Consider the following 121,896-nt stretch of genomic DNA (forward strand, 5'->3'; position numbering starts at 1 on the left):
ATGGACGATAAATAGTTTAGACAAGAAGAGAATAGAAGCCTTCGGAATGTGGTGTTACAGAAGAATGCTGAAGATTAGATGGGTAGATCACGTAACTAATGAGGAGGTATTGAACAGGATTGGGGAGAAGAGAAATTTGTGGCACAACTTGACTAGAAGAAGGGATCGGTTGGTAGGGCATATTCTGAGGCATCAAGTGATCACCAATTTAGTATTGGAGGGCAGCATGGAGGGTAAAAATCCCAGAGGGAGACCAAGAGATGAATACACTAAACAGATTCAGAAGGATGTAGGTTGCAGTAGGTACTGGGAGATAAAGAAGCTTGCACAGGGTAGAGTAGCATGGAGAGCTGCATCAAACCAGTCTCTGGACTGAAGACCACAACAACAACAACAACAGCAACAGCTGAATGCACTTAGAACATGATTCATAAATCACAAATGTGAGACAAGTACAGCTCACTTCAACTCGTAAAATAATTTTTAAAAGTATAAAGTGAGATTCAAACTACCTCCCTTATCTCATTGTAAAAAAGTGTATAACTGCTGTTTAGTCTGCAATACTCAGAGTCTGATTATCACACCATGGGTACAAAAAAAATGGTTCAAATGGCTCTGAGCACTATGGGACTCAATATCTGAGGTCATCAGTCCCCTAGAACTTAGAACTACTTAAACCTGACTAGCCTAAGAACATCACACACATCCATACCCGAGGCAGGATTCGAACCTGCGACCGTAGTGGTCACGCGGTTCCAAACTGAAGCGCCTAGAACTGCACGGCCACACCGACCGGCCCCCGGGGGAACACCAAGTAGGCTGCAAAAGATGGGGACATTCAGTTTTGAGTCACTGATGTGTGTGCTAGCATTCAGGGTTTAAGCACACAAAACAAAAATTTAGCCACTCCTAGCAGACATCACACTAATACCGTATAATGCTGCCTCCAAACTTGATAATGTCCTCAACTCGACAAGAAAGAGAATTGACAAGTTTCCTCAGATATGCTATATTCAACTGGAGTCGCTCATTGAGGAATAGATGCCACAGAGCTACCAAATTTCAGGTTGTTGACTGGCACATTTTTCCTGTTGTTCCCCATATCCCAGCCATTTTCTATGGAGTTAAGGTGTGGTAATTTATCGGGTCATTTGAGGTGCAGTAGGGTGCCTGAATGTTCATCTAATAAGGAAACTATGTTTCTAGCCCTGTAAATGTGGCTATTGCTATATTTGAAGATGGTAGTCTCCACAGAATATGCACTTTGAAGCTGTAGAAGAAAGGGTAACACTTGGTCACTGATAAAGTTGAAGTAGTCACTATAAATACAACCTCCACACCCTGCTGGTCCAGTGGCTATTTGCACAGAAAGAGGCTTTCTAGTGGTCTGTTGTCACAAGCCTTTAAAAATGGGTAGAAATGGTTGAAAGAGGGATGAGAATTCATAATATCTATTATGTAGTCACATAATTGACAGGTATTGCAGATTGTTATGGAATGACATTACAATACCAAGCAGAAAAGATTAAAGATATAGTTAACAATAAAGTGCAGATTACAATGACTGATAGACTGTATTCATTGTTGTGTACATCAAGAAGCACTTTGTGCTAAATTATAGACTGGATTCATTGTTGTGTACATCAAGAAGCACTTTGTGCTAAATTTTCAGGTGCAGAGCACATGAAGAAATGGGTGGTATGAATAGTACAATTTCTGAAGTTGCATGAATTATTCCACTGTCATTGAACAGAGTATGGAAACTTTATATATTACTGCCAAGGACATTTGTTAAGTCAAGGGGCCTGCCTGGAATGATTGTTTTGATTTAAAACCTGCTGTTGTTGAATTCATGAATGAAAAAGAAGTACAGGAACAAAAAATTAGAATATACAGAATGGATTAGGGACCTCGCATTTTAAGTGGACTTCACTGCATACTGCACACTGCCCTCAGTGAGACATTGCAAGGTGAGAAACAACTTATTCCTGATTTGATGGGGATACATTTAAAAAGAGAATCACATTGTAGAAAGGACAAGTTCTGACAAATACAGACCAGTTCCCTAAGCTCACTGGCGTCGAAGGAAACTGAAGATTTAAAGAATTCGTTGTGGCCTTGAAAGATGTACAAGGATAGTTTTCCAAGTGTTTTGAGGACACTGCCAATTTTACATACGATTCTGAACTATTTTAAGGATTGGTGGCCATTTCACTTGAAAGTGACCTTGTGCATATCCGGATGTAACTGTTTGATCTGCAGTGTGATTCCCATTTTAAAGACAAATCCTTTTACATTAAAACTGTTCAGGATCTAAATTGTTTTTCTCATGTAGAGTTTCTGTCTCCATAATAAGGTTGCAAAAGTGCTACAATATTTTGATTATCTTATCTGTGCATGGAAGACCTTTTCTCGATTATGGAACTAAATAAGTAATAACTACATGGCGGACCGATGACCAAGCAGTTTGGCCCTTCCACCTTCCCTGCCCTTTAAACCAACAATGGCAACCTGATTGTGAAAATTGTCTGCATATGTCTGTACGCCGACAGCCTGTACCATATAAAAATTATATCATGTCTTCAGCACACCAAAAATTATTAAATGATATTGAAATTTTGTTTTGTTTCTGGTCTATGTTGTTAAGAAATATGAATCCAGGCCATATGCGGTACAACAGCATTGCCATGTAAATGCGGCACATTTGCAGTTGCCCCATCTCCCCCTCCTCCAACTTGGACAATGTTGCATTGCGATGGGGGAAGTGTGTAGGCAGGTGGAGTGCTATGGCTCATGAGCCGGGTCACAACTCACAAGTTATGGCGTGGCTCACGAGCCGAATTTTTGGCCATTCCTGCTCTAAAGAGTTACTGTCAAGTTTCTGAATTGTGTAGCCCACTGAGGATATGCAGTTTCATGTGCTGCTCTGACGAGTGGCCATTCTCAGGGTCACTCCAAATGTCCATTGCGTGCAGTTTCCTTTGCAGTGTTTGCTCAGGATCTGGTTGAGATGGGCCTGCATTCGCTAACGGCATTCCTGTCAGGTTTGAAATCAGTTGTCATTAACAAGACATGACTCTCATCTGTTCCTATCACAGGGTGTATACGACCCGGGACAACCAGGAGATCCAGGAAAAACCCGGGAATTACTTCATCCGGGAGAAAACCGTGAAAAACCCGTGAATTTTTTGGAATTCCAGGAATTTTTTATTGTTGTAGTATCAGTTAAATTTTTGTAAGAACAAATACTGTGACAAAGGATATTACTGTATCTTGCTACTGCAGAATAATACTGCAGCAATAAAACATGAACGAGAGAACAAAAATAAAAATAAGACTTAATTTGTAAATGAAATGCGTCATATACAACAAAACACAGTGCTTACACAAGCGCCTGCCAACAGCAAAATGTGTTAAAGGCTTTAGGAAGACTATGTGATGCATCATAACAACAAATTGCCTCCAATGAGCATGACGTCACAACTGTTTACATTAGATTCGTTTGAGCATTTGCGAGCAAGCTCATGCGCATGCGCATGCTGCGGAAGCGTGGCAGTTAGCTGTATAAGCAATAGTAGCAAGCAGCCAGATGCTACCTGGAAAAATTTTTCTGGTGTGCCTAAGCTGCCAGATTCACATATGCACAACAGGCCCGGATCTAGGGGGCAAGGGGCAAACCGAGCTATCTGCCCCAGTCATCAGTTTGCAGAGGGGGGGCCAAATTCATATTCTTGAGGAAAAAGACCTTGCTTCACAAAGCGCCTAGCGTCCAGAGCACATTGGTATATCAGTTATTCATATGATTTTGAAATGCATACCTGTTGGTTTTTGCACAGATTCAGAATTGACTTCTGAATGAATAAGTTGATTCTGAATGTGTGCATAGTGTACGTGATGTGTCTGCCAGGGGAATCCCCGTCACATTTAGAAATAAACTTTTCCTGCAGACGAAAGGGGATGAGCCTATGTGAGCTGAGTGGAATAAAGCCGAACGGGTGAATGCCAGTCACAGTTAATGTGGTTGACTGGGTTTGTGAATGATCTGCGTTGTTATAATTGCTAGCAAAATCCATTTTCAGACTACCAGAGTGGAAATAAATGACTAGCAGGTATAAGAGGTAAGGAAGATTACGTATTATCTTCTCGATGTATCCAAGAAAATGAAATGTTGAAAGAAAATTTTTGGCCAGCTGCTACACTAGTAAGGACCAGTGATACAGTCCCCGGCTTGCAGCCGCTCAAGTTCTATTCTGGGAGCAGTGCAGAAAACGCGTTGTACGAACATGTAATAACACCTAACCAGAGAATAAACACTGAATAACTAAACTGGTGATTATCACAGGGTTAGTGAAGTTAAATGGAGAATAAGTTTTGACACTGGCAGGAATATTTACAGAATTAGTGATGACAGGATTGTTTGTTAGAACAAGGAAGGAGAAGAAATGGGGACATAACACAAATTATGGAAGAGTATGGTGATTCCAAATTTGTATAAAAATTTTGTACTGCTACTTTTCAATTTCATGCTTCCGAAGCTAGAGCTTATGAATGAAATGTGAAAGGCATTTGATATTGGTACTTCGTGAATTATGTCCTGTCGTGTTATAAAAATGAACATTTGTGCCAAAATAGTCTTGTCCGTTTGGTGTGTTTTACAATTGCTGCAATATTAGGCAGACCTATTTCTTTTGTCTAGCAGACAGTGACAAAACACATGTAATCTGATCGAGAAACCACATCAGTCTTGGTTACTATTTGTATTAACAGTTTTTTCAGTATTAGATAACGACATTTTGAGTTTTCATGTAGCATAACGTTTGACAAATTTTGATGAGATAATAGATTCTTTCCCAGAATGGAAAGCACGCCATGTAAAACTGTAGTAAGATTAGAGAGAAAAAAATGCTAGGTCTTAAGAATTGAAGAAATGTGTACAGTCTTCCTTGTCTCTTGTCTTTACTGGTTTTATGTATTGTATATTTAATTTTATGTCGCACAAAACAGCAAGTTATTAGCTAATAGTCGATAAAGAGTGCAAATTTTCTGAAGAGTTCTTGTTCTCCTGGTTACAAATAATCCCATCCAGTATTAATTGCGAGTTTATTTTTTTAAGAGGGGCAGGATGTCAAACCTGCCGACTGGGAGCAGGAGAGGCACCACAGGACATTTTAATCTCCACTGTCCTGAATATAGTGTGATGACATCCGTTACAAAACATTACACATTTGAATTCCACAGAGTGAAATACACAGACGTGCGATACAAGAGTGCAGTGTGAAGAGGCATGGCACTGCACTTCGGCACACTTATGACCAAATAACATGTCTTACATTTTCTCGAACACATGTTTTATGTATCAGACTCTTCAGAAAGAAGTGTGCTACAAAATGAACGTATTTTTGAAAAGTCGCTTTTTTAAATTTTTGGTGTCCTACCTCAAACACTTGGGGGGGAGGGGGCTATCTAGTGTTGCCCAGTTCGGAAATATCATAGATCAGGGGCTGATACACAGAGCAGTTTGAGTTGTAGTGGGGAAGTGGGTAGTCTCCACGTGACCCCTGTTTACATTTAGTAATTTTGCTGTTTTCTCTTCGTTTATTGCTCTCACATCAAATGAAAACAAAATGGATTTCTGTGACCAGGAGCTATCGAGTGAATTAAAATACATTCACATAATTACATATGTTATTAGTTTCAGATTGTGAAAAGCAAATGGCATGCACTGGCAAACATATGAAATTTGATTTCCTAATCTGCAAAGTGCACACGACACAAACATGTATAATCTGAAAGGGCATGAGTTGTTCTACAGAACTGATGTATCAGATGTAAAAAAGGTGAACAATACAACAAAATATGTGCTGTTTCTCAACAACACTAGCTGCAACAGGGGACATAAGACGTACAAGTCTTGGGTGTCTTTGCTAGGAACTGGTCACTTTGAAACTGTATATCTTGGGAATTATTTGTCCAGTGTTAATGAAATTTTAGTAGGTTATAAGCACATATATTGGTAGTGCAAATCTCAGGTTACAGAATTAACCAGTCACAAATAAAAAGTTCTTATCATTTTTTTAAAATACTTTTTTATCAGCTCAGAATAAATTTATAACGGAAAGCTTGGATTAGTTTTGAAACTCTCTTTTGTGGATATGATCAGCTGCAACCATTGTGACAGTACAGTGTGATTCTGATTTTGAAAAAAGTTTTATTGAAAAGTGGCTCTATGTGTGCTGGGATGTGTGATCAGCTGAGCCAGGCATATGCCTTCCAGGCACAAAATACATTTTCCCCTATTAGCGGGCCAGGCAGGCAGGATGCTTGGCCTAGCAACCACAAAAGGGTTAAGCTCAAATATTGAAAAGCAATCCCACTGGTTTAAGCTATGAAATAAGTGATGATCATTAGCATGGTTAATGTTCATATAAGTTTAAAACACATTTTGTATCTGTGAAGTGCTATTATCTGGAAATTTATGATTTTTTAATTGATATGCTATCGGTACTTGATACTTACTCTCCTTGCTTGTTGGCAGATATCGTGGCAGAATATAGACACAGTGGGTGACCAGAGTGGCTATGTTTCTGCCATCACTTCTCATTTGAGGCAGACAGTTCCAGTAATCAGAGACAATCTTGTCTCATCTCGAAAATACTTCACTCAGTTCTGTATCAAATTTGCCAAGTGAGTATTACCATAATTTTATTGATATGACTGGACTAATGCTCATAGTTATTTGTGTAGTTAACTAACTAGTTGTAATAGAGGGAAACATTCCACGTGGGAAAAATATATAACTAACTAGTTGCATAAATGATTTCCATATCACACTAATTATTTGGGCAAATCAGTCATTCTGTATTTCTGTGTGTATATCATTTGGAACACGTATATTTAAAAGGGACAGAATAGTCAACTTGAAGCAAATAGAGGTAGGTGAAAGATTACCTAAGTTTCCAAGTTACTCACTAGTCCTTCCATAAATTTACACTTTTCATTCTCTCCATATTTCTCTTTTCCTCACAGGAGGGAAAAAAAGATCTATCTCTCATTCGTAGCAGGGAAGCTGCCTCTATATTACATCTACATCTACATCTACATGACTACTCTGCAATTCACATTTAAGTGCTTGGCAGAGGGTTCGTCGAACCACAATCGTACTATATCTCTACCATTCCACTCCCGAACAGCGCGCGGGAAAAACGAACACCTGAACCTTTCTGTTCGAGCTCTGATTTCTCTTATTTTATTTTGATGATCATTCCTACCTATGTAGGTTGGGCTCAACAAAATATTTTCGCATTCGGAAGAGAAAGTTGGTGACTGAAATTTCGTAAATAGATCTCGCCGCGACGAAAAACGTCTTTGCTGTAATGACTTCCATCTCAATTCGTGTATCATATCTGCCACACTCTCTCCCCTACTACGTGATAATACAAAACGAGCTGCCCTTTTTTGCACCCTTTCGATGTCCTCTGTCAATCCCACCTGGTAAGGATCCCACACCGCGCAGCAATATTCTAACAGAGGACGAACGAGTGTAGTGTAAGCTGTCTCTTTAGTGGACTTGTTGCATCTTCTAAGTGTCCTGCCAATGAAACGCAACCTTTGGCTCGCCTTCCCCACAATATTATCTATGTGGTCTTTCCAACTGAAGTTGTTCATAATTTTAACACCCAGGTACTTAGTTGAATTGAAAGCCTTGAGAATTGTACTATTTATCGAGTAATCGAATTCTAACAGATTTCTTTTGGAACTCATGTGGATCACCTCACACTTTTCATTATTTAGCGTCAACTGCCACCTGCCACACCATACAGCAATCTTTTCTAAATCGCTTTGCAACTGATACTGGTCTTCGGATGACCTTACTAGACGGTAAATTACAGCATCATCTGTGAACAACCTAAGAGAACTGCTCAGATTGTCACCCAGGTCATTTATATAGATCAGGAACAGCAGAGGTCCCAGGACGCTTCCCTGGGGAACACCTGATATCACTTCAGTTTTACTCGATGATTTGCCGTCTATTACTACGAACTGCGACCTTCCTTACGGGAAATCACGAATCCAGTCACACAACTGAGACGATACCACATAGGCCTGCAGCTTGATAAGAAGTCGCTTGTGAGGAACGGTGTCAAAAGCTTTCCGGAAATCTAGAAATACGGAATCAACTTGAGATCCCCTGTCAATAGCGGCCATTACTTCGTGTGAATAAAGAGCTAACTGCGTTGCACAAGAACGATGTTTTCTGAAACCATGCTGATTACGTATCAATAGATCGTTCCCTTTGAGATGATTCATAATGTTTGAATAAAGTATATGCTCCAAAACCCTACTGCAAACTGACGTCAATGATATAGGTCTGTAGTTAGATGGATTACTCCTACTACCCTTCTTAAACACTGGTGCGACCTGCGCAATTTTCCAATCTGTAGGTACAGATCTATCGGTGAGCGAGCGGTTGTATATGAGTGCTAAGTAGGGAGCTATTGTATCAGCGTAATCTGAAAGGAACCTAATCGGTATACAATCTGGACCTGAAGACTTGCCCGTATCAAGCGATTTGAATTGCTTCGCAACCCCTAAGGTATCTACTTCTAAGAAACTCATGCTAGCAGCTGTTCGTGTTTCAAATTCTGGAATATTCCATTCCTCTTCCCTGGTGAAGGAATTTCGGGAAACTGCGTTCAATAACTCCGCTTTAGCGGCACAGTCGTCGGTAACAGTACCATCGGCACTGCGCAGCGAAGGTATTGACTGCGTCTTGCCGCTTGTGTACTTTACATACGACAAGAATTTTTTCGGATTTTCTACCAAATTTCGAGACAATGTTTTGTTGTGGAACCTATTAAAAGCATCTCGCATTGAAGTCCGTGCCAAATTTCGCGCGTCAGTAAATTTTAGCCAATCTTCGGGATTTCGCGTTCTTCTGAACTTCGCATGCTTTTTCCGTTGCCTCTGCAACAGAGTTCGGACCTGTTTTGTGTACCACGGGGGATCAGTTCCATCTCTTACCAATTTATGAGGTATGAATCTCTCAATTGCTGTTGCTACTATATCTTTGAATTTGAGCCACATCTCGTCTACATTTGCATAGTCAGTTCGGAAGGAATGGAGATTGTCTCTTAGGAAGGCTTCTAGTGACACTTTATCCGCTTTTTTAAATAAAATTATTTTGCGTTGAGAAGTTGATCTTTATTGTTAGATTATTTAGTTAGGAAGACACTTAATGTAACTCAAAGAATCAAAATGGAAACTGAAGATTAGTACAGGATGCAAAGAAAAGGTGGCAACAAAAGATGAAGGTACATAATGTGTACACACTTATGTCTGTTAATGTTAACAAGTTTGGAAAATTTGTAGGCTTTTTCCATCAAAAGAAATTCTTCTTACTCCAGATTTTGTAATAAAAATATTGGTTCAGTACATCCAAATTATTAAATAATTTATTACTGATACAAATTCGGGATAGAATAAACAAAATAAAAATTGATGAAAGGCAGTGTAGTCCAAAATATACAAGTAAAATAGCACATGTTCTTGTGTTTATAGTTAGAGTAGAATATAGTGAAGATTAGTCATTCAAAGTGAAACCAATAACATATGTTCTTCTGTGCCTAGTCACACACACACATGAACAGACAGAGAGAGAGAGAGAGAGAGAGAGAGAGAGAGAGAAAGACTGCAAAAGTGGTAGCATTTCATTCATCTTATCCTGTTGTGATTGTCTCTGTTAAAGTTCCTCAATAACATGAGCGTATGAATTGTTGATAAGCCACAGTCATAAGGGATGGTGAAAAACTGTATCAACTCATCAGCTGCAAAAATAGTGACAAAATGAAACATATGACAAAAGTATATAAATTTTGTTGCTGTTTCCCATTTGCAGAGTTATTATGTGCTATTCTTAGATAATAGGATCCACTGTCTCCTGTGGTTAAGACATGATGTTACACATTAGGCTTCATAATGGAAAACTGCAATTTCCAATTGTAGGTCCTCAGGTAGACTAGTTACATTGTCTACGACAGTTTGGTGGGATCATTCTAATGAAAAAATAAGAAGTAGCTTATGGACAGTTCATTTAATATTAAATAGAGCTGTACTGTTCTCAAATGTTTGTTTGATTACTGTTTTGTATTTCTAGGCATGATCCTGTTGGTGGTAATATGCTTTTGCCTACCCACGGCCTTTCAACCTGTGTAAGGTGGCGTACAGTTTAATGTAGTCTCCGACCATGGAGCAGCTTGTCACTTTCCACACGAACAAGTCAATGCCAGATTTGAAAGAAGCAGTAACCGACACCCCTACTCCACCCTAAGTGTGGATAGTACCCCAAACCTTTAGATCTGTAATCTGGCACTTACCAACTGAGCCCCATCAGATGTTACGGACCTCAGTAATAATAGGATTACAGGAGATGCAGGATGAGATAATATACATTGTATACTTCAAATAAAATATTCAGAAAAAGTTTGTTGTCCAGTGCAAACTATAGAGGAATTGAAAGGGCTTGGGGAAGGGGGTGTTGTTACTGATTATGAAGGATATCGGGTGAAAATCTGAGATATGGAGAACACATTTTGTTTCCAGAAATTAGTGAGGTTCATTTGCTGGATGATGCAGATAAAATGAGGGATGACCCTTCTGTATTTGTATAGGTATTTGCCAATTTAGGGCACTGTTTCATTGTTGCATAGTAAAAGATGTCACAAGCCAATGACTGTGTAATGTGTATACATGAAAATCTATTGTCAGATATATGTAGAGGGCAGATGCTAATACTAGAAGCTGATTGATTAATCAAATTTTTAAAGCGTACAGTTCATCATTCTCAGTATTTGAATGTAATTAAAAACCTTTTTTCAGTGTCTCGAGGGCTGGAGTCATGTGACCCTCTATATCACACTAGTCAAGTTGTCCTCTTATCTTTCGATATAATGTGCGATAATGAAGTTATTTCTAATAATCATAGTTAATGAGAATAAAATCATGCTAACAGACCCTGGAATCTGAAATATTGGAAACAGGGTCTTGTGAAGTTTTGAAACAAAGTCAGTGAATGAAAAACATCTATTTAATGAACACATATTATAATGTTTTTAGTTGCAAATACTGATATATACTTAATTTAAGAAAGGGGAAAAGTTATCCTATGTATATTTGATTGTATGTAAATTTGAATTCTGTGTCGAGTCCACATTTCTGTTAGCGTTCTTTAATTCATTTTTGTGTCTACCAGTAACTTTAAGGTTCAGTTTCACCATGGACTGCAATGTCTGGTTAAAATAGAATGTACTTATACTAGAAAGAACGATTCCATAATTCAGAAGCTAGTGTAATTTTTAAATCCACCTTGCATGACCCACCAGTCATCTATAGACAAGTGATTGCTTGTCCTGTATTTTGTATTTCGTAGATATGCATAAAACTATATTTTTTATGTGACTGAAATATTCCCAGCATCACTTACAGGTCTCTTTTTTTAATTTCAGTTCCTTCATTCCAAAACTAATACATCATATATTTAAATGCAAACCAATAAGCACTGTTGGTGCTGAGCAATTGCTACTAGATACTCACATGCTGAAGACAGTGTTGCTGGATTTGCCCTCCATAGGTTCCCAAGTAAATCGAAAGGCCCCAGCTAGGTGAGTAGAGATCAGTCAGCAGCTATCTGTTGTGACCAAATGTGAAGTCAGGTTCTTGAGCATTTTGTTTACAGAAAGTCACTAAAATCAGTTTCAATATTTTTCAGTTATGCCAAGATAGTTATTAAGGGAATGACAAAAGCAGAAATGATACTCAAGGTTGTGATGGCACCTAGTGAACCAGCAGCAGCTTTTGTAGATCAGTGCATCAAGCTTCTTCAGGGTGCAGATATTTCAGAGCTACAAAAGATCCTCGATATGAAGGTATTCAAAATATATATCTTCATTGAGGTTTATTTAAAATGTATGTATTCATTCAATGTTAATGTGATTTCAAGAATATAAACCTGAACAGTTTGACAGTTATTATTCTCCCTAAGTAAATCGAACTAAAACAACACACAGGTGAAAAGCAAGATTCAAAATCAGATTCTCCCAAACTGACTGAATGTTGTCATGATCCCTGTTACTCACTTAAGACAATTGCTGGAATTATTCCTTTAATGAACAGGCATTTATCCTTCTTACCAGATGAGAAAAATTATTAGCAATTTTTATTCCTCAGTGCACCCTTGATTTATTTGCAATTTGTTTCTCTCTTTTAATGAAAAAAATAGAAAGTATATAATGTATAGAATAATCAAGGGGGATTTAAAAATACTCTTTACTGTTTCTGAATTTTCATCGGTTTAAAGCCATTGCCTTCAGGTGTCAATGACACAACCAGAACACTGTCAGTTCTCCTTGGCAGATGGAAACCTACACAAATGATGCTCTTAATAATTGATGTAAATTATAAGAAGTTACTTTTGTTCTCTGTACGGTACTTTGTCTTCCACAAGAAATGTTTACTACAGTGAATTGCATTGAAAATTGTATATTATATTATCGTACTAATTTGTTCCACATTCTGCACGATACATTTTCATTAGGCATTTACAAATGGGAGTCATGTGTTTCCATTGGGTTGATGGAGTTGGTATCTAACATTACATGGTAGTGTTATCAGTGAACTATTGTTTTCATTATGTTGCTCCATGTCAGTTTGTTGCCAACAGAAACTCATCCAGATTTGTTTAACGTAGTTTGGGACATTGTTTTCTTTTAAGAAAGTAATCTTTTATAGATTTCCTTTGCCTTTTCAAGCAAAAAAATGTTGTAGACAGTGAAATTTGTGTGTTTTTGAAAAGAAAAACATTTTATTTTGAGTGTTCATTCTGGGAACAAGCAAATCAATTGGGGGGAGGGGGGGGGGGGGGGGACAAAAAAGAACATTCCATTTAAATTATATGTACAGACCACAAAGGCCTGATGTTTATTACTAGTTCTTGCTCCCTAATATGCAACAGATTGCACTAAACAGATGACATAAGCAAATGCGGCAGACCTTATAACTGAATCTAATTGGGTTACCATGTACATAGTGTTTTGCTCCATGTATTCCATAATATAATTCCATTGACTCAGGCACTGACAAATTTATGTCCGCATAGCCAAAATTCTTCCATATGTCATTCAGTAATTGCTACAGAAGCTAGAATTTGGGGAATTTATTACATAGATCTATGTTATTTTTTGAAATATGTAAGTTTATCAAAATTAGCATAAACCTATTCTATACTATAACATTATAAATAGACTCATTCTGACAGTAGTAACTCTTTGTTATGGGAAATGGACAATAATCAGATATGAATAAAATTGTGAAAAATACTTTCAGTTCATTAGCAATAACATCTACCATTGCATTCTTAATTTTTGAAGTGTACTGGTTTACACAAGAAACAGTCATGGACAGAAGGTCCTCATCAAAGACAAATTAAAATAATTCAACACTAACCTAGATTTTTCAGAGATTAAAGATCAGTCCCTTCCTTAGTTAACCATCATGCCAATGATATATTACTTCTAGTGCAAACAATTCTTTTGTCTTATTTTGTTTTACGTACCAGATCAGAGGGTTCAGCGGAAGCACTGACAGTTTCTTTCAAATTATTATTTTTTACTGATAGCTCTTTATCAGCTGCTTAATCTTAAATTTCATTGAGGAAATTTCATATAATGATTATTTTTGCTGTGCATCCCACTATAGTTATTTTACCTTTTACTATGATTATTTCTGACAGAGATGGTCTTCTTCATTATTACTGTCTCCCCCCAAGAGTTCTGCAGTTTTGGAGGATCTATAAAGACAACTGCTTTGAGCAAGTGAGGACTGTCCTCTGCAGTTACATGTAGTTCATCAAAATCTATCCGAAATCAGTGAAAAAAATGCTCCCACCGTAGATCTGTTCCAAAACTGTAAATCTGTGACCATTAACTATAAGTTCATAAAATTAATACGCTTTAACTGGGAAGATTTGCTCATATTGTCCAATAAATTTCACATACATAGAAAATGATTCATAAAAGGGCAACTGTTTACTTATGATGCACTGAAATAATGTTCAACAACATTATATTCTCGCGTTCATGTGGAATGATGAAACAACCGCATCACTGCTAAAGAAGGAATTGTTAATTTGGTAATTGAAGGTAGTGTGGGGCCAAGATAGATAGATAGGTAGAGAGAGAGAGAGAGGAGAGAGAGAGAGAGAGAGAGAGAGAGAGAGAGAGAGAGAGAGAGAGAGATCAAGGTTTAATATCCAGAGATGAAAAGGCTTGCATTAAGATACATCTGCATGTAGAGTTACATCAAACCAGTCTTTGGACTGAAGACCACAACAGCAACATTGTGAGTAAATAGGAGGAAACACACATTACTGTTGTATTACACTATGGCTAGCAAGTCACTGGAATCAGCATGACTGTAAATAAGCATAAAGCTTGGAACTACTTGTGTGACTACAGAACAGTAACACAAGATTTCCCTCCATGGTATTACTTTTATCTGGGATGTTTTATGATTTGAAATTATTATGACAGTGGTACTGTGAAGCAATTTTAGTTATTATTATGTGAAACATTAAAACATCTTTACAGGTATGTTTGATGAATCATAAAATACTAGTCTAATTTATCATGTTGGTATCAGTAAATGAACATGGTGACTTGTGCTTCACATTGTCCTTCATGAAGCTTTCAGTGCAGTGTCCAATGTCCTTTTTCTCTGTTTCATGCACTGCTCCTCAGAAAAATGGAAAGAAAAAGGGTACTACTAAGTGCCTCTCGTTAGTAATGGCATATTTGTGTAGTTTATTTGGCCACATTGCTCACATCTGTACGTGACACATTATTAAAGGAAACGTGTATGGTACATATGTACATTCACTTACGTTCAGTCAGAGCACAGCACATTTTACATCACACATTCACCTTTTTGCAGTACATGGACTGCAACAGCTCACTGTCCGCACCTCAACAGACTATATATGAAAGTGTTAACTACATAGGTAGCAAGGTGAGTTCCGAATAACTTACCACAAAGTCAAAAATACTCATAGTATGCTCTGAAATTCTTTCAGTGAACTAACTATTTGACAGTGGTTAATCACTTATGTGTTGCCAGAACTAATTCTTCATTATTGATTATTGTATGAGTAAGTTTTGAATATTTTGTAACTTAGTACTGCAAGAAAGTTTAAAAGTACTGGCATCATATTATCAATCAACACATTTACACGCAAGAAGCACATTTTGTTTTAGTAATGTTACTTAGTTACTCAGTGATACAGTTGTGAGTATCTTCATGATAATTCATTTTTGCAAGTACATAAAAATGGTGGGCAATAACACTTATCGTTTGTTAATGAAAACAGTACACTTTTATGAAAATATAGTACTTTTGACCAGTTCTTCATAAACCACATTGCAAAAAAACATTAATAGAAGCATTACCACCTTCTGCATAAAGCGATATACATTGTGGTCTGGCACTGTCTAACACTTAACATGGGTTCCAACACACACTGACTGCTCGTGTCAGTGCTGGCAACAATGACGAGCTCCAACAACAACAACAGCAACAACACATTAAATCAGATTACAAGTGTCAGTGTGCTAGAGGTGGCCAAAAATAACTTTACTGATAGAGATAGGCCGTTATTCAGAAGTAGCAACCACTGTAATAACCACTCATACGTTACTAGCAATTATTTTAATAACTGTTTACTAAAGTGCATTCTGTGCTTTCATATTATCTGAGATCTGACCAGCAATAAATGAACAGAGCAGAAGGACGAACCACCCAGTAGATACTCTGCTAATAACTGTGAGACTGCGTGCCATCTTTTTATCAGAGTGTGTACTACACTTCCATGCTATCTAACTACATAGAGTGACCATTAGGAAGTCACGGGCTACCACTGCAAGTAACCCGGAAGCTGGTAACTGTGTCCTGGACCCCAGCAGGTCGTAGCAGACAATGATATGCAGGGTGGATAGATATTAGAGTTGAATGAACATTTGATTACTTCTGCAGAAACGACCATTGGTTACCAGGGAGCTCCACTGAGTATACAAATAACTGGATTGTTATTGCCCTTAAAGTGTTCCAGATGTCAGCTTGCACAACTTCTCTTCTGTAGTGGTCAATCCAAGGATTGGTTTGCAACAGCTACAATGGCAGCTTGTCTCCATTCTGTGCGTCTTTCAACTTTTCTCTTCATTTCTTTATAGGTGTTACATCCCACATCTTTCACGATTTGATCCATGTACCTCAGTCGTGGTCTTCCTCTTGGTCTTTTTCCCTCGACATATCCCTCTATGATTGTGTTCAGGAGTCCTTTATGTCTTAATAGATGGCCTGTAAATTGCACTCTTCTTTTAACAATGAAACTCCAGAAGCTTCTCTTCTCACCTGCTCTTTCCAGAACCACTTCGTTTGTGACCTTGTCGATCCATTTTATTTTGAGCATGCGTCTATAGCACCACATTTCAAAAGAATTTAGCTTCTGCTGTTCCTCTGTCCCGAGAGTCCATGTTTCACACCCATAGCATGCCACACTCCACACATATGATTTCAAAAATCTCTTCCTGGTTTCAAGGCTGATGCTCTTAGATGTTAATATGTTTTTCTTCTTGTTAAAAGCAGCCTTTGCTTGAGCTATTCTACTTCTCACTTCTGCCTTGCTCCTTCCATCCCTTGTAATATTACTGCCCAGATAAGTAAATTTATCAACTTGTTCAAGCAGTTCATTGCCTACATGAATATGGACTTTCACTTGATCTTCTTTGTCGCATGCCATTACTTTTGTTTTTGCTTTATTAATTCTTATATTATATTCTTCACCCATAACTTTATCCATTCTATTCAGTAGGACTACAAGATCTTCTTCACTTTCAGTCAGGACAGCTATATCATCGGCATATCTTATCATATCTATTCGTTGGCCATGAATTACTACACCTGTCTGTGAATTTTCCCTTACTTTTTTCAGCGCCTCTTCAATGTATACGTTAAAGATAACAGGGGATAGTGCGCAACCTTGTCGGACACCTTTCCGTATCTGCACCTCTTCTTGTTTTGTCCGTCCACGGATAACTGCTGTCTCGTTTTTGTACAGGTTCCATATCATTTTTCTATCTTTATGGTCTATTCCTACTTTTTTGAGTACTACCAAACCAAATAAAAAAGTTAAATAATTTAATGTATGCTTTACAGATTCAACTGTAGGAGCACAAAAAATAAAAAAATAGAAAATCAAAACAAGTTTCAAAATGAACTGTTGCATGAGACACTTTCAGTCGACTACTTTAAGATATTGTTCTTCAAAAAAGCCTAGAGATTAAGTGACAAAAGTGAAATTCCTATCCCAAAAGATATATATTGGAGAAAAAAGTCTGAGTTTGTATGTACGTGAGCTGAGGGAAATCTAGCAGCTCACATTTCGTGGACACTCAAAAGTTAACAGTACTCCTGTCTGGGAAATTTGGTAGTAAAAATAACTGACAGTTATAAAGATTTATTAAAAGTAACTGGTATAAAAAATATAACTGTAACCGTGATAACTGATACTCTGAAATAACTATTTGGTCCAACTCCACAGTGTGCTACTTAAATGTTTAGATACCATATAAAGGTGGGACGATGGTGTGCTCAGGGTATGGATCATCATCATCATCAGTTATCTGCTATATTAGCAGGTCCTTTGCCTCTCCATTTTCTGCGATCCATTGCTTCCTTCTTAAGGCTGCTGTACGTTGTACCGTCCATCATGTCATCCAGTATCTGAAATTGTTTTTATCAGTCTGTCATTCTTTCGTAATATATGCCCAATCCAATTTCTTTTTCTTCTCTTTATTACATCTAGTAACTGTCTTTTCTCTCCGACTCTTCTCAGTACCTCTTCATTTTTTACTCTGTCCATCCAACTTATTCTTTCCATCTTCCGCCATGTCCAGATCTCAAAAGCCTCCAGCCTTTCTCTGTCTTTTTCCCTCATAGTCCATGTTTCAGCGCCATATAGAAGAACACTCCATACAAGACATTTTATGAGTCTATTTCTGAGTTCTCTGTCCAGACCGCTGCAGAAGATTCTCCTTTTCTTATAAAATGCCTCTTTTTGCCATTACTATCCTTGTTTTAATTTCTGTGGTGCACTTCCAGTTGGTGTCTATCCTGCTTCCAAGATACTTAAAATTTTGCACCTGTTCTAGTGTTTCTCCATTCAGCACAATTTTTATTTCCTTATTTCCTCCTATTGCCAATACTTTTGTTTTATTTGTGTTAATTTTCATTCCATATTTTTTTCCGCTAGTTGCAATGGTGTCCACCAAATCCTGTAATTCTTTTTCCCCTGTGGCTAGAAGGACCATGTCATCAGCAAATCTCAAGCACCCTACTCTTCTTCCTCCAATTTCTACTCCCTTGTCATCTAATGAGCATTGGTCAATCATATTTTCCAAGTACAGGTTGAAAAGAGTAGGTGATAAACAGCATCCTTGTCTTACTCCTTTCCCTAGTCTGATCCAGTTTGTACTTTCTCCTCTCACTTTAACTGAAACTTTTTGATTAAGGTATAATGAGTTTATAAGTCTTCTGGTTTTCCAGTCCACTCCCTTTTCCCTCATAATAGTCGCCAGCTTGTCCCAAACCACATTGTCAAATGCCTTTTCTAAATCGATGAAGCACATATATAGGTCTCTTCCTTTTTCAATAAACCTTTCTCCCAAGATTCGTAGGAGCCCCAAACTGCTCCTCGCCGAGATTCTCCTCTATTACTTTTTCAAGTCTTTTATTAATTATTCTTAACATCACTTTGGCAGCATGTGAAATGAGGCTGATTGTCCTGTGCTCACTGCATTTCTTGGTTCCTTGTTTTTTCAGTAATGGAATCATTACTGTTGTCAAGAAGTCCTCAGGCCATTCACCACTGTCATATATTTTATTACATAACCTCAATATTTCTCTTATTCCATTGTGGTTCAAGCATTTTAGTATTTCTCCTGGTATTGTATCTGTACCTACTGCTTTGCCATTTTTCATTGCAGCAATGGCAGACTTTACTACTTCCATTATGATGGTTGGTCCTTTCTCTTCATCACTTACACTGTTGTGTGATTCAAGTTCCAGAGTTTCTGGTTTGCTATTTGTGTCATATAGCTCTTTTATATATTCTTCCCATCTCTGGAGGACATCGTCACGATCTTTGTACACTACCTCTTCGTCTTTACTCAAAATTTGGATTGTACACACAAATTAAATGTGACCAAAACGAGTGTAACTATGAAAAGTGAGTAAATCATTGAGAAGATAGTAACTTTATGAAAGTGGTGTTTGGAAAGTGATGTTGCCCTTTTTGTAAATTTGGTATCCTAATAGTAACCCCAATAGTTAAGATAGTTTTATTACAATTTTAAGCAAAGTCTATCCTGACAGCTACAGAAGTCATCTGGATAAGCATGTCACAGTCATTTTGAATGACTTAAAGCGGTGAAGTATGTGTGTGAACTCCCACTTCTTTAACGATACGACTTACTTGAAATGGTCAGCCGACTTTCCTAGCTGGTTAGCTTGCTGCTGCAAACTCCCTTTCTCTTCTTCTTCGCAGTATATTGCTGGGAACAGGAATTTCTCAAGACTCTGTCTACTTATAAAAATAAGTAACATACACACTTTCTTTTGCTTCACTTAATGACATATATTTAAACATCAACCTTTTACAAATCTCACTCTCCACATGAATAAATACTGTTAAGTAAGTCTCCTCGCATATCCAAATCTTAGAAACACCGTTACATTTACAACAAAGTTGGCTTGCTAACCACAACTCTATTATACAAAAATCATACACCTGTCTTGCCTCTGGCATGTTCAGGTTAAAAGTTACTAAAAATCTTTTTCCACTCAATTATTCTTTCATCACTAACAATAGTCATAGATAAACAATAGCACAGATTACCACAGAAGTTCCTTGGTTCTGCCGTGCCCTTTCGTTACGACTTCCATGGCGCGACCGACAAGTACTTGTCGGTGCTTCAACCGCTGTGTCTACCATCTTCTACAACAAACTTCAAACCTGCACACGCAGACACGTGACACGCAGTAGATAGGGTTCCTTTCTCCCAGTCACATCTAAAATATCGTGTGTTCGAGATGGTGAAAGGCTGAGTGATTCTAGAATTTGCGCAGAAATTCTCGAAACATTAAATAGCCCCCCCCCCCCTCAGATCGTACACGATATATTTTATACATAATCATTATGTACATAGCATCACTCACAACAACACTCTTTCCTTATTTCTAATCATAAACTGCAGGTGTACATGACACTTGCGTATTCTATTTTCTGTTTCTATCCTCTGTACTACTTTTTCTTTAGTATGTACTAGCTTCATTATCTGTTGCAGTTTGGAGGAACTCTGGGAAACATGAAAGTGTTCCTTTCGACACTCGTAAACTTACATAAAAAATATAAATGCTTGTGGTACATGGAATGCAAACTTTCCAGAATAATCCATACAAAATTTTGTGACTTCTGTCGCGATACTCTCCCTTTCCCCTAAGATCAGTACCTATACCTTGCCTGTGGGTTGACCGTATGAGAGCACTTCCTCTTTCCATTTTGGTAGGTGTGCCCCTTTATAGAACGTTCCTGTTTCTTGGGCCACAGGTCGTCCTATCTCCATGTAGGTACAACTGCCCTATATACGTAACAAATGCCACGTACACCCCCTCCTCATCCTTTCTGAGTAGGCCTCATGGTTCATTATTCCTTTATACGTTCCTATGCATATTGTAATTAAGTATTTTCTGGGAAAGTTACAAATCTTCTCTACACTTCGCATGTTGTTGTTGTTGTTGTTGTTGTGGTCTTCAGTCCTGAGACTGGTTTGATGCAGCTCTCCATGCAAAGCTGCATGCCCTCGGGAAAAAATATGGCTGTAGTTTCCCCTTGCTTTCAGCCGTTCACAGTACCACAACAGCAACACTTCGCATATACTTCTTAATACTTCACCTAAACTGTACAGTCCTCCTCTACTTATCAACTTCTACACTTCCCGTGGATACCATGTCTGTATACACTATTCAGTATATAATATGCTTACATTGACTGTTCAAGTCCCACTATCCTACAGCTCGTCACTTTATCAGAGTATTTATTATACTGACTTTTCTTAAATGACTATCACAATCAGTTCCACTCTTGTTTGTGTTCTTTTTCTTTGCTCAACCTCCTTCTCATGTATACTCGATGTAGAATCGTCCTAGTTTTTAGATACTTATGTATATACGTAGAACTGTCATAGTTTTCACACACACAGATATTTGTAATTTGTAAGGAACTTCATGAGGTTAATTTCCTAATACATACTTACCTGTTTACACCTGGCAACCTTTCATGTTATCTGGGAAAATGTATGCAACTATACTTTGATATTTTATTTGCAATGTTTACTCTTGAGTGATGCTAAATTTTTTAAGAAACTGTATAACATTCACTATTAATTTAATTAAATAATTTTTAATTAATAGTAGCTGCGCAGAAATATGGGATGGCAATCGTAGCACATTTATTTACACACTGTACTGTATAAAATACACATTTTATTAACAGACTCAATGAGGGAAGATCAATTTAAGTTGAGATCTTAGACTATAAGAGAGAACCAACGCAACAACTTGATGGTAATTGTACAGATGACAATGAAAAACAAACAAGAGGCACTTGAAGACATCTAACTTGGGAAGATTGAAATGCTGGTAGAGTTCTGGACATAGCATTTTCCAGCAGTGTATGTCCAATGGATGATGATGACGATGATGATGATAATTCACAAAATGTCCCTGATGGTAGAAACAGATAATTGTGAGCACGTACAGAAGCTTATTGTTAAATGATTATGAAGTCCTCTACATATGCAGCATATGCAGTAGTGCTAATATCTCTGGCAGACACATGTCCACAAAGCTCTCACTAAGTTAAGCGATTAATATTAAAATGAGTGCTAATTTAGTTAATATTACATTTTAGACTAGTGCATTTACTTCTTCGCTACACAGTCTATTGAAGGTTTCACTTTTCTGAGCCTATTTAGATCGAAAAGAAAGTATTTCGTAAAGGTCGATAGTCGTTAGTTTTGTTTACATTTTTAGGCATAAATTTTGGGCAAGTGTACATCTTTATTTTTTTGACCAGACTAGTGGTACAAAGTTAAATTAATTCGTATCTGTCATACAGACTTTAGGTAGTTAATTAGAAATTTTGAAAGTAAGTTTAAAAGTTTGTTTAGATTAGTACAGACTACGAAACTTCAGTGATCCTGTGCCAAGTTATTCTCTGCTTTTGTGTAAATTTTTCTATCAAACCATGTGTGACAAATGTGGTGGTTGCCATAGAAATTTGATGGTGGGCATGTTCTGTGAAGACTGTAGGTTATAGTTTCATTGGGGAGAATGTAGCGGCAAAGAAACGGGGGTAGATAATGAGGCTCTCCTATGGCAATGTAGGTTATCTAGTAAGGACAAAAAAATTGCTGAACAGGAGGCAAAGATTTGTGCCCTTAAAGTTGAATAAGAAGACGTGAATTTGGACTTATGTAGGCCAAGGGAGGAAAAAGAGATGAGGTGCTGGTGAAAGGTAGCAAGCAAAGGGTAAAAAAGGGAAATTGTTGAAAAAACTTTAAAAATTCTGTTAATAAATCAGTTTGGCTTGCTATCCAAAGTAGTGGAGTAAGGGCCTCATCCAGATGTAGCTGAATCTAGGTTGAAGCAGAATAGTAGCTTTTAAAAAAAGACAGGTCGGGATCAAACCATAATAGGAAAAAAAGAATTCTGCTTCTAGGTAGCAGTCATGGAAGGGGTGTAGGCCAGCAGCTTCAAGAGAAATTAGTTGAAGGACAAATTTTGTGAAACCAATTGCTAGCCTTAGCCAGGTGACAGCTGCACCGGGGCTTTGAGAAGGAAGATCAGGTAATTATAGTTGGGGGAGCAGGAAACAGCCTGGCCATGAATCCAAGATACAGTATTAGGAGTGACCTGGACAAAATAGGAGCAGAAATTGATCACACAAATGTTGGTTTTGTGGAGGTATTTCAGTGCCATGATCAGCCCTGGGTAAACACTGCTGTAAGGCATGTTAACACTGAGCTGAACAGGATGCCCCAGACACCAGCAAAATCTCACATGAGTGTTGTTCCAGTTGATGCTATTGGCAGGTGGGGATACACTACACATGACCTGCACCTAAATAATAAGGGGAAAGATAAGTTAGCTTCTCTATTAGCAGGGGGGCCACAGTCTCACAAGGGATGATACCTGTAGTTAACAGGACCAGGCAGACAGATTTTTTAGGTTAAAGCCAAAGTCCAGAAAGACAATAATCAAGAAAAATATAATAAAAGAAGCTTCATGTACAAGAACTAGGGATAAAGCTAAGGGTAGTATCAATTTACTTTATCAAAGTATCAGGGGAATGAAAAATAAAGTAGATGAGCTGTGTTTAAATGATCTCAAAAATGAGATTGATATACTTTGTCTGTCTGATCACCATTTAACTGTGGGGATGGAAAGTGTCAGTATAAATGGGTACAATTTAGCATCTTACACTTGCAGATCTAGCATGCATAAAGGAGGAGTTGCCATTTACACAAAACAAGGGTATAAGAACAAAACAGTGGAAATAAGCAAATTTTGTGTTGATCAGCACTCTTGAAGTTTGTACATGAGAACTACAACTAGATAATGTAGTGTTGATATTAGAAACAGTGTACAGGTTCCCATTAGGAGATTGGGAGCTATTGACTCCCTATTATGCTGTCTGTCAGACAAAAAGAAGTTATTAATCGGTGATGATTTCATTGTAAACTTTCTAAGCAATTCTGATAGGAAAAGTGAAGTGTTATTAATGACATATAACTTAGAATCAGTGATTAATTTCGCTATACGTATAGCTCAAGAAAGTAGCACTCTAATAGATAATGTATTTGTGCAACAAGAGGATGTAAAACTAACACATGATTTCCCTGTGATAAATGGATTATCAGACCATGATGCACAACTGATTAACTTACAAAGCTTAGCAGGGTGTACAGTACAGAAACCATTAAGTGAAAGTGTAATGCTGGTCAACTCGGTGTCTGTAGAGCATTTCAGAGAAAGTTTAAGAATGTTAATTGAGGAGCTGTATATAATGAGCCAAATGCCAATAATAAATGCAACATATTTCTTGATAAATTTATATCCCTTTTTGAACACTGTTGCCCCAAAAAATGACTGAATGTAACACCAAACAGTTTTCAAAAAAAAACCTTGGATCACTACAGTTATTAAAGTGTCTTCAGAAAGGAAAAGAAAATTGCGTGAGGCAGCAAGAATTAGTAAAGACGAGATGAAGTTAACAACTCGGGTGATAAAATAAAATCAGTATGGAATGTTGTTAGAAGGGAGATAGGAAAAGTAACCACTGGGGTAGGTAATATTATTATTAAGTAGAACGAGACCATCCTAACCAACAGTATCAAGTAGCTAATGTATTTAACAACAATTTCTTAAGTGTAGGAGAAAAAATTGGTGAGAACAGTTCAAGAGAAAAAGCCAGGCAGTACATGGAAGAGTCTGTTTTGAAAAAATTTTGTCAGATTAAGTTTCACGTAACAACCTCTTGTGAAATAAGTAAAATTATTAAATCTTTGAAAAATAAATGTTCTGTTGGAGTAGATGACATCTCCAATAAGATATTAAAACAATGTGGAGCAATTACAGCTGATGTTCTGAGTCACATATGTAATGCATCACAAACTCAAAGTATATTCCCAGACAGGTTAAAATATGCCATTGTCAGGCCTCTCTACAAAAAGGGGGACACCACAGATGTCAATAATTATCGGCCAGTATCCTTGCTTACAACATTTTCAAAAATCTTCGAGAAAATAATGTACTAGAGTGGTTAACCATCTCAACAGTAATGGGATACTTATTAAATCACAGTTTGGATTTCAAAAATGCTGTTTCACTGAGACAACAATATACAGTTTCACTGTCCACATAACAGAGTCTTTAAATAGTAAAATGTCACCAATAGGAATTTTCTGTGACTTGTCCAAACATTTGGTTGTGTGAACCATGACATTATGTTACAGAAATTACAATTCTATGGCATAAATGGAGCATCATATGAGTGGTTTAAGTCACGTCTACAGAACAGCTAGTAAAAAGTGTCTTTAAATGACATTTCGTCTACGGGGGAGGGAATTACATTAGATGTTCCACAAGGTTCAATCATGGGTCCCCTTCTGTGCTTGATATATGTGAATGACCTCCCTTCTTATCTGAAACAAGAAGCTAAACTGACACTGTTTGCTGATGATACAAGCATCATTATTAATCCAGTAAAGGAAACTCCAATAGGAAATGATACAAATATCTTTGGAAAAGTTATTGATTGGTTTTCTGTGAACGGGCTTGCTCTGAACTTTGAAAAAACACAGTACAGCCAATTTTCTTCTGCAAGGAGTACAGTTCCTTCAATAAATTTAACACATCAACAGAAGTCAGTAGCCAGGATAGAACATACTAAGTTTTTGGGTGTACATATAGATGAGAATCTTAATTGGAAAATTCATATTTTGGATCTCCTAAAGCGACTAGGTTCAGAAACTTTTGCAATCAGAATAATTGCTAACTTTGAGGATATAGAAATTAGCATGCTAACATACTTTCACTCTCTGGTGTCATACGGAATGATATTTTAGGGTAACTCAACACTTAGACAAAAAGTATTCACTCCTCAGAAGAAAGTGGTCAGAATAATGTGTGGGGCTCATAGTCGTGCATCTTGTAGGCATCTCTTTAAGGGGGGTAGGACATCAAATGGGCCGACTTGGAGGAGGAGAGGCATCACAGGATATTTTAATTTCCAGTGTCTATACTTTTACAAATAAATTCATAAAACTTTGTCAGCATCACTAGGAAGGATTCAGGTTTCACACTCATTGCAGTGGAAGTTCGAAAACAAAATGAAGTAATTTTTTTTACGTGTGAAATTTCATCATTTTTTCACTTACTAATGGCTGCATTTGTTGCTATAGGTACACTTTTCTTCATAAGTTAGAGAGATTCTTCGATGAATATTGCACAGCATACATACCATACTTACAGGTGTATGAAACTCTAGAATTTATTTAATTTATGAAAAAATGAATGAGCTGTTATATTTTTAACTTCATGTTTAGAAAAAACACAAATTTTGTAGTTAATTACCTCAGTTTTTACCACAGTTTTTAATATATTTGGAAAATTCTAGAGTTTCATACACCTTCAAGTATGGTTTGTAGGCTGTGCAAAATTCATCAAAGCGTCTCTCTTACTTATGAAGAAAAGTGTACCTACAGCAACAAATGCAGCCATTAGTAAGTGAAAAAAAATGATGAAATTTCACATGTAAAAAAAATTACTTTGTTATGTTTTCGAACTTCCACTGCTATGAGTGTGAATTCTGAATCCTTCCTGGTCATGCTGAAAAAGTTTTATGAATTTATTTGTAAAAGTATATACGGTGGAAATTAAAATGTCCTGTGGTGCCTCTCCTGCTGCAAGTCGGCCCATTCGACGTCCAACCCCCTTAAAAGGTTAGAAATTCTTACAACGGCCTCACAGTACATTTACTCAGTAATGAAATTTGTTCTCAACAACATGAACCAGTCTTTGGTACAGAAAGGGGTAAAACATGATGCTGTAAAACTTTTTGATAAATTACCAGATGAAATAAAATGTCTGACAGACAGCAGTAACAGTTTTAAAATTAAATTGAAATCATATCTCCTTGACAACTCCTCCTGTACCATAGATGAATTCCTGAATCAGAATAAATAAATCTATAGGTATAAAGATGTATTTTGTGCCATTTAAGGGCTTGGGGTAGGTAACAAAAATTTTAAACTTAAAAAAAAAAAAAGCTTCATTCAGTTGTGTATTTCTTATGCATTTGACTCATTCCACGTCGTAACGGTTACTGTGAGTTTGATCAATGGAACATGTAACTAACTCACACACATCTTAACATAACTTGTTGAGTCTGGATGTAGATGTAAAGTTGCAGAAAAATCAGTGTTTTGCACAGTGACTGGAAAATGACACTACAGAAAATTAAATGCAGTGTTGCTATTACAAAATTTTAAATGCATAAATGTGTAAAAAAAATCCTATATGCCAGTACATCATTGCAAGATTATTGAGACCAAAACTTTCCTAACAAAAATGAGATGCAGAACTTGCCATAGAGTCTCATAAAAAATTATTTCCATTATAATCAGTTAATTAAGCTAATTTTATTTCTGTAATAAATCAAAATTTCTATTTTAAGAGTAGCAGTTTGTTTAAGTAACTGCATTGTCGATTAACTCATCCTTGCAATTCAGACTTTCCGTATGCATTTACTGCCTCTTACCAAGGATATCATTGTGTATTTCTTCCACCTTTCTCCAGCTGAGATGTTCTCCATATTGCTCTTAGTGAAATGAACTATGCCAGCCATTTGACATTCACCCAGCTTCAAATTGGCTACTTGAATTTCTCCTTTTTAGGGTCTGCGACGGGCAGAGCAGAGTCAGCTGGTAGAACTGTTCCGCCAAAAACTGCCACCACCTCCTCCACTGGGAGGTAGTCCCATGCTTGGACCACCGGGTTCTCCACTGCCACCTCTGGGTCTTGGCAGCCCAGACCACGAGTCGAGTCGCATCAAGAAGCTTGAAAAACTTATCAAGAAAAGACTGTGAACTCAGCCAAAGTGCCAGACTCAGCTATGGCATGTGCTAATAGTCTTAAACAGTAACATATGGATAGCAGTATCAGGAGCATTTGGTGCAAAAAGAGGAGCTGTAGTTGTTTTGAAATAAAATCATAGTCAGTACTTTTCCCTCTGTTAAGTAAGTAGAATAAACTACAAATTGTGCAGTACCAAAGTACAGTTGGTGCTAGAGTCGAATAGTAATCACTAAAATGTGAATGGGCCATAGAGTGTGTGCTTCCTATTATCCATTATACCATTTGTGCCAGGGCATCTCCCCCTAGTTGTGTGTGTGTGTGTGTGTGTGTGTGTGTGTGTGTGTGTGTGTGTGTGTGTATTTATTTATCTTCTTTTCTCTTAACATGATAGTGGTTATTTATTCAGCTACAATGCATAAAGCAGTGAGCTCTTTTGATGAGGGAGGGAGGAGGGGGGGGGGGGGGGGAGATCCCTGTATCCGTCCCCTTCATTTTTACATGTGCTTTAAAAAATGTTTGAATCAGTTTCATTGATTGAAAGCTAACATACAAATACACTGTATGCTTTCAAATGTTTTATTGCTAGATAGTGATTTTTTTACTGTTATGTAGTTTATACATTTACTACATCAGATCTGAGAGCTGTGTTGCCTTCTGGCACCCTTTAATTTAGTTTTAAATTGTAAATAAAATACAGGTAGATGGGTAATTTTGGAAGTAAAGCATATTGTGACATACAAAATTATTTACTACTGGTATTACAATAACATGTTTTCTCCAGAATCACGTACAGTCTCGTCTGTGTTGCCATTTATTTCTCCAAAAAATTGAAGCATTTATCATAGATTAGTATTAGTTTAAGTAGGATCTCAAAAAATGAATGAATGTACAATGATTCAAGTAGTCCACACCTGAACTATAAAAGACACGTCTGGACACTGATTGCATTGTATTAATTCTTAAATCCTCATTATGCAGTTGGTAACAGTGTTGTATGCCTGTGGCTGTGTGAAACAGGGTCCATCCTTTATGTGTAGTTCTCTGCAGCGGCCACTCTGATCCCTGGTCTCTCCATCTCGCAGATGCCTTCTTACCTGTTTCACTATTTTCCCATCTACTTATTTTAATGATTTAAAATGCTACACAAACAGTATGTTGAATGAATATTGTTAGTGTAATGAAAATCAGTAATATGTCTCTGTGCAGTAATTTTTAAAGCCATGGTCTGTTCACAAAGATATATTTTCAGCACCATGTGAAACTAAATGTATATTGCAAAAAGTATCTTTGTGTTGATTTTATGGTATGGCCTGAGGGAATCGACACATACATCCATATGTAATCGAGGGATTGGGGGGGGGGGGGGGGGGGGGGGGTGTTTCTTACCACCAATGACATTATTTCCTCACAATTTAAATGAACTTTGGAGCATATCTCCCTTTCAACAGTGCCTGTTTAAGCATTGTAATTTGCTATAACTTAAAGAATTTATTTTTTGATGATACTTTTTCACACTCAAATTTTGTTTCCATCAACTGTGAGAGCGTCCAGACACCCTTCTCATCATACCACAACACAACACAATTATGAGACTTTTACCAATGTAAGGGTGCAGTAGGTTGAGAGTACTGTTGCCAGATTTACTCAGTCCTGTATACTCCGTAGTGAATTTGGCTCTAGCTTGAGAAATTCAAAGAAGACTATTTCCTCAAAAGATGTTTACATTATGTCCAAAATTACTATAAGATCGACACTTCAGCAGGAGCATATGTAGGTGCAGAAGATAGTTGTCAAACACCGTATGGAACAGGTGTTATGTTTCAGAATCATGCTCAAACTTGCAAATTATCGAATGTACTAAGATGGCACTGGCATCAGTATATTTTGGAAAAGTTGCACTGTCTTCATTTTACTTTTAGCAACAACAAAAATGCATTTTCTGTTGACATTGCGAAGTTATTCACATTAAATTTAGATGAAAATATTACGCCAACAAAATTTTTGGAAGAAATCGTGTCTGTATCAGCTCCAAACTGGAACGCAGACATCTGACCTCAGTCACAAAGCCCATGAGGCTGGTTGAATGCTCGCTATGCCTCCAGCAGGAATCTCACCCCATTACTTCCTTTGTAGATACCAATCCTAAAGTCATTATGAACAGGGTATTATTTATATTTATATTTACGAATAATAGGAAACTAAAACTAACAAACTATATTGTAAATCCCCATCTAGAAAGGTGTGAAACAATAAAACTTACAGAGAAGTGGGAAAACTGAGAATAGCTTGATATTTTAATACAGAACTTTCTTTGTAGCATTAGGTTTCATAAGTTTCGTGTTCATGCTTTTAATGTGAGCAATGCATTTAATTAAAAGTCTTATTTTTTATTTGGAAAGTTGCTACTCACCATACAGCGGAGTTGAGTTGCGATAGGCACAACAAAAAGATTCACACAATTGTAGCTTTCGGCCATTAAGGCCTTTGTCAGCAGTAGACACACGCGCACACACACGCACTCACACAAACGCAACTTGCACACACGTCTGCAGTCTCAGAGAAATGAAACCATACTGCAAGCAGCAGCACCAGTGCATGATGGGAGTGGCGACTGGGTGGGGGTAAGGAGGAGGCTGGGGCGGGGAGGGGGAGGGATAGTATATGGGAGTGACGGACAGTGAAGTGTTGCAGTTTAGACAGAGAGCAGGAGAGGGGGGAGAGGGTAAGTAGCGGAAAGGAGATAAATAAAAAGAAAGTAAAAGAATGGGTGTGGCGGTGAAATGGCAGCTGTGTAGTGCTGGAATGGGAACAGGGAGGAGGCTGGATGGGTGAGGACAGTGACTAACGAAGGTTGAGGCCAGGAGGGTTACAGGAACATAGGATGCATTGCTCGGAAAGTTCCCACCCGCGCAATTCTGAAGAGCTGGTGTTGGTGGGAAGGATCCGTATGGCACAGGCTGTGAAGCAGTCATTGAGATGAGGGATATCATGTTTGGCAGCGTGTTCAGCAACAGGGTGGTCCACTTGTTTTTTGGCCACAGTTTGTTGGTGGCCATTCATGCAGACAGACAGCTTGTTGGTTGTCATGCCTACATAGAATGCAGCACAGTGGTTGCACCTTAGCTTGTAATGCACATGACTGGTTTACAGATAGCCCTGCCTTTGATGGGATAGGTGATGTTAGTGACCAGACTGGAGTAGGTGGTGGTAGTAGGATGTATGAAACAGGTCTTGCATCGGTCTGTTAAAGTGGTATGAGCCATGAGGTAATGGATTGGGAGCAGGGGTTGTGTAAGGATGGATGAGTATATTGTGTAGGTTCAGTGGACGGCAGAATACCACGGTAGGAGGGGTGGGAAGGATAGGGGGCTGGAGATTTCTCATTTCAGGGCATGACAAGAGGTAATCAAAACCCTGGCGGAGAATGTAATTCAGTTGCTTCAGTCCCAGATGGTACTGAGTTACGAGGGGAATGCTCCTCTTTGGCCGGACTGTGGGACTTTGGGAGGTGGTGGGAGACTGTAAAGATAAGGCATGGGAGATTTGGTTTTGTACAAGGATGGGAGGATAATTACGGTCAGTGAAGGCTTCAGTGAGGCCCTCAATATATTTTGAGAGGGACTGCTCGTCACTGCAGATGTGATGACCATGGGTGGCTAGGCTGTACGGAAGGGACTTCTTGATATGGAATGGGTGGCTGTCGAAGTGGAGGTATTGCTGGTGATTAGTAGGTTTGATATGGACGGAGGTACTGATATAGCCATCTCTGAGGTGGAGGTCAACATCTAGGAAGGTGGCTCGTTGGGTTGAGTAGGACCAGGTGAAGCAAATGGGGGAGAAGTTGTTGAGGTTCTGGAGGACCTAAACAGACCCGCAACACAGTTATGAACCTTTCTTCCAGAAGCCTTAGTCCCACAGAAATATCAGTCCTTCCCTGTTGTTAACAGTACAAACAAGAGGGATCAGTAAGAAATATTGTGTATTGTTACATTATTTTGCCTGCCTCCCCTCCCCCCCCCCCCCCCCCAAATAACAGATTAACACTGTTGTTGTACACATTGATGCATACACAATTACAACTCTAATTGACTATGTTTCTTCAGTATTTAAACTGCTTTCAGTATTACTTTTAATGCCTTTAGTTCCTGTTCCCATTTCATTCACGATATGTCTAAGATGTTTCACTGTAAATTCTTTGTCATCTGAAGTACCATACAGTATTGATAAGAATTAATTTGCTGAATTTCTATACTAATATGGCTTATCTAATTTGATGACCAACAGGACTTTATGAAGAGAGATCCATGTCACTAATCAGAAAGCTTTAAATGTTTTGAGATGCTGGTATAATAATCTACCAATTAAATAATAAAAAATCTTTCACACAGACATTCATTTTAATGTTTCACTTTTGTATCTGCTACCATCTTCATTTACCTTATTAAAGGTTTATTATTTATATTTTAAAGCAAAATACATTCAACTATAAATCTGGAAAAGGCAGACTAATTTAAATAATTTAAATAGCACTTTTTATTCAGTACTGTGTTTCAAATGTAATATTAACATTTTAAGCTTCATACTTATGTTATCAAGCACTGGATTTATAACCATAAAATGGAATCTGTATTTCATTATTTTTTATCTCTGATGTTACCTATGTTTACATAGGGTAGACAACAGTTAGAAAGAAAAATATACTATTGAACTGATGCCAGTACTAAACTCAACTAACATAATTGTCATTTGTAGTTTCATGTATAGGCATGGGATTTTGTTAACATCGGGAACACCTTAAATCTAATGCACACGCTTCAGTTATGTCAACCAAAATAAAAGAACTGTTCTGGAAGAGAGTATTTTAGAGATATGAAAGGATGCTAAAAATTTCAAAAGTGAATCGATAGATTGATTTGAAAGTTAAAGTGTTGAAGTGTGCTCATAATCTTTAGCACATGAATAACTATACAGTGAAGGAGGTGGTGATGGTGCTTTTGTGTGTGTGGGGAGGAGGGGGGGGGGGGGGGGGGGGTTACAATGGAGTGAGGGGGAAAGAAGAGGGCATTGTTTGAAGGATGGTAAGATGTAGGAAAGAGCTAATCACAGATTTTGAAAGAAAGGAGGAAATTAAGTGTTCAATGTCCTATCAACAAGTTCATTAGAGATGGTGTGCAAGCACAGATTAAGGAAGGATGAGGAAGGAAATTGACCATGCCCTTTCAAAGAAACCACCCTGGCATTTGCCTTATGCGATTTAGGGGAACCTCTGAAAACTTAAATCAGAATCGCCAGATGCAAATTTGAGCCTCGTCCTCTTGAATATGAACAGATTTTTGAGGCCACACTTTATGTATTGAGATGGAAGGAAAACAAAGGGGAGATGGTAACATGAAACTACTTACACATGTGATCAAAAATATGGAGACACCAGAACACAACTCAGTACAGTAACTAATACAATGTAGGAAAACCATTGGCATTCAAAACAACAACTTCCAGTTGTCTTGGAATAGATAAATACTTGCCCTGTATAGTTTTCAAGGGTACCTGTACCATTTTTCCTGCGAAATAAGTGGAAAGTTCAGCAAAAATTGGAAGAAGACAACACTATATACCCTTCTCTCTCCAATGTATACCACAACACCTAAATAGTTGAGGCTTGATGATTGTGGTGGTGAGGGAAGATGCGACAATTCATGCTCATCCTTATGCTCAAAAAATCGGTCCTGGACGTTGCAAGCTGTGCAAACAGGGGCCTGTCATCTTTAAACACAGTGTCACCATTTAGTGTGAAACACTGTACCATGGGATGGACTTGGTAAGTCAGAATGGTCACATAATCCGTGGCAGTAATGCAACTTTGCACAGTAACCATGGGCCCCATAGAATACTATGCTACGGCTGCCCAGATCATCACTGAACCTCCATGTTTCACTCTTGGGACGTAAAATTGGCCAAAAGCTGGGAAACAGTGCTAAACAAGACTCATCCAACCAAACAAAATTTGTCCATTACTTGATAGTCCAGGTTTTATGGGCTTGGTACCACATTTTGCAGTTGTGGGCTTTCACAGCACTGATGAATCGTTTTGAAACTCCAGCATTCCCTGCTTATGGAGCTCCCTTCATGTTTTTTTGGTGCTGATTGGGTTCTTGAGTGCGACATTCAGTTCTACAGTGTCTTTTGCAGATGTCATTCTCTTATTTTTCATCACTATCCTCTTCAAGACCCTCTGTCACACTCAACATACACTTTTGTCCAAGTAATGACATAGTGGATAATGATTTTCTGCTTTCCCTGTATCTGGTATAAATCTTAAATCAGTTGCTCTTGAAACACCAATCACTTCAGCTACTTCTTATGGAGGAGCCACCATGCCAGCAACAATAATTTGCTCACATGTGAATGCTCTGAGCTCCAACACTAATCATAACTGCACACAGCACTGTTCTTACCCTGAATGGCACTTGCAACATATTGAGGACATTTCACAGATGCTTTTTGTGGACAAATACAGCAGTGCAATCTCCAGGCTTGGCTAGTATCTGCATTTATGTTCAAGCATGCACTTGTCATAGAATTTCCATATTTTTGTCCATGTCCAGTATATAGTATCATGACTTTTTTGTAGAAGAGACATTGGGAACGGTGAGGGTTAGAAATCAGGATTTTTTGGGAGGGGTAGGAGGGAATAGATTGTTATTCAAGGAGCCATATACTTTAAAGACTGGTTACAGAAACAATACGAAATTTAATTTCAGTCACAACGGCCAGATAGTTCTACCCAGATAAAAACCCTGCATCATATTCATTGTGCAGACTGACAATCATATAAACACACATAGGACATTAATTCATTGGTACTTGCATATAGTGATTCAATCAGTATATTGGAAAAGAATATGCGACTAAATGACAGTTTCATAGAACTCTGTGTCTTGGCAGTGGTAACTCTTTTCCTATACCATGCCTCATGACAGTCTTCTAAATCACTCCTCTCCACTCAGCAAATTACATTCAATTGTGAAAGACGTCCTTGTTAAATTGTAGGTGCTACTTTACAGACTATAAGCTGATTTTTGAAATTCATTCCAACATACTGTTAGAAATTGGGGTGAATTTGTGGGTTAAGTAAATATCTTTAATAATATTTTGTAGTCATAAAAACCACTTTCAGGTTTATTGTATATTTCAGGGAAATAAGTGTAACTCTGTGTGTGTGTGTGTGTGTGTGTGTCTTTTATTATGTTCTGTTACTGTCTGTGAATGTAGCATTCCTATTACTAATGAATTATGAGAAGTACATTACTGCCAGCAAGATCTCAGAATAGTGTAACACTAGTATCTCTGTATATATGGTGCACAATTGCATTTGTAGTATACTATTTGTTTAATACTGTGTGTACTATCTGTGTAAAAAGCAACAATACAAAAATGCAGATATGTTAGATGTTTTTCTAATTTTTCCATAATGTGTGTGAACAATATCCTCTAACAGAAGCCAGATTTTTAACATACTTAAGGATACAGAGCTGAACTCCATTTTCAGTGCCCTCTGTTCCCAAAGGAGTTACTGTGAGTCCACTCTTAAATCAACAACTTACACTTTTTGCCTTCTGAAGGTAAGGAGGCCAGCAATTCCATCCCATATTAATACAACAGAACCTCACACAGCAAGCATAATTCGTTCCAGAATCTTACTCGTAGTGCGAAACACTCATTAAGCAAAACAATTTATCCTATATAAGTTAATGTACAATATGATAATTATTTCATGTAGGAAAAGTACTAAAAGTGTTATCTTATTCATGCCTTTTATCCGAAGAAAATTATACATACAGTATTATTCAAGATGCATAACTAATTCGTTTTTACTAGGAAACTGTGTATAGTCATTTGTTTCTGCCGACACTTCAACACTTCATGGAAATGTAACACAGCATTATTGTCAACTAAATTTGTAGCATGTGTAGCCACTGGTGATGCTTTTCAATGCACAGTGCAACCGATTTCCAAGCTTTCAGCATTTCTCTTATTGCACCAGAAGATTGCTGCTTTGCTGTTACCATCCCGTCCTCTGAAGAACTCCTCTCCACAGTTTCCTGCTGTGAAACACACTGCAACTCCATAAGCTCTTTGGTGGGTCATTTATTGGCTGTGATGTTCCACAGCCTCATTGATATCCACTTCTAGTCCCATGCTCTTGGCCAAAGATACAATCTCGTTGACTACAGGCTCCACAGGTACTGACTCAAATGCCTCAGTCACATTCGACAATGCACTCCCGCCAAAGCTTCTTCCAAGCAGAACTGAGTTCTCTTGGTAGTCTCTTCCCACATCTTTTCAATCATCTTAACGCAGGTAATAGTGTTGAAGTGATATTTCAAAAATTCTTAGAATGATCTTGGTATTTTCAGTCTACACTAAAGCGCTCTTCGAGTATTGCTTTGAGTTGAGTTTGTCAAAGTCATAAATAATCTGCTGGTCCATAGACTGGAGTAACGGAGTGGTGTTGAGAGGCAAAAATTGGATCTCGTTTAATTGAAATTCCTCAAGGTGGTGGTCTTGTAGGCCTGGAGAATGGGCAGGAGTTTTGTCCACAAAAAGCAAGACATGGACTCATTTCGAGCAAATATTTTTTCACCAAAGGAGACCAAACACTTTATTGATCCCATCATGAAAAAGATCACATGTCACCCAAGCCTTGTGGTTGGACCTCCATATCACATTTAACCTGCTGTTCTGGACTTTACACTTCTTGAAGGCTTGTGGAGTTTCTGAATGGTAAACAAGCAGTGGTTTAATTTTCAAATCGCTGCTTGCAGTGGCACAGAATAACAGTGTGAGATGGTTTTTCATTTGCTTGTAACCGGGCAGTGCATTCCCCTCTGCTGTTATATAGTTACACTTAGGCATCTTTTTCCAGAGTAGACTCATCTCGTCACTATTATAAACCTGTTGTGCCAGATACCGCTCAGAATCTACGAGAATTTTGAAGCCACTGATGAAGTTCTCTGCTGCCTTTGTCTTGGAGTTGGCTGCTTTGCCTCGCATGCCGATTCTTCTCTTAAACTTCTCAAACCACCCATGGCTTCCCTTAAAACACTTGTTCAGCTGTTGATGATCCTGGCATCATCTTAACAAGGTCGTTAAAAATCATTCTCAGCTTCTCACAAATGATGTTCTTGTTAACAGTGTCACCTTGCAATTGCTTTTCATTTATCCATGTAAGGAGCAGCCTTTCGACATCATCCAGAATACAAAACTGTTCTTTAGATACTCTTGTCACTCCCTTTGAAGCATATATCTCCTTAATCTTGTCCTTGCTCTTGAGGGTAGTCTGAATAGCTTAGGTAGATTGATTGTATGTGCGTGCTAAATCAGCAATGTTCACACAACGTTCATGTTTTTCATTTATTTTACATTTCCTTTGTAAGGTCATTTTCTTTCTCTTACAGTTGTCTTCTTGAGGCTTTATCTTCAGGGATATTTCTATGAAAGTTATTAAAATTTGCACAAAAAAAGGAAAAAAAGCACTGTGAACACAAGTTCACAAAAATCTGTGATCACAAGCTGCACTAAGATGGTAGCAGAAAGAGTACTAAACCCAGACTGCAGTATGTACTAAAGACATTGTTCATATTGTTGAATGTTTCTCCTGCCATGCACAAATGGCTGGTGACATCACACTGAATCATTGTCACACGTTATGCAAAATATCACTCATTAAGTGAGTCTTTTTATTGCAATTTGTTCTGCACATTGTGTGAATTGTGAGTTATGGGAGGTGCTCAAGAAGTGAGATTCCACTGTATTAGTTTTCTTGAGTGAATTTGCCTTTAGTACAGTTTATATAAAACTTGCTGTCACATACAATTAGAATTGGTTAAAAAAAATCTGAGATTTTCAGGTGCATGTCGTGTCCACCTGCATAAATTCTTTAGGAGTAAAGGAGGCCACTCAACAAAAGCAGCATTGAGTCATCAACAGGCACACAAAAGAGAAAGAAGACTTTCTGGCCTTTGGAATAAATCCTTTGTCACACACACACACACACACACACACACACACACACACACACACACACACAGAGAGAGAGAGAGAGAGAGAGAGAGAGAGAGAGAGTTGAATTTTGGGGCAGGGGGACCAAGATGGGATGTGGGTTTTGTTGGGTGGGGTAGATGGAGGGGGAAAGAGGGGTTGGGGGTAGGTAGCTAGTGGCTTGGAGGGAGACAGCAGTTTGCCAGCTAGGAATGCAGGATGCAGGCACTCGGGCTGGGCATGTGATACATGGATACAAAACCAAAGAAGTGCATCGCATGATAGAAGTAAAGTGCAGATGTGGAATGGAAGGAGATGATTGGTCAAAGGAGGAGGAAACTGTCGGGTAGAGGGTATTGCAACACTGTGTAAACTGAGGCCAGTAGGATGTGGGAACAATCAACTTTGTTCTTGCCCTCAGTTTCGTAACAGCTGGTCAGTAGTCATACAAACATAAAATGCTCTGCAGTGATTGCAACAGAGTTGACTTTCTGGCTTAACAGGAGTTCGGAGGGGGAGTGGCATATGAATGGACCAGGATGATGTATAGGTTGAGTGGGCGATACGAAACAACACTTTGGAGAGGTGGGAAGGATCTTTGGAAGGACACATCTCATTTCCGAGCGTGACAATAGATAGTCAAAGCCCGGTTCAGTTGTTCCAGCCCATTGTGATATTGGGCAATATGGCTCCTTTGTAACCGATTCTTTGGGACAGGAGGAGGATTAGGGCTGTGTAAGGATATGGTGTGGGAAATCAGTTTGCGGTCTGGGTATTGGGATGGGGCTAGTGTGTCCATAAAGCCTCTTGTCAGACTATCCATACTGTGCTAGGGAGTTCTAGTCATTGTATAAATGCTGTCCACAGGTGGCTAGGCTGTATGTGAGCAGTTTTTGTGAAAAGGGTGGCAGCTGTCTAAATGCAGGCAGTGTTGATGGTTAATTTTTCCATGATGTGGACAGAGATGTAGATGGAGCCATCTGAGATGGAGAGAAATGTCCAGGAAGGTAGCATGTTCACTTGAGGAGGACGAGATGAAGCATATGGGAGAGCAGCTGTTGAGGTTGTGGAGGAATGAGGACAATGTGCCTTGGCCCCAAGTCCAGTTCTTGAAGATATAATCAGCGAAACTGAACCGGCCAATGGATTTAGGGCTTTGGGAGGCTATGAAGATGTCCTCCAGATGGTCCATAAAAAGGTTACCATAAGAGTGTGCTATGCAGGTGTCCATAGTTGAGCTGCATATTTGTTAATATACTTTCCTCTTGAAGGAGAAGTATTTGTATGTGAGATGAAGTTAGTAAGGTGTATGAGGGATGTGGTGGTAGGTTTGGAGTCTGAAGGGCTGTGGGAGATATAGTGTTTCATAGTGGCAAGGCCATGCACCTAAGGATATTGGTGTGTGGGGGTATGGCATCAGCAGTGACTAGGATGGATCCAGGAGGCAAAGTTATGGAGGTGGTAGTGTGTCAGTAAAGGAAGTGGTTAACATTTTTGATGTGAGAGGCTAGATTTTGAGCCACTGGTTGGAGGTGTTAAGTCAGCCAGAAGAGAAATTTCAGTAGGGGCACAATAACCAGCTACAATGAGGTGTCCAGGATTGTTGGGTTTATGGATTTGGGGAGTATGTAGAAAGTAGGTTTGTGGTGTGTTGTTAGGGTGAGGAGGGAGATCGACTCAGGGGAGAGGTGGTGGAGTGGGCCAGAGGATTTCACTAGTGATTGGAGGTTATGTTGGACTTCTGGGATGGATCAATATGATAGAGCTTTCAGGTGGAGGAGCTTGGCAGTTAGTGGTGGTGCCTTTGTTTGCAGGGGGATGATTAAGTCGAGTTCTGTTTTGAGTTCGTGGATAGTTGTCCTATCTGCTGAACACAATTCTAGTAATGAACCACCATATTTCATTCCCAAATCCACCTACCTCTCCTTTCATATTGTTCCTGTCTGAATTTTACTTCTTTTGTTTTTCTATCCTGCACTTGACAATAACTGATGTGCAATGAAATATTCTCCGATGACATAATTATCCTCCCAAACTCAAGCTTTATTATCCAGTTCTCTTTACAACCACCTAATGCTTTCCATTGGCCATTTATTGCGCCACCATTTCACGTTTTCCTAGCACCATCCCAATCCCTGCTCCATCTATTTGCATCAGTTTGGAAAAGCATCCCATTCCCGGTCCCATGTTGTGTTCCTTAATTAGTGCCTAAGCCAGGAATCAGCCCCAATGGCCTAACCATAAAAATTCCCTTTTCTGAATCCTGACCCTCCTTTCAGAATGACCATCAAAATTCCACCAATCCCTATTCCTCACAAACCTGTCGCTCCATGGCCCAGATATCCCAGTACCACCTCTGCTCTCTTCATAAGATTAATTTATTGTGCAGTCCTAGCTACATACACTATCTCTCCAACACCTCCTTCAGACACCATCTCCATAAACTAAACTACCCAATGTGTTGACAGCCTATTCCCACCTTGGAGCACCACTACCCATCAGATCTCATCCTGCCCACAGTGAACCCCTCTTTAATCCTTCATAACACCAAGACCTAGCCTAGCTCACCTTCTCAATTTCACACAGCCTTCAAAACTCCCCCCCCCCCCCCCCCCCCAAACATTTCAAGAAATCCAGACCAAAATAAATCCAAAACACTTTTGTTACCCTTTCCAGAAAAGCTCTCAATCTCATAAAGGCCTCACATTTAGCCCTACACCCAGGTTGAACCATTTTGGACCTAATGAAGATGTACTTTCCTTCTCCTGATCTGTGCAATGGGAACACTTCTTTATTAACAACTCCTGCAACCAATGCAAATCTAATCCCAACATTGAACACTACGTCACCCAGTTCATACCACCGTCCAACAGTGATCCTCCCCCTCTCCCAACTAATCACCCACTGCTCACATTCTGAGGATTTCTTACATCCAATATGGCCTCACTATCCTTCCACATATCCGTTCCTACAAACACTAACTTCTCAGAGCAAAAGAAAGGGCTGCCATCCATAACTTCAAAAGCAGATCTTGAACTAATCATTCTTCCTGCAGACAAAGGTGCCATGTCTTGGTGAATCGCAGTGGCTACCTGACAGCAGGCTTCTACTAATTGTCCCACTCTGCCATTGTGATCCCAATACAAATGTCCTCACACGTGTCCAATGTGACATCCAAACTCTACCAAAATCTTTACACCCATTCCTGAACGTCTCCCCGGGGGTCCATCTTCTTCCCCACACCAACAACATCCCATACACACACCTTCTACATGCTCCCCAAAATCAACAAACCTAACAATCCTGGATACCCAATTGTCACTAATTTTTGTGCTCCTACCAAAAGAATTTTTGCTCTGGTTAACCAACACCTTCAACCAATTGCCCAAAACCTAGCCTCTAACATAACACATACTAACCACTTCCTTCACTGACTCTACACTGTCCCCATCCCCTAGCCTCTTGGATCACTACTTATTGCTCTTGATGCCACCTGCCTGCACGCCGCCGACACTCCCATGCCCATGGCCTAGGTGCTATCTCACATTACCTCTCACAATGTTGTTCAGACTCCAAAACCACTTCCTCATTTCTAATGCACCTTATCAACTATGTCCTAACACACAATTACTTCTCATTTGAAGGGGAGATACAGGGTGTTTCAAAAATGACCGGTATATTTGAAACGGCAATAAAAACTAAACGAGCAGCGATAGAAATACACCGTTTGTTGCAATATGCTTGGGACAACAGTACATTTTCAGGCAGACAAACTTTCGAAATTACAGTAGTTACAATTTTCAACAACAGATGGCGCTGTGGTCTGGGAAACTCTATAGTACGATATTTTCCACATATCCACCATGCGTAGCAATAATATGGCGTAGTCTTGGAATGAAATTACCCGAAACCTTTGACAACGTGTCTGGCAGAATGGCTTCACATGCAGATGAGATGTACTGCTTCAGCTGTTCAATTGTTTCTGGATTCTGGCGGTACACCTGGTCTTCCAAGTGTCCCCACAGAAAGAAGTCACAGGGGTTCATGTCTGGTGGATAGGGAGGCCAATCCACGCCGCTTCCTGTATGTTTCGGATAGCCCAAAGCAATCACACGATCATCGAAATATTCATTCAGGAAATTAAAGACGTCAGCCATGCGATGTGGCCGGGCACCATCTTGCATAAACCACGAGGTGTTCGCAGTGTCGTCTAAGGCAGTTTGTACCGCCACAAATTCACGAAGAATGTCCAGATAGCGTGATGCAGTAATCGTTTCGGATCTGAAAAATGGGCCAATGATTCCTTTGGAAGAAATGGCCGCCCAGACCAGTACTTTTTGAGGATGCAGGGACGATGGGACTGCAACATGGGGCTTTTCGGTTCCCCATATGCGCCAGTTCTGTTTATTGACGAAGCCGTCCAGGTAAAAATAAGTTTCGTCAGTAAACCAAATGCTGCCCACATGCATATCGCCGTCATCAATCCTGTGCACTATATCATTAGCGAATGTCTCTCGTGCAGCAATGGTAGCGGCGCTGAGGGGTTGCCGCGTTTGAATTTTGTATGGATAGAGGTGTAAACTCTGGTGCATGAGACGATACGTGGACGTTGGCGTCATTTGGACCGCAGCTGCAACACGGCGAATGGAAACCCGAGGCCGCTGTTGGATCACTAGCTGCGCGTTGCCCGCTGTGGTTGCCGTACGCGGTCGCCCTACCTTTCCAGCACGTTCATCCGTCACGTTCCCAGTCCGTTGAAATTTTTCAAACAGATCCTTTATTGTATCGCTTTTCGGTCCTTTGGTTACATTAAACCTCCGTTGAAAACTTCGTCTTGTTGCAACAACACTGTGTTCTAGGTGGTGGAATTCCAACACCAGAAAAATCCTCTGTTCTAAGGAATAAACCATGTTGTCTACAGCACACTTCCACGTTGTGAACAGCACATGCTTACAGCAGAAAGACGACGTACAGAATGGCACACCAACAGACTGCGTTGTCTTCTATATCGTTCACATCACTTGCAGCGCCATCTGTTGTTGAAAATTGTAACTACTGTAATTCCGAAAGTTTGTCCGCCTGAAAATGTACTGTTGTCCCAAGCATATTGCAACAAACGGTGTATTTCTATCGCTGCTCGTTTAGTTTTTATTGCCGTTTCAAATATACCGGTCATTTTTGAAACACCCTGTATATTAACAAATAGGCAGCACATCTGTGCGTACCCACATGGCACTCTCCTATGCTATACTTTTATGGACCACGTGATAGCTTCCTAGCCTCCAAAGTCCTAAAACCAGTGTCTGGTTCAGGTTGTGGTGTTCCAAAAGTCTAATCAGGAAACATCGCATTTCTTTACCGCTTGAGTGTTGCCAGGTAAGAAATGTTAACATTATATATAAAAAGTGAAGACTTGTTATTTAAAAAGATTTTGTTTCTTTTCTTCCCATGTCGAGCGTGGCAGCAAGATGATCCAGTGGGGACTCCAGTTGCGGCAGGCGACAAGAGCTAACCACCATTGCATCGTAGTCAACGGCCGGAAGAACCGTTGAAACATCATGCTGACCATTATTTACATAAAAGGAAAAGGAGTTCAATGTTGAATGTGGAAGGATAAAGTTTGTAATTGGATGTCAATTGGTTATCAATTGTTAAATAAACTTCGAGTTGGAACAGTCAGTTGACTGTTGTTACGAAATGCATCGTAAATATTACTTATGTGTGAGATTTGCAAGCTTTGTTAAAATTCAGACTTCTTGAAGAGGTTCTGGCAGGGTTTTGTCGAGAGTGTGGACGATCTTCAATGTTTGAAGTTTTATTGGTGAGAGCTCGACACGTATTGATATTTTGATAATAATCAATACTGAAGTGTGTTAGGATTCTATTTTGAAACTTTATCGGCGATTGTGGTCGGGAGGATCAGTTTTAAAGTGGAATATTTCGTTAAATGAGAATAGGATTGAGTCTTTAGTGACATTAATTAATTATTTATGGAAAAGTCAGGAGAAATTCAGTTTATTCTGGCAAAGATATCAAGGAGTGTCAGACCGCACAACGAATATACAAATATATAGAAACTGTGACTTTGTTGAACTGTCAAAAAAAATTTTTTTTACAATGAAACTTGTCTACAACAGGGACTGGTGAATTTTGCTGCATCTTCCCATATCTGCTACAGCTTAATGTTTTTCTTTATGGATTTTTCGAGTAACTGGGAAAAGAACTTATAATTCGATCTGCGGTGGACCGTCGATATTGGGTACACGGTTAGGCTGTTGTGAAGCCTGTTGGTTTGCAGATTGCCTTTCTTTCCCCTGCTGCAGACATCGTTGCTGAGTTGCTGCGACAGGATCAGCGGTTCAGCCCAAGGTTCATTGATAATATCTTCATCTGGACTCAGGACCAAGACACCCTATTCCCATTCCTCCACAACCTCAACACATACTCTCCCATCTGCTTCATCTTGCCCTCCTCAGCCCTGCATGCCATTGCTGAGATGTTTCCCTCCACCTCTCTCATGCCAACAACAACACTCGTGGCCATGTTATATTATCTAGTCACCAACACTAGCTGCATTTCAACAGCTGTTGCTCCTTCCACACACAAAAACTCTTGCCCAGTATGGATGAAGTCTCATGAGGTTCTTCACAGACAGTCACTACCTGTCCTCCCTTCCCCCCCAAAACCTAGACCAAAAACTGATTTTCCATGCCATATCCTCTCACAGCACTAACCCCCCTACAACCCCCAAGAATCATCTAAAAAGGAAAAAGGAGCCTCGTCACCCATTATCACCTTCAACTGGAACAACTGAACCAAAGCTTCCCACCTCTCCCAAAATTTTATTCTGTCACCTACACAGCATCTTGGTGCATACTTACCCACTCCCACTCCCACTCCCTACTCTTTGGCACAGGGATCATATCCCTATGGAAGACCCAGGTACAAAACCTGTGCAATCTACCCACCCAGTACAAAGCAGCCGTGTCACATTAATGCTGCTGATTCATGCACAGCTTTTTATGTCAGTATGACATCCAACCAACTGTCTCCGGAATTAATTGCCACCATTAAACTGTGTTCAAGAACAGAGTTGAACACCCAGAGGCAGAACATGCAGCTGAGCACAATATCCCCCAGCTTAATGGCTGCTTCACAACCAGGCCAACTGAATTCTTGCCTCCACCATCAGCTTTTCTGTACCATGCAGACAGAGTTATCCTTGTAATGTATCCTTCACTCCCATAACCTTCCTGGCCTTAATCATCAGCCCACTCCCCCACACCCTCCACCCAACCCATCTCTATGTTACCTTCATCATGTGCCACATCCCAGCAGTTCTCGTACCTGTGTTTCACATTCCTGGCCACAGGGTGTATATGCCCTGAGACAACTGGGATATCCGGTAAACACCCTGTAATTTTTTCACTGTGTTAGTTTTCAGTGAAATTTTTGTAAATTTGACTGGTAAGAACGAATATTCTAACAAAGAATTTTACTTTAGCCTGTTACTGCAGCAATAAAACATATACAAGAGAATAACACGAAAATAAAACTTAAGTTGCAATTTACAGTGACAAAACATAGTGCACACACAAGCTTCTGCAGACAGCAAAATGTGTCAAAGGCTTTAGGATGAACAATGTGCAATACTTCATAACAAAAAACTGCCTTCAATGTGCCTTTCTTGAGGGTGTAGTTTCAATGAGCATGACATCACAACTGTTGACGTTTCTAACAGATCATGGAAAATATTGCGAGTGGTGGTTTTGCATTACTTTCAAAGTAAATTTCCTTTTACATAAGATGAATTATGTTGTGTGTGATGAATCTCTCATTCAAAACTTAACACTGACGACCAGACGCTTAGAAAAATTTCAGGCCCAAAAGACCACTCATTTATGCCATTACTTAAAATTTTTCTGGCACGTTTGTGTTTAATATGTCTTAAAGGATAACACACACTAATAAAGACCAAGGTTAGTTTGTCATATTTATTTTAGTTGTTTCATAGATTACAATGTACACAATAACAATGGCAAAAAGTATAATTATCTTCCAAAAGAAAGTGCAAAGTGAGTTTTTGAGAAATTTCACAAGTAACTGGCTTTCCTGTGGAAAATTAAGTGCTTGACGGAACAAGTATTCAGCCAGGTAACTTACAAAACGTTCGGTGCACAGCAATGAAATTCATAATCGTGGTCATCAGAAATTCATAATCATGGTCATCAGAACTATTCAGCTGCTGCAATTTAAGTTATGCTCTTAGGATCCTGCCTAACCGCACTTTTTGGCAGAAAACAACAAAAACATTTTGATGATCAGCTTTATATGTGAAAGCTTAACTTTCCTCGTAGCTATATGCACGCATATTAATTTAAACCATTAACTTTTCTTATTTGTGTTTTCACGCTACTTAACAATGATGCTATAGGCTGACTACATTACATGTCCTATGCTCTGAGTATCTGCTGTCATTGGCTGGTGAGATCACGTGACATGGGCTACAATTGACTGACAAAAGCCGTCACAATCTAGATTCCAGTGCTTCTGAAGCTACCATGCTGTACTTGATGGAATTTGTGTTTATACTTATGTAATTCGAAAATATGCAGTGTACATGTTGCTGCTCACCAAAGATCTTTATGGGACTTATTGCCTTTTGCCTGGGTTTTATTTCAGAAAGTGCTGGGAAGTTCTTGTCACTTAACACAGAAAAAGATGTACTTTGACCTGGGAAAAACTGAGTTTTCATCCAGAAAAAGTGTATTTTCACCCAACAAAAAGTGTATTTTTAACTGGGAAATTGTGAAAAATCCATTCCGACCTCCCTCCCTCGCATATACCACCCCGCCTGTAGCCAGCAAATTGCTACCCACCCTCAACCCCTCTTCACACACTACCGTAGCCCAGCTGCACGCTCTATTCATGAGCAGTCTAGTGAGCTTGCTTTCTCTTTTGGTCCACGTGTTGTTGAAAACATGTCTGCTATTTGGCATGTAGCCTCCTTTAGTTGTGAAGTATTTACATTCTGCCATAGGCATAATTATGTCTTTTTAATCTCTCTCCCCTAATAATTCCCAATATGCATCTCTCACTCACTCTGTGTATGAATAGTTCTCACATTGAAAAGTGTTTTCGTGCTCTCTCTCTCTCTCTCTCTCTCTCTCTCTCTCTCTCTCTCTCTCTCTCTCTGCGCCAAAGTCTCAAAAATGGTACCACACACTGATTGTATAATTTCAGAGACTTTTTGAGAACTATTCAATGTACCAAAAGCACTACAGACCATTTTTACTCTTCTGTCCATCTGGCCACATCTTCAGCTAAGCTAAATGCGTAACTTCAACTCGGTTTTTGATTTCATCATTAATGCATGCTGTTTTATTTTTGCTGTGTTAATTATACATCACAAGGGCTGACTTTTAAGATTCCACAAAAATAGAATTTTGTTTACTCACATCATTTTGTTTCTCAAAATATTTCTCTTTAAAATACACAATTTTAATTTTGCAAGCTTCTAAACCAGTTTTGACAATATTGTATTGGAAGTATTCAACAGGTTCTGGTGGTGAATAATATTGTTGGCCATGCAGTTTTTATGGGAAATAAAAGGAAACACAATACATCAGATAAACATGAGCAATGACAGAATAAATTCAGTGTTTAGCTGACAAATAACAAATTTATGTGCTGCGTGACCGCTGGCCATGTCACAATGAAAAACAGTTCATGAAAAGTCGAATGTACTACTGTCATTGTGGTATTTCGTGTGCTGAAGCTCTTTAGTTGTATTACCTACAGCATCATCTCACCAGCCCCCTCCTTTTTTGTCAATCTTTGTGAAATTTGATACTGACAGAAGCACAGCCATGACAAAATTTTGCAAACCAAATGTACAGTGTTTTCTGAAGATGACAGATTGCCAAAAGTTAATGTGATTCAAGACATTGCTGCCAAGATAGGCCTTTTCAGAAATCCTAAAATTCATCCAACATAAACCTTGGCAAGACATTTCAATTTTTTCACAACACTGTTTCTTTAAACACTTACCGTAAACCAATGTGTGTGCGCCAGTTTCTGAGTTACCATAACTTTTAAAAACTTAAAAGCTGCCCCCTCTTGTTTTAGCAGTACTGATATCTATTTTCATCCCTACTCTCAAATTTGCTCCATTATATTATTCCATTCATTGTTTAAGTTTATCTGGACTAAAGGTAAATGCTATTGGCAATATGTATGTGGTTCAGAAATGTTTTATAAAGATGTATTCCTTTGCCAGTTTGAAATTCTGAAAACTGCTGAGAAAAGTCTTGGCAATATGGAACTTGCTGCATTGATGTATATATTATTAAGTATACAAACATATTGTGTAATAGAATGTTATTAGCACTGTTTCCGATGAAATGGAGTGAATTGCCTTCTCAAAATCTATGAATTCACACTCACTGCTCCATTATATAATTTTCTTCATAACTTGCAATATATCCATTGTGATAAATCTACTGTGCTTCTTTGGTTGGTTAAAATCCAGTGTTTTTCTATGCAGTCGGAGTTGACTTTATTGATGATCCTGTACATTACGGAAAAGAAGCTGATAGACCTATCTATTATTTTATCTTGCCTTTCTTATGGTTTCAGTTCGGTATAATTCTTCCACAGACATTCTGTAAATAATGTTGCGAGTTCTTTTCATATTACTCCAGGCAGAAGACTTATCATATACATAGGATTGTGTAGCGAGTGTTAATAATGACTACAAACAATAATGAACTTTGGTATGAAAGTATCATACATAAGCAGTTACTGACAGAAATCAATTCATGACCAGTTGAAACACTTAAGTCTCAAGCTTTTGGACTTAAATTTCTAATTCCCAGTTTCTTATGTATAAACATTGCTCAGCTACAGCAAGGAGGTATCTCCACTTTCACTGCACTCTTCACATTTTCCTCTGCTGAAGACTGGTTAATAACTTAATACTTGAAAAATTTCATGTACCTGTATATTTCTGTCATTCACATCACAAAATTAACCATATCTGACAACACAATAATTTATATAAGAAATAGTTACAAAATAGAACATTGCTCACATACAGCTAGGAGGTATCTCCGCAGACCACCACTGTGTCACTAAATTTTAATTGATCAAAAATTTATACTCATTTCATACAGACTTGATTCACACACACACACACACACACACACACACACACACACACACACACCTGTAAATTGCATTAGGTTGGCACATTAGTTTCAAAACTTCACTTCTAGTTCTTGGACGCTATTTTTGCCCGCAACTCCGTCCTGCAAAAGGAAAGAATGTTCATTATATTTCTCTTTCAAACTGAGGATAACGAAGTAAACTAAGGGAAGGATAAGTGCTACCTTGGAAGCAAAACAACATATTATAGACAAAGCAAAGAAGACATCAAAAGCCAACTAGCACAGCCACAGAGGACAAAGTTTACTAATATCAAACATTGGCCTCAATTTGAGGAAGAACTTTCGAAGAATGTACACTTGGGGCACAGCATTGTATGGAAGTGAATTACGGACTGTGGGTTTTTGGAAGAGAAGAGGATCAAAGCGTTTGAAATGTGGTTCTACATAAGACCGTTGAAAACTGTATGGACTAATAAGAAAAAACACTGACAAGAAAAAGGGACAGAATGAGGACGTGTGTTATGATATCAAGGATTAACATCGATGGTACTTGAGGGCAATGTAGAGGGTGAAAATTGTAAGGCAAGACATATATTGGAACATATCCAACATATACTTGACAACATTACATGCAAGTGCTAATTTGAGATGATGAGATTGACACAGAAGAGGACTTTGTAGCAGTCCACATCAGACCAGTCACAAGATTCTAGGAAAAGAAAAGTAATTCATAACTGGCTGGTTTTCTGTCTTTTAGTGTTATGTTGTAAATAAGCTGACTTAAATTTGTAGAATGTATCTGAAATCTAAGATTACTATCTGCGAAAGCTTTCAGGTAGCACTGTAGTGGAAACCTGACAGGCTAAGTATTGTTTTGGATTGCATACCCCAGTCCATTGTCTTGTTGCACAGCCCACATGCGAGCATAATGTGAATCTGCCCTCGACAGAAGCTGGGTGTGTGTGCCACGCTCCACAACACGGCCTCCACTTAAAACGAGGATTTCATCTGCGTCCATGACTGTAGAGAGTCTGTGTGCAATGCAGATTGAGGTGCGACCACTGGTAGCACGTTTTAAGGCATCGAGGATGTTCTGAAACATATTGGCAATTATATTATTGTGCTACAGACATGTTATCAATGTTATTGGAGAAATCATAATATTATAACTGATGGGTAATATGAAACATAAAAATAATACATTTAGACAATATCTACAACAGGCCTCAATCTCTCTCTCTTTTTACACAAACTTTGTATCACCTTACTTTATTGCCACGGTACATGTAACCACTGAATTTATATTCAAAGTCTTGTTTCCTTTTTGGCTGGTTTGGGAAGGAGTGGGATTAGACAATGAATACAATAGTTTAAAAGGACTAAACATCTTGGTTATCAGTCCCTCACTGCACTGGAACTTCACGTAAAGTGGAGTGCTACGAGAAAAGGAGAACTAACAGCTCCTTGGTTTGCGTACATGTCGTCATGGTTGAAAACCTACATAACAGTAGATTTAAGTCACATGGTTAGAAGAAATATGAAATCTGAGCAGCTAAAAGTGATACTGGTCATTAGAGGATACCCCAAGAAAGATCAAAACAGGGCGGGGAAAATAAGCTAACTAGCTCTCTAATCTTCAAACAGTTAGATAAATAAAATATGTACAGAAAAAATTTTAAATGCATGACAATGCAGGGGAAAGGGGGGGGGGGGGCGGGGATCAGTTTGAGGTCAGTGAGAGTTGCTCCCCCACATTTGTCCTCTCCACTGACTGTTGAAATAAATTAAATTTTACTCCTCTTTCCTTCAGGAAGTGCAAGACTTTGCGAGATGCTATCCCATTGTCTGCAAGTATCTGTGATAGGGAGGTGACAGGTCGATAACTCTTCTCAGGTCATTCAGTAGGGCACACACTGCAAGGAGATGAGCTAATATGAGCAGACTACCACAGTTACATTGAGGGGAGTCCTCTTGATCCAAATGAAACTTGTGGATAAATCTGAAGTGGGTGATAAGCGATCGACTTAGTATGGTGGCATCTTTCTGAGAGGTGCGGAGAAAAGTATGCCACACCTGATAGTCCCTCGTGATTGGTCTCTGATGTAGCAGTTGCAATCAGGTCTTTTCCAAGTACTCCGAGTCCAAGTTTATCTCATGCAGCTGCTAATTTGGCGGTGAGTTCATTTCCTGGAATACCAGGTGGTTAGTGTCCACATGATTGTTACTATGACATTCCTGTGCTGTGAAGGTTAACTAATAAGTCTTTGATGTCAGCAACCAAAACATTTGTGGGGTACCACCGAGATTTGCCCTGTAAGCAGCTCACAAACACACTACAAACCAGGAAGATCTTTGTGAAAAGAGTTTTCATCTACTGCAAAGCCCATGACATGGTGACCCAACACCGTACTCGGCAGAGAATACTTCTCATGCCCCTTACATTGATGAAACTATAACCAACCCTGTTACTGACTTATCTGTCCATTTAGAGACCTGTCTAATTTGGGCAGTCACAGAAAACCGAAAGGAACAGACATTTGAGAACTTGTGGTACCAGCATTTTTCTTAGTGCCACAAAAGTAATCCATCTGAATCACTGGACTGTGTACACATCCTAGGGTGGTGCTGAGACAGAACTCTTGCAACATAAAGTTAGGCAACTGGAGGTCCCTGAAAGACCCTCCAATTGTTCTCCAGCTGGTCCACCCATTTCTGGCTGATTTGTAAACAGTGTGAATGGTTGGTTATGAAACAGGGTCAAATAACACAATGGGTAGGCATCTGACAGATTGTCACCATCTAGTTTGCCAAGTGTTGCTGGCATCTGACCCTCAGTGATGGGATACCCACTAGAGGGCTTGTACAGAAAGCTCCAGTTGCCAACTGCACAACACTGTTGTGGACAGGGTCTTCCAAGCTCAGTACTGATAGAGCTCTGTAGAGTCGCATAAAAACCGTGCTGTCTGCTCCCCAGGAGAGCTGCTAAGACATCTGACGATGTAAAGTTTCCTCGTACAATTTGTCTTGAGTTGGCATATACGTGGTAAATACTTTAACTTATTTTCAAATAAGGTCTAAAAACTCTGATAGTTTCAGAACTTCTAGTAACTGGTTGCCAAGTTTTAAGTTCTGGATGTGGGTGCACAGTTCCGAATCTACAGAAGTGCAAGGCATGAGGTTTCATGAGAGGAAAATGATATCCATAATTCTAGGCCCAGTTATGTACATTCTTTACAGCCTCCTGCAGATGATCTGTGGTGTGCAACAATGTAGAGCTGTAATACAGGCAAAGATTGTCCACATACAGTGACAGTAAGACAATGGGTCCCACTGCAGTCACAATACCACTGATGGTGATGGTGACGAGGATTACACTCAAAACTTGTCCTGAATGATCCCAGTTTCCTGTATGTATTGGCTGCTTAGGGTACAACCTATACAGAACCGAAAGAGTCTGAAGGAAAGGAAATTTTGGATAAAAAAGGTAAGCAACAGCAGAAGCCCCACGCATGCAGAGCAGATACGACATGACGACACCAGGTGATGTCATAGACCTTTTGCAGATCAAAAAACACAGTGATCAAGTGTTGGCGATGCACATAAGCATTGGATGCTACAGATTTCAGATGAATCAGTTGATCTGTAGTGGACATGAATACCTGAAAGCCACTTTGAGACTGATGATGTCCACTAGCTTCCAGGCTCCAACACAGTAGTCTGTTGACCATTCTTTCAAATAATTTACACCATATTCATTAGAGAGAGTGGTCAATAATTAGACAAATTTTGAGTGTCTTTTCCTGATTTTAGAATAGGAATAATAATACCATACACCATTGGAAGAGAAACTCTCCTCCTCACAAATACAATTGAAAAACTTGAGGACATGTTTTATGCTGTCGTTGCTAAGGTATTTAAGAATCTGAGTATGGATTTTTTTTTTTTTTGGGTCCTGGGATTGTGTTGCCACATTCCGCTAAGGTGCTGTCGAACTCACATTCTCTAAACAATATTGTATGATTCAAGGCCTTGTGCACAGGACAAGTAGTTCCAACTCTGCAAGGCATTTCCTGGTCAGGAAATTAGGATGGTAGTTACTGCATGCAAACACTTTGGCAAAATGTGCTGCAAAACATTCAGTAGTGACTGTGGGATCCTTACAGATCTCACCGTTGAGGGGGATGCCAGTAATGCCAGTAACTACACTACTGTAGACAGTGGGTAGCAGAGTTCAATCAAAGCTTGAGCCAACGGGGTATGGCCTCTCATAGATGATACAAACTGTTACCAACACTGCCTTTCCAAAGTGACCAACATGGTGCACGTTTCATTGCTTGGTGGTTTGAGAGAGTAATAAGAAAGTAGTCGCTATCACAGAGGTCACCATGGACATATCGCCAGATCAAGGGTGAGTTGCTTGAGCTGCAGATCATGAGATCTACTGCTGAGTATGATCCATGGGCTGTACTAAAATGTGTTGCAACTCCAGTGTTAAGTAGGCAGACGCCCACTATGGAAATTAACTGTTCTATTATTTGACTCCTGCCAAATGTGGCTTCATTGCCCCACAGTGAACTGAAATCCTCCAGTAAGAGGAAGAGTGGAGGCAACTGTTCCACTAGTTCCACCAGCTTGTGATATGGTATAGATCTGTCTGGGGGTATTTCAATATGTCCGGGGGTATTTAGGTAATAGGTTAGTGACACTTGCTCATTGAAAATGTCAGAGTGGATGAGCTTACAAACTCCTCCAGGTGCCCTCTCCGCATTAACACAATTTTTATAGTTGAATTTGTACTTTGTATCAGTAGCAAATTAGGTTTCTGAGAAATTTGTCTTCTGAAGTGCCATGCAAACTGCAGAGTAAGTAGCAATTAGTGGACAGATTCGTTACGTGGCTAAGACTGCAGTTGCTGTCCCATTGAAGGAGCATCAGATTTGGATCTGAAAAGCAGCAACAAAGGGAAAATGGGAGTGCAAATTATTTTGCAAATGAGTCATGTTTGACCTGTTTGTGTGACTTGCCATCGATATTTATAGACTGTCCCTGGGGGAGGAAGGGCCATGGGTGCCAAGTCAGCCAGAACAGCAGAATTTTTCCGCATTGTGCCTGTGTGGTTTTAGTTTCTGTGGGAATACTCCTGTTGGGACTTTTGGCATAGAAAAGGACCTTTCTTTTCTACAGCCTGCAGCCTGTGGCTCCATTAGCCATTGTTGGTGGTAGATTGTCCATCTAGGAGAGGGGCGGGACACCTTGCCAGATGTCCTCTTCCCTGACGATGCTGGAGGAGGAGGCATTGATGGGTCGGTTAACAAACGTGCTGTTGGGTTTGGGTGTCAAGGGAACTGATGTCCCTTCCCCCAACTGAAAAACAAGCACTGACAAGCAGTTAAGGTCAGGAGTTGCTGTTTGAGATCATGTTAATCACACTAAGTGAGGATTTTAACATAAATTTTGAAAAGTCTAAGTTTGGTGTCATATCAATTGAAGAAAGTAGATTAAACTTTTTTTTAACATAAGACAGGAAGTCATGATTTATATTCCTGGATTTTCTTCTCCCTTTTAAAAACAGTACACATCAGTGAATAAGAGGGGCGAAATTCTGGGCAGGGGGGTTGTTTACAAGGACTACACTCATGGGTTGTCCTTACAGACACCAAACAAGTAGCATCTTCAGCACAACGGAATGACATGTCCAAACCTCTGATGTATAAATATTTTATAAGAGTAGGAAAATAAAGTCTGTCATCTTACCTATCCAGCGTGACCTACAATTTCTCAGGTAAAACATTTACATTGAAGGATAGGATGAAAGCTTGAGTGTCCACCCTACTATCCTTAGATTCTCTCTGAATTTGATGAACAAAATGTACTCCACACCACTACGTTAGCATGCAGTTCCGCAGTTTTAGGTCCCAATGGAAGATGACGCCTTGAATTCTGTTGAACTTGTTATGAGGAGATAAGGTAACTGGTACATCCCCAAGTTTGTCAGTCCTGAAGTCCCTGTGGTTAGTTAAGCATTCAAAGTTTTGATCAACAAAGATCCATTTCTCATTTCTCTATTGCAGCACATTTACAGACCTATCCTGCCTTTTCAATGAAAAACAGTGGCTTCACTGTTGCTGCAGAAGATTCTCGGTCAGTTCTGAAGAACACGACGAACTGTTCATCTCCAGTTATCTTACGTCAACTCTCATCACTCTCTTGACCAAATATGGAAATGCCATGGAGCTGTAAGCCTCTGCATTAAAATCTTACTTTGTCTGCTGAGATGGCCATGCCAGGACCAGTACAGGTGAACTGCCCTGGTGCTACTCACCCACATCAGAGGCTCTTCCCATAAAGACCACCCAGCCATGGCAAAGTCTACCTGGCCATAGTAACCATTATGAGTCACGGTACCTCAGATTGGACAGGCACCTACTCCCACATATACATGGGGGTGTTATAGCTCAGACATCAGCAGTGCATTCCCCGCATTGTCAGGCGGCTACATCTATGAGGGTACTTTATGATTCCCCACACAATGAAATGGCTATCACCCTGGATTTCTGGTGTGAACAAATATCCACTCCAACAGCAGGTGCAGAATGTCTTGACACATGGTGAATGGATTGTATACCATGTAAGGTATCCTTCCCCAAATGGCCCACTCTTGTGAGAAATTAAGAAAAGCGAGGTCAAACACTAAAAGAGGACCATAAGTAAAGCAAACGAGGGAAAGTCTGTGAAATGAGCTAAAACTGGTGGGTGTCCTAATAGTAGCTGAGTCATAAACTTAAAAAGCTTCACAAGGTATAAGATTCGTTTTAGTCACCTCTTACGATAGGCGAGGAATAACTGCTGGTCTATCCTAACCCCCAACACTGCAGCGATGTATTTCCTATCTTAATGTTTGCCCTCACTTGTTTGATTTATCTGTCACCAGTATTTTAGTTTTGTTTGTCTTTATTTTTAGTTTGTGGTATGCACGGTATCAGATAAAATTTTTAACTTTTAATCCATGTCGACCATTATATCATTAGTAAATTTATTTGTTCGCCATTAATTCTGACCTCTTTGGTGCTGCTTTTCATTGTTTGTATAAATAAATTAAAGGATGGGGGGGTGGGGTGGAAATGGGGGGGGGGGGGGGGGGGGGGGGGGGAGAGAGAGAGAGAGAGAGAGAGAGAGAGAGAGAGAGAGATCCCCTCGTCAGATGTCCCTTCTCATCCTTGGCTCTTTCGCAGTGCCATAAACATCTATTTCTGTAGTTTGGTTTTTGAATATATTGAGAATCAATCTCTTTCTCTCTCCATTTAATTCCAGTTTTACTGTTTTCTAAACAGTATTTTCAAGTCTTCTTTATCAAAGCTCTCTAGGTCAATGAACCTGGAATGCATTTTCCTGTTCATCTCGGTAGCTTGCTAAGCTAAGATCATTTTTAGTGCTATTATAGGTTCTCTGTTTCCTTTTCCCTTTTTAAAATCTGAATTGGTTTGGCTCTGAGCACTATGGGACTCAACTGCTGTGGTCATTAGTCCCCTAGAACTTAGAACTACTTAAACCTAACTAACCTAAGGACATCACACACATCCATGCCCGAGGCAGGATTCGAACCTGCGACCGTAGCAGTCGCACGGTTCCGGACTGCGCGCCTAGAACCGCGAGATCACCGCGGCCGGCGCCCTGAATTGGTTTCTTCTACATGTTAGTTAGCTTTAGCATTACAACTTTCTTTAATACTGAGTAGAATTTTTGAAGCATGGCTTAGTAACGCCAAGATTCTACAATTTAAAGTATCACTGGCACTTCCTTTTTTAGGTATGGAAATTATCATTCCATGCTCATAACACACACACACACACACACACACACAAATTTTTACAGCTGTTCTTTCATCACATCTCCAGAATTCTTTAATAACTCAGCAGGGATGTTATATGTTCCCATCACTTTAATTGTTGTCCAAGCTGTTTAAAGCACTGTTGAATTCTAACCTCATAACTGGTGGTCCTATGAATATTTTCCACTTTTTCCATTGGACTTATGTAATCTGAATCCTCTCAGGCATTTCAAGCATGTAGTTCAATGTATTCTTTCCACCTAACTTTTTTGTTTATTTTTTTCCAGGTTCAAACAGAATATTACTTTTATGTTTAAATATGTTGTTAAGAGCTCTACATCGAAACAGCAGTGATTTAATTTTTCAGTACATTTTGTCTATGTTTGCTTTGGCTATGTCTTCTTGTATGTCTCTACTTATTTGTCTCATTCTTGCCGTGATGAGGTGTAAATCCGGAGTATCACTTCCTTGGAATAGGATCTAGTGGCGTTACCTATTTCCCTTGTTCACTGAGGAGGCAAGCAGGCATACAAGCATGTAAATTATTGCCAGTAACACAATTATTATTTCTTTCCTTTCTCAGACGTTATGTCTGGTTAAAAATGGAAAGTGACGTGGACCTTGATCAACCGTGACTTCCTTTTAACTATACGGTATATGTTACATTGCATTTAGGAACTTTCGGGCAATTGAACATGTATCAATAATTACAGATTTCAGTAGTTGTATATATACGTTTGGATGTAGCTGTATTGCGTTGATGTACTGGTGGATATTGTGTGGTATGACTCCTGTAGTTGATAGTATAATTGGTATAATGTCAACTTTATCCTGATGCCACATGTCCTTGACTTCCTCAGCCAGTTGGATGTATTTTTCAATTTTTTCTCCTGTTTTCTTCTGTATATTTTGTGTATTGGGTTTGAATATTTCAATTAGTTGTGTTAATTTCTTCTTTTTATTGGTTAGTATTATGTCAGGTTTGTTATGTGGTGGTGTTTTATCTGTTATAATGGTTCTGTTCCATTATTATTATTATTATTATTATTATTACTGTTATCTTCAACCATCAGGTTGGTTAGCAGCAGCTCACCATGCTTTTCTGCCTTCCTCTTGAAAGCAGTATAAATGGTGGAGCAGGTACACCATGGTTTATGTATTCTAGTCTCAGTTCAACTCTTGTGTTCTTTCCTTCTATTGTCCCTTCAATGATACTTTTTAAGGGCATCATGATGCCTCAACAGAGACCCTTGTGTCCCTTCTGTGTTGGAAAGCCTTTAATAGACGTGGCTCCTATCTCTCTCCACTGGCTGGGAAACGATCTGTTGGTATACTGTAGATGTGGCCTAGAATTTTTTTATGGCAGGTGCTGCCAAGTGAACTTACATAGGATGGGAGATGATTTTTAATCCTTTATCATGCATACTTATTTGTTATTTGACACATATTAAGTACATAAATGAACTGGAAAAACTTTACTGGCCTATAGAATTTGTTTTATACAAGCAGCAGCATACCCTGCTGTAACAGGGAATGGAAGGCACAGAGCGGATTTTACATACTAGAGAATGGAAGGGAAGATGACAATAATTATTTTATGTGAGGGGCAATCAAGATCATGGTCATCAGCGCCATGATGAAAAGTCAGCCTGACGATCTTGTGGGTGGGAACAAAGGCTGTACCACAAGTAAAGCACTTTATAAAGCATTAAAGTTGGCTTCCACCCACACCAATTTAGGGATGAGGCCGTTCACAAAATTCACCTCTCGTGTAGCTCTGGAATCACTATTGGAGAGGATTGTGGCCAGATCTCCATCGAGACTGAGAGCTGCCCTGATATAAGCATATAACACATATGCAAAATATGCTGAACTGAAAGTGGCGCACCACAAACCTCACAATGTGTTGGAACCAGCTGAAAAACATTCCTGTCTGAGCAAAAGAAAGACGAATAAGTTCATCTTTAAAAGAGAGAGAGAGAGAGAGAGAGAGAGAGAGAGATAGTAGGAGTAGAGTGTGGACTGTACAAGAGCTTGGGGGAAGAGGGGCTTTGGAGCCCCTACCCCCTCGAAGCAGTGAACTTCAGCACAAAAAAATATGCCACTTATTCTTGTCCCCTATAACCACAAGTTAAAGTTTCCTGGTATAGAGGTCAAAATCCTGAGCAAACCATCCCCAAAGACACATATGGAGATGGTACAATGGTGACTGAAGCAAAAGACAGCGACAATGGAACTGAAAAAGAATGAAACACAATGACAGTGGGGCAGAGAGACAAAGTGGCAGAGAAAGAGACTGTGGTACACAAGAGCAAGAGAAAGGGATGAGGACACTGATACTGGGAGAGACAGAGAGACAGACAGGAGACAGTGGGGGAGAGAGAGAGAGAGAGAGACACATAGACAAAGGCAGTGAGAGGGAGATACTGACTATGAAAGCTTTGCTACAAAGGAAGACTGGGTAGCAAAATTTGCAATGTTCTGAGCTAAAGTAGTGTGAATGTGTTTTTGGTGAGGAAGATGGAAAGAGGATTGAGGCAGCTAGTTCCCCATTTTTCTGTCAGAGTCTCTTAAATAGGACCATATTTGCCTTTTTTGTGCTCTAACAGGAACATTTTTTAGCTCATAGTAACTTTTTGATTTTCTCTACATTTTATCAAATGTCACCTCCTCTGTATACACTCAGCACTACTCTCTTGTCCTTACATTTTACGTCTCTCTCTCTCTCTCTCTCTCTCTCTCTCTCTCTCTCTCTCTCTCTCTCTCTCTCTCTCACTCTCTCTGCCCATCTCAAAAAGTTATAACCTGTCTACCGTGTCAAATGTGTTGTTTTTTTTTAAAGTCAACAAAGGCAATTTCTGTTTCCTGAGCTGCCATTAGTCTTATTTCAAGAATTAATCATAAGCCACGTATTGCTTCTTGTGCTCATATCTCTGGTAAATTTAAGAATATGTTTTCTTCTTCAGCTTGCACTTATCCCCCATACAGCCAACAGTCACAGCCTCAGATACATTTGCAACAAAATCCCCAGAGTAGTTAGTGCTGATCAGAGATCCACACTTAGTGTGTCTGCCCATGACAGTTTTCATGACATACTAGAATGTCATACAAATGAACTGCAAGTAACCATATACATAGATTTTAAATGCATCAGTGTACATGTACTTGTACCCAGGGTGCAAAAGACAGATTCGGAGACAACTTACATTCCATATCAAGGCATAAATGACAAACATTATGTATTTACTGACATACTCGTCTATATGACAAATATGCTCTCCCAAAGACTAGAAAAATGAGAAGGAAACACACATCTTGGCTATCAGATGAGCTTAGACAGCTCATGAATCTCAGACACTAAATATCTGGCATAGACACATGACAAACCATCCCTGAAAATCAGATTGCTTACATTTAGAAGTGGAAAAGAGGCAATCTATCTGTGAAAAACACTAACCTCAGGCATTAAATGACAATAGACACATATCAGCTATCCTTGAAACAAATTTGTGTGACACCAAGTTGAAGGCAAATTAAAAGCTGCAACTGATCCCATTGTCCCAGTCAAAAAAATAAACCGAAATCTTATGCACATTACAATATTACGCATGTTACTGCCAATACCATATGGAAGAACTCATCATGGGTATCTGATCACCATTTACTGGATTCAATGGCATTATATTCTAAATGATTGGGCTTATTACAGATACACTGCTGCTGCCCATAACATATACTCAACCACTCTTTGGCTGCAAAGATTTTCCTGTGGTCTGGAAACTGGTAGTTGTCAAAACACTTCGCAAGACAGATGCTACCACAATATCCTACAACTATCGACCCATTTCTATTCTTCTGGCATTGTCCATTACCTTAGAATATTTAGTCCACAACCAGCTTACCAACTACATAAATACCTAGTACATAAATAACAACCAGGCTTCCATGAGCACTGCACCACATCATCATCTTTAATAAAAGTAACCTATGGCCTGTACAAGGAAGAGGTGCCTATAATATCCTTTTTAGATTTTAGCAAAGCCTCTGACACTTTACTAATACCTTACTCACCACACTGAGTAACCTAAAATTTCCTCCAAGTTCAGTACAATGGTACAGTAGTACCTGACATCACCAACAAAGAGTCACATTCATGTCTGGGTACACACAGTTGCAGTGGAAACAGGTAGTATCACACATCCCCCAGGATTCGGTATTAGGTTCAATTATACTCTTCTCAATCCATCCAAAACTCGATTGGTCCTCATTCGTCATTAGCCCGAAACTTTGGGAATCTCTCCCGTGTTTAATGGAACAAACAAATTTCTCTCCACCAGAAAGAGTCTAGGAGTGGTAATACATGAGAATCTAAACTGGGCTGAGCACATAACTACAATGTGTGAAAGGCATCGGCATCTCTTCATGGCCTACAAAAATACGAAGAACCCTTCCCTCTTGACCTGAAAAAAAAACTCTGATTTAACTAATTCACAGCCACCTCTCTCTAGGTAGGTTTGTAAAAACCTCAAGAAGTTTATTGTCACGAAAACATCTCACATATTTCAACATGACAGCATCTAGATCCTGACCACATAAACACAACTACATTTCTTTGCTCTCAGTCACAGTGTATAAACATAAACTGACTAAGGTGCAGTTGCTCAACTTCAGTATTGTGAGCCACTGTGGCTTACTAAAAATTTTACCGCAAGAGTAATTTTCTTTCAACAGTTCTTTTCCAAAGAATGATATAAATTTCAAACTGAGATTGTTCAAGGTTTACATAAAAATTTTATGAGCCATAACAACAAAACTTTATTAGAACGAGGTAGCGCATCATCTTATTTAGCACTTCTAATTTTATTTGCTCCCCAGACATTGAAAGTGGAGATAAATTATTGTGTACTTACATGTTCAGTGATTGAGTCAAGTGATGATGTGGCTTCATCAAAAACAAGTATTGGGGCACCTTTCAGCACAGCTCTCGCTATGGCTACCCGCTGTTTTTCACCACCTGACAGTTTCAGTCCTCTCTCACCAACCTTTTGAAAACAATAACAGCAAGTTGAAATTAAAATATTTCTTCCAAGTACTCATTATTGTACTAGCCAAAATAGAAAAAATGTACCTGTGTGCAATAGCCCTGTGGCCACTGCTGGATGGAATCATGCAAGTCTGCTAATCTTGTTGCTGCGTAAACATCTTCGTCTGATTTGTTGAGGTTTCCATAATGAACATTGTACATGATTGTATCATGAAACAACACAGAGTCCTATGAAACATAGTTTACACATTAACTTCTTTTCCTGTGGCATTTATAATTCTAATATACATTATGTCAAATATTGATCCAAAATCCTATTAAGCATAAAATGTGTTGATTCTCTACAAATTTAAGTAACGGAGTTAGCAATGGTAGCTGCTGACCTTATAGTAGAGGCACTAAGTGTAGGGCAAGCACAAAGAAAAAATGAAACCTTGTAGTTCAGGTAATGGACTAATTAGACAAACATATGTACACTGCTACATTGTCCTGGCACTGTAGCTGGACTGTACTCTCAAGAAGAATTGAAGAATAACCATGTTCTAATTCTTATTTGTGACCAGATCTGCCACTTAATGCCTCCCACTATAAATACATCCATTATTTTCACTCATTCTCTTGTGATTGTTTCACACACCATATTCCAGGAGGGAGAGGGAGAGGGGCGGGGGTTGTTGATGGGACTAATTAGTAAGAAGTATACCTGTGGTACAATAGCAATGGACTTTCGCAGACTGTCCAGATCAACATCACGGATGTCCTGTCCTCCCACCAAAATCTGCCCAGTTTGTGGCTCAAAGAATCTGTAGAGCAACCTTACAATAGAGGACTTTCTGCAAAAAAAGAAAGAATAATTACATATTTAATACCTACCAAGAAAATTTTATATATACAGGTGATTCAACTATATATGTAAATTAGAGCTAACAGGATACATACCCAGTACCAGAACCACCAACAATAGCAACTTTGCTACCAGCAGGAATGGAGAATGAGAGTCCATTGAGAACACTTTTGCCAGGTCCATACGAAAAATGTACATCTCTGAAATCAATAGTTGCCGTTGATGGGGTAAGTGACAACACTGGAGCCCCAGGTTTTGTCTGAAGAAAACAGAAACCACTCTGATACAATTCTGAACTGGCTGTGTAATCTCATCATACATCTCCCTTGTGAATAGATGTTCAGTCAAAATTACATATGCTGCTCTTCAATGAAAAAACTCACAAAACTTAGGAAAAGTTGGGTCTTTCCTATGAAATATTTAACCCCAGTTCTAATCACGCATGTCAAGTAGTAAAAATACTATGAGAATGAGATAATTAGAAGAATTAAACACACTCAAAATTATCAAATTAAAGGATGATATGATGTTCCATTCAAACAAAACAAAATTCAGTACTTCCTAATGAAATACCAAAACTGTAGGAAACAGTGTGTCTCTAAAAGAACCTCAAAGCACATTACTATGCTGATTAGATAAGTGAATCTAGTAATGTTAGTAAAACAGCCTGAACTGTAGTATTTTAATGCAAGGAATGCCAGCCTGCAGTAATATAGCACAGCACTAAGGGGAAAGGAAGTGTTGCCATGTGAGCCAAATACAATATGTGAGACTTTTATAGAAAAATATGATTCCTGAAGGGTAAAGGAGCATAAGCCAATTTCTGCAGTTTTGGCTTAAAACAATATTCGTAATACTCGCAGACTGCTTCATTTGTGGAAGAATCTTTCCAGTTCTTCACCTGCCCATAGGTGATTTATGCAGTGCTAAAAACACGAGGGTGCATGTTCATTTAACACTAGGTATATCAAGCACTGTCTGGAGCAGGACTGCCCTCTTTCTTCCACAAACAAAGGACTGTCAGGTACTTCAAACACAGTTTCAAGTCAAAACTGCAGAAATTAGACTTCTATCCTTTCAGCTTTCAGGTTCACTATTTAGTAAGACAAGCAGGGGAAAATTTAGCAATAGACTCATCTAAATTGAGGAATTCCTTTTGCCTGTGGAGTGTTACAGAACATGTCCTGAAAATTATTTCAAAGCTTAAAACAAAACTATCCATTGGCTTGGATAACATTTCGTCTAGGTTACTTGAGGAATAAAAAGTGTATTAATAACAAAAACAGAGGATTAATGTCTAACATTTTCTTGACAATAAGGTTTTTAAAAAACTGAGCACATACTCTGCTTGGGGATGGAAAACGGCTGTGTCCTTTCCAAATAAACCATCCCAGCATTAGCCTTATGAAACTGAGAAATTGCAGAAACCCTAAATCTGGATGGCCAGACAGTAAGACGCAGTCCTCCCATATATCAGTCCCCAGTGTTACCAACGCTCCACCTCACCTCACTCATTATGGTTGTGTGGGGCCAGCATCTATGTGATGGCTGTTACAAAACTACACTTTCTTGTAGAGGTTACTTCCACCTCTGTATAAAACTCCTGTTTCACAGTTTCAATAAGCTTTCATTCAAAATACCTTGGATAAAATAGAATCTTATGCTCCAAAGAGATACAGTACAAAATTATTAATGGGTTTATAAAACTACTTTACATAGTGTTTCTATTGTCTATGCTAAACAGCTGATCCCACTACATTACAGCATTTCAGAAACCTTCTATTGCATATCCAGTACACACTTAAACAAAAGGGCCCACAATACAATACAAAGGGGAAAGGACACACTCAAATAGTAATTCAAAACATAATTTGCTATCACACACTGTGTACTGAATATACATTGTAATTTTGCTGAAGCTGAACCTTTTTACACAATTCAATTTGAACAGGTTTGTTCGTGCACTTTGAAGATGATGTGTAACTCACTATGTGATATAGTATTTACTAATACTACTTTCTGTCTTCAGAGATCCAGCTTTTCATGTCTTTTGCATGTTTTGTCTGTATCCTCTCATTATCAGTACAATTAACAATTAATTATTTGCGATGTATTCACCCCAGGGGAGATTTAACAATAAGGTATCTGAAAACCCACCATATAAAGAGGTGACCAGAAATGAAGCTTACCAGGGTTTTTACTGTAAAAGTGCCATGAAATAGATTGTATGAACATTCCTAGAAGGAGATACTACAATGATTTATTTTAGCAATGTTTTGAGATAATTATGCTCTACCCATGGAAAAAGACCAAAACAATGGAAACTAACAGGAATGTGTTAACGAAGTGTGACTAAATACCAGGAATGATGTAAAGGGCAAATAAACATCACTAATCTTCCTCATTGATAACCTTAACCTTGCATAGCTTGAGGTAAAATGTCTGACTAAGATAGCTTACATTGTTTGCTGTAAAAGGATGAGAGGTATGGAGCGTTTATTCGAACACAGAGTACAGTCAGTATTCATAACTATGCTTAAACATGATATCTAAATAAACAACAAGAGTGACAAATAAGTGTGAATTTTATTCCATAACTGCAAAGCCATACATTTTCAGAGAAAAAGCGGATCTGCTATTGTCCAGTAGCAGAATTACACTAGAAGGAAAGCAAGTTTTCAAGACGCAGCAATTGTAAATTGTAATAAAAATTTGGTAGAAGTCAATAGCTTGTGGGAGTAAGGAAGAACTGAATGAATGGCCACTGCCAAACTGTGACAAGAACAAAGTTTACCAGCAGAAAACTGATGAGTACAATGTGCTCAACTTCGATGGCTCCTTCACAACCTGCACCATCTAATTCCTTCCTCCCAGTACCAGCTTCTCATATGTATCTACTACTTTCGTAATAAATTCAATGCATGCCTGCTTCAGAATTGTAAATTACTTTTGTAGGAACCCTGCCTGTATTCTGATTTTCACTACTGTATGAGGGACACAAGTTAATAACCCAACGTACCTTGATACTGGAATCAACTGTCATAAGAGTGAACATTGTCTGCATGTCTATGAGAGCTTGGCGCACTTCACGGTATACAGATCCCAAGAAGCCCAATGGCACAGACAACTGAAAGAGTAGACCATTCACTACTACAAGGTCACCAACAGTCATTTGCCCTGTACAAACAGAAATTACAGCAGCAATAAATATAACTGAAAATATTTATCAATGCAGATCAAAAGTTGTGGTTCAATATGGTGTGTAGGAAAGTTAAATCAAAAAGTGTGCAAAGCTGTATCACTTGTTGAACATCTCCCCCATGCTCAATTCACAGGTACTATCTACTATAAAATGTCAAATTCCCATAGACAATTTTTTTTTTTTTTTTTATCTGTGAAACAACTCTAGCACTGTGCAATGTACTTCATTCTTCAGAATAGAACTTAGTGCTCAATCCAGAATTGTTCATTCACATAAAAATCAGTGAAGGAAAATATGGATGATGCAGAGGACATTCAAACTTCAGATCTGAGATTATCACAACAGCTTCGTGAGCTATGCATTGTCATACTTCAACATACTGACAGCAATCAATTTTTGACCAATTTAAGAGCAAAGATTATTATAAAGTTTGAATATGAAGTAATGGTAGCAGTAGTCTTTGTGTTGTGCTTCAACGCCATCTTTTCCATCCTCAAAAACAGTTTGTACAATCTTCCCTGATGATACATCTCAAACTGCCCTATATGGGTGATAAAGAATAGGCCATGTCTCACTATCACTTCTGGGCAATGCCGAAAACTTTGTGAAACTAGAGGATAAAAGGGGTGCTGGTGTGAGAATGTTCTCGTTATGCCATTTACTGTGACACCATCTCACATCATAATGGTCACAATGACACCAATGTTCTATGGAGTCATAAGACATTGCACCTGAAACATATAGGAGCATTAGCTACTGCCATATTTTTTTTTCTAACTTCTGATATCATTTACACACTTGCTCTGACAAATATGCATCACTATAATTGACTTTTATTCTGTGACAAATTACAATTGGACAAAATTAGAATTAATTTAATAGCTTCAGCTGCTGATGGTCGTTGATATATATCAACGGGGACAGGTGAAAATGTGTGCCCTGACCTGGACTTGAACCCGGGATCTCCTGCTTACATGGCAGACACACTATCCATCTGAGCCACCGAGAGCACAGAAGATAGTGCGACTGCAGGGACTATCTCGTGCACACCTCCCACAAGACCCACATTCTCACCTTGTATGTCCACACACACTACATTCGTAGTGTCCCACCCCAACACACTCATTACTCGTGGAAGACATTCTTACCAAGTCTCGTAAGAGTTCAGAAAATGTGTGTACATCCGCACAGTATTGCCAGACCTATATACTTATATGGATATGGTGTGTGTTCTTTTGGACATGTCCGAAAGAACAGATACCATATCCATATAAGTATATAATTACAATTGGTTCCTTCCTCTAGCCACACAGCTAAGGTACAGGAAGCCATGTTCATTTAAAGTTGCTAATAGAGCAGCCTGTTTTTACTTTTTGTGTTTTTGCATTAACGACTGTGCATTTGTACCAGAATACTATACATCTCTATATCACATGGTTTAAAAAGTGCTCTCCACTTATCCCCTAATGGCACAGTACAGCGAGATTCTGATGATGATACAAACGTTGAGGGATAATATAACAACAAAAACAATCAGTTATTGACAAAATTATTTAATCTACTCACCAAGTGGCGGCATAACACACACATAAAAGATGGTTGTAATTGACAAGCTTTCAGAGCCAGTGACTCCTCCTTCGGGGAGGAGGGGTGAAGGAAAAAGACTGGAGAGGTCTAGGGAAAGGGATAGATTTCAGGAAAGCCACCCAGAATAGAAGGTCGGGGGAGACTTACCGTATGAGATGAGAAGGAAATTCTCTTTCCTAGAGTCTTTCCTTGTCATCCCATACAGTAAGTCCCCCCTGACCCATGGTTCTGGGTGACTTTCCCATAATCTGCCCCTTTTCCTTAATCCCTCCTGCCCAAAGAAGGAGCCACTGGATCCGAAAGCTTGCCAATTACAGCCAACTTATGTGTGTGTTCTGCTGCCACTTGGTAAGTAGGTTTTTTTATCCATCCAATTAAAAAACTTTCTGGGATGATGGAGAAGGATAAACGTATAAGGGTACATGTATCTATTTGAGGTAAGGCATCCTAGTCCGGAAACAAAAATCATTACTTCTGACAGAAGAAAATATGTACTGGTACTGTTGCTGCTTAAATTGTAGGGTGAGCAACTTTCAAAGGCAGTAGTATGGACCCATTAAAGAAAAAGTGCGTGTAGTAACTATGGGCTCTATAATGCACACCTTATGAGCAATGGGCACTTGCTAAGAAGATGCACAGTAGCAAAGATAAAATGCTCGTACCTCTTAAGGCATGCATTTTAGAGCCCATCTGACTACACTTTTTTTTTCTTATTTTGGTCCAGATTTTAGCAGTAACAGTACCGGTACGTCTATTCCACTGTCAAGAGGTATAAGAACGATTTTCGCTTTTAGCTTTCATTTCTGATTTATGAACCAATATTTCTTATCTCAAATGGTTGCATTTACCCTTCTCCATCATTCCTGAGAGTTTGTATCATCATCATCATCATCATCATCATCATCATCATCATGGAATCACCCTGTATCTTGAATTTTTGTTACATATTTATGACTCATTGGCTGCACCCTGACATCTGAGTATTATCAACAGTACTTCATTATGTTCGCAGAAAATCTGCTTCGTAGCTGTTATGTAAATCAGACAACTAATGAAGCGAACTGAATATCATAAAAGGCTTCCACAGTAAATGGTTTTGGCAAATGTGACCTAGAGAATACTTCCACCAGTCTTAATACTGGATGACATCCACATGCTAAGCAAATACTGCTGAACAAATCTTTGCATATAAAATTTACTTTTTCTGCAGCCTAACATTATTTTTAGATATCATAATTCTAGGCCCTTAGAACTATTCCCAAGTAATTCTTTTATTCATTCACTTTTTGCAGACCTCATGAAGGAGAAATTGCAGGGTTTTGGTACAAAGCAAGATATACATTAACAAAACACAAAGAATGGTGAATTCTTAATCTGTTTAGTGAATTAACTATCACTACACCATTTAATGCTATTTGTGCAGATGCCAGCTAAATTTAATCACGTAAATTAGGAAGAAAACTCATTATGGAAGCAGGTGTTTCTTGTCAACCATACTATATAGCTGCTGTTCACCTGCCGTTGGTAGCTTAATATTTACTTCATTACAATGATAATTTTGAAAGAAAATGTTTGCCTAAATCTGTAAATATTGTGTCTTATTTACAGTACATTACTACCTGTTATGCAGCTTTACAGTGAACACTGTTACCTTCCATGTAGCAAACAGAATTTTTCAATCCTTGAATCTACATATCCAGTTAATTTGTGCAAGCAAAAGCTAATAAGGTACTTTTTTTTCTTTCAAATCACTTGAGATTCTCAATTTCTCACTTTATGTTAGACATGAGCTTGTTGAATATCTTCTCATGAGAGAGAATGTCTACACAAGTTCTTTTTGTGTCTTGTGTTGTGAGTTTGTAAATCAAAGTTCAGCTGGAAACGTCGGCAACAAAGACTGTTTAAGAATAAGTGTATTAGGAAGTTAGAAAAAGATTTCTGCAAGATGAATGGTTATTTATTTTATACTATATTCTTGCTGCTCACTTCTGCTTTATTTACTTCAGGTGCAATAACAGGTGGTGAAATGTGTAAAATAAGACAAAAATTTTGTGTTTGGGTCAACACAATGAGAGATTATACTGAACTTTGCTGCTTGATTATTTGATGATTGTAACATCAACACAGAATCACCTTGTATCTAGAATTTTCATATTTATGACTCATTTGCTGCACTCTGGCATCCGAGTATTACCAATAGTACTTCATTATGATCACCTTATATTTCAGCTGGATTCGAAGTAATTTCACACAGTCTATTTAGTTTAGTGCACGAGTGTCATTTCTACTAAGGGCCCCAAAGGAACTGTCTGAAAACACATTATACTAATAACCCAGTAGCAGCATTTAATTATTTAGTTAAGTAGCTTGCACGACGACACTTTCGATGTAATTTAAATTCCTCCCAATCCCGAGTTTTAGATACTGTCTGACAACTGGGTGCACAAAATTCATGTGGAATTTTCAGCACCACAATCATAATATATTAATAGATTTGTTGCAGCCAAGCTGGCCATTTGGTGCATGAAGTACAGAACTAGTTCTCTATTCACTATTATTATTCTCAGTCACTACAGAATTTCACCAGCGATTCTGTTCTCGTCCTACAGATTAAATCATAATATAATAAACTACATATTACTATTCACATTTCATTACAAATTCATTTTTTCTCCCTTTTATAAAAAAATTTTGAACTTTTTAAAACTATTCTGGTCGCCTTTGTCAGAAGTAAAATTCCTGCTGTAACATGTTAATCACTTCCTTGTACATGCAGTTCTACTGGTGTCTGTATGATTTTTTGGGCAGATTCACACTCTCCATACCACAAAGAACGAAATTATGCGAGTTTCATACATAATGCCATTGACAAAATAGGCTCCTTGTCTGTCAAATACATCGGACAAAAAATTATTCTTCCTCAGTACTCACAGTGATGCTGTTAACGCCAACTCTAGACTTGATAATGGCCTCTATTCAGTGAGGAAGAGTGTATGCCAAGTTCTTCAGGTACACTATATTCATCTACAGGCAATCACTCACTGACCGTCACATCCTGCAGAGCTACCAAATTATGGAGATGTTGACAACTGCATTTCCTTTGCTGCTCCAAATAGTCCCAGACATTAAGGTCACACTACAATCATGTGCACCTCCAAACACGATAGCTCCTTTCTGGTCTAGTGTCAGTCAAGCTGTTAAAGGGTGCCTGAGTGTGCTTCAAAGCAGCAACACATATTTGCAGCCCTGCGAGCAGAGCTGTTGCCAGCTTGGAAGATGGGAATGTCCACAGCTTCTCATCACGAAGAAGGAGAATAAAAGCCAACTTGCTCATTAAGGATGTTTATAAGCAATGGCCTTTTGTGAGGTACTCAACTCACAAATTACCACTGCAAGCAGTTCCATTCAAAATGTCATTCAGAAATTGAGTGAAGTGGACCTGCAGTCACTGACAGTAGAAATTTCGGTCAGGTTCGAAACCTATAGTAAAGACAAGGTATGACAACTGTCTCAGATTCCTGTAGTTTAGGAAGTTTTCATAACCACTTTCCTTACACCATGTTACATGACTGAGTGGAATATCATTCCTTGTAACATGCTTGTCGGTAAGTGTTGATACACCAACAAATAGGGAAATTTTATTCACAGTGCGATCATGTCCAAATAGGATTCTATCTATATAATAGAGGGAAACATTCCACGCGGGAAAAATATATTTAAAAACAAAGATGATGTGACTTACCATACGAAAGTGCTGGCAGGTCGATAGAAACACAAACAGACACATACATACACACAAAATTCAAGCTTTCGCAACAAACTGTTGCCTCATCAGGAAAGATGGAAGGAGAGGGAAAGACGAAAGGAAGTGGGTTTTAAGGGAGAGGGTAAGGAGTCATTCCAATCCCAGGAGCGGAAAGACTTACCTTAGGGGGGAAAAGGACGGGTATACACTCGCGCACACACACACACACATCCATCCACACATATACAGACACAAGCAGACATATTTAACGGTCTTTAAATATGTCTCGCGCACACACACACATATCCATCCACACATATACAGACACAACCAGACATATTTAACGGTCTTTAAATATGTCTGCTTATGTCTGTATATGTGTGGATGGATATGTGTGTGTGTGCGCGCGAGTGTATACCCGTCCTTTTTCCCCCCTAAGGTAAGTCTTTCCGCTCCCGGGATTGGAATGACTCCTTACCCTCTCCCTTAAAACCCACTTCCTTTCGTCATTCCCTCTCCTTCCCTCTTTCCTGATGAGGCAACAGTTTGTTGCGAAAGCTTGAATTTTGTGTGTGTGTGTGTGTGTGTGTGTGTGTGTGTGTGTGTGTGTTTCTATCGACCTGCCAGCGCTTTCGTATGGTAAGTCACATCATCTTTGTTTTTAAATAGGATTCTATCTATGTAGACCTGACTTACTCTTACTGATCTACGTAACTTAATCATGCATATGTACCAGTTAACTGCCATTATTTACATAAGTGTTGATATTTGGTCCAGTAAACTTTATAATAAGGGCTATTTCCTTCCTTCTTTACAAAACTAAATTGTTATCTAACAAGATACTTGATTAGAGCATTTAAATATGTTTTGTTACTGGGGAAATATTTAAACATTTCTTTCAGTACACAAACCAACATTTCTAAGTGGCGGTGGGCATAATTAAAGAATTACCACAACATGCAATAGTAAACTCACCTGCAGCAATTTGCTTGGCAGCCATCACCATTATAAGACTTAAAGCACCACTAAAAATAGCATTTTGGCCAAAATTAAGCAAAGCAAGACTGGTACTTGTCTTCAGCGAAGCTTGCTCATAGTCTTTCAGTACCCGATCATATCTGTCTGCCTCATACTGCTCATTGTTGAAATACTGTGAGAGGTAAAAATCATCAAACTGTAATATCCAAAGTCACATACACAAATGTTGAAATTACTTAACTGCATCAAAATTAAACAGACTTTAAACAACAACTCTGAACATCAGGCACAAGTCTGTTTCATTTGTTGCTACCTGACTTGAGCAACATGAAGTAAATCCAAACAAACTATCCATAAATAATGCTATGTTAGTGTTACTGAGAGAGAGGGAGTAATGCTCTCTGTATAACAGCACTGGAAATTGCACTGTTGTAGAATATCCAGATTGTGGATAAATGTTGAGTAACACAAATTAGATTCATGCAGAAAGTATATGTATATGTATTCAATATTATCTCTCTCTCTATCACTCTCACACACACACACACACACACACACACACACACACACACACACACACACAATTTTAGGAATATTGACAAAGTTTCAGAAAACATATTCATCTTGCCTGTTGTTCAACAAGTGCAAGAACGCAACTAAAATTAAATAGAAACAAAATCTGCTTACAAATTACTGGAGAAGGGCTTACACAAATAATAAGGAATTGTGTGTTCATTTGCTGTTATAAACATTTAACAAAATAGAGGGATAAAGTACAGACAAGAAAAATTATGGAATACCCTCTTAAAGCTAAAATTTACCAGCACACAGTAGCAATTGAATGTAGCATGTGGAATTCAAATTATTATTTCTGTCAATTCTGTTCATTTGCTCCATTCACCATGACCTCCAGCTTTCATCAGCCAACTACAATATAGTTACTTTTTCATTTTATGAACATAGGTGCTAAAGTATATACAAGTAAAAATATATTTACTAAGAAATAAGAGCAGACTATTTACAGTAGAAAACATGAAATGATGATAAAGAAACTGTAAATATTAAATGAGGAGACAAAAAAATCTCTTCAAATCCTGGACCAGGAAGTTGTTGAGTTTACTATTACTTTCCTTGCAGATTTTTGTCTCTTCTGATTCAGACTAGAATTTACTTTACATTTTTCTTTACCTCTTTCTAATTCCTATCCATCTTTACCACTCAATTAAAAAATTTTTTTTTAATTTCTGAAAGTTCAAGACCTGTCTTCTCTGATTGTCAGTCTAGGCAATTATCTACAGAATAAGATAAATTCTTGCAGTTGTTCTTCAGCAAAAGGAAAACTGACAATCACTCTTCATTTAAATGTCTATTTTGCTGTGAAAATGTTCAAATGAGAACATTCATTCTGATTTCAAAGCTTGGTATAATTATAATAAAACAGAAACACAATTGTTCATATATTTTCATATTACTTTTCATCATCAAAGAAACACTATACTTGTGATTCTATGCCCAGAAAATTGAACACTAACACAGGAGTATTTGAAATTGGAATTCTTTAAAACAATTTCACACAAATGAACAACTTACAAATGTAGTACATAAAGCTTCTGATAAATATTTTGAGCAATACACCTGTGCAAAGATAAAAATGCTGTACTCTGACAAGTTTAACAGTGATCTGATCTGCAGCAGCACCACCCACAAACAATGAGAAACTGAGATTTTTCTGTGATAAAATGCTCACTTGGTATTAGGTAATTTTAGGTTTAAGACCTAGTCGAATCATTTCACTGTACATTTCCCATTGTTTTTGGATAAATTATGCAGTAGATTCTATTAACAATCCCTTAAAAACACAACTAGGGTCCTGTTTCTTTTTCTCAGGTAAGTCACTGAAGGAAGGCAACATACATTAGATATAGTAATAGCCTTTTAATGGCCAGAAGATGGTGACAAAACATTATTTGAAATAAACCAAAAATAGCATCTTCATATTTAGAAAAAAAATCATAAAAAGACATTTGCTGAATGTCATGAGGTCAACAGCTTTTTGAAATGATTTTTGCATCTATTTCACTCTCAGGTTCCCAGATGTAGCAGAAATTGTTGCTATTTTTGTCCACAGGGTCATGTAACACCACCTTTTAATGTAAAATGTCACTTTTTTGCATTGTCTCGATTCCCGAAAAGCCAAAAACTAGAAATGAACCACTGGAATTTATCTATACCTATAGCTACACTCATGTAAATCGCTGTGAGGTGCATGGCAGAAGGTACGTCCAATTGTACCAGTTATTAGTTTTTCCCCATTCCATTCACATGTGGAATGTTTGTTGCATACAATGACAAATGTGAAAATTGCATTTCCATTTCCATTTATTTTCACTGTTTGTCTCTCTCCCTCTCCAGCTTCATTTCTCTATCGAGATAGACGAGTGTATCCTCCCTTCCCATTGCTTTTTATCCATAGCTATTCTCAATATTTGTTTTATTCCCATCTACCTTGGATCTCCCAATTTATATTCTTCCCACTGGCTCTTCAACTGCCTTGTTCCTTTTCATCTTGAGGAAAGGTCATCAGAGACAACAGTATTATTTTAGTGAATTTCTGTCCACTGCCACTGATCAGATCACTGTTTCACTGGTTTCAACAAATGGCCTTTCAAGAGATCTTCACTGAAGCTTATATTCATGTTAAACAACAGCTTGGTTGTAGTCCACATTGCTTTACCTTAACAGTTTCATAGTTAATTAAAGAATCAATAGCCTTGTTTCCTGCTTCGTTCTCTGCCCTGTTCATTTGAACACGGAACTTTGTACGCCACTGTGTGATTGCGAGTGTGAAAGCAGCATATGTAGCAACACAGCCCAAGGAAACAGCAGCAAATTCGGAACCATACCGAGATCCCTGAAAACAGAAATATATTTTTTTTATCTGCTGATCAAAGGTAATAAGCTGACAGTCGGCATTACACACAAATCAGCTACAGTAGAATGGAAGAACTGGTTAGCTGACCTGGGGAAAGATTAGTTTGAGTCCCAGAGATATGTAAGATCATACAAGGCATTACTGACCACACTGCAACTTATGTTAGCAGACTGGTTGAAGAAAGACAACACACACTTCTAGTATTTGTAGATTTAGAAAAAAAAAAGATTCAGAAGTAATAGAACACTGGAAGTGAAATGTTATCTACAGCATTAAATTGTAGTCTGGTTTCTGTGCAAGAATGAAGATCTGAAAGGAAAGCAGTAGTTGAGAAGATAGAGGGGCAGAGTTGGAGTCTATCTTCAATGGTGTTCAATCTGTACATTGGGCAAGCAATAAACAATACTAAACTAAAATTTGGAATGGGAAGAAAAAATAAAAACACAGTTTGCCAACTACATTGTCATTGTGTTAGAGAAATTTAAAGTCTTGGAGAAAAGACAATTGACCATGCCTTGGAAAGAGGTTACAAGATGAACACCAAGAAGAATAGACAAGTGTTAAGGAGTGTAGATGGATAAATCTGGTGACAGTGATGAACTGAATTAAGAAATGAGATGCTCTAAAAATAGTGGAGGAATTTTGCTATTTGGGTACAAAATTGATGGTAGCAGAAAAGTTATAAAATGTACATTGGCAATAACAAGGAAAGCATTTCTGAAAGAGGAATTTGTCAACATCTAATATAAATTTAAGTTTTGGGAAGTCTTATGAAACCATTTGTCCGGAGTGAGTGGGAAACATGGACAATAGACAGCATATACTCAAAGAAAATAGAGAACTTATAATGTACAGAAGAATGATAAGGATTTGATGGGTAGATCGGATAACTGATGAAAGGATACTTAATGTAATCATGGAGTAAGGAGCATTATAGCACAACTTGACTGAAAGAAAAGATGAGACGATCAGAAACGTCCTAAGATGACAAGGAATAGTTAATGCGGTTACGGAGGAAACAACTGGTAGTAATGAAAGTGTATGACTGGAAAGATAAAGCCAACAACACACGAGAATTTAGTCAAATTGTTGAGGATTCAAAACTGTATACATAGTGGTAGATCTGCGTGGTAAGTTAATGTAAACATGTCAATGTACTTGCTTTGGCCTGTAGATATTGGAATTACTAACTAAAAAGACTCTGTTCTAGTGGAAACCTGCTGGTTGTTTTTAAAATAAGGCTGGGTAGACACCGATTGCACTAAAACGAATAAATGAGGAATGACAGAAGCTTCTACTACTAGATAGAAAAGCTACATGTAGTAGGAGTAAGGACACTCACCAGATGCCTATTACACAAAGGATATGAGTGAACTGTGTTCCAGAGTGTGAGTTTACATACAAAATTCATCAGTCCATCACATGAATGAAATTAAAAAAAAAAAAGCACATGCACAAGGGATAAATTAAATGTATCCAACACAGCCCACATCTCAAATTTAACAAATACTACACCTTCCATACAAGGTGGCATTTTCTCTGATAGCGTTGAAACTGCATGATTCAACTACTAACAAAACAGATACTAGCATGTGCGTTCTGTTTAAAATAGAAGTACCAACAACTGCACATTAAGGGATAGGTAACTGAATCAAATAAATTCAAAAATATTAGATGCACCCAAAAAACTGCCAGTTATTACAGATGACTGATTTAAATTAAAAATAACTCTCAATTTTCACTAATATGTAACACAATTATAATATTAATGATCTAAGCACGTACTAACCAGTATAGCGCTCACAAGGGCCAGCTCAAATACTGTGGGAACCACGTTGAACACCATGGCAGAGAGAACAAAATTGATGCCACGGCTACCTCTGTCTATTGTCTGTAACAGAAATTAAAAGTATTATTTTAGTATACAGATCAACTTGTTAAGACTGTCTTAAATTTATAAGCATGCATGGAATGAGAACATGCTGTCCTCAGTGCTTTGTTTGTATGCTCTTCACATCAGAATTTGGCATTCACTATAATGATTTTCTATTGAGTATATCACTACAGGAAGGTGTAAACCTTCAAATTAAAAAACACCATATATTTTCTCTGCCCTTAAAAGTATAGTCCAGTATAGATTCATCAGTTAACAAATACAATATTAGTTTAGACTTTCCCAATTAAATGGTTAAATTTCTGGATAACAGCAATTTCGTTTCCTCAACAGATGGCAACAGGATCATCAATCTAGCTCACAACCGTAATCAGTGGCAGCAGATTAACATTACGATGGATGACATATGTTACGGCACATATGAGCAGAAGTAGATTACATCTACAACTACATTTCACACACTATCTTACGGCGGTTGGAAGGTTCTACGCATACCATAATCATCTGCCACCTTCTCTGTTCCACTCATGAATGCTGTGAGGGAAGAACAACTGTTGTTAAGCTTACACATGAGCTATAGTTTCTGTGATTTTTTGTTCATGCTCAAAACATAAGACATATGTAGAAGACATAATATGTTGCCCGACTACTTGGAACATAAGCACTAAGAATTTCAACAGCACACCTCTTAGATATGCACAAGGCCTCTTGTAGAAACTGCCACTAGACTTTGTTTAACACTTCCGCTGCACTCTAGCACTTATCGAATGTCCAACAAAATGCACCGCTCTTGAGCCACTTCTTTTGTGGATCAATAACAACTACTGAAGATTTTTCCAATGAATCTCAGCCTGGAATCTACTTTTCCTACAAATAGTTTTACATGGTCTTCCCTCTATTTCACTATTTTTGCACAATTACTAACATTTGGGATCAACTAACAGTCCCTGCAAACTTCCTATAGGCAATAGCACCACCTGCACAAAACCCCACAGAGCTTCCAATTGTTAGAGTTTGTGAATGTTGCTGCAATTTAGAAACTGTGGAGGCGCAAATATGGGATTGATTCATCTACAAGGTTAACATATGCACATTTCCCAGAAAAACTGGATGTTCACAGACCAATGTGTCATGTGCAGAAAGGTGATTTTGCATGGCCAGAAGTGATGAAACCTCAGATTTGGTGCTGCAATTGTTTCTGTGTTCACCACAAAAGTATTCCAGGCACATGAAAGAGGTTTAGAAGTCAGTAGTCTACGATGCATTCCAAAAAGAAGCAGGTTGCATTATTTTATTCCAAGGCTGATGAAACAGTTAAGTGACAATGACCCAAGCTACAATTCGGTGAATAAGGTCAGGGAATGATTACACATGAACCAGGATTTATGGACAGCAATGTTTGGTCAGATGAAGTGCAATTCAAACTTAATGGAATGGTCAGTTGGCATAATTGTGTAACTAGTCTGACAAAAAGACTGACAGTGCCTAGTGCATAAAAAATGGTTTGGTTTGTCTCTTGAGTGAGTCTTTGAGTAACACGTCAGTGTATGGAAAGCAGGGTCCAATCAAATTTCTTGCATGCTCTCCAGACCTCATCTCTCTCTTTTTTTCCCCTTATGAGCAATGTAAAAGAGGAAGCTTACCACCGCAAACAGCATCTGGACACATTTTGGGAGGAGATTCAGTTGGTGTGTGCAGAAATACCATTGGTAATTTTGATGCATGCTATGAAATCTGTCATAATTCATACTCAGAAATCCACCATGTGGAATATGTAGTTAACCATAAAATATACTTTTAGGTAAAAAATTAATTTCCTATGACAAACCCGAGGGTTTTGTTTATGGATGAAATGGACAGTTGTTTGGCCGGGTGAATGTCCAGCCATCCTATAAGCTGGATATTTGGCTGAATATTGCCATGATGCATGTAATGTTTAGGTCTGAGTGAGCACATGGAGATCATGAATGGATGCGTAGGCAGATTCAGGTAAATTTGGGCACCATTGTTCAAAGAAAAGTAAGTAAATGACACTGATTGATTGACTTTACTATTTGATTTTTTAAGAAATGTGATCACTGATTACTGCTCATTTCAAATTATCATTTAGGGTTAATACCAAAAATAATTTTTAATTTCAATATAAATTTTAAAAAATGTCATCTGTAAAGAAGAAATTTCCTGCCTAGGAATATTTTTGTATAAACGGTGACAATTTTTCTAACTTGTGTGGCATAGGTAGACTGTTCATTGCCACTTCCTCTGGTGGGTGCATCATACTATGTAGGGAAACGAGCACGCATTCCCATAAGTCTGCAATAGACCGAGTTCATGAAGTGAAAGAAGCACTAACAAGTTCAGGGGACAGCTAACTCAGCGGAGAAATACAAGAGTTCCAAATATGTAAGCACTCAAGACTGGGAAACAAACTGAGTCGAAAACACAGTCAACTTGGTTTTGCAATTATGTGATGCAAACAGCTACAAAGTACAGCAAGTAATTTGCCACGCCATGAGCCTCGACCACAGGCTCAGTGGAAAATAGTCTCCAATGGGTGGCAGTACATGACGTGCATATCTTGGCAGTGGCTCCCCTTATGACAGCGGCCCATAGCCACCGCTTGCAGCCATGTTACCTCTGACATTGTCACATCAGTGTTAAATTGGGAATCTAAGCCATTATCAGGTATAAAAATAAGAAGCCAGCAATTTGCTTGTTGTGTCAAGTTCAAATTTCTTGTGGCAGAGAAGAAAAAACAGCAGGAACACACCAAAGCCTTAGCTAGGGTTGCCATATGTTGCGGATTTCACCGACAGTCCATGATTTTATGCTCGAAGATGGGTGTCCTGGACGAAGAGGAAAATGTCCATGAAAAAAGTGGCTAGTAAGTAAAAAAACTTTTTTTAACACTAGTTTTGCCACTGGTGACCGATCAAGTGTTTCATAACTCCTGCAAACTTGACGATAGCCGTTGAAACCTGTGCTGATATTCCGTGTCACTTCAGAATCACTCTGCTATTTTCAGAACAGACTGTGGAAGCAGTGCAATAATTGATTCTTTGCGATTGTTTCAGTTTTCCACTGTTGGTTTACAACGTTTCTGCTGTAATACTCTTTGGTCGTGTAAAGTTAACATTCAGCAGTGCAAAGTGTACTTCTGGTGGTGTTATTGCACAGAATTTAAAATGTCAAAATGAAAAGTACATTTTTGAGAAGAATATATTGATGCATTTCCAAGTATTAAATGTGGAAATATGACTGGTTTAAAGCATAAAACGAAAGATATGTATCAATTGTAGCAGCATGATCGTGTACATGTTAATAATTTGTGTTCCGTGCTTTAATTAAAATGTTATTTAATGTCAATTGCAATTAATTTTCATCATCATTGACTACTACTTTATAGACACCATTAATGCTTGGATTAATTTTCCTTGTTAATCACAACTTCTTTGCTGACAGAATTACTGTTTGAATTATGGTTATTATGAAGATTTGGCTGATGTGCAGAAAGGTGAAAGGGCATTGTGTGATTCCAGGTTTCAGCCACATCTTCATAATTACCACTGTAAAGTAATGGTGAAGATTCAACTGAAATGCAAACCAATGGTCACTTGCACAACATATCGGTCCATGTTTCAACCACATCCTTATAATCACCGAATTTTGTCCTTGATTTTCGTCCTTGGATTATGGCAACCCTAGCCTTGGCTTGTCTTTTTCTTTTGTTTTGGATTGGTTTATTACACTGATTAACAAGGTCTATAGATAAAATGGCAAATATCATTAGTAGGTTCCTATTTATTGAAAACTTGGTTTAAATAAACTTGCCTGGGATGCACAGATATATTTGTGAAATATAGAAAACCATTTAAAGTAATAGAAAATATCTAACCTTTCCTTCTTCCAAGCAACTGATAAAGCTACAGCTGCTGGTGTGCCTACACTGTCTTTTACACATCCCCAGTACAAGTTTGTCTTCAATGTCAACAGGAAAGCAACTGACTATCTCACAGTCATCTGAAAGGAAAGAAACTAGTTTGGGATGTACACAACACAAAAACCAAGAGAGATCATAACCTAATACCAGGAATGATTGCACTTCATGATGAGCCATCATCTATTATAGAAAAGAACAGATTTACAAGATTCCTGGAATGGGCTTTATTCCGTTATGAAATGCCAAGCCATACTACATTTTCCAAAACATTGTTCCTTACATCTACGGCAGAAGTTATGAAAAAATCAAAAGAAATTTTTCAGTTGTTCTAGTAGGTTTTGTAGCTTCTGATATAGGGACTTGGTTCCATAATAATGTAATCATGAGTTTCACAGCTTGTTGGTCATCTCCTGATTTCTGGCTGGAACACAGAGTTCTTGCTTTTTTTAACACAAGTTTTGCCACTGGTGACCGATCAAGTGTTTCATAACTCCTGCAAACTTGACGATAGCCGTTGAAACCTGTGCTGATATTCCGTGTCACTTCAGAATCACTCTGCTATTTTCAGAACAGACTGTGGAAGCAGTGCAATAATTTATTCTTTGCGATTGTTTCAGTTTTCCACTGTTGGTTTACAACATTCTCAGACTGGAGAAAATATGGCAATAGGGCTTTATTACTATTGCAGATCACTAGGATATTGACCAAAGCAACATACATTTATTCATTGATTACTGTGGCTCGAACATGGTAAACAGTGTTTATGTGGCTGAGTATGATTCTGCTGCATGTACCAGTTGTTTGCTTCAGAGGGTTGTAACTGAGTCACTGATGGTCCAGCCTACACTAGTAGCAACAGTTACTACTTGTAGGCATTTCTTAACCCACTTCAGTCATTCAAGATCAGAAAAAAACTGTTGGCAATTCAAAAGACCTAAATTTATAAAAGCAGTTGGTGCAAGGTATCTGTGCAAGGTGGAATTCCACCTTTTATATGGTAAAGCACTTGTTAGAACAAAAACAGGCTATGTCACTCACTGTATAGTCACTAACTTCATGTCTTATCACTGGCTTCTGATGGAGCAGTGCATTCAATTATTGAAGCCCTTTGAAGAAATATAAGTTTCAGTCTCTCCTGTATACCTGAAGCAATATCACACATTGTGGCATATTTACATAAAGATGAGGCAGTATAGAGAATCCCTGATTTATCACACATAAGAGCCTCATTGAAAGCTGTAAAGTCATTTCAGTGTCTTAAATGAAGATCCAAAGTACTTGATTACAAACTTTCTAGATCCAAGCTATTTGGTTGTCACTGAAGCTGAAAGAACTTGTCAGAAGATCCTACTGGAATTTTTCAAGAACCTTCCACCAGCAGTACTTCATCCCCAATACCTGCTGAAGTAGATGAAACGAGACTGACTCAACTGAGACTTGCAAAGTTCACAATACATTTTGGGATTGCTTCAATGAAGTCGTAAATGAAAAAAATTATTTAAAGACGGTTCAAATCAATCACAGTAACCACCTTCATACGGTAGTCAGCTAAAGTGACACAGTACCTGAATTTAACAAAGTTTGCCAGAATTTGTCTTTCAGCACCTTGCAGCAGTTTATATAGTTAAAAGCATTTCTCTGAAGCTGGCCTTGTTCATGAAGACAAGCATAAATCACTTATTACCTCTTAATGCTAAAAAATCTGTGTTCATCCACCACAATCTGTCCCTAGTTCAGTACGAGTACTAATTTAATTTTTGTTAAAATGAATAATAAACAATGTTTTGATTTGAAGATATTGTGGTTTTCTTTGTGTAGAGTATCTTACATGTGAATTAATAAACTAGATTTTTTTTCTAATTGATGTAATTTACTGAAAATCCAGTATCCTCTGGATATTTACCTATTATTCAGTACCTGGTTGGATTACCAGATAGTTCCTGCATATCCATTTTATATCTAGTTTTGGCATACTGTGTTGAAGTGGTTTGTATGGTGAAGTAAATGAACAGCTTATTTAAACTTTTTATGTGTAAGAGCTTTCTGTTGTTTTCTCCTCACGCACCAGTTAAGCATTAGAACACATGCATGCAAATTAGATGTGTATTAAGACACAACATTGGAAACTTCACACCATGTACATAATTAATCAAATTTATTTCTTCTTTTTAGATCATTTATGCCTGCTTCAGTGTTGCAAAAACTGTGAGCTTAGGATACAAAAATGAGTAGCTTTTTATTTATTCCTCCCTGAGACTTGAACAAAGCCACCAGAAAAGGACAATTAAGGGACAAGGCAACAAGCACACTGGTATCACAATGCATCAGTGTGTTCAAGATGTGTGTCCCCTGCAGCACTGTGCCAGTATTAGAATTTGACAGTGGCTGAAAAGATATCATCCACTGACACTAATTAATATGTAACAACCAATTCTACTACCAACACATGAAGATTATAATTTGATTATTATAATAAATGACAAGAAATATTAATTACAAACTGTTAAACATTTTCCATGCATAAATGAAACCCAACTGTTAATTTACTTTCTTTTGTCTTGCAAACTCATAAAATATTGTTCTCAAAATGTACACTAACCTTTGACAATGCACCTGTCTGGCGGCTAAGGTGGAATGAAAGGTCAAGACGATGTAGATGAAGGAATACATTGCGTGCCAATTTGCGTATTGAATGCTGGGCCACTTTTGCAAAGACAGCATTACGCAATTCACTGAATCCAGCTGCTCCTGCCCTTGCAATACCATCTGAAACAATTAGTGCATTTGCAACACTTTAAAAGTGTAAAGAGAAGGTTCAATCACAAAACTGAAAAAGCTAAAGTGCTTAATACACATAATAAAAAATATTGAAATTTCCAATCAGTTCCACGAAGTTAAACATAAAAAATATGATACTTTAGTTTTGAAGTGACTTCCCAATAGCAAATTAAATATTCACTGGCAGAAAACGAAACACTAACTAATACAAAAGTCCTCACAGAAGAAAAAGGTACAACAAACACCACCTGTGATGGAAACAAAATACATATATCAAAACCTCTCCCAAAAAGGAAAAAACTACTTCTCTTAATGGCTGAAACTCTCCATAAAAACTGAATTTTTGTAAGTGTAGGGAATCTGAAAGTAGAGTTGAAGGATAAGGGAGGTAACAGCTCAAGAAAGGCAGCAGTCAATTACCATATATTAACTGCAACCACATGTATAAAGTTTACTCACTCGCATTGCATGATATACTCCAACCAAATGAACAGTGGGCCTGGAAGGACAATGCTGTATTTGAGAACTATTTTAAGTCCTCTAGGTACAGCACATCTTTGATCGTTATTGATTTGTGTTTGCATTAAATGGAGTGGCATAAATCTTCAGACACTGGACTTCTATGTTGGGTTCAAATCTTTATCATAGTGCATAGGTTTAGCTTCACTAAATCATTTCAGACAAATGCTGGGGCCACTGCCTCTAAAAGTTCACAGTTATTTTGCCTATCCTTGACCATCTCAGCCATGACATAAAATTCTAATATATTCTAAACATTATTCCTTTTTTTAATTTCTTCTGAGATAAAAATGATAACACTGTCAAACAGTACTTTATGCTTGGTACTGCATATTCATACAAAAAAAAGAGTTAACAGCAAAGGAATGTCAACATTGCATAATCTTAATGAGAATATGCTATTCATTCCAAGACAAATTGCCTAATTTATGAACATTTTCCTGCTCAACCATCATTATGGATTTCAGTGAAATTTTGTGAGAATATTCGCCCTTGTCCCCAATTAACAAAGGTAAAGTTGAATATTCGTCGAAGTAATACTGGCAGATATATATAGTCACTTATTTGACTTCATACATGACAGTGTGGAGCAAGATTGAATTTCTGGCAAATGAGCTGTTATATCTTGGGCAATATTTTGTTGGCCATCTTTTTCAACTTTGTGTGTTCTCTTAAGAATAATAATGGAAGGGATTTTGTGAGCAATATTCAGCCCAAAAATTTGAGGTAAAATCGCCCGAAAAAAAATAAACATCCAAAAAAATATTGACATTTGGGTTCATATATCTCAGTGACTAAAGGTATGACAAATGTGAAACTTAGCTTGTGAGAATGTAACAACATAAAGTTCAAAAATATAGTTTCATTTATGTACCACCTTCCAATACTGAATAAAGTAAGTGAAAAGTTGAAGATTTCGTAAAAAAGGCAAAAAATGTGGTATCTTCGCCCAGATTTTACAAAAATACTGTGTTCTATGAAACTCTCCAAACTTATCTCATTAGAAAGACCATGATTTGAACCACAAACTTGAGCCGCAAAACAAAGTGTATTCGATTATCTAATGCAGACTAACTGTGTTACATAGTTTGAATAAAATTTGGGCATGAAAATAGTAGCACAAAAAAGATTTAAATTTCAAATTCTTATATCTCGTAGGATAAATGCATGCTAAATGTGGAACTTAATATGCAATAAGTCAGCAGCACAAGGATATGGAATACAAAATTTCATTCACCTACTATTTTCCAATAATCTACAAATTAGTCAAAAAGATGTTGAGTTTTTGGAAAAGCTGAAAATAGGGTAGATTTCACACTTCTTTTACAAATAACATTTGCTATTAAAGCTTCAAAACCAGTCTCGTTCGAAACAATGTGTTTTAAGCCCCCTCCCCAGAACAGTGTGTTTAATTTCCAACGAAGGCTACAGATGCTACATAAACTGAATAAAACTAGCCACAAAAAATGGGCTGCGAATATAGTTTTAACTTTGGCTTCTTGTACCTTGTTGGTTAAACACATGATAAACATGAAAATTTTGATGACGTCAACAACAGCTAAGAAACAAAGTTTTCCTATATAAAGTATCGTTCACCCCACTTTTAAATTTTTACACAATCCATTCAAAATTGATTTTTTTATTACAAAAATAGATCAAAATCAATTTGCTTTTAAAAAATCTGGTCTCCATTACTGATCTCAAACTAATCATTGCTGGAAGTATTCAGAAAATCACATTCAATTTTCCAATTGCACTAACAATGCCTGAAAATGATGGGTAAATTTGAGGGAAAGTACCATTGCAAAAGCTTACATTGCAGCAACATGTTTCTCCTGTTTCACTGCATGTGGTTTTTATTTTTAAATTGACAAGTAATAATTCATTATATTGCATTGGTCACTTCTCTATTCAAGGACAAGAACCAGCAATCCCATCACCATAGGGGTCACATCTGATATCTGTGCAATACCAGCCATGGGCGAGTTTCTTCATCCAGGTTTGTTTTGTAACTTGGTTTCTTAATTTAGGTTCCAAAGCATTGTAGTGATAATATCTGATTCTCAAATCTGTAGGAGAATCTCACATGGCAGCATGGAAATGGTAATACCAATTTTTATTTTAAGCCTCTCAACATCGCAGTTTACACTTTTCAAACTTTTTCTGGAAATTGATACTATCAGCCAGATGTTGATATTAAATGGACATGGACTGTGGTGATGAGGCATTGTTCTGATACCCAACAAGCATCTTGGCTTTTGGGCCAATGAAATAAATGGGCCTCACCTTGATTGATTGATTCATTGACGGGCAGGGGGGGGGGGGGGGGGGGGACTAAAGGGCAAAGTCATTAGTCCCGCAGTTCCAAAGTTACAGGGGGAAGAGAGAGGGTATGCTAAAAGTGGATGGATCCACTCAGAGGGGTCAAACTATAAAACGAGAAAGTTTTAACACACACAACAGAAGACATGCAAGGGTAGAATAAATCTAAAAACTGGAAAAAGAGAGGGATAAAAGAGTGGTCTTTGCAGGGGGGAGTGGTCATGTGGCCCCGACCAAGAAAACAAAGAGAGGCCCCAACCACAACCGCCTTGCCCCTACTCCAGGAGTAAAGCAAAACCTCGTATCTGAAAATAAAAATCACTTTCATGGAGGAAACTGAGGACCAGTTCAACTACCCGTGAATTGTCTGCTAATGTTAAAGCTGAGGAATCTGGAAGACCATACTTAGTACAAAGGGCCAAAAGAAGGTGACATTCCACCAATATATGGGACCCCATCAGTCTGGCTCCACAGCCACATTGTGGAGGTGGCTCATGACGCAAGAGAGAACAATGGGTGTGCCTCGTATAATCAATGCGTAGACAGCTTAAGACAATGGACTCCTTCCGAGAGGAGTGGAAAGAAGAGTGCCAAACTGCAGTAGTCTCCTTGATTGTGCGTGGTTTACTACTGACAACAGTAGCGCACCAGATGTCATTCCACTTTTGGGCAAAGAAAAATTTGATGATCTGCATATCTGCAGAGCTGGAACCATGAAAGGGAATGGTCAGTATCTGCTTCTCTAGCCAAACAGTCAGCTAGTTCATTCCATGGGTTGCCCATATGACTCGAGACCCAGAGAAAGACAACTGAGCAGGCAGCACGGCCAAGAGCAGAGAGGAGGTCATGGATAGCGGAGACCAAAGCGTGACAAGAGTAGCATCAGTCTATAGCCTGCAGACTGTTCATCGAGTCAGTACACATTAAAACACTTTGGAGTGAGGCCTGAATAACAATATGGAGAACCCTGTTAATGGCCAGCAGCTCTGCGACATGATCTCAGTAATAAATGGTGTTCTAAGGCAGTAGGAGATGTGAAAGCACATCCCACTCATCTATCGTCTTGGAACCATCAGAAGACAGTAGCACCCTGGAACTCCGCAAGGATGGAATGTACAAGATGCTGGAAGACCATAGAGGCAACACAGACCTTAGGACTCTTAACAGGTCGGTCCTAATCCATGGTCTAGGCACCATCCAAGGCAGCGGTGTGGGCGAAATACATAGGGCACATTCCAGTGAGTAGAGATTGAGATCCTGGCAGAGGTAAATGGGACACATGCCATCCAGCAACCCCACACTGGGGCAGGTATCAGGAGGGAGACATTCCTCATTTGCAAAGAAGACAGGGTACAAGGGATGGTCAGGGAATCGTTGAATGGGTTTTTTTTTTTTTTTTGTCATCAGTCTACTGACTGGTTTGACGCGGCCCGCCACGAATTCCTTTCCTGTGCTAACCTCTTCATCTCAGAGCAGCACTTGCAACCTACGTCCTCAATTATTTGCTTGACGTATTCCAATCTCTGTCTTCCTCTACAATTTTTGCCCTCTACAGCTCCCTCTAGTACCATGGAAGTCATTCCCTCATGTCTTAGCAGATGTCCTATCATCCTGTCCCTTCTCCTTATCAGTGTTTTCCACATATTCCTTTCCTCTCCGATTCTGCGTAGAACCTCCTCATTCCTTACCTTATCAGTCCACCTAATTTTCAACATTCGTCTATAGCACCACATCTCAAATGCTTCGATTCTCTTCTGTTCCGGTTTTCCCACAGTCCATGTTTCACTACCATACAATGCTGTACTCCAGACGTACATCCTCAGAAATGGTAACTGCATAAGAAACCAGGAGTTGACTCTGTCGTACTTATAAGAGGGCAAATCCCCACTTCTGCGAGGAGATTGTCAACAGGACTAGAGCAAAAGGCACCAATAGCCAGATGCACCACCCAATGCTGAACAGGGTAAAGTATTTTCAGAGTGGAAGGAGCTGCTGAGCCATAAACCCGACTACAATAATCTAATCTGGACAAAAAAAAGCACAGTAAAGATGGAGAAGAGTATCACAATCTGCACACCAATATGTGTAGGGCAGGAGGCGGAGAGCGTTAGGCTTCCGCATGCATGTGATCTTCAGGTGGCAAATATGGGGCAGCCAGGTCAGCTTTTTATCAAATATAAGGCACAAGAAATAGGACTGTGCTACAACATCTAGGCGCTGGTCACCTAAATAAAGTTCTGGATTGGGGTGTCCTGTGGGTCGATGGCAGAAATGCATAACCCACATTTTGGAGGGAGAAAACTGGAAGCCATGAAAGAGGTCCCATGCAGAGGCCTGTCAGACAGCACCTTAAAGTCAGTGCTCAGCAGATGGTATTAAGTGGGAGCTGAAACAGACACAAAAATCATCGACGTTCAATGCTTGGGTAACCATAGGCCAATTGATGGCTATGAGGAACAATGTGACACTTAACACAGAACCCTGTGGGATACCGTTCTCCTGAATCCAAAGGGTGCTGAGTGAAGTGACAACTCGAACCCAGAATAGCCAGTGGGATAAAAAATCGTGGATAAAAATCAGAAGGGGTCCCCAATCATGGAGGGTAACTAAAATGTGATGGTGCCAAGTAATGTTGTATGCCTCATGTAGGTCAAAGGACCACAACAATGTGCCAGCACTGAGTAAAAGTCTGTTGGATTGCTGTTTCCAACCTGAATAAATGGCCATTTGGAGATCGCCCTTCCCGGAAGCCACACTGGTACGGGGACAAAACGCCCAGAGATTCTAGGACACAACATAACTGCAAGCTAACCATCCTCTTGAGCAGTTTACAAAGTATGTTGGTCACACTAATCAGGCAGTAGCTGCAGAGAGACGTTGGGTTTTTTCCCGGCCTTAAGGAAGGGGATAAGTATATTGTCACACCACTGCAAGGGGAAGGTAACCCTGAGCCAAATGTGGTTGAAGACCCTGAGTAGATGTTGCCTCTGGGTAACTTCCAAACGTTAGATCATTTGGTTGTGGATGGAATTCAGGCCTGGGGCCGTGTCATGTGAAGAGGTAAGAACCTGGAAGGACTCTCATTTAGTGAAGGGTTCATTATAGGATTCAGCTTGGTGGCGGTAGAAACAGAAGTGGGTCTGTTCAACTCAGCATTTCTGCTGGAGAAAGGTAGCAGGATAGGAAGAGGAGACCAATGCTGTTGCAAGGTGTTCTGTACAGACCAACGGATCAGTACACAGAGCACCCTGGAGGATAAGACTCTGGGCAGTTGATTGTTGCTGGTGGGCTAGAAGGCTACAAAGCTTGGACCAAACATGTGATGAGGCATATATCCCCAGGCAGGAAACATGGTGCTCCCCGCAATCCTTAGCATGGACACACTTAAAAGAGATAATGCTGGTCTATGGATGGTGCTGTTTAAATCTCTGCAGTGCCCATCAACAGTCCTGGATAACGGCTGCTACATCCTTGGTCCACCACGGTACCAGTCAATGATGAGGACAGCAGCATGAAGAATAGTGGCAGACACACCCTGCATTACCACATCAATGCAATTCGAGAGAGAACTGTAAGTGCACAGCAGACATATATAAAGGTCAATTAGACCTACGAAATGCCCAAAATAGGGTCTTGTCCGCCTGGCGGAGGCAGGGGAACAATAGAATCACTGGGAAGTGATCACTCTCACGAACATCACCACTGGGTGACCAATGTAGGGAAGTGAGATCAATAGCAATAAAGGTGCCATTAGCAGCACTGAAGTGGGTAGGGGAACTGTCATTTAGGAGAGACAAATCAAAGTCCGTAATAAGTTGGTCAATTAACAGGCTCCTACCTGTCGAAGTGGCACTCCCCCACAGGGGGTGGTGTGCAATGAAGTCCCCAAGAAGGAGATACAGCGGCAGGAGTTGCTGTAAAGGTACACAGTTCAACGTAAGCAAGTGTCCTACCAGGAGGGAGGTAGACATTGCAAACACTGATTGCTGGGGTCGTTTGCACTCTAACTACTATTGCTTCCAAGTTGGTACAATGGTGGATCCAGCCACTGATGACATCGGTGTGCACCAAGGTGCAGGGCCCCCCCAGATGCTATCCCAAGGCCAGCACGATTCTGACAGAATGCCCAAAACAACAAAACGTAGGAGAGAGGTCATCATGGAAGTGCATTTCTTGAAGAGCAAGACAGAACGCAAAATAAGAGGAAACAACATGTTGTATTTCCGGTAGTGGTAGTAGGCTTCCAGCCTGAGACACACAAGGGGAAGGGGTCCGGTGGGGGGGAATGGAGTGGCACTGGGAGGGGCGGGTGTGGAAACTGCAGGAGACAGGGAGACGAGATGGGGCTGGGGTAAGGACAAGGTAGTAGGGGGAAAGAATGTATCAGAGGCAAAAGTTGAAGAAAGTGAGACTGGATGGAGTCAGTCTATTTCTGGCAAGCCTCAGCATAAGATAGGCAATCCAGGGACTTGTTCTCTTGGATCTTCTTTTCTCCCTTGTAAGCTGGGCAATCGGGTAAGTGAGGAGAGTGGCGGTCATGACAATTTGCACACACAGGTGGCAGAACACAAATGCTTCCCTCATGGAGTGGGTGTCCACAGTCGTCAAACAGAGGCTCCACCATACAGCGGGAGAACATATACCCAAAATGCAAGCACCAAAAGTGCTTAAAAACACAGTGATTTGAATTAGATCAGTTTCAAAGCTTTTACAGGAAACTGTATTTGTGAAAGAAGTGTCGAATTTACCCTATTTTCACCTTTTTCCGAAAATAAACACATTTTCGACAAATTTGTAGATGATTGTAAAATATTAGGTGAATGAAATTTTGTATTTCAATTCCTTGTACTACCGACAAGTTGTGTATCAAGTTTCATATTCAGTATGCATTTATTCTAAGAGATAGGAATCTGAAGTTTACATCTTCTTGTGGCGCGATTTTCACACCCAATTGTGATTCAAATTATCTAACATTGTTAGCCTGTAATGGACAATCATACACAATTTTTTGGCAGTTAAAATCATGGTCACTCTAATGAGCCCAGTTTGGAAAGTTTCATATAGCACTGGTTTTTATTTTGCAAAATCAGGTTAAAAATACTGCATTTTTCATCCTATAACAAAATCATCAAATTTTCATTTCATTCATTCAGTTTTGGAAAGTGTTATACAAACGAAACTTTATATTTGAGAACCTTGTGTGGTTAGGTTACTACATGCCTAGTTTCACATTTTTCATACCTTTATTCTCTGAAATATAAGACTCCAAATTCTGAAATTTTTCGTGCATCAATTTTTTCTGGTGATTTTGTACAAAATTTTCAGGCTGAATATGGTTTGCAAAATTCTTTTCATTATTATTCTGAAGAGAACAAATGATGTCGTACAAGATGGCCAAATTGCATATCTTTCAACAAAATATTGCCCAAGTTATAACAGCTCAAAGTCATAAAAAACTCATGCTTGCTCTGTGCAAAGTCACGCAATGAGTCAAACAAGTGACTATATTTCTACCAGCATTGCTTCAACAAACGTTAAACTTTTATTGTTCATTGAGGATCTGTGAAAATTTTCACACAAAATTTCAACGAAATTTGTGATGGCCAAGCAGCAGGGAGGCCTAGGTGAGATGACATGGAATGACCCATGAATGAGCTAGACTGGCCTGTGTTTTTGTTTTTGGAAAACACTGAAAAATTTAAACTTTTATGATGCTGTGACATTCCTGGTCATTTCATTCTTTTGACAGAATGGTTTTCCAGTTACCAACACGATGTGTTCTGTTATGGAACAATATCCTGTCTACTAAAAAACATTCATATGATGTAGAAAGTGAAGTTTTACATACTGCCAAGAAAAGCAGAAAGATAACCCTACTGGAAATCAACAAACACTTGACACAGAATGTCAGCCTAATATTAAATGACCAGACTCAACTTCCATCTACCATTTTTTAAAATAAGTTTTCATTACAAATTCTAGATTCAAACTGTAAATTCATCTTATTTCTCATCATTGTTAACTGTATCTCTGCATAGAAACTTTGTTTACCCTTTTTTGGTTAATCTAATTACTTCTACGTGAAAAAAAACTGTCATGTTTACATAGGAAAACACTGTCATTTTTGTATCTTCTGTACAAATATCTGTGCAATTCACACATCATGTTTATCTTTGTTTGTGACAGTCAGTTGTCACCTGAAGATGGCATGTGAAGTCAAAAGCTGATTAATGAGCAAATAAATATAATTTTGTGGGACATTAGGAACTTTTTCCTTTTTTCATATTATCATGTTCTGCCAAATATCGAAGGAAAATTCAGTTAATGTCAAACATTTTCATTTAGAGCAGCTATCCCTCAGGGCAAGGGTCAGTTTTTAGGTACAGGAGAATCCTCAAATGCCGTCATTCAAGGGGCTGCTTCTTAGCCAAATCTACTTTCAACTGTAATAAACCAATGCACATAAATTTCCTGAGCAACTGGAAGGAAGACAGGTAGGTTGGAGTTTAATTATCATTGTCATTTAGATCATTACAGATGTAGCATTAACTCAGTTGGACAAATGTGAAGAAGAAAATAAGATGAGCCCTTGTTGAAGAAACAATGTCAGAAATTAACTGACAGCTTTTGAGGGAACGACAGAATACCTGAATCAAAATGAGCATACGAAGATTTGACCTCTGCACCTCCAAAATAAGAGTCCACCATCTTCCTACAAAACCAATTCACTTCATCTGCTGCAACTGAATACTAAATAAAATGTGACAATGATAGCTTCTCTACCTCTTATTTCAGTTGTACATTGATGAAACTTGAAACAATATACTGGACACTGCTATAATGCCTTAAATGTATGACAAGGACTAGGATTCAAAGCTTGATAAAATTTCAGTGGACACTTTTATAAAGACTATATGATTTTCCTTCCTCTGAATATCTTGGTTAACAAGATGTGGTGTTTATTCCCTATAATGCCATGTGATCAAGATCATTTCCATGAAGTGATCATATAATAAGAATAATCTATCATGTCTCAGGCAAGGCACAGCCTGAATCATGCCACAGTGTTTGCACTGTTGATCTATGAAATAATATGTTTATGCAGTGTTGAAAATTTGGCTGGGATACATACATAACCCAACATAAAATTTAATGGCCAAATGATGAAATTCATTTAAGATCCATAAGATGTTATCATCCTGTAGTAATTTTCAGGTGGAATAATAAATGAAACACCACTGATAGCACAAAAAGTGCTTTGGGTAAGGCAAAACTGAACAGCACACAAGGTGAAATCCTTATCCAGTTTTTCTTTCCAAGATCAGAAAGAAACAAGAGCTGCAGAATCAAAAAGATGGTTAAGTGTTAACTTTCCACTGGTATACAATTATCAGAATGAGCACTATGCTTGGCTGGGCTTAACTCACTGAGCAAGCTGGGTTTCATACCGGATTTAGTACAGTTGACCACATCCTCTACATAAGAAATTAGTAGAAAAAATGAGTACCATTACCTCTTTGCCTTGCCTTTATAGATTTTGAAAAGGCATTTGATTACATAAGTGACCTAGCTGTATTTGAGGCTCTAACAGAAAAAGAAGTCTAACAGGGTTGTACTAAAATTTTATATAACCTATACAAAACCTCCATAATGTTTGTGAATGTCACTAAAGGAACTGATGAATATCACACTGAAAAGGGCCTATGATCTGCTGATGATACTGTTCTATTTGAAAATAATATAGAAGAAGAAGCTGGTTTGCTCTGAAGTCTATCTAAAATGATGACCGGATAAAACGAGCAATCGTCATGAATAAATGGACGTCGGAGAAAAATGTACGCATTGTAAGTACAAAATTACAATGGGTTGAGGATACATCTGCCTGGGTCAAGTTCTAAATATGAAGAGAGACTTCACACCACAAATATTTTGATATATTAAGTTGGCTGGCAGGCTTACAGAAGATGCTCTTCAGTTTTAAAGTCCAAGATGTCAGCCGAGATAAAGACAATAGTTTCTGACCAATGTATATTACCAGTCATAACATGTGCCTGTAAGAGAGGGACGTTAAGCAAGTTCATTGTCAGGAAACTCATAGTAGCTCAAAGAGAAACGGAAGGCTCAATTTTGGTTTACACAAACAAAGATAAAAAGAAAGCAGTAGATACACAACATGTAAGAAATATGTCAGCGACATGATGGAAAGAGTAAGCACCTGGAAGTGTTAGCAAGCTGGTCACACCACTTTAAGAAAGGATGGCAGATGGTCAAAACAAACACTACACTGGTGCTTGATTCAGCAAAAAGAGGCAGAGGAAGACCATTGGACAGATGGGACAGACTTACGAAAGACGGCTGGATACAAATGGCAATGGGAAACTGAATTTGCACAAATGAGAGAACATGCTGGGATGCTACACTGTGTGCCGACCCATACGCCACATCAAATGACTGGTTTGGCTGATGATTATGGACGATAATGAACCACATTCAAGACATTTGAAAATTAAATATGATTCCACTTTTTGATACTCACATCCAATGAGGAGAGCAGTGACATACGTGAGGACGGTACTCTCCGCTGATGCAAGAGTCAGCGCAGGCTCAGCAGCTGTGGCATTCAGTTCATCCACAGCCCACTTGAATGTGAAGGGAACAAATACATTGAGCAGCTTGGCACCAGCTAGTAGGCCCAATGCTACAAGCACTCGCTTGCGAATAGCAGCATCCTCCTACAGGTAGAAGACACCTACATTTAGACTAACATACTTTTTATTGGAACAGTACACAAAAAAATAAACCACATAATTTAGAACTATAAATACATACAATAAAAAGTAAGAAAAAAAATTATCTAATGCTTCCTTTGAAAAGTTAATAAACACGAATTTCATAATCTTGAATACACATTTGATCACACATTCGTACACTACTTACACAATGTCACACATTGTTTCACATTTCTTACGTATCACCATTTAAGGCTTCAATCTAGCATCATCTTTGCTACATCTCTCTACACTAATCTATCATAGTTAGTGTCTTCATTTCTGAATAACTACTACATCCCACATCCACTTAAAACTGTTTACTGTATTCACATCACCAACTCCCTCTACAATTTTTGCACCCTACACTTCTCTCCATTATCAAATTATCTGTTAGTTGATGCCACATGATGTGTCCTATAAAAACCTATCCCTTCTTTTACTCAAGTCTGGCCATAAAGTTGTATTATCCACACTTTGTGTAAGTACCTCCCCATTAGTATTCAGATCTACTCATCTAACCTTGGCAACCACTGAAGCTATTATAGGAACACACAGCAAGCAAAGACCTCAAAGCAGGAGGAGAAATGCCAATATTTGGAGAAATGGATGGTTCCAAAAGAAGAGCTCCCTCAGAAGTGGACAACACAGAGGCCTCTCAACGGATTACAATGTCTTACTATGAGATACTAGGCCAACTATCACAATTGGTGTCTTCTTGAGGAGTCAGTTTTGGAAATATGGTGCTGTGCAGACTAACAACCATGTACTACAGTGTTGTCCCTTTCCAGTCACATGCACCACGAGACACCCGATGAGGGTAACACCGAATGCATTAGGTGTGGCCAATTTCTGGTCAACCGATGTATAAACTAATGTCAATGATCGGTCTCCTTTTGTTCATTATATACTTTGGACTTCTGACATGATAATAAATATATAAATCTACTGCTTTTTCTGTAACCCAATGTTTCAAAACCTTCTATTACCTCCTGGTTTGTACTGTCTATAATCCATGTTTCACTTGCAGATAAACATGTTCTCCAAACAAATATTTCAGAGAAAGTAACAACTCATAATGTTACTGTATTTCTACTTTTGGGAAAAGCTTTTTTTGCTAATGTCAGACCCTTCTACTTTTGTCAACAATGGCTATTTTCAAGCCCATATACGAAAAACCATTACAACTCTTTGTACCTTTTTACCTAAGTAATTCCCTGAACACCATTCAACTTAATGTGACTGCAGTATATCATCCTAATTTTTATTGTAATTATACTTGACTTAATCACTTTACAAGACACTGTCTATTCTGACCAACAGAGCTTCCCAATTCTTTGCCATTTCCGACAATTACAACGTTTTCGACAAAAAGAGTTTTTATTTCTTCGGCTACTTGGTTTTGTAATTGCTTGCTGTGTAGATAGTTTGAGTAACATGAGGGATAGGTTACCTCTCAATACCTTCTTAAATACTGCCTCTCTCATTTCATGTGACTTGTATAAATGCTGACTGGTTACAACAAATGTAAATGCAGATTAGCCTATTTTCAATCTAAGATAAACTGTAGGACCAGTATTGTCTCACATGTTCCTGTAATTCTATGGAGGCCACACTAATCTTCCCTTGGGCTGGCTTATACCTTGTAGAGCTAGCTTACAATAAAATACTGACTCATTTAACTAAGTAAAACTTATTAACTGCCAGTCAGCGTGATACCACTACAGGATTCTCCTCTGAGAATCGAATCCAATACAATACAATACAATATGTCACAAATAAAATGCTGGCAGTGCTAAACAAGAAAAAATATCATGGCTCTGTAAACTTCCTTGGCATAGTAACTGATGATATTCATATCGGGTCTCCAGCCAGAACATATCATCATCCGGACACAAAATTTCATCTTCAGGTGAGTAAGCCGCTGCACTAACTCATGCAAATTCAAATCAAACTGCAGCAGTGGCTACTTTATGCACTGCCTGCAGATCCACTGCGCATGCGCGAACGCTACTACCCTAGATCTAGCACAAAGCCTGACAGCGCACCAGTGGTGAAAACTCTGGAACTATAAATCGATATCATACACTGTTGACACCTTTTGATGACCGAAACAAAGACCATTGTTTTTTGAAGAAAAGTTCATTATCTGACAAGTCCTTAAAAAACTTTGACCTGGTGCTGCAGTCCCACCGAGACTATACAGCTTGCCTAAGGTACACAAGCAAGGGGTTCCTCTTCAGCCTATTATTCGCAATTTGGGTGCTCCTAATCACAACTTGAACAAATATTTAGCATCCATTCTCAGTCCCCATGTCAGAATATGTGAACATCGTACTTCTAATTCTCTGGTTTTTACTCACTGTTTGAAATCTGTGTCTCAGACCCAAGGATTTGATCATTAGTTTTGATGTGTCACTTTTTACCAGAGTTCCTCTTCAAAGATCCTTTGCAGTAAATTGGATGAAGAAAAAACTAAGCTTTGTTACCAAGCACTGACACAATTTATTTTTTATTTAACGACAAATACTTTGAACAAACTGGCTGAGTGGCTACGAGGAGTCCATTATTGCCCATAGTTGCCAATTTGTTTATGGAAGATTTTGAGGACACGGCACTGAAGACAGTGTTCTTAAAACCAACATGTTTTTAGAGATACGTCAACAATACCTTAATGGTATGGCCGCATAGGTGGAATGCTCTGGATCATACCGAGATCATTTTAATTGTCTGCCTCCCGATATTAAGTTCTCAATGGAAGTTGAAAAGGATGGAAGTCTTTCTCTACTGAAGGAATGATGGGACATTAGGACACAGTTTATCGTTAAGTCCACACATACAGACCAATACCTTTATGCATCAAGTTGTCATTCACTGTACAAACATAAAGACGTCCTATGTATATTGCTAAAAAGAGTTTATGCCATCTCAGATGCAGATAGTTTGACACAAGAACTGGATCATCTACAAACAGTGTTCAAGCAGAATAGTTATAACAACAGTCAGATCTGCCGTGCTCTACAGACTGGACCCTCACGGGAACCAACAGAAGACACAAGCAAATCGGTGGCGTTCCTACCTTTCGTGAGAACCTTATCTTCAAAAATAGTAAGAATTTTAGAAAGATTTGATACCAAAAGTGTATTCTATCTGCCAGCTAAGACCAGAGCACTGCTTGGTACAGTGGAGGATGATTTGGGTTTGAAGAAGACCGGTAGCACAAAATTCCCTGCCATTGTGGGAAAGCCTATATTGGACAAACAATTTTTACGGTCCATGATCGATGCCTGGAGCACCAGCACCACAGCATTTATTTCAGCCAGAAAAAATCTGCAGCTGCGGAACATTGTCTTACTGAAGGACATAAAATGTTGTATGATGAGACACAAGTGGTTTCCCCTGCATCATGTTATTGGAACTGTGTAGTGAAAGAAGCTTTTTAAATCTGGCTAACTGATGATATATAAACAGACATAATGGACATCCTTTAAGTAAGAGTTGGAACCCTGTTTTGTTTGACATTAAAAAAAGTATTTTGTTTATAAAAAGGTGTCAACAGTGTTTGATATCAATTTAGTGTTTCTGTGAGTTTTCAGCACTGGTGTGCTGTCGTCTTTGCACTAGAGGACAGTTACGTTCGTGCATGTGCGGTGAACATACAGGCGACGTATGATGGAGCTGCTGCTGTGGTTTGATTTCATTTCCAGTGAGTTAGTGTGATGGCGGCAAAAGGGGACTGCCAAAATATTGTGTCAAGATGACATTATGTTCCAGATAAGAGCCGATGTGAATATTGAGAAAAAATATCCACTTGCATATTGTGTGACTTTGCCAAAGCTTTAATTGTACGGATCACAAAATCCTAGATGGCAGACTAAAATGTTATAGCATTAATGGCAACCCTCTTCAACGATGGAATCTTATCTTCATAACAGAAAGCTCTGGGTCTCATTGCCATGCTGTGTTCCAGACATGAAATTAACCATAGAGAGTGTGTGTGTGTGTGTGTGTGTGTGTGTGTGTGTGTGTGTGTGTGGGGGGGGGGGGGGGGGGATATGGTATGAGAAGTGCCCCAATGATCAGTAGTGGATCCACTCTTGTTACTAACTAACATAAATGGTCTTTCAATGACTTTAAAGAGCTGATCAAAAACTGCAATGCCTATTGTTCAAGGGACTAACTCAGTCCTAGCAGAAACTTCAGATGAGGACTGAACACACCTACAAGAGGTTCACAGCTAATAGAATAATTTTAATTTCACAAAGACTCGTGGAATGCTATTTCTACTAAGTTAAACTGGCCAGCTTGCACCAAAAGTAAACAATGTTCATTTATTAGATGAAACATTGCGAGAAATTTCTTGTGCTCTAGTTGGAGAAGTTAAAATGGAATGAACTTGCACAATAATCGAGAAAACCAGCACGCATCTCTTATGTGTTGACCTAAAGACACAGGTGTTGGTTCATTTTGCATATCTTCAGTCCTTGTTGTCTTATGCATTTGTCTGCTACGGCAAAGCACTTAAAGTAAACAAAGTGTTCATTTATATCTAAAAACAAAGATGATGTGACTTAGCAAATGAAAGTGCTGGCAGGTCGACAGACACACAAACAAACACAAACATACACACAAAATTCAAGCTTTCGCAACAAACTGTTGCCTCATCAGGAAAGAGGGAAGGAGAGGGAAAGACGAAAGGATGTGGGTTTTAAGGGAGAGGGTAAGGAGGCATTCCAATCCCGGGAGCTTAAAGACTTACCTTAGGGGGAAAAAAGGACAGATATACACTCGCGCGCGCACACACACACACACACACACACACACACACACACACACACACACACACACATCCATCCACACATATACAGACACAACCAGAAATATTTAAAGACAAAGAGTTTGGGCAGAGATGTCATCTCTGACATCTCTGCCCAAACTCTTTGTCTTTAAATATGTCTGCTTGTGTCTGTATATGTGTGGATGGATGTGTGTGTGTGTGTGTGTGTGTGTGTGTGTGTGTGTGTGTGTGCGCGCGCGCGCGCGCGTGCGTGTGTGTGTATACCTGTCCTTTTTTCCCCGTAAGGTAAGTCTTTCTGCTCCCGGGATTGGAATGACTCCTTACCCTCTCCCTTAAAACCCACATCCTTTCGTTTTTCCCTCTCCTTCCCTCTTTCCTGATGAGGCAACAGTTTGTTGCGAAAGCTTGAATTTTGTGTGTATGTTTGTGTTTGTTTGTGTGTCTGTCGACCTGCCAGCACTTTCATTTGGTAAGTCACATCATCTTTGTTTTTAGATATATATTTCCTACGTGGAATGTTTCCCTCTATTATAACCAAAGTGTTCATTTAGTAGACATGAGAAACAGAGTAAAATAGATAATGGTACATATTGTAGAAGCCTGTTTTAAGTTCCCTGGAATTTTACATTCACTTCTCACCACATTTACTCCTTAGTGGCTTTTGTTACAGACAATATAAATCCCTTTCAGCTGTACTGTGATCCCCCACAATAACAGTATGAGATACAGAATAAATTTTAATGTAAACTCTGCCACTTGTCTACGGTTCTGAGTGTGACACTACATTTTTATTAAATAACATGTCCAATCCCTAGGTTTGCACGACAGCAAAAGAATAAAGCTGAATAAACACACACAGTGTAGCAAACAGAAAAGTCACTTCAAATACTACGGAATTGAAGAAATTTAAAAAATCTAAACTGAAAAAGGAAGTTAGAGATTACACTTTTGTTATCCATATCAAAGCAGACAGCAGTGGCAAATACAACTGTGTTCAAGTCCAATAGGACATGGCAATAAAATACCACTATTCATTACTTGTAACCACTGAATGTGATCATCCAACAGCGAGATAGATAACTTTGTAGCGGGTCTGCCACCTCCATGTTAACACTCCACTGACAGTGTGCGACAAACTTGTGAGAATGGTGTTCAGCACATTAACCGTGTGAGGTAGGCCATTATCGTGGAAAAAAACAATAACTTTTGACAGTAATGCTCGGCGCTTGTTCTGTATAGCACAGCACAATTTCTTAATGGTCTTGCAGTAACTATGTGCATTGATTGTTTGGCCTCGTTGTAAGAAATCAATCAGCAAAATGCCTTTTCTGTCCCAAAAAATGGCGCACATGACTTTTCGAGGTGTCAAGATTTGTTTAGGCTTAACCTTTGTTGGGGATGAACTGTGCCTCCATTCCATTGATTGCTGTTTTGTTTCAGGGGTGTCATACAATACCCAAGTTTCATCCCCCATCACCACCCGAGAAAGAAAATCATCATCTTCTTCATTGTACCGTGTCAAAAACTGAAGTGCACTGCCCATCTGTTTGTTTTTTGTGTTGTTCAGTAAGATTTTTGAGTACCCAATGTTAGCAAACTTTTTGAAATTTCAGTTTTTCAGTAAGAATATCATGAATTAGTGATTGTAAGATTTGTGGAACTTCCATAGCAAGGGCACTAAGTGTAAGCTTATGGTTGTGCTTAATCTTCTCTTTAACTGTGTGAACCAGTTCATCAGTAACCACAGACGGGCATCCACTTCATTCTTCATCATGCACTTGATCACGTCCTTCACTGAACAGTCTGACCCATCTTCTAACCATTGAATCACTCATAGCATTTTGCCTGTAAACCTCACAGATTTGCGGATGAATTTCCTTTGGTTTAACTTTCTTTGCATTTAGAAAACGAATCAGCAGCAATCTGAAAATGGCATATATGTCTTCTCCTTGAGTCAAATTAACTGCCACACCTGCTCGGAACTGCAATCATAGTGCTGCCGAGGACAGAATTAGAAACGGAACTCACTTTGTGGACGACCCTCGTATATCTGTCATATGAATTTTAGTCTCCCTCCAGCCCCCCTTATTATCTTTGTTTTCCCATTACATCAGATGATGGCAGCATAAGACTGTTGAAACCGGTCATCTTGGAGCAATACTGCGATCACGACATATGAGTGTGTTCATTTTTGACCATACTGATTGCCCCACAGCACAGCACGTGTATATCATGAAATGGAATGATCACATAGGTTCAGTCGTGGGTAAAGCAGGTGGTAAGACTTTTTTATTGGTAGAATTTAGGAAAATTCCACGAATCTACTAAAGTGATTGCTTACAAATCACGTGAGATACTAGCATGGGATATTAGACAGAGGGTGGCAACACTAATGATCACAAGTTTGTTTGACCCATGAGAGAGTCACTGAGATGCTGAAGGGACTGAACTGGCAGACTAAGACAGATGGAAACTATCCCAAGAAAGTCTACTAACAATGTTTCAAGAATTGACTTTAATTGATGACTTCTAGGAATATACTACAGCCCCTTGCATATTGCTCCCATAGGCATCATAACAGTAAGTTTAATTACAGCACACACACAGAGGCATTACACAATCATTTTTCCTGTGGTCCATATATGAATGAAACAGGAAACGGTCCTAATAACTGGTATAGTGGGACATACCTACTGCCATGCACTTCACGATCGTTCGCAGAGGTTGGATCTAAATAGATGTAACTGCAGTCTAGGTCCATACAGCTACACACCGTGCGTTACCACATAGCAACACCATGTATATATAAGTAGTTTTCTTGACACTGTACATAAATTTACAGTTTGTTGGCAAATAGGAACACCATGCAGTAGAGGGTTAAAAGACATACTGCCTGAGGTTGTGTCTCCATTTTAGACTGAGTACTTGTAATATAGGTACTTCAGTCAATTGTTCACAGAGCTCACAGGAGTTACCTAGAGCAAATGAGATAAAATAATGTATGAAAATACTGCAGGCTTAAAATAGAACTATCTACAAAAACAACACAGCTTGTTTTTCATTGACCCTTATTTTGTAACATATCTGTTCACAAATATAGACAAAAAGCAGAATCTTCTGAAACCTAAAACGCTCTAAATAAGTATGCATACTGCATGGAATAGTGCTAACTGCTACTGTTACACAAGCACAGGCATATGTATTCCGACAAACTCCAAAAAATAAAAAAAGGCAACTTTTCTAAATTATTGGGCAAAAACTAATTAATATTAAAGAATTTACAAAATTTATTGCTAGAATTTCAAAATATCTTTTTTCTATAGGCACAAGCAGTACAGAATAAGATGAACAATTAAAAAGTTGCAAAGTATCTAAGATAGAGGTACTGAAGTCCGAAATGCTTGGTACGATTTAATGAGATATTGCTATGAATAAAATATAATTCTTCTCTCAGCTTTGTGTTGAAATAAAAGGAAAATCCTTGAGAAATCAAACAATGTAAAATCCAGGATGGAATGTAACAATATTATGAAAAGGATAGTTGCTACGGACCATATAGCAGATAGGAACAACGAAAAGACTGTCAGGAAGCGAGCTTTTGGCCAACAAGGCCTTCCTCACAAATAGACAACATACGTAAACACAACTTGCCCACACATGACACAGTCTCTGGCTGCTGAGTGCCAGGAAAAACATACAAACAATATTGACTAGTTGAGTGTGAGTGTGGGGTAGGTGGGTGGAAGGGCAGGGGGTGATGCTTTAAGATAGCTTTTTTCATATTTTTCTTATATAATTCTTAAACTAAGGCTCCTAGCAAAAATGTTTCCCTCTACAAAATTAGAGTATATTAAATTTCTTACAAAATGGTCATATTCATTTTTTCCCTAGAATTAATAGTTTTCCCATTGCTGAGGGTGGAAAAATGGCAAATTGTTAAACATGGTGTTGTAACTATAAAAAAATTAATGTTTATTATTGAATAAAGTGGCCTAAGAACAAATATTAAATGTGTGTACAACATCTAAGCACAACAGAATCTTATTAAGGTATAAATTGCATCCTGCTGGTGTGGCAGGCTGGAGGGGTAAAAGTCTACAACAGGGCCAATGGGATACTTATGCATTTCATGCAGGAAAGTTGTCAGCTCTTGTAGTAAGGGACGATGGAAAAAAAGAAGATGTGTCCACTGTTTACATTACATAGCCAATGAGAGAGCAAGAGGCAGATGAGAGTTTTGAAGGAATACATACGTAAGAAAGTGTGAAACACTGCCATAAACAAGGACTATAAATTAATTGCTCCTTGCTTGAGTCACAGTTATTTGAACTGTGCCAGTCTCTCCAAACCATGGACAGTGTCGCAACCCACGATATATTCGAAAAAGCAGTGAACTTTCTCTGTTCTGTGTTGTTACACAGTCTATGTGTGCAAGCACACTGGGTAAGTGGATCAAGTTTTTTCGTTAAATCTTTAGAGAAGGTATGTAGATCAATGTTCATTAATATACTGAACATGCAACTCTTATTAAAAAACACTGAATTAAAAACATTGATCCACTTACTCAAAGTGGCAGCTTTTGCTGCCCTTCCAGATGATTCCTTCCATACAAACCGTTGACTAAGAGTCATTTCACCACCAAATTTGATAAATTTTCGTCTCTCTGCAATTAATCCACAAGACTTGCACTAACAGTCGATGTTGCTGTGCAGAACTAAATCACTTAAATCAGTCCACTTTATAGTATATGCTGCCATAATCACAAAATATTTCTCTCTATGCTCACTAATATACCAAAAAACAACAAACAAGACAATGGTTTCAATTTCAGAGCTAGAAATACATTGCTTTTGTTCTCACCTTTCTTTGGTTACGTCAAAGAATCATCCTACTGGCTATGCGAAATTGGCGCCTTGCCAACTTATGAGCAGCAGATAAGCACTGCCACAACTGCCGCACCCCTGATCTAGACTTTAGCCAGTGGAGGGAGGTTATTGCACATTCTACTTCCCTCCTTCACAGGTGCGCAAACTGAAGAGCTAGCAAGCAAGTCAGCAAACAGTGCACACACACATTTACAGGGTGTATTTTTCACAAAGTGTGTTAACGCTTACTTCATGGAATACAGAAATGAGCTACTAACAATAATAATGCAAATATGGACAAATTCTACTTAAATCCTTGCACACTGTTCTACACTGCTAGAGGGGAAACTGTTCCCTAGTTATCCTGTAAGATAGTTTTAGTGTTCATCCAAGAAAGGCAATTTTACCTACCATGAGTGAGTAGACAAAATAAATTCACTGAGCTTGGGTTTATACAGTAGAGTTACTTTCAGTTTATTATGTGAGCACTTGTTTGCAGTTGTTACGTGGGTTATTATTTCAAAAAGCTCAACAACTGAAGCTATCAGCTGTCTACCACACTGAAGAGCATGCCCAAAGTGAAACATGCAACCAATATTTATTCGACAATGTTAGTATCATTATCTCCACTGACAAGGGCCCAAATACTTTTCACAACATGTGGGGCATGAAATTTATATCTGCCTGAATAGTTTCCAGGGTCCTTTGTTTATGTTTTAGTCAGTACTTAAATCATTGTTTACGTTTTAGTCAGTACTTAAATCAGTTTATACGATTTCCATTCTATCATGAGTGAGAAGTGTGTGACACGCCATAGGATCGTTAGTTTTGGGGTATGGGGTGATGGGTGCTGTAGTTTCTTTCATTGGGGCGAATGTAGTGGCGTGGGAAATGGGGACATAAATGAGGCTCACCAGTGGTATTGTAGGATCTGCAGTAGAGATAGGAAAATACTGGAACAGGAAGGGAAAATTGCAGCTCTTCAAGCTGACCTAGATAAGGCAAGGGAGGATCTGGACAGGTTAAAGAGGGAGAAGGGTGAACAGAGGTGGGAAGTGGCAACAGGTAATAGGGGGAACTGGGGGAACAGGCAAAGGAGAGCATCAGACAGCTTTGTCATAAATCTTGACAATAGATTTGACCTGTTGCCTCAGTCAGAATCGGATGAGCCTCATGTAGCTGAAGCTGTAGAAACAGCACAACAAGCTTTCATGGACTTGAAAAAGGTAGGGAAATTTGTAAACAGAAAGAAAGTTCTGTTAGGTAGTTCCCATGGTAGAGGTGTTGGCCAACAATTGCAGGAAAATCTAGGTCCAGAGTACCAGGTCACAAACTTTTTCAAGCCTAGTGCAGATCTGGGTCAGGTAACAGAGGATGTAGGTTCTTTATGCAAGGATTTCACAAAGGAGTATGCCGTGGTTATAGTGGGTGGTCTGGGAAATAGCATTGACAGAGACTCTGAATATCCATAGAGTGTGACCTGGTGAAGATAGCATCAGCAACGAAGCATATGAGTGTGGGATTTGTGTCTGTGTTGAGACACCACGATCGACCTCATTTGAACTCTCCTGTAGGGAGGGTGAACTTGGAGTTGGAATGGCTGCTTAGGACGGATATAGGGTCCCATATTGGTCTGATTCCTGTGGATGCTATCGATAGGTGGGACTACACTAGGCATGGCCTTCACCTCAATAGGAAAGGGAAGGGAAAACTGTCCGGGTTGATTGCAGAAATCTTAAGGGGGGACACTGTCACAAGTGGTAAAATACCAGTGGTCACAGTTGTCAGAGGGACGCCTTTTTGGAATAGGGAAGGGGGAAAGAAAACAAGTTTTAAGAGAGATTGGCAGACACACTCAGTTTAAGAAAACAGATGAACAGGAGTCAGATTTTAGCATACAGCTTCCATTTAAACAATGTTTAACAGAAAGTAATCAGAAACCGCCAGTTCATCTTCGCCAAAGCAGTTATAATCCCATTAGTATGCAGTATCAGTTATCTTTATTACACCAGAACATTCCGGGACTCAGAAATAAAGTTGATGAACTACTCATTTGTATCGATGAAATGAATTCATCTAACCAAATTGACAATCTGCCTCTCTGAACATCAAGTGACCACTGGAATAGATATGTTAGACATTTCAGGATTTAAGCTAGCTTCCTACTTCTACAGAGTAGATATGGATGGAGGAGTAGTTGCCACATTTATTAAAAACTGCCATAAATTCAAGAACATAGACATTAATAAATTCTGTTTAGAGCAGCATCTAGAAGCATGTGCACAGAAGTAGAGTTCCATAACAGATCCTATATAATAGTAACTATTTACTGAGCACCTGCAGGAAATTATAATCTATTTATAAATCATCTAGAAGCTCTTTTGGGTTATTTAACAGGAAGAAACAAAGAAATTTTGATTGCTGGTGACTTTAATACAGATTTTCTAATGCAATCTTCCAGTAAACATTTACTGCAGTTAGTAATGTTGTCTTTGGGCCCAGGAAACAACCGGAGGGGGAGGGGGGGGGGGGGGGGTCTCTCTGCAGACATCATGAGACTGGCATAAAATGGGGGTGATACGCGATTACAAGAACTCAGCAAGAGAGTTCTCACAGCCTCTGTCACCTCAATTCTCCAACTTCCTACCTACAAGTGGTGCCCCTGTTAAGCCAAGAAACTCAGCGGAAGGTTGGGTAACCAACTCCAGCGGGAAACTGAGTCGGTGAGCAGACAGAAGTTGGAGGACAGTGGAAGGCAATGGGAAACCACCACTGAACTATCCCAAGAAAACCCCATGGCTTCGCTCAGCTCAAAATGTTCCGGAGTTTCAAGTTCCCCGATCGGATCTCCGGAGGGAACCAGGTTGAGAGGAGCTTCACGAAGAGTAAGATGGTGCAAAGAGAAGCACTGCATAGGAACATAGAATGTAAGATCCATGTATCAAGGAAAACTAGTCATAGTGAAAAGAGAAAGGGAGAAAATTAACATCGACATATTGGGAATAAGTGAAATGAGGTGGACTGGCACGGGAGAATTTGCTTTGGATGGCCATATGGTGTATTATTCTGGGCACGATAACAACAGAAGTAATGGAGTAGCCTTCATAGTTAGTGATAAAGTGAGAAAAGCTGTAATGGGATGCAAATGTAAAAATGATAGAAAGATGGCCATCAGACTTCAAGGTCAGCCCCTCAACGTCACAGTAATTCAAGTTTAATCGCCAACAACTGATGCTGAAAAGGAAATTATTGACCAGTTCTATGGAGATTGACAAGAATTACTACTGTCAACACCAAAAAAGGATACCGTCTTCATAGTCAGAGATTGGAATGCAAAAGTGGGAAATCAAGCTGTAGAAGGTATAACAGGGAAATATGGTCTTGATACAACAAATGAAGCAGGACAGAGACTCCTAGAATTCTGCCAAGAAAATTCATTCATAATTACTAATACACTGTTAAACTACCAAAACGTCACCTATATACCTGGACTTCGCCAGATGGACAACACCGGAACCAAATTGATTACATACTTTGTAATCAGAGGTGGAGGAGCGCGGTTCAGTCAGCTACAAGACCTGGCGCTGACTGCAAATCAGATCGTGAGCTCCTGACTGCAAAATTTCGGCTGAAACTTCAGAATGTAGCAAAAAGTATCCCAACTTGCAGATTCAACCTTAACTCTATACCCTCCGACTACACTGTAGGGGTGCAAAACAGATTTAATGTATTAGAGCTGGAGGACAAAAGCTCACAAGAGATGTGGACAGAAGTAGCTAATACTGTCAAGGAGGCTGCAGAGAAACACATTCCCAAGAAAAGGAACAGCAAGAAGGCTAGATGGCTATCAGTTGAGGCACTGCAAGTTGCAGAAGAACGAAGGAAAGCAAAAATCAAGGGAGATAGATCAGCTATGTTTGAATTAAATAAAGATTTTCAGAAATTAGCTAGAAGAGAGAAAAATATGTTCTTTAATTAACAGTGCAAGGAAGTTGAATATAGTAACGCAATGGGGAAGACAAGAGATCTTCATAAGAAAATTGGAGAAATTAAAGGGAAATTCCAGGCAAAAATTGGAATGATAAAAGATAGAAACGGGAAAGATCTGAGTGAAGCAGAGGATGTTAAGGAAAGATGGGCAGAATATATAGAAGACCTATACAAGAAAGAACTGCATAATGACAGGGCTCCTACTGCTGATGTTAATGTTAATTTAGAACTAGAGCCAGATATTTTGGAGAGCGAAATCCAGTGGGCCCTTGAAAATATGGCTGATAACAAAACTAGTGGAAATGATGAAATACCAGCAGAATTGTTTAAAGTCACTAGAAAGGATGCAGTGAAAGTGCTGCACTCAATATGTCAAAAAATATGGATCACGCAGCAGTGGCCAGAAGACTGGAAAAGATCTGTATTCATCCCCATTCCAAAGAAGAGAAGTTCTAAAGAATGCTCAGACTACCGAACAATCGCACTTATCTCACATGCTAGCAAAGTTATGTTGAAAATCTTAAAAAATAGACTTCGCCAATATCTAGATCGAGAGCTACCAGAAGAACAAGCTGGATTTAGGAAAGGAAGAGGAACTAGAGATCAAATTGCTAACATTCAGTGGATTATGGAAAAAGCAAGAAAATTCCAGAGAGATGTGTACCTCTGCTTTGACTACTCCAAAGCCTTTGACTGCGTTGATCACAACAAATTATGGAACGTACTGAAAAACATGGGTGTACCAGATCACCTCATTCATCTGATACGGAGTTTATACCTTGACCAAGAAGCCACGGTGAGAACTATGCATGGAACAACGAAATGGATAAAGATTCAGAAAGGGGTCCAGCAAGGCTGCATACTGTCACCGTACTTATTCAATCAGTATGCAGAACATGTTATGAGGAATGCGAGGCTAGATGAAGGAGAAACAGGAATTAAAATAGCTGGAATAAATGTAAACAACCTCAGGTACATGGATGATACGATCCTGTACGCAGAAAGTGAAGAAGAATTGAGAACACACTTGCTGAAGGTGAAAGACTCGAGTGAAAAGGCCAGTCTTAGGCTGAATGTGAAGAAAATGAAAATTATGGCAACTACACCTATCAATTCGTGGGATATAGCAAGAGAAACCATGGAGGTAGTGACAACATTCAGTTATCTCGGTTCCCAGATCTCTGCTGATGGCGACTGCAGCCATGAAATCCGGAGACACCTGTTGCTCGGTAGACAGGCGATGTCAAACCTTGACAAGGTTATAAGGTCCAGAGATATAACACTAGCAACAACGATCCGTATTGTGAGGGCTATGGTCTTTCCAGTTGTGATGTATGGATGTGAGACCTGGACTATTAGAAAGGCTGAACGGCGAAGAATTGACTCCTTCAAATTGTGGTGTTGGAGGAAACTTCTTAGAGTTCCATGGACTGCAAAGAGAACTAACAGATCAATATTGGAGCAAATAAAACCAGATTTCTCCCTGGAAGGTCTAATGTTAAAACAAAAGCTGACCTACTTTGGACACACAATGCGAAGGCATGCCTTGCTGGAAAAAACATTAATGCTGGGGAAGATTGAAGGAACTAGAAGAAGGGGACATCAGAGGATGAGATGGATCGATGGCAGCACAGAAGCAATGTGTTCCAACCTGGAAGGTCTACGGGAGAAAGTGCAAGACAGGAAAAAGTGGGGTGATTTGGCTCATGGGGTCACGAAGAGTCGGAAGCGACTAAACGAAGAGAGAGAATGTTGTCTTTCAATCTAACTCACACTGCAAACTTTCCAACTAGGATCACTAAATCCTCAAGGACAGCCATTGATAACATTTTTATAGACAAATCAAAGGAACAAAATCATATAAAACCTGTAATAAATGGACTATCAGATCATGACATGCAGCTCCTTGTTTTAGATGTAAATTCTAAGCAGATTATCAAGACTGCTAAATCTGAGTACAGGAGAGTAGTCAATCAATCAAAAATTGAGTGTTTAGAAAACTGCTCAAAGATATGAACTGGAAAGATGTTTATAGTGCTCATGACATGAATGAAAAATATAACACATTCATGAACAATGTCAGTACCATGTTTGAAAACTGTTTTCCTCTAAAAGTTACTCAAATTAAACAGAAGTCTATAATAAAACCATGGATTACACAAGGAATAAAGATTTCCTCTAAGACAAAAAGGAAAATGTATCTGTAGACCAAGAATAGCTCCAATGCTGATGATTTAGCTAAATACAAGGAAAACTGTAAAATATTAAAAAAAGTAATTCAGACATCTAAACAAATGCACTATGAGAAGAAGATAGCAATGTCAGGGAACAAAATAAAAACAATATGGGATATAGTGAAAGAGGAGACTGGTAGAACCAGAAATGAAGAGGAGCAAATAGTACTAAGGGTAGATGACACATTAGTAACCGTTGGGCATAGTGTGGCAAATCTACTTAACAAGTACTTTATATCCGTTACTGATAGAATGGGATTGTCAGGATCAGTAAATAATGCCCTTGAATATCTGAAACTAGCCTTTACAAATAGCTTCAGGTACATGAATATGTCACTCACTTCACCAAAAGAAATAACTTCCATAACAAAATCTTTAAAAACAAAGCATTCTAGTGGTTACGATGAAATATCAACAAAGTTAATTAAGGCATGTTCTTGTGAGTTTAGTACAATTCTAAGTTACTTGTGTAACCAGTCAATTATAACTGGGACACTTCCTGACTGGCCAAAATATGCAGATGTTAAGCCTCTATTCAAGAAAGGGGATAAAGAGATACCATCAAACTACAGACCAATTTCACTTTTGCCAGCATTCTCAAAAATTTTAGAAAAAGTAATGTACAGGCAGCTTCTCATCCATCTGACCACAAACAACATAGTATCAGGAACACAGTTTGGATTTCTGAAGGGTTCTGATATCAAGAAGGCAATTTACACCCACAGTGAAAATGTACTTAATTCATTAAATAACAAGTTACAAGCAGCAGGTATTTTCTGTGATTTGTCAAAGGCATTTGATTGTGTGAACCACAACATCTTTTTAAATAAATTAGAATTCTATGGTGTCGTGGGCAGTGCTGCAAAATGGCTCAAGTCATACCTCGCTAAGAGGAAACAAAGGGTGTCAGTGCAAGGGACTAGTGAATTAAGTCATCAGTCATCATCAGAATGGGAAGAAATTACATGTGGCATCCCACAAGGATCCATCTTAGGGCCATTTCTTTTTCTTGTGTACATTAATGATCTCTCATCAGTTACACTGCCAGAAGCAGAGTTTGTTTTGTTTGCAGATGACACAAGTATTGCAATAAATAGTATGTCGAGTGTAGTTCTAGAAAGCTCTGCTAATGATATTTTCATGGATATTAATAAATGGTTTAAAGCCAACTCACTGACATTAAACTTCAGAAAGACTCACTATATGCAACTCAGAACCTGTAAGAGGTTTCCACCCAGCATATGCATAAAGTATGAAGAAGAGCAGATAGAAGAGGTTGACAGTCTTAAGTTCCTGGGATTACAACTTGATAACAAATTCAGTTGGGAGGCGCACACCACAGAACTGCAGAAACGCCTTAACGAATCTGTATTTGCAACTCTAGTGTTAACAGACATAGGCAACATAAAAATGAAAAGCTTTCATACTTTGCCTACTTTCATTCCATAATGTCATATGGTGTAATATTTTGGGGTAACTCATGAAGTCAAACAAAAATTTTCAGAGTCCAAAAGCGTGCAATACGTATTATTTGTGGAGTAAATTCATGGACGTCCTGTTGAAACCTCTTCAAAGACCTGGGTATATTTACTCCTTAATGCAATTTGTCCAAAATACTATATCTCTTTTCCAACAAACAGCTCAGTTAATACATGCAGGAACAAAAATGATCTGCACAAGGACTTAAAAGCACTTTCTTTAGTTCAAAAAGGGGTCCACTACTCAGGAACACTCATCTTCAATAATTTGCCAGCAAACATAAAAAATTTAGTTACTAATAAAGATCAGTTTAAAAGGAGCCTGAAAGACTTACTAGTGGCCAACTCCTTCTACTCCATTGACGAATTTTTTAATAGAAACAAATCATGTATTGTATATATTCATACTATTTGTATTGTTATTTCAGCTTTTAAAAAATGACACATTCCACATCCATGAGGATCTCCTCAGCACGGATCTATGGAACAAAAAACTAATCTAATCTAATCTAAAAATGCATCACTCCTGTCTCAGCTCTCTCAAGCTCTGAAGAGGCCCACAGGATTAAATTTGTTCCCTCTGCAATAGAAGTAGTTCACCTAGGTGTTATGAAGCTTCAGATGTTTCAACATACCTCAAACAAAGTATTGCAGCCAATTATTGTTCTAGACTTGAACACAATCAGCCCCATTTGATCAGACATATTCACACCCACCTTGCAAGATGTTGGAGGTGTGGTAACAGGTTCCACTGAGTGCAGCCCACTTTTACAAGTGCCAACAATTTCTTAATGGTAGAGATTTACACAGTCTACCATTGATACAATTAATAGTGAGACAAATACAGTAACTTTATGACCATTTATTATTTGAGCACGAAGTGAGTACAACACAGTTACACAGCTTTGGTTCGTATCTCACTTTATTTAACAAACAAACATTCATTTTATACAATTAAAATACCATTTTTTATAATCTGCAATTTTTCCATCTCGTACAATGCAGAAATTATTGGTCCCAGAGCTAAAATGAATAGCCCCTTTCTTGTCGAAAATATGTTGTTTAATTCCACAGTGGGAAAATTTTTTGAAAAACATCACAGTTTTCAAATTCTTTAAGAAAACAAAGTTCACTGTATGTGTCATCCTCCCACCCACCCACTCACTCCAATCGTCACACACCACTTGTCAGGATTTTTAGTGCGTTGTTCCTGGCACTCCTGCCTACCACTGTAAAAAAATTTGTGACTACACATTTTTCCCCCTAGTCAACCTCCTTTATTGTTTGCTGGCTGAGCTATTATGAGTACATGGCACAAAAAAAAAAGTTTTAAAAAGAAAACTGACTCAATCCAGTGAGTGATGGATGAAATTTTGGTTGAAACATGTCTTACGATAATGGGACCCTTCCATAAGAACATTGCTACTAAAAGTGACTATAAAGTGGATATTGATAAGCTTGAAGGTACAGATGACTGAACAAAATGGAAGTGGCACATCTCTAGGGAGCTTCATTCATATGAATTCTAAAACTTTATTAATGGTATGTGCCAACATGTGGAGTGGCCATAGGAACTGACAAGTTAATAAAAAATAATGTATGTAGACTGGCAAGGGGATGGTACGAAAGCAAGCAGTAACACATAAGAAGTGCACAAAGGGAACGAGTTCTTCAATTTTTGTTGATATACAAAAATTGAGGAACTATGCGAAAAACTACATGCATGATTTGTACATAGCAGTATGCAATGTTTAAACATTATTGAAACCTTTTTCGGGTCAAGCACAATGAAGCAGACGATATCAGTGCACACACAGCTAAGCTGCAAAAGTTATTTGTAGATCAAAATGATGGAATAACAAAACATAAAGGAAATATTAAATTGTTGAACTTCATCTGGACGGATTAAGTATCTCAGGGACACAATACCATGAGAAAACTAGAGTTTGAAATTACTCGTTCAAAAACTTTATGCCACTGAACTGAGTGAACATAATATGACAGAAGCACCTGTTCGTCATTTCTAACAGACAACAAAGGGAAAATAAGTAACATTCATATGAAGATGTCAAAGAGTAAAGACAGCAGAAATTTCTGTGTAGTAACTGTAAACAACTTGGCATTCAAAACCATCAGTTGGCTTTGAGTTGTGGCATTATAGAAGTCATTCATTAACAAATGTCTCATCTTCTAAGCAGTCAGAGATTAAACACGCTCTCCAATTGTCTCAATAACAAGCAAAAACACTGATTACAATTTATATGAGCTTTAGGATACATAAACATTTTCCTTTCAAAAACACATTTTTTATCCAGTGTATCTAAATTCTTCAAGGCATCAAGGCTCATTTTGTGTATTATAGATACATAATACGCTCCTTTGTTTTATTTCTTGTTTCATTATTTTGTTTTAGTAGTTTCTGATCTTGCACTGTAAGTTTTGCAAAATCCATCCTTCATTAATATTTAACAGCCGTATGTTGTTATGGAAGATCAGGAGTCAACTATTAAATTTTTACAAAAGTTACATGTAATTTGAGAACAATGCTGATGCCGTATATGTCATGTTAGTATGTGATATCAATATAATGGAAGGAAACATTCCACGTGGGAAAAATTATATATAAAAACAAAGATGAGGTGACTTACCGAAAAAAGCGCTGGCAGGTCGATAGATACACAAACAAACACAAACACACACACAAAATTCAAGCTTTCGCAACAAACTGTTGCCTCATCAGGAAAGAGGGAAGGAGAGGGGAAGACGAAAGGAAGTGGGTTTTGGGTTTACGAAAGGAACTTCCTTTCGTCTTCCCCTCTCCTTCCCTCTTTCCTGATGAGGCAACAGTTTGTTGCGAAAGCTTGAATTTTGTGTGTGTGTTTGTTTGTGTATCTATCGACCTGCCAGCGCTTTTGTTCGGTAAGTCACCTCATCTTTGTTTTTATATATCATGTTAGTATGTGTTTGATGAAGGTTTTTGCCTCATTGGTCATCCAACTGCTACACGCAAAGGTGTTGTAAATAGTGCTTGGGGCAGTCAATCTGGCATAGTACCTGTTTGAGATCAAGACTCATTCTCTCTCTTATAGGGATGTCAACTATTTTTACTATAAGTCCTCTGTAAGATATGACACGCACAAAACAGATGTTTGTGGCAACATTAACAGGCTGAATATTTTCTTAGGGAGTTATGTTGCAAATTTATTAAATATAGAGGGCCGAATAGCAGGAGGGGGGGGGGGGGGGGGGGGTAGAGGAAGAGAGGAGTGGAAGGCCCATGGGTTGACAGAGGAAAGTGATGAATCACCTTATGATAAGAAAAAGGGCAGGAGAAAGCTAGATGAGATGGTTCTTTTTGTCTAGGTGGGACTGTTATTTTGGGCATGCATGTCCTGTGGATGAAAATTGCACTAAGTAGGTTTTGGTTTCTCTTATATGAGAACATGTTGCAGAAGATCCTACGGTAATGTTAAATGGATTTGCTTCTTTATAAAGGATTGGACAGAAGAGTTACAACCATCTTCATGTGAATCATGACCTGGAATAAAAGAGTACGAAACTGGGGCATGTATGAACACTACTATGGGGTGGCTGTGAACTCTGTTGTAGGGAACAGAAAAAGGTGCTATCCTGTCCTGCAGACTTGGATTTATGAGTATTGCTGGTGGAACAATGTTTCTAAGGATTTCTGTATTCTTCAGGGCTTCCTGAATTTAACTGGGAAATTTTAAGGGGGCTTTGTGTATGGCACTGGTGTTTTTTATTTAGTTTTTTTATTCTTCTGGTTTCTTAAATTGTGCTATTTTTATATTTTTGACAGTTTTTCTTAATCATTTGGTTTCATTTCATAGTTTCAGTGTTTCTTTGATGGCAAACTGTGTGTGTGGTAAATTGTGTTTCTGTTTTGTTGAAGTATCTAAGCTATTATTTATAAGTTCTCTGCTTCAAGGCATCAGTGTTGGTTATTTCTTTCAATATTGTAGTACATCTGAGTTGCTTACCTAGTATGTTATATTGCCACTAAAATGGTATCAAGTGTAATTACTTTTACACATTTTGTTCTCTGTGTTGGTACCAGCCTTTACAGTTTATAGGACAAGTGATGTTTTCAATATCAGGTACTGTTGGTTTACGGCTGATGCCAAGTCTTTTGCATTTTGGAGCCAACATATCGTGTATCTTTGGTAGCTTTCTATATTTTACTATCATCACGATTTTTCAATTCTTAGTTTAGATTTTAGCTTATCCTGACCCATGGTTGTCCTGTAAACTTCAATATTTATTATTAAGATTTTGTATGATTCTGTATTTGATGATTATATTTTCATGCTATGAAAACTTGTAATGTTATTGGTTGCCATTTTGATATCATGTTTGTGTAGCATCTCAAAGCTTGATGTGACATCAATAGTTAAAGCTGATAAGTGTTACTTCAAACACAGTGACTGAGCCAGATGAAATGAAATGATTGTATGGCATTGTTGGCCGGGAGGCCCCATGTGGGGAAGTTTGGCCACCGTATTGCAAGTCCTTTTTAGTTGATGCCCCTTCGGCGACTTGCGAGTCAATGATGATGAAATGATGATGATAGACACACAACACCCAGTCATCACGAGGCAGAGAAAATCCCCGACCCTGCCACGCACTGTAATCACATTCTGGATAAGGGTGGTTCAAATCCCCATCCAGTCATCCATATGTAGGGTTATCCAGATTTCCGCAAATCACTTAAGGCAAATGTTTGGATAGATCCTCTGAATGTGCATGTCAGAGTTCCTTTCCTGTCTCTCCTTGATCAGAGCTTGTGCTCGGTCTCCAATGATCACTCTGTCGATAGAACTTTAAACACTAATTTTCCTTTAGTCAAATGCTCTGGTTTATCTCTGACTTTTAGCATAGCCCAAGGTCTAGCTTAGGTTGAAAGGCGACTGGTTGTAAGCTGGTGAAGTGGAATCTAATGTGTCAATCTGATTAATTACTGAGAAATTAAAAGTGGTATACTACACTGCTTCTGTTCACTATTTACAGTCCCCATGGGTGAAATGAAAGATCATACTGAAATAGGCCAATTGAATTATAAGACAGCAGACTATATCGACTTGTGGGCTGCTAACTCTGAGCAGATCTACATTTCATAAACAATTTTGTTAATTCATCACATTGTATACAAATATGTAAATGATATAATGAAACAGGTACCATATTACTGTAACGTTGAAAAATGATACCACTACTGTAACAATAGACACAGAGTAACCTAATTAAATTTACAATGGCTCACACTCACCTTTGGCCAGATGTACGCTCCCATAGCACTCAGCATTTCTACAGCAGTGATCTTGCGGCCACCTTTGACCAACTGCTCCCCCTCCCTTGCAAGAGATGCAGTACCAGGGTGGAAACATTGTCGAACTGGTGGTTTGTCTGCCGGAGATGGTTTACCCGTTGTTGGCGGCCGTGCTGAAATGCACTGAAATACTTCGACCACTGTATACACAAATTGCAAAATACATCCTAACATTACACAAGTAGGTGGTGAGAGCACAAAATCTATCCTTTAAAATATTTTTTTCTTAAATCTATTCTTTTGGTTTCCATTACATCATTCTGCTTATAAACACCCTACAAAATTTTACTATACAAAGAACTCGGGCTATTATTGAGCCATCACTCTGCAACCCCCACATTCATGGCTGTAGTGAAAACCTTGTTAATATAACAGACTGACCTGTACCATGGGATGATGTCTACTTTTGCACCATCTTTAATGCACTTTGTTATGAATCTAAATCTATGAAGTAAATTCAGAAAGATTGTATGACAAACAAATATCACAGGAATATTTTGGTGCACGTAGATATTCCACCCATAGACTATGAAAAATGCAAGAGGAAAGGATTGCACTACATAACCGCCACCGAAGATTTGTTAACAGAGTTATAAATTTTCATACTGATTAGCTTACTAAACAAAGTAACAATTTTGACATAGACGAACTGGTAATATTCACTAATACTTATTTATATTAACTGCTGTATCAACTCCAAAAGATTATTTTACACCTTCGCAACCTCTCTTCACTTCTCTTTATCACTATCAAAATAAATGTGCATTTTACTACAAACTAAAATATCAGATTAATTAAAGCAAGGAATTACACTGTTACAGAGCTTCGGTTAAAAAACTGGAAGCATTTCCTAATTTTAATATTCTGTCCTTCACCAAAATACTACCACAACATTGCACATTTACTTACATAAACTGCGTGTTTCCATTTCAGATTTGTTTGAAAGCAGCAAACAAGGCTGTCTTAGAACAATCATTTCACAAATCAATCTTGGCACATTTCACTTAAAGAAACTTCACACTTGTCCAAAACAGTCAAGTACTCTGTAACTAAGTCTTTTGCAACCTGAAAACTTGGAGTACACTGGTTGGTTTCTTTTCCAATCATCCTGCCAAATATAGTTTGATATTCCACACGTTTCATTGACACCAACTTTTTGCCAGTCATGCACAACATATACATTTCCTCTTTTGAGAATTCAGAAGAGTACACACTTTTATATCCCAATTTACTGGCTTCGGGTGAAATCAAAATGTATATGGCAGCCCTAGCATTAAATGATAAGCCTTCAGAACATAAAAATATGTTTTCCAATAATTTGTGAGAAAGTAGGTAATCATATTTTGCTCCAGAGCAACTGCATTCTATGCCTTTAGTTCTCTTTACAGCATCCACAAGGTCTTCTAATGTCAAATCAACAGAGTCATGTGGATTGCAAGGAATTATAAAACCATACTCTAAAAACAATTTCATGTTTGAATGGGGACCATAATTAATGAAAACCTGAGAATATTTTGAATAGCATGATCTACTAATAATATCATAACTGTTCTGGCTCATTTCAATATCAACAACTGCATCATATGAATGATTAAATAGGTCCAAAAATGGTGCCAATGCCATACAATTTTTATCTTTAATTTTAATTGGAGGTCGAGATGTCACCAAAGGGACCGGGTAAAATATACTGCGTGTGTTGACAACATACCAGGCCCACATAAATGCTTCTATGGTAAAAAAGGTTTCCATTCTGTCCAAAAATTTGTTACTGCCACAATATGTGCATGTCTTTCTCGTAGAAATTAAATCACCAATACTATGAAATGAATCCTTGACTTCTTGTTTTTGTGAGACTACTGCATCCAATAGGTGATTGTGTAACATTTTTATTTCATCATCTGCACAAAAAACTGGAGTTGAAAAACTTGGTGGTAAAGTATCTAGATATGGGAACCATTTAGAGTGATACCCCAAATGACGTTCCCAAAGAAGGAAGGTCGCTAAGACCTCTTGTGCGGAAAACATGTTATCAGTTCCATGAAATAAACAACCCACATCAGACAAATTCACTGTGTTTGTTGTCAACAGTATGTCACACGGAATGCTCATAATTTTGTCACCACTCTTTATATCAACCCCAGCCATAAGTCCTCTTCCTGTAATGTCGAAATCAGCCACTCTTAATTTACAATTTGGGTTCCATCCCTGGCTTCTAAGCCACTTGCCAAGGGTCCTCAACTCTTGCTGATAGTCTATTCTTGAGCATCTACCGGCAATCTTTCTTCTTCGTCTGCTTCTGCGTGTCCGGCCCATCTTACAACTTCAAACACACTGACACACCTCAAGACTGTTCTAAATCGTATAATGGTCGTTTCAGTCTGTCATTAAGCAAAACGTTATACGGGCAAATCGTTTGAAACGCGTAAAAATTGTTATACAACTTCTTTAACTTAGTAACTTACTCGTGCTGACGTAAGAGGGTTATATAGCAACGATGTTCCATTAAACACCAAAGATTTCGGCTTCTTGTAAAGATTGGCATGTGAAATATTTCGACAGCATACACCACGGGGACGACGATACGTCAATTTTAAGCATCCGAACCCAGAAACACCATAAACCCTCAACAGCACAGCCGCCGCCATACCCAAGGAACTCTTCGAATTAGAAAGACAGATCACTATGCAAGTCTTGGTTTCCCGCACTCATCTGTTCTCTTTGACTTTTCGAGCTGTTTACGAGCACGTCAGCCCATACGCAACGAAAAGTATGCGCAAAAGACATGTGTATTGTTTCTGCGCACACACGTCGTAACGTGCGGTCTAAACATCGTCACAAATTTAGGCCGTGAAAAATTCTGAGCCAGCTTTTGGTTCAGTCTACTGTTTCTCATCTCTGCGCGCACACTGAAATACATATGGCTGATAAGCACCAATACTCAAGTTTGCACAACGTTATGATCAAGAAATACAGAGACAGTGATAGAAATGCAGCAGTATATAATTGTATAAGAAGTTGCTGGTAGACTTCAGAAAGAGAACTGGAAATCCCCACATACTCAGATCCAAAGTAAAGGATACAGCAGGACCTAGCTCATTTTCAATTTCTATAACTGATTAGAATATATGAAGTTCCAAAATCGACTAAAAAAAAAAGAACACGTAATTTGTCGCAACTGATAAATTATAGAACTAAGGCATTGTACTTCATGGAATATTGCTATGTAACAGCGTATACAGCTTCGCATATGTTACGTATTATTCCGCTTAATGCTTGTTTCAACATTACAGTCAACAGTTCAGAATCTTTTATGGCATTGCAATGTCGATGTCAACCGCTCATGTGGTGAAAGTGTTCTTCTCAAACTTGTGGCCCGTCGCATTATGTGAGGAATTAGCACATAAAAAATGTTTACACGTCTCTGTATCCATTCGCAAATAATTTCGACACTCATTGTTTTCGCCCTGTTACTTGTGAAGTAAATTAGTACAGATTATAAAACTACCGTCGCTTGAGGAGCAACTGTCTTGACAACTCAGACCGTTATTTCCGTCTGACACTTTATTAGCAATTACTTTTGCAAGATATCTTGTGCACACAGGCCGGAGAAGAACTTCTTCTCTTACGTATTATTTGTACTTATCAGCCGGCAGGGGTGGCCGAGCGGTTCTAGGCGCTACAGTCTGGAACCACGCGACCGCCATGGTCGCAGGTTCGAATCCTGCCTCGGGCATGGATGTGTGTGATGTCCTTAGGCTAGTTAGGTTTAAGTAGTTCTAAGTTCTGGGGAACT

At 38.7% G+C, this 121,896-nt stretch overlaps 2 protein-coding genes across 3 annotated transcripts in view; one reads left to right on the forward strand and one right to left on the reverse strand.

The window, feature by feature from the left end:
- Positions 1-28,155, forward strand: part of LOC124545321 (vacuolar protein sorting-associated protein 53 homolog) — a 158,149-nt gene extending 129,994 nt beyond the window's left edge. Inside the window, exons 13-16 of the mRNA XM_047124222.1 lie at positions 6,536-6,684; positions 11,502-11,657; positions 11,765-11,921; positions 27,621-28,155. Of these exons, the coding sequence (XP_046980178.1) occupies positions 6,536-6,684; positions 11,502-11,657; positions 11,765-11,921; positions 27,621-27,812 (654 nt within the window). The 3' untranslated portion in view covers positions 27,813-28,155. The remainder of the gene's footprint in view (positions 1-6,535; positions 6,685-11,501; positions 11,658-11,764; positions 11,922-27,620) is intronic.
- A 20,675-nt stretch (positions 28,156-48,830) lies between these two features.
- Positions 48,831-120,778, reverse strand: LOC124544621 (iron-sulfur clusters transporter ABCB7, mitochondrial). 2 transcript variants are annotated; one of them, XM_047123221.1, is made up of 14 exons: positions 120,566-120,778; positions 118,044-118,226; positions 95,160-95,355; positions 83,604-83,770; positions 76,960-77,061; positions 74,973-75,149; positions 72,236-72,410; positions 65,746-65,903; positions 62,822-62,985; positions 62,586-62,715; positions 61,967-62,110; positions 61,749-61,880; positions 49,898-50,103; positions 48,831-49,151 (listed from the first exon to the last, which is right to left on the reverse strand). In XM_047123221.1, the coding sequence occupies exons 1-14, from the start codon at positions 120,746-120,748 to the stop codon at positions 49,115-49,117; spliced, it is 2,154 nt and encodes a 717-aa protein (XP_046979177.1). In that variant the 5' UTR covers positions 120,749-120,778; the 3' UTR covers positions 48,831-49,114. The 2 variants fall into 2 exon arrangements, with proteins under 2 accessions (XP_046979177.1, XP_046979178.1); XM_047123222.1 differs by having other exon boundaries at positions 118,044-118,216; positions 120,566-120,686.
- Positions 120,779-121,896: the final 1,118 nt, after the last annotated feature.

The sequence above is a fragment of the Schistocerca americana genome, chromosome 8 (genome assembly GCF_021461395.2).
Source record: "Schistocerca americana isolate TAMUIC-IGC-003095 chromosome 8, iqSchAmer2.1, whole genome shotgun sequence".
NCBI classification, from domain to species: domain Eukaryota; kingdom Metazoa; phylum Arthropoda; class Insecta; order Orthoptera; family Acrididae; genus Schistocerca; species Schistocerca americana.

What these genes read in the sequence shown, in the direction of transcription:
- LOC124544621 (XM_047123221.1), bottom strand. Translation starts at nt 120,748, where the DNA reads ATGGCGGCGGCTGTGCTGTTGAGGGTTTATGGTGTTTCTGGGTTCGGA. An exon ending in GAGCGTACATCTGGCCAAAG is followed by an intron (nt 95,356 to 118,043) that starts GTGAGTGTGAGC and finishes TTCTACCTGTAG; the next exon opens with GAGGATGCTGCTATTCGCAA. An exon ending in TTGACTCAATCACTGAACAT is followed by an intron (nt 50,104 to 61,748) that starts GTAAGTACACAA and finishes AATATGTTTCAG; the next exon opens with AACATCCTCGATGCCTTAAA.